Source organism: Hyperolius riggenbachi, chromosome 5, assembly GCF_040937935.1.
Source record: "Hyperolius riggenbachi isolate aHypRig1 chromosome 5, aHypRig1.pri, whole genome shotgun sequence".
Lineage (NCBI taxonomy): Eukaryota > Metazoa > Chordata > Amphibia > Anura > Hyperoliidae > Hyperolius > Hyperolius riggenbachi.
The window spans coordinates 260,643,914-260,788,092 of NC_090650.1; the positions used below are offsets into that span (position 1 = coordinate 260,643,914).

The following is a 144,179-nucleotide window of genomic DNA, read 5'->3' on the forward strand; positions in this document are numbered from 1 at the left end:
TTTGACAAGTTAAAGAGACCTTGAGCAGACGGTGTGGGTATGTGTTACGCATACTTGGTAATCCCCTCTCACTTACCAAGCCCGTTTTGTAAAGCTTTCTCCCACGGTCTAGGTGGTGTAAATTGCATTGGGGCTGGCAACTCTCAGCAAAGTCGCGCTGTGACCCCGGAAGCGAAAGTCAAATTATGCCGTCTGCACATGCCGCGACTTTTTAAAAACCTGCGTCAGCCATAGACTAACATGACTTCAGGGCCAACGCAGATCGCCGACGCCGTGGAACCTGCACGGCAACATAGTTATGCGCTAACGTTAGATTAGGGACTTACGCTGCAGCGTACCACAACGTGGAAAGTATGAACTTCCGAATAGGGTTGCATGATTAGGCTGTGGTAGCCGTGCGAATGTGGGAAATGTTCTTTAGCTGGATACAACAGGAGGTTGTTAGTGGGTCGATGTGCGGTTTGATTGAGAGATGGATTTAATTAGTACACTAAGACAATGGGTTTAAGTCACAGGTGTTATTGGAGAGATGACAACATTGGTAGTTATTCCAGGTAGGGGGATTGAGTCAAGTGCTGGAAAAATATTTTCAGTTTTGTCCATGTTAAGTTTCAGAAAGTGGGTGGACGTAATGGAGGAGATGGAGTTGAGGCAGTTGGGGACATGTACTGTTAAGGTAATTAACCACTTGCCGACCGCCCACTACCTATGGGCAAAGTGGCACCCCCAGGACCGCCTAACGCCGATTGGCGGCAGCACCTGGGGGACTAATTAGCCGGGGATCGCGCACATAGATGAGCGCGCATCCGCCGGCATTAGGCTCCGCCCACCCGCAACATCAACCCGCCTGCCAATTAGCAGCTCCGGCGGTTTGTTAACCCCCGATCTGCCGCATACAGTGTATAATACGCTTTGAAATGTATACAAAGTGTATAATACAGGCTTCCTCCTGCCCTGGTGGTCCCAGTGATCGAGGGACCACCAGGGGAGGTTACAGCTGTGACTGTAGTAACACACAAATACTGATCCTGCCCTTTGATCGCCCACCGCACCCCTCAGACCCCTTCCCCCCCTGGTCACCCTGTCAGACCACTGTTTGCACCCAATCACCCCCTTAATCACCCATCAATCACCCCCTGTCACTATCTGTCAACGCTATAATTAGGTCCTAAACTTCCCCCTGGGGGCTCCTGATCACCCACCCACACCCTCAGATCCTCCCCAGACCCCCCTACCCCGTGTACTGTATACATCTATTCTCCCCTGTAATCACCCACTGATCACCCATCAATCACCCCCTGTCACTGCTACCCATCAGATCAGACCCTAATCTGCCCCTTGCGGGCACCCAATTACCCGCCCACACCCTCAGGTCACCCTCAGACCCCCCCCCCCCCCCCATCACCTCCCCAGTGCATTGCTTGCATCTATTCCCCCCTCTAATCACCCACTGATTATCACCCAACAATCACCCTGTCACTGCTACCCATCAGATCAGACCCTAATCTGCCCCTTGCAGGTACCCAATTACCCGCCCACACAGATCGCCCTCAGAACCCCGCCTGATCACCTCCCCAGTGCATTGCTTGCATCTATTCCCCCCTCTATTCACACCCTGAGACACCAATCAATCACCTCCTGTCACCACCTGTCACCCCCTAGCACTCCTATCCATTTGATCAGGCCCTAATCTGCCCCCTGTGGGCTTCTGATCACCTGGCCAAACCCTCACCCGCCCCACCGCAGTGACAGGATTTTATTTTTCTGATCACTGCTAATCTCTACGAATTAACTGTGGCCGAGACCAACCGTTATGCCACACAATACGCAACCGCCAATCCAAGAAGCTACCATGCCCAGCCTTTTCGGTGGAAACCACTCCAAGTTTCCGAACGTAACATTTTTTGGGGCCTTCTCCTTAACATGGGTCTAATCAAAAAGAATGTATTGCGGTCTTATTGGTCTACGCACCCAATACATCACATGACCACGTTCTCTGCTGCCATGTCCAGGTCACGTTTTGAGAACATCCTGCGCTTCCTGCACTTCAGTGCCAATACAACCTATCATCTAAGAGGCCACCCTGCTTATGACCGGTTCCAAAATTTCAGCCCTTCAGACCACCGGTCATCAAAATTTGCAGATGCTTATACCCCTGAACAGTCATTTTGAGGCATTTGGTTTCCAGACTACTCCTCACAGTTTTGGGCCCCTAAAATGCCAGGGCAGTATAGGAACCCCACAAGTAACCCCATTTTAGAAAGAAGACACCCCAAGGTATTCCATTAGGTGTAGTTCATAGAAGATTTAATTTTTCGTCATAAGTTAGTGGAAAATGACACTTTGTGAAAAAAAAAAACAATAAAAATCAATTTCGGCTAACTTGTGACAAAAAAAAAAATCTATGAACTCACCATACTCCTAACGGAATACCTTGGGGTGTCTTCTTTCTAAAATGGGGTCACTTGTGGGGTTCCTACACTGCCCTGGCATTTCAGGGGCCCTAAACCACGAGGAGTAGTCTAGAAACCAAATGCCTCAAAATGACCCGTAAAATCCTAAAGGTACTCATAGGACTTTGGGCCCCTTAGCGCACCCAGGCTGCAAAAAAGTGTCACACATGTGGTATCGCCGTACTCAGGAGAAGTAGAATAATGTGTTTTGGGGTGTATTTTTACACATACATATGCTGGGTAAGAAAAATATCTCTGTAAATGGACAATTGTGTGTAAAAAAAATCTCATTTACAGAGATATTTCTCCCACCCAGCATGGGTATGTGTAAAAATATACCCCAAAACACATTATACTATTTTCCTGAGTACGGCGATACCACATGTGTGACACTTTTTTGCAGCCTAGGTGCACTAAGGGGTCCAAAGTCCTATGAGCACCTTTAGGATTTTACGGGTCATTTTGAGGCATTTGGTTTCTAGACTACTCCTCATGGTTTAGGGCCCCTAAAATGCCAGGGCAGTGTAGGAACCCCACAAGTGACCCCATTTTAGAAAGAAGACACCCCAAGGTATTCCGTTAGGAGTATGGTGAGTTCATAGATTTTTTTTTTTATCCCAGCGCAGGAGACTTGGGCGCAGCCGGCGCCACCATAGGCCGTAATAGGAATTACGGCTATAGCAGTGCACACTGAGTAACTTTGGTGCCGTCAGAAGACGGAACTGAAGTTACTTTTAACACACAATTATTCGGCTTCCAGCAATTGCTGGAAGCTGAATTTCATTCCCCACCATCCATGGCGGCCTGGAGGGGAAATAGTATTTAAAACTATCTGGAACTTGTGCAACAGCAGGATCAGCCATATACCGGCTGTATCTTGCGCCCAAGTCCCCTGCGCAGATACCTCTCGTACGCTTACAGGGGTGCTTACAATTTAGCAACCCCCAAAATGCCAGGACAGTAAACACACCCCACAAATGACCCCATTTTGGAAAGTAGACATCCCAAAGTATTCAGAGAGGGGCATGGTGAGTCCGTGGCAGATTTCATTTTTTTTTGTCACAAGTTAGCAGAAATGGAAACTTATTTTGTCATAAAGTGTCATTTTCCGCTAACTTGTGACAAAAAATAAAATCTTCTATGAACTCACTATGCCTCTCAGTGAATACTTTGGGATGTCTTCTTTCCAAAATTGGGTCATTTGGGGGGTATTTATACTATCCTGGAATTCTAGCACCTCATGAAACATGACAGGTGCTCAGAAAAGTCAGAGATGCTTCAAAATAGGAAAATTCACTCTTTGCACCATAGATTGTAAACGCTATAACTTTTACCCAAACTAATAAATATACACTTATTGGATTTTTTTATATCAAAGACATGTAGCACAATAGATGTGGACAAAAATGTATATAGAAATTTTACCTTATTTGAAAAATGTCAGCACAGAAAGTTAAAAAATCATTTTTGACAAAATTCATGTCTTTTTTTGATGAATATAATAAAAACTAAAAATCACAGCAGCAATCCAATAGCACCAAAAGAAAGCTGTATTAGTGACAAGAAAAGGAGGTAAAATTCATTTAGGTGGTAGGTTGTATGACCGAGCAATAACCTGTTAAAGCTGCAGTGGTCTGAATGGAAAAAAAAAGTGTCTGGTCCTGGGGTTTTAAGACTGCAGTCCTTAAGTGGTTAAACCTGAAAGATAGATCTGTTGTCAAGTGTTGTCAGCATAATAGTGATAATGAAAGCCACTAGAGCGGTTAAAGAGGAGCTGTTAGGTATAAGGTCTCAGAGAAAATAAACACATATATCAGTAGCTAAAGATTGGCTGTACTTACATTACATATGCATTTCACTGTCCACGTTTGGATTTCACAGAATTTGTATATAGTATATGCAGAGATAGATGCTCCTGACAGCTCATGGCAGGCTCCATGTTTTTCTGTCAAATGTGTCCTCATGTCCTGCCTGCTTCCTGATCACAGATAAGCTGGTACTAAATAACACAGTGTGCAGTGAATATTAATGAGCCATGTGGCTAGGAACAATAGCTGACTCCTGCAGTGTACTCTGCCCAAAATTTATCAGTGCTACGCGATTACAAGCTGCTGTAAGGTCTCATTAGCAGCCGAGGGGAGAGCCCCAGAATGCTTTGCAGTATGGTATGCGGCTTGCGTCTTCTTAAGAATAACAGACTTGCTGATAAGCACACATCAAAGGTAACTGAGATTTTTATCTTCACTAATTGCTTTTGGGCTTCCTTCTAAACTGTTTAACACAGGAGAATAGAGGTTTAAATTAGCTTCTGCAGCCTGACAGTTACTCTTTAAGTTGCCCAATACCATAGGTATAGATAAAGAAAAGTAGGGGTCCCAGGACTGAGGCCTGGGAAACACCAACAGAGAGAGGGCGGGAGTAGGTGGTGCTTGGATGTGCAACTCTTAGGCCTTGGACCCACTGTGAGTGCTTTTGCAGGGCTTGCTGGCAATCGGCAAAGCGCAACACCAGAGGACATCTATGGGGGTGATCCCACACGCAGCATTGTTATTGCGGCTTGCATAATTTTGGAAGCAGTCGAGTCAGTGCCTATAGTAGCTAAATCAGGATCGCTCCAGGAATCGCTTTGAAATCAGGGCTGTTCTGCGATTCCGCAAATCACAGGCCTTACCTCCCATACCTTTTAAAGGGGACATGCCATGGAAGATTCACTTAAAACTGAGTGCCCCCTTTGTACCGGGGGAGCTCTAGGCACAGAAGCGGGTAATTTAAACCAGCAGGCAGCTGGTAATATAGGCACCACATAAACCGCAACATTAATTGCCTTTTAATTTTATTGTCTTAATTGTCCAGTAGATGTCTTAATTTTTTATGAACTATCCTTTTAATATAAATGGTTTTAGGGAACTAGAATAAAAGCTACGAACTAGAATAAAAGCTACCAACATGTAGCATAATTTTCCAGATGTGCGTTTTATTTAATTGTAACTAAACCTCCCAAAGTTTGCCTGTTCATTTTCTGGATTTATTTGGCTATTATTGAATATCTATATAGCGCTCATCTTACATGGCTCTGTACAGATTAAAAGCATTGGCGCATAATACAAAAGTGGTAGACAATAGGTTTGTGTCATATCTAGTGTAGTTAATAAAACACAGACAAAAGGGAGATAACCCTTTTATTTCCTTAAAGGGAGTCTGAAGCAGATACAAAAAAACAAACAAACAAAACATACCTACCTAAAGGGGCCCATACACCTAACGATTTTCCTGCCGAAATACGGCCGTTTCGATCACAGTGATCGAAACGGCCGTGAAATCGCTACGCACACCGCTGACAGAACAATGGATTTCCGTCCGAAATACATCGTTCCCGTCGATCCATCCGTGCGGAAGATTTTTCTCGATCGCTGGCGGGTCGGGAGTGCGTCGATAGCTGCGTTCGTATGCGCAACGACCGACGCAATACAGCGGGTATACATTACCTGCTCCGCCGGCGCGAGTCCCCTGGTCCACCGCTGTCTTCTCTGCCTGGTCCCAGCATCTTCTCCGCATCAGCTTCCGCATCCCGGCATAACTTCCTGTGTCACTGCAGTGACAGCGGAAGTATCAATAGAGGGCGGTCTATTTGAACTTCCGCTGTCACTGGAGTGACAAAGCTATACGCGGATGCCAGCCGGGAGCCGATGCGGAGAAGATGCCGGGACCAGGCGAAGAAAGTGGTGGACCAGGGGACTAACGCCGGCGGAGCAGGTAATGTATGCAGGGGGGGGCGGCAGCTCCACATATTGTGATCGGTTTCAGGCTGAAATCGATTCACAATCTGTTTGCAGTAAAGGTGGCCATACGATCCCTCTCTGATCAGATTCGATCAGAGAGGGATCTATCTTTTGGTCGAATCTGATGGCAAATCGACCATGTGGCCACCTTAAAGGAGTTCTTTTGCGAAAAAAGTAGGCAGATGACAGGTTTTGGGCCAGTCCATCTTTTTAAGGGGGATTCTCAGGGCTTTCTTTGTTTTCAACATCATTTCCTGAACAGTTGCAAAATTTAACTGACATAATAGTGTGCAAGTGATTAGGGAGGCCGGCTGGTATCTTGCTATTTTGGCAGTTAAACTGTTGTTCAGGAAATGCTGTTGAAAACAAAGAAAGCCCTGATAATCCCCCTTAAAAAGATGGACTGGCCCAAAACCTGTCATCTGTCACATTTTTTAACTGCCTTGCCTACTTTTTTCGCGAAAGAACCCCTTTAAGGAGAGAGAAGGCTCTGCCTTCCTGTTCCTCTCACTGGTTCCGCCATTTGCAGTCTCCGACCGATGGGTCGGAGAATGCTCTCTGCTGCTGTGCGAGGCTTCCGAAGTCTTAAAGTGAACATCCGGACTAAAAATAGACTCAGCAGAACTGAAAAGGCTTTGTGTTTCTTTAACAGTTTCACAGCATCAGAACTTTGTTTCTCTTATACAAACCTCATTTTTAGCTGCACAGAAGAAAACTGCCCGGGCTTTTTTCCCCTGATGCTGTGCTAAGCATGATGGGATTTCTGATTTTATTGTTCTCTTTCTGCTGTTTCGGTGCATTTTTTTTTTTTTTTACATTTTGAATTTGACATTTGAAGTCTAGTGTGTGCAGCTGGGAGGGGTAATCCGGACACAGGATAGTTGAAACTGTATCTCCTGCTCCTTGTCACCTCCTTTCAACCAAAAAGATGGCTGCCCCCATGCCAAAGATAGCAGCCCCCATGAATCACAAACATTTGCCTGTTCTTTTAAAACAGGGTGGGTAAGAGATTATATTACCTGTCTACTCTAATTAACATAACTAATGTAACTTGATGACAGTACGTTTGTTTAGGCCGAAGTTCCCCTTTAAAGTGGATCAGAGATGAACTTTTACTCATTGCATAATTGTGTTCCTTTCCTATTGTTTATAGGGCATTCCTCAAGCCAAATACTTATTTGTTTTAAAGAGACACTGAAGCGAAAAAAAAATGATATTATGATTTGTATGTGTAGTACAGCTAAGAAATAAAACATTAAGATCAGATAAAAACAAGGAACACCAAGAGCCCCAATAGTGTAATATGTACTGGTAAATGGTTACTAGATAGAGTAAATATTAATACTCACAAACCAGGGTTACCATTAGGCAACCACTGTAAAGGCAGGTGGGGAGATTTTCCTGACCCCACTCAGGAATAAGAAGTCGCTCTCTGTAGATGAGAAAAAGGGGGTTCAACCCTCCACCCAGGGTGGACTCAATATTATGCAGGAGAACAAAGCCGCCAAAAGGATAAAAGGAAGCTAAATGAGCTTAAAAACCAAATTCTTGGTAAATAGAGGAGGTAGTGGTGGACTTACCTCCTCCAAGTAGACACACAACGACTGTAGTAAACACAGTCAATATATTTTATTTATGAACTCCAAATATGCAACGCGTTTCGCAGGTTTGATCACGCTTCATCAGGCAATAACAACGGAGCAATAGCATATGTGGTCAGTAGAAGAGCCAGGCACCTCTGTCCAGATACATCAGTGTAATTGTTTCCAGTACAGGAAGAGTTGAGAAACACCAGTTGTTATCTCTATGCAAACAAGCCATTAAGCTCTCCGACTAAGTTAGTCGTGGAGAGGGCTGTTATCTGACTTATTATCTCAACTGTTCCTGGACTATTTACTTTTCCTCTGCTAGAGGAGAGGTCATTACTTCACAGACTGCTCTGAAAGACTCATTTTGAATGCTGAGTTGTGTAATCTGCACATATTATAGAATGATGCAATGTTAGAAAAACACTATATACCTGAAAATAAAAGTATGAGAATATTTTCTTTGCTGCTAATCTTCTAGTAATTATTCATAGTACACAACCAATTCACTATATCATATTTTTTTTCTCGCTTCAGTGTCTCTTTTTTTATTATTATTATTTAGTATTTATATAGCGCCGACATATTACGCAGCGCTGTACAGTGTATATGTATATATATATATGTCACTAACTGTCCCTCAAAGGAGCTCACAATCTAATCCCTACCATTGCCATATGTCTATATTATGTAGTGTAAGTACTGTAGTCTAGGGCCAATTTTTTTAGGGGGAGCCAATTAACTTCTCCGTATGTTTTTGGAATGTGGGAGGAAACCGGAGTGCCCGGAGGAAACCCACGCAGACACGGAGAGAACATACAAACTCTTTGCAGATAGTGCCCTGGCTGGGATTCGAACCAGGGACCCAGCGCTGCAAGGCGAGAGAGCTAACCACTACGCCACCGTGCTGCCCGCTTTAAAGAGGAACTGTTAGGTATAGGGTCTCAGAGGAAAAAAAAAAAAAAACACACATATTAGTAGCTAAATATTGGCTGTACTTACATTACATATGCATTTCACTGTCCACGTTTGGATTTATTATTATTATTATTTCACAGAATTTTTATATAGTATTTGCAGAGAATGATGCTCCTGACAGCTCATGGCAGGTTCCATGTTTGTCTGTGTCCTATGAAGCCAATTGTGATGTAATATCCGCCCTGCTTCCTGATGATTCAAAGATCCTAATAGACAACACTACTGTGCAGTGAATATTAATTAGACATGTGGCTAGGAACAATAGCAGACTCATGCAGTATACTCAAACGCAGTAGTTCCCAACCTTTTCCAGCCCGGGGAACACTTTCTGACCAAATTTTTCTCTGGGGAACGGCGGGTGGCGCTGGTGTTTGCGCGACCTAGTGGACAGTGCCGTGCGCAGCAGGCTATGGTGGGGGGGCTAGGGTGCGGCTGCATAGCTAGCATAGTTGACCCAGTATAGGGAGTTTAGTTGCCCCAGTATGGCTAGTATAGTTTCCCCAGTATAGTGCCCCAGTATAGCTAGAATAGTGCTCAGTATAGGTAGGTAGTGCCCAGTATAGCTAGTATAGTGCTGAGTATAGCTAGTATAGTGCCGAGTATAGCTAGTATAGTGCCCAATATGGCTAGAATAGTGTTCAGTATAGCTAGTATAGTGCCCCAGTATGGCTAGAATAGTGCCCAGTATAGCTAGAATAGTGCCCCAGTATAGCTAGAATAGTGCCCCAGTATAGTGATCCAGTATAGGTAGGTGATGCCCCCACTGTTATTACCTTAGCAGCGGCCGCTCTCCCCTCTCAGGCGCGTGTACTTTCCAGCAGCGTATCTCCCGGCTGCTGTGTGTGATGCGACAGGAAGCAGGGCATCGGCTTCCTGTAGAGGGCGATGTGTATCGCCGTTACTCTGGGAACCGTACCCTGCTTCCTGTCGCATCACACACAGCAGCCGGGAGATACGCTGCTGGAAAGTACACGCGCCGGAGAGGGGAGAGCGGCCGCTGCTAAGGTAATAACAGCGGCGGCCACGGGGACGGGGGGGGGGGGAAGAGGACAGTCCTGCGGCACACCAGGTAATATCCCACGGCACACTAACAGCAGTTGAAAAACGCTGCTCTAACGGAACATGTGCCCTGTGATTTTTCAGTGCGGTGCTGTTACAAGCTGCTGTAACATGAGCCTGTAACTTCCCACTGTGAAAGCAGCCTTAGGGCGTGATATGGAAATGAAGGGGGAGGACCCAAGGTAGTGCAGAGTGGGGAGAAGAAACAGCCCCAGAATGCTTTGCATTGGGGCTTGGGAATAACCAGCCTTGCTGTTCAGCAAGGATCAAAGTAAGAGAGATTTTTAACTTCAGTATTGCCTTTTTGGCTTCCTTCTACACTGTTAAACAGGAGAATAGAGGTTTAAATTAGCTTTTGCAGCCTGACAGTTACTCTTTAATACTCAAATTCCCTATAAACTAAACAAGCCTCGCCAACAGCTTTTCAGAGAGCCTTTGCATTTTCAGACAGTAGCAAGGGCTTATGGGAGCTCAGTCTGGGCAGGTATTACTAGCCAAGATATTTCAGAGGCAGAGGGAGGAAGAGGGGCAATTAGGTTTTTTCACAGGCTGAGTGCTGAAGATGCAGATGAGCTTGCCTGTGTGTAATGTTTACAAACAACATGGCTGCTGTCATTGTATCACAGGAAGAAATAATCATATTCTATTGAAGCTGTTTGCAGCTGGATTTGCTGTGTAAACTATCTAAACTTTAGATAAGAAATATAGACAAGTTACTTGTTATAGTTTTTCATTTCTGATTGAGTGCTCCCCAAGACAGGGAAAGGCTCTATAGGACCCACAGAAAGCTCTATAAAACCCAGAGCCTTCCCTTTGGTAAATTTTTTTCTGCTTCAGACTCACTACAATGCAAATTGCTTGGCTGTCCTGCTGAGCATCTGCCTTTTAATACTTTTAACCACAGACCTTGAACAAGCATACAGATCGGTTGCTGTGGCTGGATTAGTAACAGGCTTGTTTCAGGTGTGCGATTCAGACACTACTGCAGCCAAAGAGATTTTTATATAGTGGCAATATCTTGTGCAGTGTTGTACAAAGTATATAGCCTTGTAACTTAACTGTCCCCTCAGAGGGGCTCACAATTTAATCCCTAACATGTCCATCGTAGGAAGCCATTTAACTTATCTGTACGTTTTTGTGATGCAGGAGGAAACCCATGTAGACACGGGGAGAACATACAAACTCCATGCAGATAGTGCCCTAGCTGGGATTCAAATCAGGGACCCAGCACTGCAAGGAGAGAGTGCTATCCATTATGCTGCCCAGGTCAGCAGGCCTGCCAGGCAACTGACATAACCGGAAATAAATATGGCAGCCACCAAATATAGTACTTCTCTTTTCAGATGTACTTTAAAAATGATACACGACCCAAAAAAAAACAAAAAACAAAAAAGTGGACTTACCTGTAAGCCTATGAGACCCTCGCCACAGCTCCACTCTCTGCCAGTGTACTGGGGATCCCCTCTGTAGTGGTCGCCAACCACTTCTAGGCATGCACGAGTTTGCACAGAACACTCCCAGCCACTTGTGCAAGCGTAGAAGGGGACCTTAGGACACTGGCAGAGAGCAGAGCTGCTGCGGAGGGGACACAAGCTTCTAGGGGTTGGAGGAAGCCCCAGGTAAGTAAATATGATTTTATTTGGCTCATGCTTCAAGGCTACTAATACGCCACATTGATTTATTGCATATCTAGTTCTGAAACATTATACAATTCAGAGAATATAAGTAAATTTACTCTAATCTATTAGAAAGCCATTACTTTTCCTCATATGCTAGTATCCACCTTTGCATGAGAAGTAAATAACATCCATTATACATAATTCCAGAACAATGATAGAATATAAATCAGTACCATATTATCTGCTCCGTAAGATGCACCCCCATATTGGTGCGGGGGAAGAGAAAGGGGGCATGCATCTTATGGAGTAAAGGTTGCATCACAGCAGGGCCAGGTTGTTCAAATAGTGCTCCCTTGGGGTCCCAGCAATTGCCTCCCCTGCCTGGCCTCCACATTCAGGTGTGCTTTATAACCACCATGTATATATATCCATGTATATATCTCTACTTGTATCACTAGTTGTCCTAATTGTATATTGTTATACAATGCTCATGCATCTTTGCTCCCAATTATTGTGTTTTTGTACATTGTACAGCGCTACGGAGTATTTTGGCACTATATAAATAGAAATAATTATAACAACTTCTGCTTACTGTTACCATAACTGCTGTATTTTCATTATGTTTCAGATCCTTTTATCAAGTGCCCAGTACTTAGCAGTTTCTTTTTGGAAGAAGGTGAAGCAGAGCTTCAAAGGTCAGGCCTTTAAACATAGTGTGTGAGTTTTGGAAAGACTTCCTGAGCACATTGGAATATTAAAGGGGCACTACAGCGCAAAACTGTAAAATGTAAAATATGTGCAAACATATACAAATAAGTAAATTTTTTCCAGAGTAAAATGAGCTGTAAATTACTTTTCTGCTATGTTGCTGTCACTTACAGTAGGCAGTAGAAATCTAACAGAAGTGACAGGTTTTGGATTAGTCCATCTCTTCATAGGGGATTCTCAGCAAGGCTTTTATTCTTTATAAAGATATTCCTGAAAAAGGATTTAAAACAATGATGCTGGCCAGCCTCCCTGCTCCCTACAGTTTTTTGGCAATTGGACAGAGCAACTGCAATTCACTTCAAGTGCTTTTGAAAATCAATATATCTCTGAGAATCCCCTATAAAAGAGATGGGCTACTCCAAAATCTGTCACTTCTGTCAGATTTCTACTACCTACTGTAAGTGACAGCACAGCAACATAGGAGGAAAGTAATTTATGGCGCATTTTACTCTGTAAAAAAATGTATTTCTTATTTGTATGTTTGCACATATTTTAAAAATTAAATTTTAGTTTTTCGCTGTTGTGCCCCTTTAAGTAGTTCTAGGTTTTGATGCAGGAGCTGTAACAGAGGTCCAGGAGGGAGTGACAGTGTATAATGTTATGGCCGGAACCTGAAGTCCAGCCACTTCCGGTTCTGGACAGCCAATATGGGAAAAGGCCGGTTGATGCAGCCAATACACGAAAATACTGACTTTTTCAGACTTTTTGGCTGACCAAACACCCATCCCTGCTGCCTTCTGCTCCCCGGGCTCTGTCTAATCAAGCTGCTGGCTCTGCAGGATAATGGAAAGGCTGCAGCCAACCACAGGGTCTTGTGTGGCAGAAAGGAGAGACAGCATGGAGAGCTGCAGCCAGCAGCTGAGATCCTATGTGTGCACTGCAGAACGGAAACAGGGAGAAGACACTTAAGGACTTGGCCGGCCACATGTAGTCATATTGCATTCTGGCCAGCCAAAGTCCGAAAAACTAATTAATTGAACCAGCCCCACAAAGATGTCCATGAGTAGATGACATTGACTGAAGAACAGGTTTCTCCCAAGATGGTTCTGCTCGGGGAGTTAGATAGGGTTAAGAACAAACATTGCAACTACTTTTGTGCCTTCTGTGCCAATACGCTCGTAGAGAAATCCTCCTGAAATGTTCGGGCATAACACCTCCTTCCGAGGCAAACTGGATAAACAAAAACAAAGCCCTACCAATGTATCATTTTTGTATTTTGTTTTGATGCATTAAGCCTCATCTACACAGGTAGATGAGGCTGCGATCCGGCGGCTCGATTAGCCGCCGGATCGCCTCTTCCGCGTCCCCGCCGTATTCGATTCCCCGCTCGTCCCCGCTTATCTTCCGCTCGATTCCCTGCCATTGTGCCCTCGTGGGGAGCGAGCAGGGAATCGGCGGAAGCAAGATCTGTTCCTGTCGGATCTTATCAATCGAGCCGCATCAGCAGCTCGATTGATAAGGAACATCGCGGCATTAGATGCAGATGTCTATAACCTCTGTGCTTGACTCTTCTATTGTTCATTTCTGTAAATTTCTTATCAGTGGACTCCTTCACCTTCAGAGTATCCACCGTTGTATTGTTCTTTTTATAATCGAAATGATTTGTAAAAAACCAAACAAACTAACACCCACCCATCTAATAAAAAAAAAAAAAAAAAAAAAAAAAAAAAAGGTAGACATTTAAAAGGACAACTATAGTGTGAGGTATCTGGAGGCTACCATATTTATTTCCTTACCGGTTGCCTGGCATCCCTGCTGGTCCATTTGGCTGCAGTAGTGTCTGAATCACACCAGAAACAAGCATGCAGCTAATCTTGTCAGATTTAACAAAAAAGTGTCAAACACCTGATCTGCTGCATGCTTGTTAAGGGTCTATGGCTAAAAGTATTAGAGACAGAGGATCAGCAGGATAGCCAGGCAACTAGAATTGCTTAAATAAATATGGCAGCCTCCATATACCCATCACTTCAGTTGTCCTTTGAACCAACATCACCCCTGCTGTGATTATATATGCTGTACATTTGCTCTCCCTAAACAACCAGTGTGGTATTATAAAGGATATCCATGTTTACTTTAAGCCAAAACTTGCAGTAAGAAAATGCTGTAAAGTGTTCACTTTATAAAACATAAAACATTTCTCCTTCAGACACAAGTAGAAGGTATCAACAGAAAACGGTTTAATAAAATGATACGTGGTACAGTGGATATTTATTAATCCAAAATATAAATGGCATGAACATTTTGGTAATATATTACAAAATAAAGAGTGAAAATGCAACCACAATTGTAAAAAGTACATCACGATTTCTTTCAGTTTCCTCTTCTCCTCAATGTGAAGAGAGGTGTTAAAAGCTCATTAAAATGTACAGGCCAGCATTTAACTTCAGTTATTAGAATGACCTACAATACTTTGGTAGGCAATATGCCAACATAATTCCACCACCAGCGTATTATATAGTAATGGGGAAGTCTGTGCCTGCTGGGGCGCACACACACCTTTATCATCAAGCTGGCAATCAGTTGTTGTATGATAAAGAACATCTTAAAGTCTAGGAACTGCTGGCCTTGCCCGAGTGTGCACCCATCCGTTGGGGATCTTGAGATGGGTAATGTATATGGCCAGGAGCCCGAAGGAATGGTGGAGGTGCCATTGGAGGAAACATGTGTGGGCTAAATCCTAAGGAAAAAACAAACAAAACAAAAAAAAAAACATTTGTTATAAGTACACAAGTCACAATAGAAAGACTGTTCAGCTTTAAATGATGACAGGCTGAGATCCAACAATAGTTTCATTACAGCCTGAATCACATGTATGGCTATGCGGCATTGGTGTATGGGCCTGAATAATCTGGTCAGAGAGTTACCCAGCTCCCCCCCCCCCCCCCCCCACCACCTATGTTTTCAAGTAAGTAATAGGACACACTTTAGTAGCGCAAACATAAATAAGAAGGCCGATCAGAAGGCCGATCACAACTCATCCTATATTAGTCATTACTGGGCAGTGTTCTCCCACTAGGCTCTTTTAGCAGGCTGCTCCACCTGGCTAATGTTGGCGAGCACCCGGCTGTCATCGACTCGCCTATTCCAATGTTGTAAGAAGAGCTTCTCCAGCCCTGCATCCCCCAGTTGTGCCCCCCCCCCCCCGGCTACTTTTTCATGCCAACGATGGGAAACATTTTCTGGGGAGAACACTGCTGTGATATACAGTCCGATCCATAAATATTCAACACAATTCTAACATTTTTGGCTCCATACACAACCACAATGGATTTGAAATATAACGAACATGATGTGCTTTAACTGCCGACCGTCAGCTTTAATTTGAGGGTATTTAGATCCAAAACAGATGAACGGTGTAGGAATTACAACAGTTTGCATATGTGCCTCCCACTTGTTAAGGGACCAAAAGTAATGGGACAGAATAATGATCATAAATCAAACTTTCACTTTTTAATACTCGGTTGCAAATACTTTGCAGTCAATTACAGCCTGAAGTCTGGAACACGTAAACGTCACCAGGCGCTGGGCATCATCCCTGGTGATGCTCTGTCAGATCTCTACTGAAACTATCTTCAGTTCCTGCTTGTTCTTGGGGCATTTTCCCTTCAGTTTTGTCTTCAGTAAGTGAAATGCATGCTCAATGGACCTGACTGTACAATAACATTTTTCTCAACAACATTACAACCAACCAAGTTGGGAATCTTACATAAAGATCTCTGGCTAGGAATTAACCTCTATTTGCAAGGTTCTAGCTTGGGCACCTGTGAGGCAATTATAAATAACAGCCCAAATTTCTTTCAAAATTAGGTACAACATAAGTCCTTTTATTTAAACATCACACAGCTAAACTTGTGCTTAACTGACAAAAATTAGGTAGAGTTAAGCTGGCCATACACTGGCCTGATTTGCCGCCGTTTCGACAGCAGATTCGATCACTGGGATCGAATCTGCTGCCAATCGTTTGCGCTACACGCCGAATTTCGATCCATTTCATCCGATCCCGTCGATCGCTCCGTGCGGAAAATTACCGTCGATAGCCCGCGGGTAGGGAGCGCGTCGCTAGCGGCGTTCAAGTGCCCGACAACCGACGCAATAGAGCGGCAATACATTACCTGCTCCGCCGGCGTGACTGCCCCCGGTCACCGCTGCTCCGTCTCCGCTCTGGTCTCCGGCATGCTTCAGTTCCTCCTGATCGGCAGGAAGTTTAAACAGTAGAGGGCGCTCTACTGTTTAAACTTCCTGCCGGGCAGGAAGAAGTAAAGCATGCCGGACCTGGAGACCAGAGCGGAGACGGAGCAGCCGTAACCGGGGGCAGTCACGCCTGGCGGAGCAGGTAATGTATGCGGGCGGGGGGGGGGGGGGGGGGGGTGGGGAGAGGGAGCGGCTGCAGCAGCAGCACCACCACAACAGATTGTGAACGTTTTCAGGCTGAAATCGGTTCACAATCTGTTTGCAGTAAAGGTAGCCATACGATCCCTCTCTGATGGCAAATCGACCAGTGTATGGCTACCTTTAGTCTATTTTCATAGGCCTTGTACAACCAGGACTGCTGCTGTTAGCAAAAGGTGTGGATCCTTCTGCAGGAAAGTTTGCAGCCAATAGTTCAAGGTCATAGTTATCAATCAGGAGTTCAAAAAGTTGGGCAGATCAAGGGAGATTAACATGGTTGGGACAGAAATATACCTGCATGATGTGCAGATCTACTAAAATCTCTGCTTTACAGGCCTACACAGGCAGATACAAGCCAGGTTTCAGACACTACAGCCAACATATCAGCTGGGATTATACCCTACATATCCAGCCAATGCGATTAACATTCCAGGAGAGGTTGATTTTATGTAATACTGAAGCTGCTTCAGTCCTAAAACCCCACATTCTGGGATGCATCACTGAAGTACTACATTTCTCAGGACGATACTATCCGCAGAGGGGACAGAAAGGGGAGCAAAAAAAATAATAATAATTAGTTAATGCATTGAAGTAAATATTCTCTCTTTTAAAAATTACTGTAGTAATTTTTGCAATCTAAACTGCCCAAACTACATGTGCACCTATACAAAGGTGTCAATTTCCTCTATGACAAACTCCTCTTTTCCCTTCTTCCATCAGGACACTGGGACTATGCTTTCAAGACACAGCGCTGCGTAATATGTTGGCACTTTATAAATACAATAAAGCACCTCAGAGATCTGCAGCAATGTGGCCCACATTGCAGGGGTGGGTCTGAATGCTTGGGTTGCCAAAGCAATACTACGTTTGGCAATTTAGATGGTCAGCGATAGGCAAGTGCAAGAAAAGCACTCCTAGTGGGCCCCAGCCCTCAAAAAACAGATTTAGCAGTAGTCTCTGCAATGCCAATAGCAGGGATTTAGTGAATGACTGTAAAAGCAAGTATCTCAAAATCATACTGAACAAGGAGACATCTCAAGGCATCAAAAACAACAACAAAAAGGCTTTAGAGTAAAACCACTGCAAGTCATAAGTGCCATAATATTAAGGCAGACATCCTGGATGCCATCTAGATCAGAGCTTTACAGAAGTGTTTATGGGTACTCTTGCTGTATGACCAAGAAACGTTACCTGGAGGTGGTCCAGTTAAGGTAGGTGGAGGTAGTGCTATGTTTACCAATGTAGTTTGTCCATTAGGAGGAAGATTAAAGTAATTAGCTGAAGCTTCCTCTTCTGTTGGGGGAGGTGGCAAAGCTGGAAATAAAATAAAAATATTTACTCTGCGTTTTCAGACAAAACACACCACTTGTTAAAATAAATATTCTATTTCCAAGTACAGTATAACACATGCAGATGAACTAATGGCAACTACTAGTCTCGGTTACAAGCAATTTCAGGCAAGTTACATGCCAAGAGGCAGCATCTACTGCCAGGAATTGCTGACGGTACAAACCACTTAATGGGCCAGATTTATCAAGAGTGTGAGACAAAATATTAGTAGGTTTTTAGAAATCCGTGCAGACAGCCTAAGAAATCACTAGATAGCGCAGATTCCTTCTTAAACTGTAAGGAATAGAAGAAGCTAGGAAGGTCTCTCAGACAGTGTAGTGTTTGAGGGGAATTGCTGTTGCTGAGGTAACCAACACACCTGCTGTCAGCAAGCTCTGAGTGAGAGGGGGGGGGGGGGGGGGGGGGGGGAGGAGCCCTTTAGGCCCCGTTCACACTGCACACGTTTCCAGCCGCGTTTTGGAACTGCGTGCGGGAGGCCGACACGCACGACATCAGACAGTGCATAGAGTGCGGCACGGGAACGCATGCTGCACGCATTTTTTGCAAAAACGAGTGGCTGTCCCATTCACTTTTCAGTGATGGGATCAGCCACACAACGCACACAAACGAGGATGGCGTGCGTTTGCATGCGTTGCGTTCCGCACACATGGCCATCCGCGTTTGTGATGTGAACAGGGCCTTACATATCACATCTAGCCTGCACTATCTGGAGAACTGCTAATGAGCACTTCTTATCTGCAGCAGTTAAGGAATGGATTTGAACTTTTCTTAACTGTAGTGCAGCTCTAGAAATCCACGCTAAACTGCCGCTATTACATAGGCTTTGGGAAGTTTCTTACCATCATGCAGAACTGTTCTTCTGCTGGTTATAACAGTTTTAGAAGAAAAAACTGTCGGTAATGCTTTGATAAATCTGGCCCAATGAATCCCAATATCCTGCTAGCAACTGATGCTCATTAGCAACTTTTCCAGATACTTTTATAGAGAAACAGAACAAAAAGTGGGAATTTCATACATAACGCTAGCCCCCCAATGACAGATCAGGTGGTTTTCGGCACCACGACCAGCAGACATCTCATAGATACCTGTGTTAAATGTCGGCAGACGCCCAGCCGTTCATTTGGCTACCCGATGAGAGTAGTAGCCGATTTTACTATTAGCATCTCATCCCGGCATTGTGGTAATAGCTTCTCCCCAAAGAGCAAGTTTTTAGTAAAACAGTTACCTGACCAGTGTAACACTAAACGTTCAGGTACCAGTCGTGCTTGCAGCCAACGTCTAATGAAGCTGCAGATAAAACAGTGTATGCTTTGAATCCCTCCTTTGGACTGGATCTTGACAATTACGCAAGATAAGAAACATCCAGTTTATAAAAGGTTTAAAGGGCTGAGCCACACTGCGGAGCGCTTTGCAATCCATCCACACTGCGTTTGCATTTAAAAAAATAAAAATAAAAAAAATAAAACGCACTCTCATTGACTTGCATTAACCCCTTGATGACCCAGCCTTTACCCCCCCTTAAAGAGAATCTGTACTCTAATATTCTTACACTAAAAAGCATACCATTCTATTCCTTATTTTCTCCTGGGCCCCTCTGTGCTGTTTCTGCCACTCTCTGCTGCAATCCTGGCTTGTAATTAACAGTTTTAGGCAGTGTTTACAAACAAACTAACCAGCTTCTAATAGGCTCAGCTAAGCATAGTGTATGAGTCATTCAGAGTATGCAGGGGGCCTGCAGAGGGTGTGTATCGCTTCTACCAATCACAAGCAGCCCTGCACATTCCACACAATCAAGCTTTAGCCCGACAAACAGGACAGAGGAAAGATACATTGATTTATTACAGAGACAGTGCAGTTAGGAAAGACTGCAGTAAGCCAGAGCAGATTAGAACAGGCATAGGAATTTATAGGATAGAAGAACTAAGGCTGAAAAATTTGTTACAGAGTCTCTTTAAGGACCAGCGCTATTTTTTGTGATCTGTGCTGGGTGGGCTCTGCAGAACCCAGCACAGATCAGCTGGCACGCAGAGCGATCAGATCGACCCCCCCCTTTCCCCCCCTATGGGGATGATGTGCCGGGGGGGGTCTGATCGCTCCTCCTGGCTGGCATGTTGTGGGGGGGGGGCAACTCAAAGCCCCCCTCCGCGGCGAAATTCCCCCCCTCCTTCTCACCCCTGGTGACAGGCTGTCCCCTGTCACATGGCGGCGATCCCCGGCCGCTGATTGGCCGGGGAACGCCGATCTGCCTTACGGCACTGCTGCACAGCACAATGTAAACAAAGGAGACAAATGTCTCCTACGTTTACATTTAGTCTGCGAGCCGCAATCAGCGGCTCACAGGCTATTCACAGAGACCCGCTCCGTGATCTAACAGGAAACGGCCCGAGCGGCCTTTCCTGATTAATTAGGGAGGCACCTGGCGACACAGATCTGCGTCGCTGGTCCTCCAGCTACCACTTTGCCGCCGCACGGTATGAGTGTGCGGTCGGCAAGTGGTTAAAGTAGCCATGATTTCAAAGTCAAAAGTGAGTTTGTTTTTTTTTTAAAGACAAACGCAGCACGAATGGATCGTAAAGTGCTCTGCAGTGTGGCTCAGCCCTTAAATTGAACCTCCAGAAATCTGCTCAGCAGCACTGAAAAGGCTTGATGTTTAAGTTTCACAGCATCAGAACTTTGTTTTTCTTACACAAGCCTCATTCTTCGCTGCACAGAAGCTAAGCTCCACTCAAAGAAAACTGCCCGGGCATTTTTCCCCTGATACTGTGCAAAGCATAATGGGATTTCTGATGATCTCATTGCCTAGCAACTGGGAGGGTTGATCAGGACACAGGACAGTTAGAACTGTGTCTCATGCTCCCTGTCACCTCCTTTCAACCAAAAAGATGTCTGCCCTCATGAAATCACAAACATTTGCCTGTTCTTTTAAAACAGGGTGGGTAAGAGATTATATTACCTATTTCAATTACCATAACTAATGTAACTTAATTAAAGTATGTTTGTTTAGGTTGAAGTTCCTCTTCAAGGTATATAACACACACACACACACACACACACACACACACACACATTCAACAACAGGGATCAGGACATGAATTGGGTGACGGGTTGAAGCGGAGTTCTGCACAGATGCCTACTATCAATGCATTCTGTTGCTATGGAGGGGGGAGTCAGAGGGCAAACAACATGGTGCGGCAAATAGATATAATAATAATAATCCGAACATTTGTATAGCGCTTTTTTCCTGTCGGACTCAAAGCGCTCAAGAGCTGCAGCCACTGGGACGCGCTCAAGAGGCCACCCTGCAGTGTTAGGGAGTCTTGCCTTGAACTCCTTACTGAATAGGTACTTGACCTAGCCAGGATTCGAACCCTGGTCTCCCATGTCAAAGGCAGAGCCCTTAACCAGTACACTATCCAGCCACTGTAACCAATGCCTTCAGCCTATTCTCAGTCAAGTTCATCGACCTGGCTGATTGCGCGCCAATAAATCGAGGGGGGGAATCAGAGGCCACTGTACACACGCTAGATTCTCAGCAGAGGCGGTCTTGACAGCCACCTCAGCTGAGAACCGTACTGCGTAAACAAAAACCACACACACACTACCTTTAACTGTCACACTCCTTTGTAACTCAATCATCTTTCCCCAATTGGAAATTATACTCTTTCAGGAGCATTTGTAGCAGTCTGTGCACACACCCACTAAACAGACAATCTAAGAATCATCCACATTCCCTGAAAAGGCACTAGTCATGATCATCTCCCTCCTGCTTCAGAATTCAGAGGAGGCAATCATTTATGCAATGTAGTTTGCTCATTGAAAGCTAAAGACTAGACCATAATCTACCCAGCAGCAATTTGCACTGGTTTCATTCATTAACCTCCTTGCCGGTTATCCCGAACAAAGTTCGGGGTAACCTGCGCAGGAGGATTTCTCAGGCCCCGCTGGGCCGATTTGCATAATTTTTTTTCCTACACGCCCCCCCCCCGCCCAATCAGTGCCAGGCAGCGCTAAGGGGCGGATCGGGATTCCCTCTGACGTCACGACGTCCATGACGTCGGTGACGTCATCCCGCCCGGTCGCCATGGCGACCGGGGAAGCCCTGCAGGAAATCCCGTTCTCAACGGGATTCCCTGCATACTCTGATCGCCGAAGGCGATCGGAGTGGGTGGGGGGATGCCGCCGCTCAGCGGCTATCATGTAGCGAGCCCTGGGCTCGCTACATGATTTAAAAAAAAAAAAAATTTTTTAAAAAAAGTGCAGCGCTGCCTCCTTGCCGGATTTTTTAGACCGGCAAGGAGGTTAAGCATATTTTCCATAACAGAAAGTAAAAACATTCTCGGATAGTATCAGGAATACCTCCAGGGAGACCAGGAACTGGCTCCAGTTTTAATCCAGAATCTGTAACACCATCTCGTTCTCTCTCTTTCCCTCGAGCTGCCTGTGATCTACAATGACAAAAGTATTACATTTAACTATCACAGAAGCCATTTATTGTTACACTCTGTAGAAACTGAGATAACCTTAAAAAAAATTCACATTTAAAAAATGCAAGATTGATGGAAATTACATACCTATAGTTAAAAATAGGCAGCCTGTATTAAAAGACTTCTGTATGCTGAAATCCAAAATAGGGAGCAAATCTAATGCTGGATACACACGGTGCGTTCGATTTCCCGCTCGATTCCCGTCGATTCGTTTATTTCCAACATGTCCGATTTGGATTGCGATGGATCGTTAGGTCGATCTGGCATACTTTGCATGCGAATCGACCTAACGATCCATCGAAATCCAAATCGGATATGTTGGAAATAAACGAATCGACGGGAATCGAGCGGGAAATCGAGTGTGCGCGAACGCACCGTGTGTATTCAGCATTAGTTTGATGCACTCTGAGGGCCAGAAACTGTACCTGTGGTCTGAGTACTTTCCCCCCCCCCAGAGATTGAGGTTACTATGGAAATATTTGTATTTGGGCTAAGAATTCTTGAAAAACACTAAACGTTAACATACTCTTTAGGGTTACGGAGATTAAAAGGAGTCCTAAGGCTGTGTAACCCTGCACTAGACTAAAGCAGGACCACTTAAAGTGTGCCTGGCAATCCGTGAACAATCATGCCAGCTGGACTCTAATGAGTGCCGTCTACAAGGATATGGAAGGAGGCAGAAAAGGAGCTGATGGCCACTTGCTTCAAAGAAATACAACAGCAATTAGCTAAAGAAAAAAAAAAAATTCCAACACAGCCACCTGTTTTTTCACAGGGGCAACTGTAGAGGATGAAGTATGCATGCACAGGCATCAGTCCCTTACCCAGTCTGATAACGTATTGTTATTGGAAGTAAAAGCCTATCAGGCCTAAAAGAAGTCTTATTTTTATGGTGATCATGCTTACCTTCCCCACTTGACGTTGAGCCTGCGACCATTAACAATGAGCTTGTTAAAAGACTTCTCTGCTGCCGTTTCCGCTGCTTGCCTAGTAGCAAACTGAATAAAGGCACACTGTTGTCGTTGAACCACTGTAATCGTTCTGATTTCACCGAACTGATAAAAGTGATTTCTGTAGGATGGGAAGGGGAAATCTTCGTTCATTATGCTTTTAACACAGCTATTGAAAGGCTTCACATAGTGTAACATTTGTTACAGAAAATAAGTAAACACACATACCTGAGTTCAGACTCATTGATATTATCACCCAGCCCTCCAACGTATAAAGTGGTGATGCTTTTGTCTTCTGGGGGATCTAAACGAGGCATTGTGGAAGCCCGCTTTAATAATTTGTCTGCTACAGGGTCATTAATACCATAGTAACGGTCTTTAATATTCTGATCTGCAAGAGGATCATCAGGATCTGTGGGTTTCTCATGCCTATAAGAAAACAAAATTAACATAAGGAAAAAAAATCAAGGGGCAATGCCTATGAATAAATATAACTTTTGAAGCAGAAGTGATTCATTATTAAACCACTAAACGTGTAAATCATTATTGATTTATAAAAAGCACCAACATATTCCGTGGTGCTGTACACCAATGCACAAAATTGGTAATTACAGTGACAAAAGTAACACGATGAATAAAATGTATAGCATATTCCAAGACACAAAAGGGAGAGAGAGCCCTGCCCTTGAAAGTTTACAATTTAAAGGAATGGGGGAAACAAGTAGGGTAGTATACAATCGCAGCTAGAGGAAGTATGTTTTTAGGATATCTAGTAGGAGTGCAACCTGACCTTAGGTCAAAGGGGGAATGGCCTCAGATGGAGGATATGCTTGTCAGAAAATGTGAGAGTTTAGAGAGAGGGTATAAAGATACCAAAGGAGTGATGGATGTGTTATGGAAGAGCTTTCCAGAGGAGGGGTGAAGGTCATGTGCAGATCTGAGGTTGGGATTAGGTTGGTATCTGGAAACTAGTAAGAAGATGTACAGGGGAGAGGCATTACACTTTAATATATGACAATTTAAAATAAAATAAAACAAAACAAAAGTACATTTTTACTGTGGGTTAAACATTCCAAATCACATGCCCCCCCCCCCCCCCCAACCTCTCCCACAAAAAAAAAAAAAAAAAAAAAAAAGAACACCACCCCCACCATCAAACATGATGGTTGGAGCCTACTGCTTTGGGGTGTTTTTTCAGCTTATGGAGCAGGGAACCTAATAACAGTAAATGGCACCATGAAGAAGAATAAAGGAAAAAAGAAAAAAAAAAAAAAAAAAAAAAAAAAAAAGAAGAAAAAAAAAGGGGGAAGCAATACATGAGGATTCCCAACTACAACACCAGGCAGTCTGCAGAAAAACTTGGCCTTGGGTACCAGTGGACATTTCAGCATGACAATGACCCAAAACACACAGCAAAAGTGGTGAAGAAATGGTTAGTAGACAACAACGTTTTGGCGTGGCCCAGCAAGAGCCCTTACTTGAATGCAATTGAGAATCTGTGGAGGTAGCTAAAAATCAGGATGATGGCAAGAAGTCCCTCCAACCAGAAAGATTTAAAGGGAAGGTTCAGGGAAGCTACGAAAAAAATCCGCATCCACTTACCTGGGGCTTCCTCCAGCCCGTGGCAGGCAGGAGGTGCGCTCCGCAGGCTCCCGGTGGTCTCCGGTGACCGACCCGACCAGGCCGGGCCTCTTCTGCGCTCCATGCCGGCGCGCTGACGTCATCAGACGTCCTCTGGGCTGTACTGTGCAGCTCAGTAGTTTTGAGCCTGCGCAGTACAGCCCGGAGGACGTCAAATGACATCAGTGTGCCGGCGTGGAACGCACAATGGAGCACAGAAGAGGTCTGTCCTGGCCGCCGGCCTGGCCAGGTCGGGTCGGTCACCGGGAGCCTGCGGAGCAGCGCCGAGGGCACCTCCTGCCTGCCACGGGCTGGAGGAAGCCCCAGGTAAGTGGATTTTTTTTTCGTAGTTTATTTATTGTATTTATACCTTCCCTTTAAAGCACATTGCTAAAAGATGAATAGGCAAAAATACCTGTGGAGACATGCACAAAGCTGGTCTGCAATTATAGGAAGCATTTGATTGCTGTAATAGCCAATAAAGGCTTTTCTATGGATTATTGAGAAGGGTATGAATAATTTTGGACTGGACACTTTTTGCTCAAATGTAAATAAAAGCTGAGAAATGTTTTTTTCCCCCACAATAATGCCTCTTGTACATCGTCTTATCTTTTGGGAGACACCCATGTCATTTCCAGTCAAAAAATGACTTGCTGGTTGCATAAAGGTACTGTAACTAAGTCAAAATTTGCCAGGGGTATGACTTATGGGTAGCACTGTATCCGTTTTTGTGTTTTGTTTTTCCCCTTCAGACTTACTTTAATGGATACCCTAATTTTTTCATATGACTGTATAGAAATATTGGCCATTCAACTCTGTATATTAAAGACATGAACCCTCCAGTGAACAGCAAGTGAAAATACAGAGCTTGTCATTGGCTCTTACCTGTAAGGACACTCCTCTCCTCTTTTACATTCTCCTTTCACCCAAAAAGAGCAGATGTGGGGGCGGTTACGCTTGTAATAGGGAGTTGTACGAGCCAATTTCAAGAGCATGTCACTGCTGGATGTGGCTTTGCCCAATGCTCCAACTGCACGAGAGCCATCAGAATTTGAAATCTATTAGGAAATAATTCAGAAATTAACTAAAAGAGAAAAATACTGTTTTATAGTTAAGGTAAGCAAACAAGAAGTGAGATCAGGTACAATAGTGTGTAATGCCGGGCATACGCGGCTAGATTATGAGCCGGAATCGATCGATGCCGGCATGTCCCTGCGGCCGCCCGGATTGATTCCCGCCTCATCTTTTCGTTTTTTGCTATTGTCCACCCGCGGGTATCGAGCGGGGAATCGATCCGTGCGGTGATCGGACCTGTCGGAAATTATCAATCGAGCCATCAGCAGCTCGATTGATTAAAAAAAAAAAAAAAAAAAAAAAAAAAAAGGAGCAGTGTATGTGGAAACTTGGGTAGCAGATTAGCAGCAGCAGTTTAGTATGTTTTGCTACATAACTGTAGCTGGCGTAGTAGTTAGCGCTCTCGCCTTGCAGCGCTGGTTCCCCGGTTCGAATCCCAGCCAGGTCAACATCTGTCAGGAGTTTGTATGTTCTCCCCGTGTCTGAGTGGGTTTCCTCCTGGCACTCGGGTTTCCTCCCACATCCCAAAAACGTATAGATATGTTAATTGGCTTCCCCCAAATGGACCTTAGACTATGACACATGCACTACACGATACATAGACACATGACAATGGCAGGGATTAGATTAAGCCCCACTCAAGGACAGTTAGTGACAAGACAATAGACTCTGTTCAGCGCTGTGTAATATGCCGGCGCTATATAAAAACATTCTAAAATAAATAAAATGTATATACACAAACATTGAAATTAACTTGTTTAAACCATTTCATCCTTTTAAAAAAAAGGGCCAGGGGCTTTTTTTCCCCTCTTTCCATTTCCTGATCACTGTGATTGACTGGCTCACAGTGATCAGGCAGTCAGGAGCCAATGGAAAGGGCTCCTGACTGGTGTACAGAACTCCGCTGTCTTTAGACAGCAGAGATCTGTGTCGGCGGGGACGTGCTATTGTGTCCCATGCTTGGTAGCCTCTGGTGTTAAAACTACACTGCATTGGGCTTAGGCAGCCACAAGTGCGGCATAATTTTTAACTATCACCAGTCCAAGCCAATTAAAACGGTACCTATGTATTATACTGTTGACCAAATGTGGCAACCACCTGTTCAAATACTATTCACTCCCCTGACAAGATGAAACCATCATTAGAAAGGCAAAGGTCTTGACTTTTGTTTGCACCAGGTGCCAGAGTGGTTGTGCCACACAGTTCCCGAGTTATGTGGTATGGAAAGTGGGGCGTCCACTGCGTCTGGCTGCTGTGTCTACCCTCCAATGTCCCAAAAATGCCAGCTGATTCCCCTTTGAGATAGATCCATTCCATAGCAAAATTAGCATGTCTAGAGGCTCAGCCACAATAGCAGAAAGTATAGATGACCTGGTAGGGGCCAAGCACCGTGGTTGCAGAGTGTGCTGTGGCAGCCAAAGGGACCTGGGGACGCACCTGCTGCGTCATAATACCTACAGGAAGTCCCCCCCCTGGCTTATCCACCTCCACATTTGTTTGTGTACGCACAACCAACAGCTGCTACACTAACTCTGAACCAGCTAATCACAGCGCTCAATCCAAGCAGCGACCCAGCCTAACAGATCCACACAGTCCAAGTTAAAGTTACCCAGCCTTACAAGTTATCAGCTAGGACATCGAGCGGCAGGAGTGGACACAGACGCAAGATGCAGCTGACACCCCTCCAACACAGCCCAACTCTGGAACAATGCATTGCAACAGTTCGGAATCCGGTGTAAACGAAAGCCAAGACCTTTGGCTTTCCAACGATGGTTCTAGCTAACAGGGCTGTGGAGTCGGTCCAAAAATCCACCGACTCAGACTCCTCAGTTTAGGATTCCACCGACTCCGACTCCACGACTCCGACTCCTCTAATTTGCATATTACAATTTTGTTGATTAAAAGTATGTAACATGTAATTCGTCTCTTAACTGCCAACGCTTAGGAATTTTACAAGACAACTGAAGTGAGAAGGATATGTAGACTACTATATTTATTCCCTTTAGACTAAAACTAGTCCTTGGTAAGAGTACTTGTAAAAAGGTACAAACCGGAACAAAGAACATCTATCAGGCCCTAGGCAATGTAAGTGTGGGTACATGTAAGAATGATGTGCAGGTACTCTGCAGGGGAATGAGGAGATTGTAAACAGACAACACCTCTGTGTTCAATGTGCACAGCATTCTCAGTGGATTCCCTGTAGCTCTGTGGGGAGTGCATATGTAGAGTATAGTACTACTGTGTAACAAAGTAAACCTGAGACAGATGAAATTAAAGTTTTATACATACCTGGGGCTTCCTCCAGCTGCCTTCAGGATAATCAGTCCCTCGTTGTCCTCCTCCACCACCTGGATCTTCTGCTATGAGTCCAGGTACTTGAGCCAGTCAGGCGTAGTGCGCATGCACACACTCCGCCGCCAGGAGCATACTACACCTGTGCAGCACTATTGCGCAGGTGCAGAATGCTCCTGGCTGTGGGAGCGGCATGCGGCCGGAAAGCGCTGACTGGCTGAATTACCAGGACTCATAGCAGAAGATCCGGGTGGTGGAGGACAGCGAGGCACTGATTAGCCTGAAGGGGGCTGGAGGAAGCCCCAGGTATGTATAAAACTTTACTTTTCATCCGTCTCAGTTACCCTTTAATTTGTAGTCACCAAACCAAATTTTAATAACACATCAAATTATTTGATTTCATCAGCAAAGGGAGTGCATACATTTGCATAAATCAGCATCAATGCAGAATTATTTCCATCTCGTTGACCATCTCTATTAGTGACACAGCTACACATCAGGCTTTATTCTTACAGCATAGATGTTATTTAGTATATATAAAAGAGATTCCTGTGTACACATCATATATACAGTCACAATCAGATATGTATATCTGACCTTAAAAATACGGGGACTGCTTTATTGAAGCAGCACAAGTAACTAATTTTGATTGGTTTGTTTTATTTTTTTGTGGACTAAGCATAGCTATTACTGTATATATACACATTATTTTTAATGACTATTATCTGAGAAATAGAACATTTTATCATATTTTCTATTTTAATTACAGTTACAAATTCATTAGGAGTCGGAGTCGGTGCATTTTTTCCCGACTCCAGGCACCCAAAATTGCCCGACTCCGACTCCAACTCCACAGCCCTGCTAGCTAACACATCTGCCAGAAGCCGCACAGAAGCTCTTTATTTTGACAATTACATTTGGAAAAAAAATAAAAATGCATACTATTTTAATTTTAACAGTCAGACTTTTGGCAACTTATGCTGGGGATACACGGTACGTTTCTGTACCGTGTATCGGCCAGCTGATAATATTCAGCTGGCCCGATCAAGCCGCTCGACACGCGCTCGCTCGATTCCCGCCGGCAGACAATGCAGGGAATCGAGCGGCTGATAAGGACCGCCGGCGGGGACGAGCACGAATCGATCCGCGCAGACGAGCGGGGACGCAACTGTAGTCGATCCGGCGGCTAATCGGCCGCTGGATCGACCCATCTATGCCCAGCATAACCAATCACTTTTTCTTGCTTTGTTGACAGACTGAAAACACAATTTAGGAATTTTCATAAGCAAACTTCCAAAACAATGATGCATCTGATACAAACCTCTCGCTCCATGTTCTGAGTATAGTATTCTTTATTTACATCAGACCTAGGCATGTCATCTTTCAGGGAAATGCCAGCATCTCGTACTTGAATTGGAAGTCCTGTAAAAAAAAGTAATTGTAATTCAGGATCAGATCTTATTTTCACTTATTCAATATAGACTGTTTTTTTTTTTACATTTATAGGCAACAATAGTTGTTGCCTAATACCAATTTAAGCATAAAGTTATGCAAACATTGTGAGTTGGGAGTGGGGGGGGGGGGGGGCTGAGTATATTGCCACATTTTAGTTTAAATGAAGAGTCGCCATCCTGCTACTACTCACCATACTCCAGATCTAGTAGACAGGTCTGACAGACATTTTTCAGTTTGCTACATGTCTGGCACACCTCTGTCTTCTTAAAGCGCATGCGCACTCCTGGGCACCAGCGAAACACTGTGAATGGTCGAGCACATATCTGATACAAAACAGGAGAAGTTAAGGTTAATTACAGTATTTGCAAATGAATGAGCACTATTCCTTGAAAAAAAAATTTTTTAAGAGGTTAAAGTTTCTCTTTAACTCCCTTCTCCATTGCTCAACTCTCGGCTACAATTCCATCACTAGTATATCATATAATTCTGATTCATTTGTCTCCTTGCATTATTGCATATTGCTTGGTGCGCACGCACTGAGTAATTTGGACGTCATCAAAAGATGCAGTACAAATTACTATAATATAGCAATAGCTGAAAGCCGAATTACATCTTTCTCCACTATCCACAGCGACCTGGAGTGGGAATAGTAATTAACGCCGCCAGGACTTTTGCAGGAGCAGGGTGAGACTTTTCGGCTTTACCCTGCGTCCACACACTCTTAGCGGCTTAATTATAATGTACTCCTATGACTGTTATTAGCAGGATTGCGCGACTACCGTTTTTTTCGGTGTGATTTATTTATTACCTTGCATTCCTTGCCATATTTCTCTTTTGTCTGTGGAAGAAAATGAAATCAATAGTCAGACCATTATAGAAGCAAAATTAGACATTAACTGTATCAGACAAGTGTTTTGCCATGTGCAAGATTTTATACATGGAACATATGAGTGCATAGGGGAGTACAAATCTGCACATGTTAAATGTTGCATTTGTTAAATGCCAGAGATGCACTGGGTGAAATGCTACGTACACACATCAGATAAAAAAAAGTCTTTGGAAAAGGCAAGACAGACCAATCTTACCCCCTACCATGTAGTATGAGAGCCATACCTACACAGTCTATTCTATGGAGCTGAACTCCCCATCAGATAAAAATCTTTGCAAGATGCTGCACACAAAGATGCTGTACACATGCAACAGATCTGTTCCTGCAAAATGCATTCATGGTCTATGATATCTGCAGATCTCCTACACACTAGGCCTGAATGATAAATCGATTTCGGATCAAAATCGCGATCACGAAAATGACGATTCCGTGATCGCCATAGCAACGATTTTTACCCCCATCTGCAGCCCGTCCAGCAGTCCCCTCTCCCGCTCTGTGCAGTGGCTGTTTGCGGCGGTATGTGGCGGCTTAGCGCCTGTAATAAGTCTCCGTGATGGAGGCGGCTCTCACTCTCCCCTCTGGCTCTCATACACGTGGCACCGCAGCTCACTCCTCCCAGCATCTGTACGCATTAGCTGGGCGGGCGGCAGAATCCGCCCGCAGCGCTGTCAATCATTTTCCATCACGAGCGGCAGACTCCGCCCAGCCGCAGGCTCTCACACGTGTCGCCGCAGCTCACTCCTCCCAGCATCTGTACGCATTAGCTGGGCGGGCGGCAGACTCCACCCGCACCGCTGTCAATCATTTTCTGTTACGGGCAGCAGACTCCGCCCACCCGCAGTCTCTCACACTCCGTCCCAGCGGCTTCCTCCCAGCACCTCCTGTACACATCATAAGCTGGGCAGATTGCAGGCTGAGTCTGCTGACAATCACTTGTCAGCAAACAAATCACTATGTACAGCGCTACGGAAGATGTTGGCGCTATATAAATAAAAAAAGATTATTTTAAGTAGTTCTCACTTGGTGACTCCCTCCTCCCAGCACTTCCACATAATTTGCTGGGCTGGCGGCAGACTCCACCCACACCCTGTCATTCAAATTCTGTATGCCTCTGTGACGCTGCACACAGCGTGATAATGATGATGACTGGCTGCTGTGGTGTGACTGTGTGGTGATCTTTCTATGTTCTGCAAAGCTGCAGTGGGGGCACTGTTCAATTTGTGCAAAGTAAGGTGCTATAGTCCTATCCTAAGCCATAATTGTGGTTGCAAGGCAGGCTAGTCTTGATAATTGCCTGGACTGCAGAGACTGTCAGAGAGCTAAGGAAGAACTGTATGTTGCCAGCTTGCTGCTCACACAAGTGATCCTAGTTGTTATTGCAAGCTGTTTCCCTACGTCCAGAGCTGGTAATAGACCAACGTAACGGTCTTAGCGCAAAGCCGTGAGCTGAGCAATCCTTTGTTACTGTTAAAGGCCCGGGACTGTTTTCTTGTGCCTAGCTCCAGCTCCTCCTGTCGTGAAAACTTGTGAAATGTGTTCCACCATGGCTTCTACTGCAGAACCAGAAGGAGAGTTAGATTTACTTTCCAAGAAAAACAGCACGTCGGTCATTTGGAAGTATTTTGGGTTTGAGACCACAGATGTGCAACAGAAACAGGTACTGTGCAGAACCTGTCGCGCTAAAGTTGCAACTAAAACCGGAAACACAACAAACTTATACCGGCACTTGAAAAATCATCACAAGCATTTGCATGAGGAATGCATGAGTAAAAAGTCAGGTGAAAAGTTGAGTGAAAGTGATGCTCAGGCCCACTGTAGTAAACAGTCTACAATTACTGAATCTTTTACTAGTGTGACACCGTATGATTCCGGCAGCAAAAGACATTGGGAGATAACAGCAGCCATAACGCACTACATTGCCAGAGACATGGTGCCTGTAAACACAGTCACTAAATCCGGATTTCAAAAACTTATCCGCACGCTGGACAGAAGATATGTTATACCCTCCCGCACCTACTTCAACCAAGTTGCCATCCCACAGCTGTACGCAGAGTGTAGAGAAAAAGTGGTAACAGAGCTAAAAAATGTGCAGTATTACGCCACAACTACTGATATGTAGTCAAGCAGAACGACCGAACCATATCTGGAGTTTGACTGTACATTTTGTGAATGACGACTTTGAAATGAAAAGTCGCTGTCTGCAGACCGCATACTTTCCCACTGACCACACTGGAGAGAATATCGCACACGGTTTGAGAGAGTGTCTGGCCAGTTGGGGTCTGAGAGAAGAGAACCAGAAATGCATCACAACCAGCAATGCAGCAAACGTCATCAAAGCGGTGGAACTTAATGACTGGACCAGACTTCAATGTTTCGGACACAGGCTGCATCTTGCAATTGAAAATGCTGTGAAAGATGATGCAAGAGTCAAGCGGGCAACTGGGCTTTGCAAACAAATAGTTGGCGCCTTCTCTCATAGCTGGAAAAAGAAGACAGCGCTGAAAAAGGCACAGCAAGAATTTAATTTACCGGAGCACTCACTAATTACAGAGTGTGCAACAAGATGGGGTTCAAGGCAAAAAAATGATAGAGAGGGTGCTTGAGCAGAACAAGGCATTGAAGATAAATACAGCGACCCAGCCACGCAGGAGCTACTGGACATAACTTCATTCCTTGATCCGAGATTCAAGACTGACTATATAAGTGCAGAGAATGTCCCAGACATCAAAGAAAAGGTGCAGATGCAAATGGAGCAGGTGGCACGAAATGTGTGTCTTTTCTTGTTTGTTTCTTGTTGTTTCTGTGTCTTTTCTTGTCCACATACTGGACCTTCTCTGCACTGTTATGGTACAATAGTTATTGATTTGATTTGTTTTGCACCTTTTACACTTTGCTGCTATAGCCTTTATATTGATTGGTTGTCTGGATGGCCATGTGATTTTTTTTTTTATTCATTTATTATGCCATCTGTTTTACTGTGATTATTTTAGTGGTCAGTATTTTGTATGGACTAATCAGCCCAGGATTTATATGTGTGGTTTCCACACCCTATATGTATCATTGTTGATTGGCTTTATATTCAGCATGGCTACCCTTCATTGTTTTTAAGTGTTTTTATATATGTTTTTTGAATAAAGATATGAGTATACTGATAGACATTGTCTGAGTGGTGCGGTTTTTTAGGGAACTTCTGTTTCTTGTTCATTCCTGATTGCTTATTGCTCCTTTCTGCACACTCAAATATTATAATACTTGATTTTTGATTTTGTGAGTGATGGTGCTTGCCCGATTGTGTGTGTTGCTTGCCTTTTCCAAAGACTTATCTCAAGTGTGTACGTAGCATAAGACCTGTAAGCTGCCTAACTACCAGGGAAGTGATGTTCTGCGGGGTACACTTGGTCACTAGGACTAATATCCAGGAAAGTGGGTGGAGCCTACAACAGCCAGTCAAAATGCACCTATTGATTTTCAAGGGAAATATTTTAAGGACTACTGGTGGGGGAGGAAGGGTCTCCCGCAGACGTCCTGTGCCCACACAGCCACTCACTGATGCTCTGGTCCCCGCCTCTGGTTCACTTCTGGAATTTCCAACTTCAAAGTCGGAAAACCACTGTGCCTGCGCGGCCACCACTGACGTCACCAGGAGTGTCTTGCGCAGGCCCAGTACCGTGAGGCGGGGACTAGAGCATCGATGAGTGGCTGCACGGGCACAGGATGTCTGCAGGGGACCATTAGAAGCCCCAGCTAAGTTCAACTCTTTTTCCCCCTAGCCCCCTACAGTAGTCCTTTAACCTTTCTGGCGGTAATCCCGAGCTGAGCTCAGGCTATGCCGCACAGGAGGATTTCTCAGGCCCTGCTGGGCCGATTTGCATAATTTTTTTTTTGGTACACGCAGCTAGCACTTTGCTAGCTGCGTGAACTGCACGATCACCGCTGCTCCACACCGATTCGCCGCCCCCCCCCCCCCCCATGCGCTGCCTGGCCAATCAGTGCCAGGCACCGCCGAGGGGTGGATCGGGACTCCCTTTGACGTCACGACGTCGATGACGTCATCCCGGGCGACGGGGGAAGCCTTAATGGAAATCCCGTTCAGAATGGGATTTTCGGACGGGCTTGATCGCCGGAAGCGATCGTAGAGGGTGGTGGGGGTGGAGGCCGCTGCACAGCGGCTGTCATGTAGCTAGCCCTAGGCTAGCTACATGAATTTTTTAAAAAAATAAATAAATAAAAAATAAATAAAAAATGTGCTGCGCTGCCCCCTGGCGGTTTTAATTGACCGCCAGGAGGGTTAAAGTGTACCAGAGATGGTACGCTAGAGCTAACATAATTACCTGGGGTTTCCTCCAGACCCATAACTGCTGTGGCTTCCCTCTCAGTCCTCTTCAGCCCCTCCGTTCTGGTGATATGACTCTGGTGATATGACTCCCGGTATTCCAGTGAGTCGATGGCAGTCAAGGGCTTCTGTGCATGTGCGGCACCGCTACGCGCCCCCTGGCTCCAGGGGACGGGAATCGCACGTGTGGACGAGCCAAGCATGCGCAGAAGGCCGCAACTGCCCGGATAACCGGGAGTTATAGTGGCATAATGGAGGGGCCAAGGACGACGGCAAAGGTGGCCACAGTACTTATGGGGCTGTAGGAAGCCCCAAATATGAATTGGCGCTAGTGAACCATCTCAGGTTCACTGTAAACTGCTGCCATTCTTACACTCTTCGGGCTCATTCACACTTGCTGATCGCAAAACGCTAGCGATTTTGCTAGCATTTTTCTCTAGCGTTTGGCGATTAATGCAAAAAAAACCAAAAAAAGCGTTTAGCGGTTTTGGGCGATTTGCAGCAATTAGCGCAAATCGCCCAAATGAGAACAGGCCCATAAACTTATTACCCTTTGAAAAGCGCTAGCGTTTGAGCGTTTTGCCGAAATCGCTGGCAAAACGCTCAAGTGTGAATGGGCCCTTAGGGTCTTTTTACACTTAATCAGTTGCCCTCAGTTAAAACGGAAAGAAAACTGATTTTCAAAGTAAGTCCCATGTTTTCCTATGGCACCTTTTACACTTAACGCGTTTTAACTGAAATCTTCTTCCCAATGCACTGCTATGGAAAAAACGCATACCAACGCACACTAACGCATACTAACTGATTAAGTGTAAAAGGGCCCTTAGGGCTCATTGCCACGGGCAATTGAACTGTGTGCTCAGCAAGCAATTACCAGGCAGCAGTGAGCAGTTCTGAGAGTTTGAGAAGCTATTTCACTGCCTATCAACTGCTCGTGGAAAAGGGGACTTAATGGTAGAGGCCTCAAACCTTCTACAGTCAGTCAGTCAGTCATTGGGTGATTGGGGTTCAATTTCACAAAAGTGGAGGAGCGGCAAACAGCCAATTTCTTTACTTGATAAACTGCTTAGTAATTTTTGATTGTAATATAAGCTTTGGTCTGTAGGTATTGATGTTGAGGTGTATCAAGTATTAGGTGTATTAATGCATGCATTTAAATAAGCATACTTTTGAAGTTGTACTGTGCAAATTTTTGATTCCAAAATTTTTTTTGATTAAAAAAAAAAAAAACTTAGAGACTAACATCAAAAAGATCCCCTGTGGGGTTCTCACCTCGGGATCCTAATAAGGCTTCCCACGCCGTCCTCTGTCCCAATGGGGGTCTCGCTGCAGCCCTCCGAATAGCCGGCGACATACCCGACTGTCAGTTCAATATTTACCTTTGCAGGCTCCAGCGGGGGCGCTGTGGCTGCTTTCGCCTCGGAACTAGACGGAAATACCCGATCTCCGTCGGGTCCGCTCTACTGCGCAGGCGCCGGAGACTTGCGCCTGCGCAGTAGAGCAAACCCGACGACGATCGGGTATTTCCGCCCACTTCGGAGCCGACAGCCACCAGAACGCCTGCGCAGGAGCCGGGAAGGTAAATATTTACGTCGCCGCTGTTCGGAGGGCTGCAGCGAGACCCCCGTGGGACAGAGGACAGCGTGGGAAGCCTCATTAGGATCCTGAGGCTTCCCCCACCCGAGGTGAGTACCCCCCAGGGGACATTTTGATGTTACAGTTCCTCTTTAATGAAACTTTTTACTGTAACAATTGTGAGAGTTTACTTATATAAATGTGGTGGTTGTGGTTGAACAAAAAGCATTTTGTTATGCTAAAAAGCCACACATGCATATGTGCATATTACAGCCCTTGAACAAGTCACTTTGTGATGTAATCAGTTGGGCAGTGTATGGTGGAGTGATCACAGACTGAAAATGAACCCGAGGTGAGAGTTATATGGAGGCTGCCATATTGCTTTCCTTTTAAAAGGGGTTCTCTTGCACTTTTAAAAAACAAAAACTGCCACTTACCTCGGGGCTTCTATCGGCCCCTGCAGCTGGACTGTTCCGCACCGTCCTCCTCCGATCACCCATTCCCCCGCTGCCGGCACTTGTGTAATTATTCGTTTAGACGATTAGAAGTGTGGCTGCACGGTTGTGGCCGTAAGTGTGCTCGCTTCAGTGGGAGCTTACTGCGCGGGCGCAGTACAGGAAAACTTTGTACTGCGCCGTAATCTCCTGCTGACGCGCACTTCTGTTCGTCTAGTTAGACGAATAATTACACCGGTGCCGGGGAACAGGTGATCGAAGGAGGACAGCGTGGGACATTCCAGCTGCAGGGGACCAATAGAAGCCCCAGATAAGTGGCAGTTTTTGTTTTTTAAAAGTGCAAGAGAACCCCTTTAAGCAATAGCAGTTGTCTGGTTGTCTTGCTTATCCTCTGCCTCTAATACTTTCAGCCACAGACCCTGAACAAGCATATGCAGATCAGGCATTCCTGACATTGTCAGATCTGACAGGATTAGCTGCATGCTTGTTTCTGGTGTACTTCAGACACTACTGCAGTCAAATAGATCAGCAGGGCTGCCAGGCAACTGGTATTGTTTAAAGTGTACCTGCACTGTGGGCTTTTCAGTTCCCAACATCTGGTGAGTGCATGCGAAATATGTTGGTGGCGGAGTGCAGACGATTAGTACAATAATGTAATCACAAATTTATGAAGACTGAAATAGAAGTTTAGCATTCATATAAATACTTTTTTTTGCTAATTAACCAATTGTCTGATTTACCCTATACTAGTTTTCTTAAGAAATACTATTTGACCTGTTGGGCACATACAAGGAAATTTACAGTGTACCAATTACAAGCAACTTACCATCCTGATATAAGGATTCTCACCCAGACATGTCTGGCAAAGAATTGGAAAATCCTAAGAAAACGATAAAAACAAATTAAAACACTTTACTGGATTCTGTAGATATCCCTAAAATGCCTCACTGATTCTGATGCACACTAGAGGCGCTAACAACTTAGGAGCTGTGAAATACATTAAAATGATCCATTATTTCCACAGCCCCATGGGGGGGGGGGGGGGGGGAATACAGTTGTTTTAAAGAGGAGCTGTTAGGTATAAGGTCTCAGAGAAAATAAACACATATATCAGTAGCTAAAGATTGGCTGTACTTACATTACATATGCATTTCACTATCCACGTTTGGATTTCACAGAATTTGTATATAGTATATGCAGAGATAGATGCTCCTGACAGCTCATGGCAGGCTCCATGTTTTTCTGTCAAATGTGTCGTCATGTCCTGCCTGCTTCCTGATCACAGATAAGCTCCTACTTGAACAACACAGTGTGCAGTGAATATTAATGAGCCATGTGGCTAGGAACAATAGCTGACTCCTGCAGTGTACTCTGCCCGAGATTTATCAGTGCTATGCGATTACAAGCTGCTGTAACGTCTCATTAGCAGCTGAGGGGAGAGCCCCAGAATGCTTTGCAGTATGGTATGCGGCTTGCGTCTTCTTAAGAATAACAGACTTGCTGATAAGCACACATCAAAGGTAACTGAGATTTTTATCTTCACTAATTGCTTTTGGGCTTCCTTCTAAACTGTTTAACACAGGAGAATAGAGGTTTAAATTAGCTTCTGCAGCCTGACAGTTACTCTTTAACAGATAGTTAAAAACAGGTCTGACATCTGACCAGAGAGGGGATCGATTCCCCCAAACATGGCACAGATTTCACCCTGAAATCTCTTGAAAATCTATTGAACTGCAGAGCTGCCGTGTTCTATACAGTGCAATGCTATGGTCCTGCCGTGTTCTATACAGTGCAATGCTATGGTCCATTGATCTACCGGCACGTCCGATATTTACCATCGAGATTGATCTTATTTAGATCAATTTTTGACATCAATCGACTGAAATTATGATGGACTACGTATGACCTGGGCCCTGACCCAACACAATTCATGTTATAATGCACTGATCTAGTCACAATTCATGTTCTAATGCACTGATCTTGTCATTCTGATTGGTCCAATTTCACATTGCATTCACATGTGCATAAGTTACAATGGTTCTTATCCGTTAGCCGGGCGCATCCTCTAGGTGGCGACAAAACTCCACCAGAGTTACATCTTTCCCTACTATCCATGTCGGCCTGGAGGGGGAATAGTGCGCCCGGCTAACGGATAGTACCGTTACAATTACTGGACGGATGGCCACACTACAAAAAGTCACTATATAGCAGGGGTCTCAAACTCAATTTACCTGGGGGCCGCAGGAGGCAAAGTCAGGATGAGGCTGGGCCACATAAGGGATTTCACAATCGCGGCGCATCGCCGCCTCTGCCCGCCCCTCTCTCTCTTCCTTCACAGAGAGGGGCGGGGAGAGGCGGCGATTCGTGCGGCGATTGATGTCAGGAGGGGCAGAGCTGAAGCTGAAAGCTCTGCCCCTTCCAGGAAATGCCGGTAGATTTCCCCGCGGGCGATTTGGGGGCTCTGCAGCCCTCGTTTAGCGGCGGGGATGCGGCGGATTACTTGGGAGCACTGAAGCGAACTATAAGGAAGCTTTTGCCGGCAAGGGCCACAAAATATTGTATCGAGGGCCGCAAATGGCCCGCGAGTTTGAGACCCCTGCTATATAGAATTATAAAAACATCTGTTCCCAACACTGAAAAGCAGAAATGCAAAGTAAAATTTAGAAAATAAGTGATTTTATAATGCTTGGCTTGAGCATTTGAAACATTTCGAACTAGCTCATCTTTCTTACTCTGAATTGCTGGTCATATCACCACTAGTGGCAATAATTTCATAAACGAGGGTGGCGATACTCCACGCTTGTAAATATATGGGACAGAGAACAGAAGATCTGTCTAGTTGCATTTTGTCATCACCATGTGCCAGGCACGGGAAATAAACAGCAAGCCCGAGCAGACATGGTACAGCGTACAAGACCATATAAGCCGGTGTATATTTTGCGGCCTACAGCTCAGGTCTCCCCGGCTCACAGAGCACCAGCCGCTCTCCATCCTGTGTGCTCTGCCCAGTTCTCCCCGAGTCACTCGCACCACTCACCGCATCTTCCCAGTTCTGCCGGTTGTACGTATTGGATCCCAGGGACGTCGCCATCGTATCCTATGTCTTTTTTTTTTTTTTTTTCTTATTTCAAAGCGACAAGTATGGCGTGGAACTAGGGAGGTGAAAAAAGACGTCAGAGTCAGGTGACTAAACACGTGGTTTCCGCAAGGGCTATATCACGTGATGTCAGCTGTAGCTTTTTGTTGTTGTGGAATTGAATGAATTTACATCCTGGTCTTTACATGCGAACTTGCGAAGGGAAAAACATAGCAAGACAGAAGTGCTTGACATTAATTACAGGGACAAAGCGTATATTACATTTTAAGACAAAAAGGGAGAATGTTCTGCTCTAAAGGATTAGGAAAGAGACAAGTTAGGGAAATGCATAAGGTTTACTTTCCTGGTTGTTGTGTCAGTGAGTCAAATTCAGAAAGGAGCACCAGCTGGTTCAAAGTTTGAAAGTAGGACTTCTTATCTTAGATTGTATGCTAGTCTGAAAAAAAAATGTTTTTATGGAGCACATGAGGTTGAAAGGTTTGGAGGGAGATCGGTGTGTTTTGGAAGTGCATTGATACAGCGCTTTGAGTCCGACAGGAGAAAGGCGCTATACAAATACTGCCATTATTATTATTATTATTATTAAAAAAGGGCACCTGGAATTTTGGACTCCCAGTAAGGGCTCGTTTCCACTAGTGCGGCGTGCGTCTCGTAGACGCACGCCGGCACTGAGCGGGTGGGCGGGATCGCAGGCGATTCCCATCAGCCGTGCCATGCACGGCTATGGGAATCGCAGCCTCCGCCGCGAATTCTGTGGGGGTTTCCGGCCGAATCGCTACTGCAAGCGATTCGGCCGGCGGCGCCGTTGTCCCCTATGGCAGAGTTTCCCCGCGCGATTTGCCTGCGGGGAAACTCTGCGGATTCGCGGCCGTTTCCGCGAGAGTGGAAACGGGCCCTAATGGGCTCTATTCTCAAAGATGAAAAAACACCGCAAAATATTACCGAAAAATTTCCGCCAGCGGTAAACTCCACATTTTTTCCACATTCACTAATATTTTCCGCATGCGGGAAAAAAGATGCGTAAACAGCCATTAAACGTGCGGAAAACATGCGGTAAAAAGGTCGCATGAAAAAGTGTTTAAAAAAATGTAGAAGTCTAGCAAGCACAGGCGATTCTGCAGAGTTTCCCCGCACATGATTCGCACGGAGAACCATAGGGGATGACGGGGCCGCGGCGGAATCGCTTGCGGGAGCGATTTGGCCGGAACCCCCCGCAGAATTCGCCGCGGAGGCTGCGAATCCCATAGCTGTGCATGGCACGGCTCATGGGATTTGCCTGCGATCCCACCCACCCGCTCAGTGCCGGTGTGCATCTATGAGACGCACGCCGCACTAGTGGAAACGAGCCCTTAAGCCTCCAGACTTCATTAAAGTCAATGGGATGCGGAATATATCACCTACTACTTGTAGGTGATAAAAAAAATCGGTAAATAACGACGAAATGATGTGCCTGAACAGTTTTCAGAATTGATTTTTTTATTGCGGAAAATACCGACTTTTGCGGAAATTTTTCCGCATGAATCCCGCACTTTTACCACACATTTTCCGCATGCGGAAAAAACATGCGGAACATTTTGAGAATGTCAACTTGATGGTGTTTTGGTCGCAAACTTCCCGCATGTACTTTACCGCATGCGGGAAGTCTTTGAGAATAGAGCCCAATGCTGATAGTAGAATTTTGGTAAATTTACAAATATTTCACTATGAAAGTGAGAGCCTAGGTACACACCATACAACTTTCTGTTAGATTCTTCTGTTAGATTTACCTACAACGTGGAAAAAAGCTATCTGGCAGGTAAATCTAAGAGAAAATTGTATGGTGTGGGCATACATGGGTTGATCCGGCGGCCGATTACCCGCCGGATCGACCCCCGCCGCGTCCCCGCGGATCGATTTCCGCTCGTCCCCGCCGGCAATTCCTAATCAGCTGCTCGATTCCCTGCCATTGTCTGCCGGCGGAGATCGAGCGGGCGGCAGTTGAGCGGCATGATCGGGCCAGCTGAATATTATCAGCTGGCCGGATCAGCTGGTCGATACACGGTACAGAAACGTACCGTGTATCCCCAGCATAAGGCTTTGTTCACATCGAAATCGCTAACGCCAGTGATTTTCGATTTTTTGCACTTTTTTCCCCCTCCTGCCGCTCCACTGTGCACTACGATTTTGTACAAAGCGCTTTTGTAAATGCTTTTGCAGAGCGATTCCGTTTTCTTACTTCCTGACGTGGAAGTGAACTTTTTCACCCGTAAATTAATAAATACAATGTATTTATTCATAAAAGCGCGAATGCAATCGCCGGATAATCGCCAGATAAAGCAATTTCTGAGCGTTTGGCGGTTTTCCTATACCTTCCATTGTAGCGAAATTGCCACGAAAATGGTACATGCAACGATTTGCTGAGCGGAAAGTGGATGAAACGCGCTGATATGAACTATCCCATAAGGATTCATTGCACTAGCGATTTCAGGACGTTTTTAAAAATTGCCGGCGCTCAAAAAGAAAAAACGCAAAACGCCCTAGGTGTGAACAAGCCTAGGGCTGGTGCACACCTAAAAGCACTAGCATAATTGCAAAACCCTTATCGCTTTTAGAAGTGATTTTTCTAGTGATTCTAGGCATGTGCCTGGCGATTTTTTTTTTCTATTTAAACCTAGCAATTTTGGGAGCATTTTGATGTAGCGATTTTCTATTTTAAATATACTGCAAGTTATACTGTTGTGTTTAAAAACACTTGGAAAATCGCTGTGTTTTATTGCATTTCAGAGCGATTTTACACTTTCCTATACTTAAAGGACAACTGAAGTGAGAGGGATGTGGATGCCGCCATATGTATTTCCTTTTAAGCAATACCAGTTGTCTGGCAGCCCTTCTGATCTATTTGGTTGCAGTAGTGTCTGAATAACACCAGAAACAAGCATGCTGTTTATCTTGTCAGGTCTGACAATAAAATCAGAAACACCAGATCTGCTGTTCAGGGTCTATGTCTAAAAGTAATAGAGGCAGAGAATCAGCAGGATAGCCAGGCAACTGGTATTGCTTAACATTGAGGCTGAACCGCCTCAGAAATCAGCAGAATTGCTGTAGGATCCGCTTTTGCGTTTGGGAAAAAAAATCACATCACTCTGGTATAATCAATCCCATTTAAATACATTAGCCAAGCGCTAAAAGCTAAAAATATTATAATATACCGATAAATAAAATATTTACTATAGCTAAACCTATGTTCACACTGAACCCTCCCACACTACGAACCCTCCCTCACTACGAACCCTCCCTACTCTCAGAAGCCATTTCCTGATAGGAAAGTGTTTTATAGTTGGAATTTCTTATCAGTGAGGGTCACACTGTAGTCACTTCCTGTCTGAATCAAGTCAGCCACTTACATACCTGATCTTTAACTCTTTCAGACAAAGAAAAAAAGGAACATAGCATAGTTATTTGTGTGCTAGGCACTGTAAATACCCATGTCTATGTCATCATGTCACCTTGGGTATCCTTTAAGGGATTTTCCCATTCCCTGTTTGATAAGGTTTTTTGCCCCATAGGGTCCCAGAACTAGAAGTTCACCAGGCTGTGAAAAAAATTATTCTGAATTGGCCTAGTGCTCGTTCTGTGTGTGCCCAGTAAAAATAAAGCATTTGTGCACATCCTCTTTCTTTGGTGCACAAGCAACTTACACTTCCCTTTACTGGGCATGCAGGGTTGGAAAATCGCACATGCCCAGTTCAAAAGCGATTGTGCAAAGCCATGGGCGCTTCCTTGAGAGGATTCAAGTGACAGACTAGTGGAATACTAAAAAGGTCAGCAACAGGAGTGACCCTGAAGACAATGAGCAAGGAACAGATTCAGAGGAAGTTATTTAATCCATCGTGCACTTAATTTGAAATGTATATTTCCCTATAAGTGTATTTTAATTCTGGTACCTGAGGAAACCAGCTGGTTAATTCTGGTATCTGGGGACCACATAGCTAACTAATAACTATAGACCTGCCTGCAGGTAAAACACAGACCGCATATGTGACAGTTTATTGATTTGCTGTCTCCCATTGCCTGTTGGACTGAGACCTTTCAGTTTGCCTGAGCACCTTTTCAACCGATAAACTGGGAGGCTGGAGAGCCTGTGGTCAGTGGAGTAGGGATCACCATAGTGGCTCCTATGGAGCCCATAGCCTAGGAGGTTTGGTCTCACTGCCCAGTGATAAGGGTGTCCATGGTGGTGGATTACCTCTCTCCCCCATTCTCCTACTTTGCATGAGGGTCACATTTGTCTACCTATACGGAGGGAAGCTACATATACTGGGGGGCTACCTTACATATGGGTGGTGACACTACTTCTGGCTACCTATACTGGGGGACTGGGGCTACCTAACACTGGTGGGTACCTCTGGATACATATACTTGGGAAACCCACATAAAACTAGTGGGTAACTGGCATAAGAGGAAGGGGGAGAACTCTGGCCACCTTGGGGGTTGCACTTCTGGGGGTGTTGGGTCAAACAACATTTTTACTACTTCCCTGGTTAAGTTTAAAGCAGATCCGAGATGAAAAACTAATTGTAACAAGTAACTTGTCTACATATCTTAGCTGCAAACAGCCTCAACAGTTTATGATTATTTATTCCTGTGATACAAGGAGAGAGCGACCATGTTCTGTTTATCACATTACACACAGGCAAGCTGATATGTATCTCCAGCCCTCAGCCTGTGAAAACTTCACTCCCCTCTCCTCCTCCCCTCTGCCTCTGAAATCTCTGGTTAGTAACCTTCTCCTCCTCAGACTGAGCTCCAATAAGCCCTTGCTACTAATGCTCAAAGTGCCAAGGCAATGAAGGCACTCTGGAGAAGCTGTTTAGTTCATAACGAATTAGAGTACAAAACAAAAAAATTATGCAATGAGTAAAAGTTTATCTGGATCCACTTTGATCATATAATTTATCTATGAGATTGATGTAGCAGCAGCAGCCGCCAGCGATACAATTCCAAAAGTTTTGCAGGAATGATAACATTTTTGAGAAGGTAGATTGTAAACATCATACATGTTTAACCAACTGAAACCAGAGTGATATGTAGGCTGACATTTTTATTTCCTTTTAAGCAATACAAGTTGCCTGGCTGCCCTGCTGACCCTCTGTCTCTAATACTTTCAGCCATTGACCCTGAACAAGCATGCAGCAGATCAGGTGTTTCTGACATTGTCAGATCTGACAAGATTAGCTGCATGCCTGTTTCTGGTATTATTCAGACACTTGTACAGCCAAATAGATCAGCAGGGCTGCCATGCAATGTGTATTGTTTAAAAGGAAATACATATGGCAGCCTCCATATTCTTCTCGCTTCAGTTCCCCTTTAATGTATGTACACAGGCATTTTGCCAAACATAACGCTAAAATCAGGGGCGTAGCAATAGGGGTTGCAGAGGTTGCGACCGCATCGGGGCCCTTGGGTCAGAGGGGCCCTGAAGGGCCCTCCCTCAACTACAGTATTAGCTCTCTGTTGGTCCTGTGCTCATAATTAGCTACGCCACTGGCTAAAATACACTTCAAAGCACTTTGGACGTGAACAGACAAACGGCGACAAACACTGGATAGGCATCAACTTTTATGCAGACAGGAAGCATGAGGGAAGTTCCTCAGGCCACGTGTTCTCTTCTCACTCAGTGTAGAGCACCAAGATGGCGGCAGATCCACAGCAGCTTGAGGACAGGTGAGCAGAGACCCCTCTGGATAGCGCGGACCTGTCTGTGTGACTACTCGAGATCCCCCTACACTTGGGACTGGAATGTGATATTCCGCTACACTCGGACCGGTGTAACCGGTCCGCCTGTATCACGGCTTCTCTCCACAGTCTGTAGAACGTCTAGTGGCGGTGGTCCGATGCATCGGACGCTGCACGATGGCATGCTTCTCTATGCTGCTGAAGGGTAGACTGGCTGGTGAGCTGCTGGCATTGTAGCGGCAGCAGCCAGCCGAGAGCAGATGGAGTCTTGTGGGTGGGCTGATGATAACCCGGGGACTCCATAATAAATAGAGGCGGTGACAGTCTGAGTGCTGCTGTGCTGGCTCAGTACCTGTCTCTGCAATCACTATTTTCCATCACTTTCACTACTACCGCTACTTCAGTACCTGTCTATTGCCATGTCACTATGTGCAATAAGAAACTCCCATCACTACCTGTTGTCACTATGTCAGAATCTGAAACCACTACATTCTCACTAGGTTCCTAAATGCTTATCACTTTGTCTCTTGTTGCTACTACCATCTACACTGGTTCTGTAATTTTGTCACTACTAATCTGTTACCCCTTTTCTGTTGTGACCCCGCAGCCTGAATCGCTAAGTTGCATTGCACAGCTATAGGGATTTGACTGCGTGCTGCATTAACTTGCAGCATGCCATCCGGATTCGCACCACAGTGGGATCTGGATGGCAAGTCACTAGGGAGATTGGCAGCGTTTTCCTGTGCAGCTCACATTTGGGGGTATGCTGTAGATTCTGGGGTAGAGAAAATAGACCCTCAGTTTCCTCTCACTGTCAGTGGGGAAATTTGGGAAGTGGGCAGTCCTCGCAGGTGCATATTTTGTTCAAAGGGAACTGAAGTAAGAGGTATACGGAGGCTGCCATATTGATTTCCTTTTAATCAATAACAGTTGCCTGGCAGCCCTGCTGGTCTATTTATCTGCAGTAGTATCTGAATAACACCAGAAACAAGCATGCAGCTAGTCTTGTCAGATCTGACTTTAAAGTCAAACACCTGATCTGCTGCATGCTTGTTCAGGGGCTATGGCTAATAGTATTAGAGGCAGAGGATCAGCAGGGCTGCCAGGCAACTGGTATTGCTTAAAAGGAAATAAACATGGCAGCCTCCATATACCTCTCTTCAGTTGTCCTTTCAGTGTAGCAGGAAGTGGACCTCATCCTCCAGGGCCCCCTGCTCACACTGTCTGCATAGTCTTTCCTCCCTAGGTTTCCATGTCTGTCTGTGCCCGCATGTCTCTATTTTCAGGCTGTGGGTGGTCACTTTCTAGCTCTATTCCCAGGTTCAAATTTTGGCTGATAAACTATTTGCATGGAGTTTGTTTGATCTCCTGTTTGTGTGGGTTTCCCCCATCCTATGCTTGTTGTGCTGTGTTAGCCATAAGTAAAAGCAAGAATTTTTGAATCGTAATGATACCATTAATTGGTTAACTTAGAAGAAAAGGGGTTATTTTTGAGCTAATAAGCCTTCAGATTTGACAGCATACAGTAATCGAGTCTTAAGAAGGCTTATTAGCCAAAAGCTTACTCATTTTTCTTCTAAAGGTAGCCAATACGGTACATTCTTGTTATGCATTGGCCTAAGACTATATTAGGGTAATTAAACTATGGTAAGGAATACATTTGAACTCTTTTGGTAACAATGACATAACGAATGAATGAAGTAAAAAGCAATGTTGCTATTTTTGCAAATGATACAAAGTTGTGCGGAATTATCAACACACAGTAACCTAGTAACAAATTGCAGAAGGATCTGGAAAGGATGACTATTGGCAAGAAATTGGCAGATGAGATTTTGTGTTGAAAAATGTAAAGTCATGCATCTTGGTAGTACTAATGGTCTAGCACTCCGGTTTATAAACAAAACAGGATACAAATGGGGACATCAAACTTTGAGAGGGACTAGGGTGTGTACACACCTGTGACTGACGCTGCCCATCACGGATCGGGACTCAATCCTCTTGGGCGACATCGCTGGGCCAGGCTGTACAGACACAAATCTGTATAGCTGACGATGCATTCTGTTGCTATGCGGGAGGGATGACAGAGCGACTAATACCTGACATCACCTGACAAGTTGATCTGCCTGGCTTATGGATTGCGGGACTGCTGTCGGGGGCTACAGTACAAGCTCCTGATTATCACCTGATGAATGCATTTAAAGGGAATAAAAACTTGGAATGTTCGCATAATACTGCCCTTGTTTAGCGCTCCCTTAAAGAGTAACTGTCAGGCAAAAACATGTAATTTTGATCTATGTTCCCCTGTGTTAAACAGTGTGGAAGGAAGCCAAATATCAATACTGAAGTTAAAAAACTCTCTTTCTTTGTGGGCTGAATAGCAGCCTTCCTTATCTCCAGGCTGTTTAGGAAGCCGCATCAGACTGTAAAAGCCGCAGTCAGCCTGCAAAGCAGTATGGGAAGGTCTTACTTCCTCTCTACTGCCCTTCCTGCACCACCCCTTCATTTCCCTATCCAGCCCTGCTGCAGCCTCATTGGCTGGTCCCTCTCTCCTTCCCTCCCCATCCAGACACCCTGAGTGACCCCCCCCCCCCCCCCGCGAGTGATACCTGAGATGAACTTCGTCTTAGGTTTAATACATACCTGGGGATTCCTCCAGCCCCCTTGAGGCTGCTCGGTCCCTTGCTGTCTCCCTGGGCCACACCTGTCCCCCGCTGGATAGCTATGGTCGGGTGCGTCCTGCGCAGTAACTACTGCACAGGTGCAGAATGCTCCAGGCAACAGGAGCGCACGTTGCTGGGCTGTTCATGTGCGATTTGGCTAGAGTACTGGGCCGTCCAGCAGGGGACAGGAGTGGCCCAGAGAGATAAGGGATTAAGCAGGCTGAAGGAAACTCCAGGTAAGTTTAAAACCTGAGACGTAGTTCATCTCAGGTTTCCTTTAAGGCTGCATCTGTTATTTGGAATTCAGTTTTGGGCGCCACATTATAGGAGAGACATTGGAGCAGGTGCAGAGATAAGCCAAAAACTTTACCTATACGGCAGCAAATATCTGCAACACGGGATGCAAACTGGGGACCACTCACAGCAGGAAGGGAGTCAGTACAGGCACGTTGGAACAGACTGGCCGACATCAGCCTTACACACTCATGACAATCAGCTGAGTATGGAATTAAATGCGCCACTCTGTAGTTTCCATTGACCTGTATTGCATTTCTTAAACTTTAATTAAAAAGACAGAGCACACCTTTCCCCAAGAATTTGTAACCTCTTATTCTCAAAGCAGACTGGTATTCCCTAAGTAACTGGAACCTGAGTGTATGCCTCGGCCCCCTGAGCAGTAATATCTCACGTGGTTCAGAACATTAGAGGTACTTTACTAGGGACGGGGGCAATCTCCCCCATGATTAAGCTCCGGTGGGTGCACAACGCTTTAGAACAGGTGCTTTTGCCTATTGGTGTGAATAAATCTCTGAGTCCGCATTAAATAGTGTGGATACCCTTTCTACATTACATTGTTGAGGCAGATGGCCCAGGCTGCAAGTATCTGCCCATGCTTCTGGGGGAAGGTTGAGCAGCAACTTCTGTTTGAGGAATCTCCCCCCACCCTTGTCTAAATTTAGTGACCAAGTAAATCCTCAACTCGGTGTGTTCCTGAAAAAAATATTTTTTTTTTCCATGCCCCGTCGTGCTCACGTGGGTGTGGAAAATATTTTAATACAATGCTTATTACAAATGATTCAGGTTTTTGACTCTCCATTTAGTAATGTTTCAATTGAGCCTTACTAAGACACACCTTGCCAAATCTGAGGCCAAATGTACAAAAGGTGTTCTGTTAGACTAAGGGTTGGTACGCACAATGACGCGCTGTTTTGCTATGTGGGGAGGTGGAGGCACAACGGAGGAGCATGTGCGTGATGTCATATGGCATCGGGGGAGCAGCTTAGACAATGGATGTTAGGAAGGGGGTGAATTGATCCACCGGGCTGATTGCTTGCTGGTTGGGGCCTTCAGGGTTTACGAGCCACTGTTCACAAGCCTGATTATCGGCTGAAACGGTTGTTATTGGCTGACTTTAGTCAAGCAGGTGTATGAGCCTTAAAACGATGTGTGTGACTTTAACACCAAGCTGTACATATGGCAGAAAGTCAATTCTACCATCTTAAAGCGGATCCGAGATGAAAAACTAACTATAACAAGTAACTTGTCTACATATCTTATCTAAAGTTTAGATAGTTTACACAGCAAATCTAGCTACAAACAGCTTCAACGGTTTATGATTTTTTATTCCTGTGATACGAGAGAGCCATGTTCTGTTTGTGATCATTACACACAGACCAGCTGCTTTGCATCTCCAGCCCTCGGCCTTTGAAAACTTCACTCCCCTCTCCTCCTCCCTCCTACCCTCTGCCTCTGAAATCTCTGGCTAGTAACACAACCTCTTCCTCCTGCCCAGACTGAGCTCCCATAAGCCCTTGCTACATGGGTCTGAGTGCCAAGGCACTGGAGAAGCTGTGGGCAAGGCTTGTTTAGTTTATAGGGATTTTGAGTATTAAAACAAAGCAAAAAAATTATTGGGCTTGAGGAACGCCCTATAAACAATATGATAGGAACACAATTATGCAATGAGTAAAAGTTTCTCGGATCCTCTTTAAAGAACCACTATTGTGAAATCGTAAAATTTCAAATACATGTAAATATACAAATAAGAAGTATGTTTCTTCCAGTGAGAAATGAGCCATAAATTACTTTTCTCCTATGTTGCTGTTACAGTAGGTAGAAAAAAATCTGACAGAACAGACAGGTTTTGGACTAGCCCATCCCCTCATGGGGAATTCTCAGGGTTTTGTGTATTTTCAAAAGCACTTAGTGAATGGCAGTTGCTCCGTCCAACTGCCAAAAAAAGTGTGCAGCAAGCAGGGAAGTTGGTTAGCTTTTTTGTATATATCCTTTTCAGGGAATGTCTTTTATAAATAATTCTTGCTGAGATGAACTACCGGTAGTCCAAAACCTATCAGTTCTGTCAGATTTCTACTACCTACTGGAAGTGACAGCAACATGTGATAAAAGTAATTTATGGCTCATTTTGCTCTGGAAGAAATATACTTCTAAAATTTAAAATGTGTAAACATATAAAAAGAATTGTTCATGATACTGGTCCTATAAGAACATCAGACATTCAAGGTGGTAGCAGCATTTGGGTTATCAGCAGGCACTGGGATATTTGTCATGATGGAAGGTAAAAGAATAGAGAAAAATGACATTCTTCAGGAAAGCCTCCTACCCTTTGCTAGAAAGTCTTCAGTGGGAAGAAGGTTCAAGTACCTTGTCAGACTCAAGGCTGTAATGAAAGCAAAAGGTGGTTCCACAAAGTAAAATGGGGGTGATCCTTTATCCATCTTAGGAATTTATTTTTTTCACTTTCTGAATTGTGTTATTTCATCTTGGGTAGGTATAAAAGAATTTATTAATTATAGCTGGAACTGTTTGTTTTTTACACTGCGCTGCAAAGCAATGGCATTTAACTATTTGAGGTGAATGGTTTCTTTACTCACTGTACAATATTCTCTGTTGTCTTGTGCTCTAGTGATGATGAATATGAAAAGTATCTAGAAAGGAAAGAGCAGCTTGCTGTCCAGCAAGACTTTGGTGAGGACAGCGAGGAAGAAGAGGATGAAGATGAAGATGATGGCTGGTACTGGGAAGATGGCACTACAAATATCAATAAACAGCTGTGTGGACGAGGCTGTAACCCTCAGGTACTGAAGGATGGGAAGTGAAGCAGTACTCTCAGAGCCCCAATGCTTGCCCATTCTCACCAAGGGTTCCTCACCTTTCAGGCACACCCTCTTAGTACACTACTTTGTACTTGCTATTCCACTGTACCGTTAGGAAAGTTAGAGCCCTGCAGTGTTTTACCAGCAAGCAGGGAAGATGTCTTGTGACTGTCAGATGTTGCAAGCTGCTGCAGATTACTTGATACTGGGGAACCATCAAGGACTGTACACGTAAAACTTATGTTGGCTGGCAGGGATCGGTAACTGATCCCTCGGGTGACATTTCAGGCAGACAGGTCCAGGGCTGTGGAGTTGGAGTCGAGGAGTCAGGGCAATTTTTGGGTACCTGGAGTCGGGAGAAAATGCACTGATTCCTGATGAATTTAAACTGTAATTAAAATAGAAAATATGATAAAATGGTTTATTTCTCAGATAAGTCATCATAGATAATTTATAAATACAGTAATAGCTGTGCTTAGTCCACAAAAATGAAATAAATAAATCAAAAAATAGTTGCTTGTGCTTCTTCAATACAGCAGTCCCCATATTTTTAAAGTCAGATATACATATTACACTAAATAACCTCTATGCTGTAAGAATAAAGCCTGATGTGTAGCTGTGTCACTAATAGAGATGGTCAATGAGATGGAAATAATTCTGCGTTGATGCTGGTTTATGCAAATGTATGCACTCCCTTTGCTCATGAAATCAAATAATTTTATATGCTGTTAAAATTTGGTTTCGTGACTACGAATTAAAGGGTACCTGAGACAGATGAAAATGTTTTATACATACCTGGTGCTTCCTCTGGCCTTCTTAAGGCTAATCCAGTTGCTGTCGTCCTCTGCCACCTGGATCTTCTGCTATTAATCCCAGTAATTCAGCCAGTCAGCGCAGTCTGGCCGCATGCCGCTCCCACAGCTAGGAGCATTCTGAACCTGTGCAATAGTGCTGCGCAGGTGTAGTACGCTCCCGGCGGCTGAGTGTGTGCATGCGCACTACGCCCGAGTGGCTCAAGTGCCTGGACCCATAGCAGAAGATCCAGGTGGCGGAAGAGAACAGCGTGGGATGGATTAGCCTGAAGGGGGCTGGAGGAAGCCCCATGTATGTATAAAACTTTAATTTCATCTGTCTCAGGTTTACTTTGTTACACAGTAGTACTATACTCTACATATGCACTCTCCACAGAGCTGCAGGGAATCCACTGAGAATGTTGTGCACATTGAATACAGAGGTGTTGTCTATCACCCATAAACCTGGTTCAGATTGTACATGAGGAATGTGTAATGGAGGAAGAATAGCTTCATTCTCCTGCAGAGTACCTGCACATCACTCTTACATGTACCCACAGTTATATTGCCAAGAGCCTGATCCATGTTCAGATTGTGCATGAAGAATATGTAATAGAGGAATAATCCCCTCATTCCCCTGCACAGTACCTGCACATCACTCTATGTACCCACAGTCACATTGCCTAGGGCCTGATAGCTGTTGTTTGTTCCTGTCTTCTACAAGTACGACTAGTTTTAGTCTATGACTAAAAGTATTTAGAGGCAGAAGATCAGCCGGCTAGCCAGGTAACTGGTATTGTTTAAAAGGGAATAAATATGGCAGCCTCCATCAGGGCTGTGGAGTCAGTACAAAAATCTTCCGACTCTTCAGTTTATGAAACCACTGACTCCAACTCCGGGTACCCAAAATGGCTCTGACTCCTCGATTCCGACTCCTTTATCTAATACCAGGGCTGTGGATTTTGTACTAAATCATCCGACTCCTCAGTTTGTGAAATCTCTCACTCTGGGTACCCAAAATTGCTCCAACTCAGACTCCACTGCTCTGGCCTCCATATCCCTCTCATTTCAGTTGTATTTTAAAATTCCTAAGTGTTGGCAGTTAAGAGATGCATTTCATATTACATACTTTCAATCAACAAAATTGTAATATGCAAATTAGAGGAGTCTGAGTCGGTGGAATCCTAATCTGAAGAGTCGGAGTCTGTGGATTTTTGTACAGACTCCACTGCCCTGGACAAGTCACTAGTGATGTTTCCAGTTGCTATGCATGGATGCAGAAAAACAAAGGAGTGGCCGGGTTGTGTCATCACACGGTAAGTGGGGGAGAACCATGCACTCGGCTGAGGCGACCTGCCAGGCAGCCAAGTGGGGGCGGGCGCTTGCTGTGCACACTCTGATTTCTCGTCGTTCTCAGACAAGTTTCATCTGGTGTGGACAGAGCTTTTATGAGGAATGCTAAAAAAGGTGGTAACCATGCAGCTATTCAATTTGCTGCAACTCCTAGTGGAAACTGGTTCTAAGGACAGAGCACAATTTGTTTATGAAGCACAAACAGACCAGTGAAATTAATAAATTCTGTTGGATGTGGTGTGGGAAGCAGATTGTCGCTGTTGCACCGAGCTGGAGACTGGACAATACTCCACCGTGCTAGTTGAAATCAGCGCATGGTTGGCACAGAGTAGTAGTACAGTTACAGGGCTGTGCTTACTTTAGTAACTTCTACCTCACTATAGGATCATTCTACAGCAGGGGTGTGTTATAAACTGTTCTTATCACCTTGCTTCGACACCAGTAACTTCTTACAGTTACGTCTCACAGACTATTGAGATCACTTGACTCTCCACACAGCAAGCAGGAGATAGACTTCCTCAGGCTTCTTCAAGGTTTACGTTATTTATTCAAGTAACAGAAATACAGATAGATACAGTTTATCATCTCCTGGCAAAGCAGACTTCCATGTTGCGTTACAGCGGCGTGAGTATCTTCCTACTGAAGATACCCAGGTCTTCTTGTATCTACTCTATGTTACATCTAGACTACCTATGTACAGCAGACATTATATCAGATTACAGAAAGGAAGAACATGCTTAGAGGTCCCAGTCGGCCTTGCGAGCTAGTGCGGAAGGAAGAAGCAGAATGCTCTCTCCATCGCTCACTCCGGGTTTAATACCGACTAGGAAAGAGTTAAATATGACATCATCTTCGCCACCCCCTAGATCAGATTATTGGTGGACCCACTCGTGGTGTCATCATACCCACCTACTTGATTAATAATCAATGAGGCATTTGACCTAAATGCAGGAATGTGGATGTTTAGTAAATATGGCCGATGTTTACTGTTCCTGTGGTGTACGTGGAGGTCAGAGTAGGCCGATGGCCTTCTTTTAGGAACATGTTCTCAGTATCTGTGTGTATCCTCTGCTACACGCAGACCCTGAGATGCCTCTGCCTGCATCACAAAACCTCTATTGATTTTAAAGGCATACACTGCGGACAAGCCTTTTACATAAAACTCAGGCCAAGTAACTGAGGCCTACTTAAATTATAACAGGGTCCCCAAATGTTTTGGGTCAAGTATTACTCCAGTCAAAAATCAAGTAATAGCACTGACTACAGTGTGTCCAGGCTGAAAGGTAATAGCCCATTTTTACCAATATTACTTGAATAAAATACTCCATGAGATAAAAAAAAATCCCTGTTTGAGGTGCTTCAGGAGGGGTTAAGAAATACATTTCAGAAGCAAAATTTGCATATAAACATAGCACGGTATTTGTGTACCACATCGCTCCTTAACCTGTTATGGCAATTCCAGCTTGATTAGTTTAGAATTGATCTTTATATTTTATGAAGCACTTTTTCTACAGTTATTTTTAGGCTCCAAAATAATGAACACTTGTAAGATTCTTGTAATAGGATTCAATAAACCAGGAAAGGCTATGATACAAGTAAACTGTTTTCCTTTCTCTTTGTTTAGACCAAGACACAAAATTTTCAGCACAATTCATCGAAAGCATATACAGTTACAGAAAAGGTCTTGCAGAAGTATGAAAACAAAATTAATCTAGGTAAGCAAAACCAGGATGCAAATGTTGAAATCTATATACTGAATAACTTTATTATCATTTTTAGTATTTATATAGCGCCGGCATCTTCTGCAGCACTGTACAGAGTATATTGTATTGTCACTTACCTCTCCCTCAGAGGGGCTCACAATCTAATCCCTGCCATAGTCATATGTCTGTATGTATCGTAGTCTAGGGCCAATTTTAGGGAGAAGCCAATTAACTTGTCTGGATGTTTTTGGGATGTGGGAGGAAATCTGAGTGCCCAGAGGAAACCCACTCAGACACAGGAAGAACATACAAACTCCGTGCAGATTCGAACCAGGGACCAAGTGCTGCAAGGCGAGAGTACTAACCACTATGCCACCATGCTGCCCAACTTTATTCCTAATCCCTTCAGATTTTAAATGATTCATCCCCCATATCATTTTCCACCTAGAGAGATTCTCTGCATAACTGATATGGGCCCAAGGAGGTTCTTAACCTCCTTGGCGGTAATCCCGAGCTAGGGTCGGCGTGGAAAACCGTAGCTCTCAGAGGTAATCCCGACCTCTGCTCGGGGTAGCCGCCGTAGGCGGTGAGCAGAGTATAGCGGGCGGTTTTACATACCTCCCGAGGGATCCCGACATTGGCCACCATTCTTCTTCCTCTCCTCCAGGCTCTGCTTCCTGCTGGTGCGCTTGCCGGCTGTCGTCATGACTGCAGCCGGCAATTTCACTTTAGAGTTGCCATGCCACCCGGAGAATGGAGGCACAACTACAGCGCTGAAGCCAGGGAGGAGAGTGATTGTAGAACTGCTGCAGATATCCCTGGCAGCATGATTTTTTTTCCCAGGTTTCAGGGTCTTAAAGCGTGCAAAAAAATTGCACAGCTTTTACACCCTAAAATCCGGAAAGAATTAGAACGCCAAGAGGGTTAAAGGACTCACAATGTGAAAAATGAAAGCAATCTTCACTTAACTGGGGCTTCTTCCAGCCCCTTGAAGACTTGTAGGTCCATCGCCGCAGCTCTGGTGCTCCCTGCTGTCCGCCAGTAAAGCTCGCCAACCCGTCGGCTCTTCTGTGTGTGCGCTAGGGGCTGCGCTCACGTCACTGGGAATGTATTCCGTCTGCGCAGGTGCAGCACGCGCCTGATGATGCGTTCGCGAGCGGCTGCATACGCAGAAGTGCCGACCCTTTGTGGGCGGGGAGCACCAGAGCTGTGGCGAGGGACCGACAAGACTTCTAGGGGCTGGAAGAAGCCCCAGGTAAGTAAAGATTGCTTTCATTTTTCACTTCGGGAGTCCTTTAACCTCCCTGGCAGTATGATTATTTCTGGATTTTAGGGTCTTTTCAGCATGTTTCAGACCCTAAAGTCAGGAAAAAATCATGTCAGAATGCCAGCTGCAGCCCTTGCACTTGCCTCCCTGAGCTCTAGTGCTGCAAATTTCCCTCCGTCATCCAGGTGGCACTGTAACTCTTGGCACGTTAGGCCTCCGAAGAAGCAAGGCCCACCCCATGTGAAACGGTCGTAAGGCCGTGCACCCACTGGCGCCCACAGTGCCTCCCACATCCAGCAACCAGCACAATAAGTACCAAATCTTGTACATGTTTTTTACGTACTTTATTTACCACTGCTGTACACCTGCTGCTTTCACATTAAACTACAGTGCCAGACATCTTTGCTGTTTCCTCCTATGTGTTTGATGCCATGTTTCCACTACTGTTTTGAGCAGTAGCTCGTGCTGGAGCTTGCCTATAAATACAGCTGGCAATCTTGCAACCGCAGTTTTTTTTCTGAGTGCCTGCCTACCTTTCTTCAAGTTTGTGGCACTGTAACTCTGTAGTGAGATCACTGACAGCGATCTCACCAGAGTGATTCAGTGCCTCCGAGGACAGGAAGGAGAATGGCTACCGACGTCTGGATCCCTCAAGGTGAGTAAAAACACCTGCAGCACGCTATACTCTGCATTGAGCTCCCGGTGGCTAGCCCATATGGCCAGGGAGGTTAAAGTAAACCTATCTCTGCTGCTCATTTGCTGACAGCGGAGTGCAATTAATTACACATTGCAGCAATTCTACATTAGAATATCAATTGTGTGGCTTGTGTTGCAGGTAAACTTAATCTTTCAGACTCTGTTATGAATAAAGTCACTGAAAAGTCAAGGCAAAAGGAAGCTGATAAGTGAGTATAACACTTCATTTTTTTTTTCCTTCTTGACCAAAACGTTTTGTGATAAGTTTGATGTAAACTCATCTATTGGCATTCTAAACTAATGTAATATTTATCTGATGATTACAAGTATTGTGGTACCCATGTTTTTAAACTCAAGAAAACTTCTACAGCCATTGGACTGCTCTGAGATAGATATATGGAGCATTTTAAATGCACTCTTTAAGCAAATCTTTTACCTTTTATCTTCCAGTTATCGTGTGAAAGACAAGTCTGATAGAGCTACAGTTGAACAGGTATTAGGATGTTTTACACTTTTTCAGATTTTCTAGGCATGAGCTTTTTACATAGATTTGGACACATCAATACAGGTTTGCTCAAAAGTTTACATACTCTGGCAGAATTCATGATTTCTTCCATTTTTCATAGAATATAAATAACACAAACGTTTTTCACTCCTGATTAGTGGTTGGCTGAAGCCATTTATTGTCAAACAATTGTCAACTCTTTTTAAAGCAGACCTGAACTCAGAACTTCCTCTCTGCTCTAAAATATAAGTAACAGCATAATAACCTTTTAAAGAGAAAACATTTTTCTTATAGCTTACAGAGCTCCTGAAATAAATATGAAGTGTGTCTACTTCCTGCTTTTATGGAAGCAGACTAAGGGTTAACATCCTTTGTTTACATATTAGCAGTGACTGCCAAATTTCTGTGGTAACAGCTGAGAGATGAAATTACACTTGTGATTATTTACAGATGAGGGGGAATTAGAACAGAATCTTCTATCTAAAAACACACAGTGCATTTCTCTCTGTTTTCCTTGTGTCCTGTGCAAGAGTTCAAGTTCATTTTAAAGTATAATCGCTACACAAACTACCCAAATGACCATGATCAAAAGTTTACATACCCTGGTGACCTGGCCTGATAATATGCACACAACTTGACTCAAACGTGGTTTAATGGCCATTAAAGGTAACTATCTTCACCTGTGATCTGTTTGCTTGTAATTAGTGGGGGTGTAGAAAATTTCAATGAGTTTCAGGACTCCTGACAGGCGTACGAGAGATATCAGCGTGGGAGACTTGGGCGCAGGATCCAGCCGGTATATGGCTGATCCTGCTCCCGCACAAGTTCCCGGCCGTATTAAATACTATTCCCCCTCCAGGCCGCCCGCCATGGATGGTGGGGAATGAAATAATTTGGCTTCCAGCAATTGCTGGAAGCCGAATTATTGTGTTTTAAAAGTAACTTCAGCTCCGTCTTCTGACGGTGCCGAAGTTACTCTGTGTGCACTGCTGTAGCCGCAATTCCTATTACGGCCTATGGTGGCGCCGGCTGCCCCCAAATCTCCAGCGCTGGATTCAGCGTGTGCGCCTCACAGACCCTTCAATCTTTCACCCAATGCTGCACTGTTTTTTGGATTCTAAGTCATGGCGAAAGCAAAAGAAATGTCAAAGGATCTGCGGGGAAAAAAGGTAGTTGAATTATATAAAACAGGAAAGGGATACAGTAAATGTCTTGTTTAAGTAGGGGACCGATGTATGGGTATATAGCAGAGATGGTTAGGACATTAGTGAAAGAGGGAAGACCAGTGTGAGCAGGTGTGACCGTGTTGGAGGATGCGAGTCAAATGAGAGGTGAAAAGGAGTTCCAGAGTGAGGATAGCTCTAGAAAAGTCCTGGAGTCGCACATGTAGCTACACCTGCTTCAGAAGAAACCATGTACAAGCCTTTTATTTAAAAGGAATTCTGGGCAAAATGTAATTGGAGGTGGGAGGATGACCTGAAGAACAAGGCGCTTGGGGGTTGCCAAAGATCTGATATGCCAGAGCATAGGGCGGCGTCAGTGGGCTCCCATATTACATGCCAGATTTCCACCTCCTGTAGAGGCTTCCCACACTGTCCACCATCGCCGAGCACGGACCCCCCCAAAAATCTTACAAGCTCCTGTCGGATTTCACGATCGCGACCACGCTCCTCTTCAAGCACGAGCGTGCCTGCGCATTAAGCTGGAGCCACTCGTGCACAAGCGCGGCTTCCTGCTATTACACAGGCACGGCCGTGCTTGTGCATGAAGAAGGTCCCTAGCAGTGCCAGAGGATGGTGTGGAAGGCTCTGGGGGATCCAGAGGCTTCCCTCTCCTTAGGTAAGTATTTAACTTTTGACCCCAATTTCACCTCAGGTTCTCTTTATAATAAACTGCAAGGAATTAAGAACATAAGTTGTTTAAAGAGTAACTGTTAGGCATGAAATCCAAAATGAATTCTGTATTTTCCTCTGTTAGTTTGAAAGGGTGCTGACAAGGCAATTCTAAAGTTAAAAATCAACCTTACTTTTTTGTCAGGTCAATATTGATCCTCTTGTCCCCCAGCTCCTAAATCGTACATCAGCCACAAAAGAGACATAGTGGGATGTGGGTGTCGCAAGCACCCTCTAGTGAAAAAATATACAGGAGACAAAAGTGGGCACCCAATGGTGTAGTATGTCAAAATAAGTTTGAAAATAATAGAAAGTAAGACACTACTCACAAAGGTGGATTGCAGGGGCGCAACCGACCACAGGAAGCAGGTGGAGACAACAAACCCGACTCCTCGTGGTGGTCACTAGGGACCTGGATGCAGTCGCTCTCCTTGGTAAAAGAAAGGGGACAGGTGACCACCATGGTAGAAGCCACGTGTGGTCTGTCTCCACCCTTCAAACTGGTGAGGTAAGGGGTTAAGATTGCACAATTAGAATATCAGAGGCGCCGTGGTGTAGTATAAAAGCATCTAAAAGCAGTTTAAAACGAATAATACATTTGAGGTAGCTTACCTCAATGACGAAAAAATCTTTGTATTAACAAAGGTTTTTATTAGTAGCACAGGCAACGTGTTTCGCGGGTCAAAGCCCGCTTCCTCAGGCCAATAACAGTGCCAAACTAATTGAAAGATTTGGCAAAGGGAGCCTCAGCCGCAAAAGAGACGTTGCAGTGCATGCTGGGTGTTTTTTTTTCTCTCTATTTTGTTCCTCCCCTTCATTACTTATTCCTCCCTAATCCACTAATGCAGCCTGATTGGCTGCTTCCTCTATCCCCCCGTTTACCCCTCCCACACCTCTGTTCCTTTCTGAATGACCGCTGTCTTCTTCACTGTTTGGCGCAGGGAGGGGTGGCCAGCACCTGTCCCGTCACTGTCCTCGGCACCCCTCCTGAATTGGCCACCGTCTGCCCCTTCTATCACTGAAGGACAAAGCGCGGGTGGGGTGGGGGGGTGTTCGGGCAGGAGTAAGGGAGGAAATGACATCAGGTTTGGCTTTATCTTTGTGGGAGCCAAGATGGCCCCTGCCAAGAACACAATTTTCTTTATTTTCCTATACAAAACTCACTGAAATCAAGATGTGGACAGTGCAATACATCTGTTATGTAAGTAGAGCAAGTAATTATCTACTTAAAGAGACACTGAAGCGAAAAAAAATTTGATATTATGATTTGTATGTGTAGCACAGCTAAGAAATAAAACATTAAGATCAGATACATCAGTGTAATTGTTTCCAGTACAGGAAGAGTTAAGAAACTCCAGTTGTTCTCTATGCAAAAAGGCCATTAATCTCTACGACTTTCAAAGTCGTGGAGAGGGCTGTCTTCTGACTTTTATTATCTCAACTGTAAGTGAACAGTTTTCTTTTTATCTGCTAGAGGAGAGGTCATTAGTTCACAGACTGCTCTGAAAGAATCATTTTGAATGCAGAGTGTTGTGTAATCTGCACATATTAGAGAATGATGCAATGTTAGAAAACACACTATATACCTGAAAATAAAAATATGAGAATATTTTCTTTGCTGCGAATCTTCTAGTAATTATTCATAGTACACAACCAATTCATTATATCATTTTTTTTTTTTTCCGCTTCAGTGTCTCTTTAACCTCCTTGGCGGTATGAAAAATACCGCCAGGAGGGAGCGCAGCAGTTTTTTTTTAAATTTTTTTTTTTTTTATCATGTAGCGAGCCGAGGGCTCGCTACATGATAGCCGCTGCTGAGCGGCATCCCCCCGCCCGCTTCGATCGCCTTCGGCGATCTCCGATCAGGAAATCCCGTTCATAGAACGGGATTTCCTGGAGGGCTTCCCCCGTCGCCATGGCGACGGGGCGGGATGACGTCACCGACGTCACTGACGTCGGGACGTCATTGGGAGTCCCGGGCCACCCCTCGGCGCTGCCTGGCACTGATTGGCCAGGCAGCGCTGGGGTCTGGAGGGGGGGGGGGCCCGCGCCGCAGCAGATAGCGGCGATCGGGCAGGGGCCGGCGGCGATCAGAGTGCTGGCGCAGCTAGCAAAGTGCTAGCTGCGTCCAGCAAAGCAAAAATTATGAAAATCGGCCCAGCAGGGCCTGAGCGGCACCCTCCGGCGGCTTACCCCGTGTCACACACGGGGTTACCGCCAAGGAGGTTAAGTGTGTTTATTTTTCCCTGACATAGTATGCCTGACAGCTCTTCTTTAATATTTTGACATGTTGCTTGATCATGAAGTGAGATATTGTTTGCATTATTATTATTATTGATTTATAAAGCGCCAACATAGTCCGTGGCGCTGTACAAAGTAATAAACAAACATGGGGTACATAATACAGACAATGGTGTACACTAATATACAAGATACATAATTAGTGACAAAATGCAAAAAATGATACAGCATACAAAATACAGAAGTGGTAATGACAGTGATAAAAAATAACATGAGGTTATAATATGATGAATAAAATGTATAATGATTTCGAAGACACAAAAGGGGGAGAGAGTCCTGCCCTTGCGAGCTTACAATCTAAAGGGAATGGGGGGGGGGGGGGGGAACAAGAGGAGGGGTAGTATACGATAAAATATATAAAGGCAGTGTGTTTTAGGATACCTAGTAGGAATGCAATTTGGTCTTAGGACAAAGGGAAGTGGCTTAAAGGGGAACTTCAGCCTAAACAAACATACTGTCATTAAGTTACATTAGTTATGTTAATTAGAATTGATAGATAATCTCTTACCCACCCTGTTTTAAAAGAACAGGCAAATTTTTGTGATTCATGGAGGCTGTCATCTTTGTCATGGGGGCAGCCATCTTTTTGGTTGAAAGGAGGTGACAGGGAGCAGGAGACACAGTTCCAACTATCCTGTGTCCTGATCGCCCCTCCCAGCTGCACACGCTAGGCTTCAAATGTCAAATTCAAAATGTAAAAAAAAATAATTGCACCAAAACAGCAGAACAAGAACAACAACATCAGAAATCCCATCATGCTTTGCACAGCATCAGGGGAAAAATGCCTGGGCAGTTTTCTTCTGTGCAGCTAAAAATGAGGCTTGTAGAGAAACAAAGTTCTGATGCTGTGAAACTGTTAAAGAAACACCAAGCCTTTTCAGTGCTGCTGAGTCGATTTTTTTAGTCCGGAGGTTCACTTTAAGGTAGCACATATGCTTGTCGGAACAAATGAGTTTTTAGAGAGCGTTTAAAAGTAACAAAGGTTGGCGAGTGACGGATGTGTTGTGGGAAGGGATTCCAGAGAAGGGGTGAAGCGCGTGCAAAATCTTGTAAGCGTGAATGTGAGGAGGTTATTCTAGAGGAGGACAACAGAAGATCGTGTGCAGATCTGAGATTGTGATTGGGTTTGTATCTGGAAATTAGTGAGGATATGTACCGGGGAGAGAGATTGTGGAGAGCTTTGTAGATTAGGGTTAGGAGTTTGAACTGGATCCTCTGGTTAATTGGCAGCCAGTGAAGAGCTTGACAGAGAGGGTCAGCAGAGGAAGATCGAGAAGAAAGATGAATGAGACGAGCAACTGAGTTCAGTACCGACTGGAGCGGGGCCCTGTTTGTTAGAAAGTAGTCTACAAAGTAGTACATTGCAGTAGTACAGACGAGAAATTATAAGAGCATGTATTAACATTTTGGTTGTGTCTTGAGTGAGAAAAGGACGGATGCGAGATGTATTTTTGAGTTGGAGATGGCAGGAGCTGGTTATGGAGTTAAGATGAGGAATAAAAGAGAGAAGAGTCAAATATTACCCCCAAGCACCGTGCTTTGGGAACTGAAGTTATGGGAGTGTTATTAACATTTATAGTTACTTCAGGCAGAGAGGTGGCCAGAGAAATTGACCTGATATTTTGATCATCTATTACAGGTGCTAGATCCAAGAACGAGGATGATTCTGTTCAAGCTGCTTACGAGAGGGGTGATATCAGAAATCGATGGCTGTATTAGCACAGGTAAAGAAGTAAGTATGCCACAACATGGGCAGGTTTTCCCCCATTTACTTTATTTTAAAGTGGATCCGAGATAAACTTTTACACATTTCGTAATTATGCCTCTTACATACTGTATATTTTATAGGGCATACCTCAAGCGAAATACTTTTTTGTTGTTGTTGTTTTAATGCCCTAATTCCCTGTAAGCTAAACTAGTCACGCCCACACCTCCACCAGCACCTAGGCATAGGAGCTCAGTCTGGGGAGAGTGGAGGCTTTTTCCAAAGGAGAAGGCGGAGGCATCACAAGCCCAGAGCTGCTGATCTTTCAGAGAAGAGTGTAATTTTCAGAGGCTGAGGGGTGGAGATACAGAGCAGCTTGGCTGTGTAATGATAAGCAGAATATGGCTGCTCTCATTTGATCACAGGAAGAAATAATCATTCTGTTGAAGCTGTTTGCAGCTAAATTTACTGTGTTAACCATCTAAACTTTAGATAAGATATATAGACAAGTTACTTGCTATAGTTTGTTTTTCATCTCTGATCTGCTTTAAAGCAAAGAAGATTAAGTGGGAGGCTGTCTTATATGTTCTGTCTTCATCTTATCATGTATGATTTGCAGTGGGTGGATTTGACAGTATTGCTAACTCAAGCGGTATTTGGTGCAATATATTTGATCCATAGTGCAAACGGTTAAAATATTTGAATGTTAAAAATCTGTAGTAATTTTCCTGCATCACTGTTGAAAACTGTTATTGATTTTTTTTTCAATAACATCACCGGTCAATCTGATGGAAAATTGTACCATGTAGATGAGGGTTTAGAGAGTCTCTAGTCCTGGTTTCCGCATTGCTGGCTGTATACAGTGTCAGGTGTATTTTAATAGTCTTTCAATTATTGACTATAAGGACCAGTTCACAAGTTTGGGCCTGCTGCGATGATTCCAGAGCAACGTATATGCCATTTTGACCGATCACTAACGGAATGAATTAAAAACGGATACTTTTTTCCACAGATCAGTTTTTCGTCCATGCAGTGTAAACCAGGCCTAAGGGCTCTTTCACACTTGCGGCGATTTTGAGCGTTAACGCAAACGGCTAACGTTTACGTTAACCAAGGTAAGATGAAAGTCCATAGACTTTCATTTTACCTTTCACACCCGACGCTGCGTTTTGATGCGTTGCGGTTCCGACGCACCCGGGCACAGTTTTTTGTCCAACGCACCCGCGAGCCGGCGTTTTCCATCGTAATTAATTACCAGCTACCGCCGCTGATTGCGTCGCACCGCAGATACCCGACGACACGCCGCAGGCAGACAAAGCGTGCAGGAGAACGGCTCCTGCACACGTTGGCTGATGTGAAAGAGCCCTAAGACAGGGAATTAGTATACAGCAGCTAGATATTAGATTAACCACTTCACCTCCAAGGGGTTTTCCCCTTAAAGTGGATGCGAGATGAACTTTTACTCATTGCATAATTGTGTTCCTTTCCTATTGTTTATAGGGCATTCCTCAAGCCAAATGCTTTTTTTTGTTTTTGTTTTAATACTCTAATTACCTATAAACTAAACAAGCCTCACCCACAGCCTTTCAGAGAGCCTTGGCACTGTAGCAATGGCTTATTGGAGATCAGTCTTGGCAGGAAGAGGGGGAGGTATTGTTAGCCAGAGATTTCAGAGGCAGAGGGGAGGAGGGGGGATTAGGCTGAGTGCTGAAGATGCAGATAAGCTTTTGCCTGTGTGTAATGTTTACAAACAACATGGCTGCTGTCATTGTATCACAGGATAGCAGTAGAACAGAGGCGCCAGCAGGATAAAAGTAGATAAAAACTTTAAAATTTGCTGGGAGGAAGCGGTGGACTTACCTCCATAAAGCAGACACGAAAGACTGTCTGAATAGTAGCAATCACATTTATTAACTACTACCCCAAAACAGTGCAACGCGTTTCGCAGGCCCAGCCCGCTTCATCAGGCAATAAACATGGGGACAAGACAGAATTTCAGCAATAGCAGGTGTAGCGCCTCAGTCACAGGAAGAAATAATCATATTTTATTGACGCTGTCTGCAGCTAGATTTTCTGTGTAAACTATCTAAACTTTAGATAAGATATATAGACAAGTTACTTGTTATAGTTAGTTTTTCATCTCGGATCCGATTTAAAAACCAGAGCAATTTTCACCTGTCAGCGCTCCTTCCGTTCATTTAACTATAACTTTATTACTACTTATCATAACGAAACCTTCTATATCTTGTTTTTTTCGCCACCAATTAGGCTTACTTTGGTTGGTACTTTTTGCTAAGAATTTTTATTCTTCCTGCATTTTAAGGGGAATAATAAACAATCGGAAAAAAAATCATTATTTCTTAGTTTTCGGCCATTATAGTGTTAAAATAAACTGTTCTGTGGATAACACCCACACATTTTATTTGCCCATTTGTCTTGGTTATTGCAACATTTAAAATTTTTCCCTAGTACAATGTATGGCACCAATATTTTCTTTGGAAATAAAGGTGCATTTTTTTCAGTTTTGCGTCTGTCACTAATTACATACCCATAATTTTAAAAATAACAGTAATATACCCTTTTGACATATTAAAAACAGTTCAGTCGCTAAGGTAACTATGTATAGTTTTTTTCCAATTTTTTTGGGAGAGTGTGGGAGGGAAGGAGTTAATTTTAAATGTAAGTGTGGGTCTTTTTATTGAGGTGTAATTTCACTATTTAGCCACAAGATGTCCTCACGCATTATTTCCTATTAGCATACTATATGTATGGGAATAGGAAGTAATGCGTGGCTGTAACTTCGGAAGTTACAATGAACACAGGGATCTCATTGATGATGGCAATCATTGACATGGGGACTTAGATTAATGGATGGGAACTGCCCTCTAATAATCGGCGGCGAGAGCGAGCGTGGGATCGAGTGGTAGTTCACGGCGGCAAGGGATGAGTATCTATGTCCCTGCAAGGTAAAGTGGTGTATTGCAGGGACGTAGATACTCGTCCCGGGGAAGGGGAAGTGGTTAAGTTAGCTTGGTTATTTACATATCAGTCCCATCAAACAATTTGATATTTTGATATGCCTGGTTCAAAATTATTTATTTTTTAAATAAAACCATAGCTGTTTATTGCAGTATGACTGGTATGTTTCTCATAATGCTTTTAACAAAAGTGATTCATCTCTGGGTGGAGGAATTGTTTGGCATCCCACTGGATGAACAGCTGGAGTTGGACAGTGAGGATGAACTTGATACAGTATGTGTCTTTTTCAACCTGTGTAATATCTGCATTATTTCTTATAAAGGGTTTCTCTCTTTTTTAGGCTAATGTGTACCATGCCAGTACTTCAGATGGGCAGAGTAGAGCAATAAAAATTTACAAAACTTCAATCTTAATGTTTAAGGACCGGGATAAATATGTGAGTGGAGAATTCAGGTGAGAACATTTGATGTTTGCCAAACACTGTATCCCCCTCCCCCCATCCCTCCTGCCGTAGTCCTGAATAAAGAAAAAGTTGCATATATGAGCAAGAGGCACATTACAAATATGTTTGCTGTAATAAATTTCTATGACCCTAGCAAATCAGTAGATCTGGGAGGGCCCTTAGCCCTCTTGTATGCATCAAAATCACTTTTCAATTTTTTTTATTTTTTTATTTTTTTTTACAGATTTAGACATGGATATTGCAAAGGAAACCCACGAAAAATGGTGAAAACTTGGGCAGAAAAGGAAATGAGAAATTTAATAAGGTGATTTAATATGAACTGTCATTAGAGGCACTATAGTGAATTGGCTCATTTTTAATTAACAGGAACCATGAAACAGCTATGCGGTAGGAAAAAAAAAAAGCAGAGCCATCACAATAATCCACTTATTTAGTGGGCATCCGGTTGCATGTGATAGTTAGCGACGGAGATGCTGATCAGCTCATTCACTGTAGAAGGGGAGTGGAGGACAACCTATGCAACAGCAGTTTTTGAAATTAATTTTTCTCCCTTCAAAGATGTGGTAGGAACGGTTTTACACTCCTAACTTCTAGAGCTCCCTTGTGCCGCTGTTGTAGTGATTCTGCCTAGCTGCACTGCTTTTACTAGCAAGCAGTGTAGCTTCTGAGTCTTCTGCCACTTGAGCAGGCTCTTTTGTGAACACCTCTTTGCTTCCATCACCCCCACTCGAGTTTACTGCGCATGAAAATATAACGGATATGCGCAGTACACACGTGCACTAAGGAGTGTCCAAAAGAGCCTGCTCAAATGCCGGAGGCCTCAAAAGCTATGATGCTTGCTAGTAAGGGGTACTAGCAAGCATCATAGCTTTTTTTGTAGAGAGGGGAAAAAAAAGTGTGTGTGTGTGTGTGTGTGTGTGTGTGTGTGTGTGTGTGTGTGTGTGTGTGTGTGTGTGTGTGTGTGTGTGTGTGTGTATAATGTATGTGTATATATGTGTATATGTATATAGATATAGATGTGTGTGTGTGTGTGTGTATATTATTATTATTATCACATTTTCAGTGTTTGCCCATTTGCAAAATCTTTCCTCGCACCGATTTACATTCTGAAATTTACAACAGGTGGCAGCATATTTAGTATTATGTACGCCATATTTGTTACTTACTTTGTACAGCACCAAGGTATATGTAGGCGCTTTATAAATCAATAATAAATACTGGCAGGTGATCTCTGTGCATAGAACTCTCAGTAAATGAACATTCCGCAGAGAGAGATACGGCTTGCTTGGCAGTTGGAAAGAGCCGTTCTTGCCCACAATGCAACAAGGTTACACAGTAAACTGCCAGGACCATGGTCCTGAGATCACACTGTGGGAGGGGTTTCACTCCAATACCAGCCACACAGATCCCCCCCCCCCTCCCCCCAATGATCAATCTAGGAAAGGTAAAGATTTCTTATTCGGAAAGGAGATATCTGCTGCTGATTGGGATGAAGTTCAATCCTAGATCAAAGTTCCTCTTTAATTAAAAATGAGCTAATCCACTATAGTGCTCCTTTAAAACTCTGTAGTGAAAAAAAAAACTCCCCTGGGGGTTACTCACCTCGGTAGGGGGAAGCCTCTGGATCCTATCGAGGCTACCCCCGTCCTCCTGTGTCCCACGGCGGGTCTCGCTGCAGCCCACGGAACGCACAGCTGACAATGTCAGGCTGTGCAATATTTGCCATTTCTGGCTCCAGCGGGAAATGGGCGGAAATAGCCGATCTCTGTCAGGTCCGCTCTTGTATTTCCACCTATCTCCGAGCGGAGAGCCGATACTGCACCTGCACTGGAGCCGGGAAGGTAAATATTTACATCCCCGCCATTCAGAGAGCTAATTTTATTCATTTTGTATCCTTTTATATTTCATTACACATGGAACAAGTGAAAAATCTATAACTTAATAACTTGACTCTAAAAAAAGTCCTGGTCTTCTGAATGCACTTTCTTTATCACAATTTAATATAATTTCCTTGTAAGCTAATTTCCCAGATTCAAATCACTATAAAGACCACTTAACCCTTTTCAATACTATGTCTGACATTGGTCTTTTACAGAAGAGCATAGGTCTAATATACATAGTCAAACATAGGAAAAATGGCTGCCGCTTGGTGGTGCTATTGCCAGATAAAATCCCGACATTTTAATTGCCACTGGCCCCATCTTTCACCACTGCTCCACGTAGTTTAAATATTTTGTGGGTGACTTTGGACTGATCACTAGGGGCGCCTTTGTCACATCTAATTCAACACGGCGTTGCTTTATGTGGATGAAAATGTCAAAGTCAACATATACATTGATCAACATAAAAATTATATGATTTCTGAAATAGCAGAGCGCTCAACAAAACTATAGATTCAAACCACCTATCCCCCACTAAGCATATGCCACACTTTCAAAATAAACAATAGATTTTTTGTCCATTCATTGAGAGTGACACAAATAGTTTATATAGTTCCAGATAATCTATATCTCCTACAGATCTTCATGGGCTTCTCACAGCATTCAAACAGTAACCATATATGCTCACTAGAACAATTGGCCGACCAATCTACATCAGCAATCGCGTTTTGGCCTTGCCAGTTCTCCTCTCCTGTATTTGCCAATTGAAGCTCCTCAAATAGCCATGTACATTTAGGAAGAAAAGACACAGCAATAGTGTGATACCGCCTGGTAATGTAACAATAAACGCCACCAGTGCTCCCAGTTTGCTACAGTATCACTCAGCGTGCCTCCACCAGATAAGCACTCAAGAGCTGGTGAGACGCTGAATATCCTCGAGGGGAAAGGTTTTTTTTTTTTTTTTTTTTGTATGTGCATGTTATATGGAACTTTTGTAAGCGCACTACTACTTTATACCTATTATTAATAAACGGAGTCACGCTATGTTAAGCCTTGTTTGAGTCATAGGACCATTATTACTGGAGAGCGGAGGTGATTATAAAACGCTGAACTGCTGGTCTGTGAAGGGTCGGCGCCCATATCTGGTGAGAGGCTTGAGTGGTTATCTGGTGGAGGCACGCTGGGTGATACTGTAGCAAGCTGGAAGCACTAGTGGCGATTATTATATTGTTACATTACCAGGCGGTATCACACAATTGCTGTGTCTTTTCTTCCTCCATGTACATGGCTGTTTGAGAAGCTTCAACTGGCAAATACAGGGGAAGGCGATAACTGGAAAGGCCAAAAAACGCGATTGCTGATCTAGATTGGTCGACCAATTGTTCTGGTGAGCATATATGGTTACTGTTTGAATGCTGTGAGAAGCCCATGAAGATCTGTAGGAGATATAGATTATCTGGAACTATATGGACTATTTGTGTCACTCTCAGTGAATAGACAAATCTATTGTTTGAAAGTGTGGCATATGCTTACTGGGGGATAGGTGGTTTGAATCTATAGTTTTGTTGAGCGCTCTGCTATTTCAGAAATCAATTTTCACTCAGTGTGGCACACACGTTTGTAGAAGAGAGCGATCCAATAATAACTTTGATGTAAATCTTGGGACAGGTTGAAGGTTGAGGAGCGCACGGATTACTCTATATATAAAAATTATGACTTCCAACGAAATGCAGTTCTGCTGGTCTAGTGGGTCAGCCATTTTAGAGAATCCTCAAAGAATCAGAATGTACCATGTTTTGGCAAGAATACAATTGAAAATATGTAAGTTAAACAAATCTTGCTGTCTCTGTAATTTACAACAAAAGTAGAGGAAAGCCTTGTTAGTTTTCTTTTCTCTTTACTAGAATAAAACCTTTATATTGTAATGATTTCATAAATCACAATTATGTGTTTTTGTTAAGGCTAAACACTGCAGGAATTCCTTGCCCAGAACCAATTTTGCTGAAAAGCCATGTTCTTGTGATGGGATTTATTGGACGAAATGCAACGTGAGTAACCGTTAAAGGAAAAAAAATGCAAAATTCTAGTTGATGATCCAAATAAATATAACATTTTCTAAACTAAAACAAAGATGTGCACTACACAGTGTATGCTTAACCACTTCTGGCCCCTAAGGACTTCTATCGTGAAAAACGTAAAAATATTAACTACATGTAAATGCATACAAATAAGAAGTATGTTTCTTCCAGCGTAAAATGAGCTTTTCACCTTTGTTGCTGTCACCCACAGTAGTTAGTATAAAGCTGATGGAACTGACATGTTTTGGGCTAGTCTATCTCTTCATGAGGGATTCTCAGCATTACTTTTATTCTTTACAAAAGCACTCTCTGGAAAGAATCTATACAAAGATGCCGGCCGACTCCCCTAGCTGCTTGCACACTATTCTGGCAATTGGACTGAGCAACTGTTGTTCACAAAGTATTTTTGAAAATAAAGATAACTTTGAGAATCCCCATGAGGAGATGGGCTACTCCAAAACCTGTCAGTTTTGTCAGATTTCTATTACCTGCTATAAGTGACATCAACATAGGAGAAATACATTTTTAGCACATTTTACTCAGGAAGAAACTTACTTTTTGTTTTCATGTGCATTAAATGTTAAGATTTTTCCCAGTCGTGGTCCTTTAAGGATCAAAGACTTTTGTTTTCCCTCCATAACGAGCAGTGATCATTGTGATTGACAGTGATCACGGGGTCATTGGCCCTTGGCCGAGATACGAAGCTCTGCTGTCAGCGTGACAGCAGAGCGAGCAGGCTGCAGCTTTGCTGGATCGTCAGAAGTGATGGGAATGGTGGGTGCGCGCGAATGCAGAAGTTGAAAACTACGCCCTGGCATTCTTAAGAGGATGTAAACCTCTGCGGCAGTCCTGAAGCATTTAAGATATTTATTTTTATTTCTTTAATGCCAAACTGTCAAAAATGAGCTTGATCAGCTTAATGAATGAGGACTTGCTGGTTGTCTATTGTCTATTTTCCTTGTTTTTGGTCTGTAGATTTTCTAATTCATGTTTTCAGTCTCCAGGAGGAGACCAACTTCCAGTGGACCCTTTTATAGGGCTGATAGGCAACTGAAACAAGAAATTACTGGTATGAACAGCAAGCACAAATGCTATTCACATAAGGCTCTGGGCTGCAGTTTTGTCTCACAGGCAAAGCTGGCCTAGGATTATGTCCACTAATCCTGTCAGTACTGTCACATGACTAGAGAAGGCCAATGGAAGAAGCTTAGTGCAGCAGAAATGGGTGGGCACAATATGAAACTTAGCCGTGTCTTACTCTGTACACATAATAAAAAAAGAAAACCAGCTAAAAGAAAACTATAATTAAATTATAGCTGATTCAGATATGTCTACTTTTGTTTAATGCAAACCTTCAATGAAATATGCATGGTAGTTGCCATACCCTTGTGAAAAAGCTAGTTTCCTGGCCATCATGCTGATCCTCTGGCTATAATAATTTCTAGGACATGAACTTGGAATAAATATGCAAAGTCATGACTTGACCCTGAAGCATGCCCATTCCGAGGCACTGGCTCAGATTGCTATAGTAAGACAACAGGCATCTCTTATTTTGAGAATCTCTGCAATGGCTGACTTTCTTGTCTGATAGACTTCTTTTAATTTTTCACTGTTTTTGTCTGTTTTTTGCCTTTATTGTTAGGCCAGCCACCTTGCTGAAGAATGCTCAGTTATCAGATTCTAAGGCTCGTGAGATTTACTTAGACATCATTCAGTACATGCGAAGGATGTACCAGGATGCCAGACTTGTGCATGCAGATCTCAGCGAATTTAATATGCTGTAAGTGGTGCCTATGAACAGGTATTTTTCCTTATTGTATTACTGTGGTACAACTAATTGCAGGGGCTGACATGGCATGAAATAAACAATGCCTTGAAGTATGACTAACACACATAACATAAAAGCTCAAATGTTAGTGAATCATACCTGAAGTGAGAGGAGTATGGAGGCTGACATGGATTTCCTTTTAAACCAGGCAGATTGCTTGGTAATCCATCTGATCCCTTGCCTTTTATTATACTTGTAGCCATAGTCCCTGAACAAGCATGCAGAGATCAGATGTTTCTGACAAGATAAACTGCATGGTTGTTTCAGGTGTGTGAGTCTGAGACACTATGGCAGCCAGCAAGACCAGCAGGACTGCTAGGCAACTGGTATTGTTTTAAAAGTAAATAAACATGGCAGCCTCCATCTCCCTCTTGCTTCAATTGTCACTTTATAAGCAAGTACTTTCAATGAATACATTTTTTTTAAGTTGACTATCAGTTTCCACCTAACGACAGCCTTCATCTTTGCCTGTGACCGTTTTATATTACGGTTTAGGTTCAAAGGATCACTATTGCGAAAATCAATACATTTTAAAAACAAATTTAGAAGTGTTTCTTCCACAGTAAAATGAGCCACTAATTACTTTTGCCTCTCACATTTCTATGCAGTTGTTTTGTTTACCCCACTGAATGAGGGCTCGTTCACACTGCGGGCGTTTTCGGCTTTTTTTTTTCGCCCGTGTGTGCTTTTTAAAAATGCCACCTGATCACGTGGACAATGAATGTCTATGAGAAGGTTCATATCAGCGCGGGTAGTGCGCTGTGCGGCTAGCAAAGCGGTGCGTGGACCAACTTCGGGGAGATTCCGCCTCAATGGAAGGTATAGAAAAAACACAAAACGCTCCCAAAATCGCTTTGTGCAGCGATTGTTTTTAAGAATGAATACATTGAATTTATTCTTTTCCAGGTCAAAGAATTCACTTCCTGACTTGCGTCAGGGAGTGAATTAAAAAAAACGCTCAGGAAACCCGCTTAGCACAAAAACGAATCGCCCTCCCAAGTGCGGGGAATTGGAAAAAAATACGTGTCAAAAACTGCCCAACGCTAATGGCCATGCGAACGGAACGCAATGTGAACAAGGCCTTAAAGAGGAAAGTCTGCACTTCAACTGCATCTGAGTTGTCCCATTTAAAATTCACTACGATAAATGTACAGAACCAAAATTAGATAAAGGTTGTCTGTCTTAATATTTATGGACCTAACTATATATAATGGCTAATTATATGCTTTCAACAACTTGGTGAATGCTTACTTGTGTAACTTATGTGCTACCTCATCTGTGGCCACTTGGATATCTGGCTGACACGTATTTGTAAGCAAGATTATAAAACCAATATTTGCTCACAGTTTTAATGCATTATGAAGCAAATTTTAAAAACTTAGGGGAACCTTATGTAATTGCATGTGCCACTTACCTTATATGGTGCCCCCTGCCTGCAGACCTATTTCCTGGCTGTGTGTGACAGATGCAAAACCTGAACTGGAGTTCCACCTGTGTGGAATTCTTCTATGAAGATTTTATTAATTCAAGTCATGTTCTTTCCCAAGGAAAAAATGTTTCGGCTAGACTTACTTATTGTGTTTATTTTCTAGAAGGTGTTTCATAATTTATGTGGGTGACTACCTCAGCTAAAAAATATTGAATGAATACCCATATATAAGGGCCGGTTCACAGCGTTAGAAAACAGTCTGTCCCAGATCGGAAGGGAACAGATCCAATGTTAACCTGTGGATCCGTTCACATTTGTCTGTTCGAACTGATCAGTTCGCACAATCCGCTGAACGAACCACAAGTTTCCTCCTGCAGCAATTTTTCCGGACCGCTGAGCCCAGCGGAATGGAAACAAATCCTGAAGCACTGCATTGGGGACAATGAGAAAACTGAACGTTTCTCACACTAGTGGGATGAGGGTCTCACACTGTGGGGATAAGGGTCTGGGGGATGTGGGGAAACTGAGTGAAAACTGATCCGATTGACCGGTAATCAGATCCGTTCTCCACTAAGTTGATGGTTTGAACAGGGCTTTATATACACAATATTTGACATTAAGATGCATATACACAATATATATTGTGTATATGTGTGTGTTTCTGATTCTGAAACTAGGAACATTACCGTAAAAGTAGGCATCCTGAATAATTTACTGCATTCTACTATATGTCACTACAGTGCCTCTTTAATGAAGATGGAAAATATTGTCCTGGGGTATAGGGTAACTGTTGTATGTTTTGGAGTTTTCAAAGCCTTTTTTTCCCATTTGCTTTCATGGTAGTTTTCACAACGGTCAGGTTTACATAATCGACGTGTCTCAGTCAGTGGAGCATGACCACCCTCATGCCTTGGAATTCCTTCGGAAGGACTGTGCTAACGTAAACGGTGAGTTATCTGCTCTTTCTTTCTTTCCCTGTACCCTCATGTAATTACCCTGTTTTGCAAACCTTTGAAACATTATACAAATTGTCAACATATGATTGCTACATGTCTGGGGGTGATATTGTTTTCTTTGCTCTGGAACTTCATTTTGTGCAGTAAGGCCCTATTCTCACTCAGGACTGCAAAATGTGTTTTCGATTTTGCATTGCTATGTTTGCTTGCGACTCTTAATCCAGTGAATGAAAATCTCAACCCGATCGCTGGGAAAATTCTGCACGAAACGCAGTTGGCAGAATTGTTGCAATGTGAGTGATCCCATTGCTGCAGCTCTTTGCTGATTGCCAGTGATCCACAAAGTGCAAAACGCCGGCTGAAAGCACCTGAATGAGGATGGGGCCTTAGAGTTGAGCCTGACTTATAAATTATGCCTACTGCATTCTCACTCACTAGGCTTCTCTAGATGGTCAACTGTCACAGGCGTTACTAATTGTGGGCTCTGGTCTTCAGTTAACTTAGAAAAATACTACACGCCACTGCGTTGGAAGCATTAATGATTGTTGCCCACAGAAGCCACTCCTTTATTCCTTTGCAAAACTGTACTGTAAAATGGCACTTGTAGGCAGGACAAATATTTCAAGAAAACTAACAGTCAGGCCCGTGAAGTTTTAAACACAACTGTGGCTGACCCCCTAAAGGTGAATATAATAAAAGATGACCTTTATTAAAATTTTGAGCACCGAGGTAATGATGGAGGTTCCTATGAGGCAAAGTTTGGGTTACTGTTATAATTTAGTGGTCCCTGTCATCAAGCTAATAAAATACAACAGTTGTTCTCAAAGAAAATCCTACATGTTTCGCCTCCTTATAGGAGGCTTTCATCAGGGGTAAAATTAAGTGTCAGGATGGAAAATGCTTGAATATATACAACTCAATCACAATATAGTAGCATAATGGCCAGAAATACAGCCAAGAGGTCTGCTGCTTCTTATAAATGGTAATGGCCCCTTCCATCTCTCAGGACTCTGTCTGCCTTCTCTCCTGGGTCCTAGAAGGCAGTGAATACACTATCTTTTGCCTAGGACTTTGCTTTCTCTAATGTACCATTTTAGTTGTATTGAAGCTGACTGAAAGTGTGTTTTTTTTTTTTTGTTTTTTTTTCATCCTCATGTTTGGCAGATTTCTTTGTGAAGTATGGCGTTGCAGTAATGACAGTACGGGAACTGTTTGAGTTTATCACAGATCCATCTATTACTGAAGATAACCTGGATGCTTATTTGGAAAAGGTAATTTTAATCATTGCAGACCTTTATGGTATTTGACATAAGTCAGATCTGTTTAGTACATGAGGTATGACATAGGAACCAGGTGTATTTTGGTAACATATCACTGGGATCTATACTGCTCCAGGTATTTGTTAACAAGAGCTATATTCTCACAGATTTGCTATTTATATCCCCTATTTTATGTATTTGTTTGCAAAATAAATAGGCATACAGATGCTTTACTGATTGCGTGGTAGCTTTAGTCTTTTCCTCTCAGTCCTTTTTTCTTCTTGCTGTAGAACTGATGTGATTGTGTTCTTATTACATTACCTGGGGAAGTGGCATGAAGGGTTGTGGAGTCAGTCGAGGAGTTGGAGCATTTTTTTAGTACCTGGAGTTGGAATTGGAGTTGGTGGTTTCATAAATGGAGGAGTCGGATGATTTCTGTACCAAATCCACATCCCTGGTAAGTATTAGACTAAGGAGTCTGAGCCATTTTGAGTACCTGGAGCTTAGTAGTTGGAGGTTTCATAACTGAGGAGTTGGAGTCGGATAATTTTTGTACCTACTCCACAGCCCTAATCTATTAACCCTTCGCACTCTTGTATGCAAATGTACAAACTCATTCACAGATTTACTCATCCAGGCACAACGGTTATCCCTACAGCTAAGTTAAAAGCCGGGGTCTTAGTTCACAGAAGAATGCATTCTTATGCTTAGTCACCTATACTGCGCAGAAGTACCCAGGTAAACATAGGTGTCCTAACTCTAGCCCTGTAACGTGCATAGTGCAGACATGCAAACACATTCATTGCATCAAACCTATCAATGGATTAGGAGCACACATCCTGACGTCCTCTCCTGGGACAGATGGTGCATCTTACCAATCGCACAAGGGAGCTAACGTAATGTATCCATGTGCACCATGCACATACACCAGCATAAGCTGTGTGCATGCTGACAAACGCATACAGGGGAGGAGGGAGTGCACTGGATTAGACCCTAGCCACAGGGGTCAGTAACAAGAACAAAATACATATATCCAGGCACATCACATTTAGTTAGAACATTAAATAAGTTAAGGAAAGGGAGGTGCTGAAGGGGGTGTGGCTAGAAAACAGCAAAAATCTATTAACCCTTCGCACTCTCGTATGCAAATGTACAAAATGTACATTTGCATACGAGAATGCGAAGGGTTAATAGATTTTTGCTGTTTTCTAGCCATGGTGCACATGGATACATTACGTTAGCTCCCTTGTGCGATTGGTAAGATGCACTATCTGTCCCAGGAGAGGAAGTTAGGATGTGTGCTCCTAATCCATTGATAGGTTTGATGCAATGAATGTGTTTGCATGTCTGCACTATGCATGTTACAGGGCTAGAGTTAGGACAGCTATGTTTACCTGGGTACTTCTGCGCAGTATAGGTGACTAAGCATAAGAATGCATTCTTCTGTGAACTAAGACCCCGGCTTTTAACTTAGCTGTAGGGATAACCGTTGTGCCTGGATGAGTAAATCTGTGAATGCATTTGTTTGTACATTTGCATACGAGAGTGCGAAGGGTTAATAGATTTTTGCTGTTTTCTAGCCACACCCCCTTCAGCACCTCCCTTTCCTTAATTATTTAATGTCCTAACTAAATGTGATGTGCCTGGATATATGTATTTTGTTCATTTTACTCCACAGCCCTGGTGGCATGTCCTGGACTTACATACTGTATCCTATAGCAATAGCCCTTATATGGGGGTCTGATAAGTAGAGTAAAGTAGCCATTATTTAACCTCCCTGGCGTTCTATTAAAATCGCCAGGGAGGCTGCGGGAGGGTTTTTTTTTTTATAAAAAAAAAACTATTTCATGCAGCCAACTGAAAGTTGGCTGCATGAAAGCCCACTAGAGGGCGCTCCTGAAGCATAATTCCGATCGCCTCCGGCAATCAGAATTAACAAGGGAGGCCGCAATAAGCAGCCTCCCTTGTTTTGCTTACCTCGTCGCCATAGCGACGAGCGGAGTGACGTCAGCCGACGTCCTGACGTCAGCCGCCTCCGATCCAGCCCTTAGCGCTGGCCGGAACTATTTGTTCCGGCTGCGCAGGGCTCGGGCGGCTGGGGGGACCCTCTTTTGCCGCTGCTCGCGGCGGGCGATCAGGCAGCACACGCGGCTGGCAAAGTGCCGGCTGCGTGTGCTGCTTTTTATTTGGTAAGAATCGGCCCAGCAGGGCCTGAGCGGCGACCTCCGGCGGTAATGGACGTGTATACTCGTCCATACCGCCAAGGAGGTTAAAGTGTACCAAAGCTGAGTTAATAGGAAGAATTGATAATTACCTGGGGCTGGAGCAAGTATCGATTCTTCCCATTAACTCAGCTCTGGTTTACTATAGCTGTTTCTCTTAAACCTAATCCATTGTATACAATATTCCCTGTGTCGCTGTCAGCTGCCTAACGTGCATGGGCAGCGGTCGTGGACTACGGCATGCATGGATTGTGAATGTGCGCACGGTTTGCAGCCATTTGGGACACAGCAAGCGCAAGGCCTTTACTTGCTGCTCCACCTTTGGCAGGTAGGTGATGTATCCCACCCACACGATAGTAAACAGCAGGTGGCTGGTACAAGTTGGTACATCCTGTGCTTATCCTTCTGACATTTATTTTGACTATTAACCTCCCTGGCGGTGCATTTCTGTCTGGATTTATGGGTCTAAGTGGTACATTTTTATTTTTATTTTTTCAAGAATTTTAGGCCTCCAATTCTTAAGTCATAACTCACCAAAATATATCAGAATAAAAGCCTGGTAGACATTCTGCATATAAATAAGACTGGAACACAAAATTGTTGAATTTATGAATAAACTTAAAAAATTGTGATTTTGTACAAATAAGGCAGGCAGACGTCGGTGCAGGCGGCAGGCAGAGATTAGTCAAAATCCAGGCAGATGTCGGTGCAGGCAGTAGTCAAAATCTAGGCAGTAGTCAAAAAATCGGTAACAGTAAGGCAGAAGGACTTAGCTCGGAAGCAGCTGGGAACCAAATGGCTATATTGTTAACATTCCTGTGCTTTCAAATGAGCTGATCTGCCATGGCAGTCAGGTGACACAGGGGAGAGATCAAATTACAACGTGGGATTAGAGACAAATGGGGAGGAATTAGACAGACTAAACTTTCTCGGTCTCTCTCATATCTCTCTCTCTCTCTCTCTCTCTCTCTCTCTCTCTGTGTGTGTGTGTGTGTGCGTGCGTGCGTGCATAGATCTGGGTACAGATGGGGGATAGAGACAGGCTAAACTCTTGCATGCTACAGGGCATGTGCACTGCACTGTGCGAGAGGCTTATACTCCAGTCCATCATTATTTTCAGATTGGGGGGTTGGCTTATACTCTGGTCGGGCTTATACTTTAGTATATACGTAATCTTTACCTTACCTGAATAATTTGATATAAAACTTTTATTTTTATATAGGACATAGCCTACAAATCCAACAAGGGGAAGTTTCATTTTTGTTGAGTTGGTAGTTTCAGTTCAGCTTTATATTTTTGTTTAATGCAAACAATATGTTGCTTGATTACTTTTGTATGTGCATAAAACATCCCAAGGTGTTTAGTACAGAAACCAGAAAGCAGGATTGTCAAAGTTTGCTGCCAGGTGTTACCTAGTTATGCTGGGTACACACAATAAATTTTTGCGTCCGATCGGAAGTTGTAATGTGTGGACATGTCCAAACTCCTCCCAATCGATAACAGGACAGGCCTGGATTTACCTCACCGGAGCCTATAGGCACAGATGTCCTGGCACCTCCATGAACCTACAAACCACCACCAAACTGCAGCCCAACTGTGCTGGCTGACCCAGCTGTTACTTCTCCCTTACTTCCCTTGCCCATAGGTAACCACAGCTGCCTCTTAGCATTAGCCTGCCAGAAGTATCCTCAATATTAAGTAGCTAGAGGTGCCCCCAAGTATTAGGTAGCTATAAGAACCTCAGTATTAAGTAGCTAGAGATGCCTCTGAGTGAAGGAAGATCTTGTCAGTAGAATGCCGAGAGCTGGGTCAGTAACCTCTCATTTACAATCTCATCAGGACTTAAGGAAGGAGGCGCATGGGCAGGTTAGTGAGCCGCCTCTCCATCATCAGGCGCCTGTTGGCACATGCCTACAGTGCCTTATGGTAAATCCGGCCCTGTAACATGATTGGTTTTCCGATCATTACTTCATAAAATGCATCCCGTTATTAATCCGGAGTAGATTAGACGTGTTAGAAATAATCCATTTGATCCCATCGATCAGATGGGAGGTTGCGTTGTGTGTACCCAGCATTACACCTCTTCCAAGCATAATTGAATGTAGTCCAGGTACTAAAACTTCTTATTTATTGTTTAGCATTACTTAAGTACAACTTCTCATTACAAAGTAAAACTTGAAGAATTGGCTGACAGGCAGTTGGTACGCATGCTAGGTACTCTCCAAACAGCCTGGCAGTCATTTCACACTATGTGCATCATCAATGGCTAAACAGGAGGTCAGGACAGGTCTAGCAGCTGCACTGCATGCTGCTCTCCATCTGCTCAACACTTCCACCTTCACAGCGGATGTTCCAACTGTAAAGGAAAGTCGAGTGGATGGCGTGCAGCGGGAAGACAGGCACGTGAACTCTCTTCCCAGGTCCCTCGCTCACACATGCGAATACAGTTTTGCTTCTTGTGAAACTGTTCTCCTTGATCCCTACTGGTGAATCCTGCCAGTGTGACACTTCTGTCTTGGCATAATTCACAGCCTCTGATGATGTACATTGTAAAATTACTGTCAGGCTGATTGAAAATGCGTACAATGTGTACATGGGCATCAGAGCTGGACCATGCATCAATAAAGGAAGTTGGCATAATATAATGAAGTTTTCTTTGGCCTCCAAATTCCTTTAGTCTTAGTACAATTGGGCATCTGCTTGTTGTGTTTTAAAAATAAGTCTGATACTTGGAGCTTACATTGCAACCTACAGACTGCAAAGGATGATCTGTTTCTGACATCTTGGTGCCAGTTAAGGAATCCCTGCTTAGAGAAAGTGTATGTATAGAACGAAATAAGTGCGTATGTACATGTTGGACTGGAAACGGTTAAGTCAACAGACTCTAGGGAGAGAGTGGTGTCGGACTTGCATGAGGTGACAGTTTACTACCTAAACGGTTTACTTTTTGCATTTTGGCTCAAACTAGATATTTTTGCAATAATTTGTATAATGTATATGAGATTCAATAGTTTTTTTTAAAAGAAAACAAACAAAAAAAAGTGCCTGAACTAAGGCTTAAAAGCAGCAATAACTTATTCAGTACAAACAGTACACTTAATGGAATTAAAGTTGTTTAAAGGTCTTATCCAACAACAAAAGTTTTTTAAGTGAAGGGGACAGGCTACCAATAACCAGATGTTGTCACCACGGTTTTCTAAGATATTCTGTACTTTAGGTAAAATTTTACTATTTACATTTCTGTAGGCAATGGAGGTGGCAACTGAGAGAACGGAAGAAGAAAGATCTAGTCAAGATAAGGTTAATGAAGAGGTATGATCCTGCACTGACTTAAGAAATTAAATTTAGATTTCAAACTGTATAGTGGATCATGAAAAAATCTCTATTGCAGCAGATGACATGTTTTTAAGGAGATACCATTGTGGTTCTTTCAGACTTTGGATCTAGATAATACAAAATCCTGCTTTGTTGAAACCACAAACTAATGCGGTGTTAAATGTAATCCTCTACCTTTGTGCACATTTTGTGCATGAAATAATTAGCATCATTTATTACATTTCTTTGTTTGCAGGTGTTTAAGAAGGCATACATTCCCAGAACTCTGAATGAGGTGAAGAACTTCGAGAGGGATGTAGACTTAATACAAAAATTGAAAGAAGAAGACATGTCACTTAACACCCAACAGGATAATGTGAGTGATTTGCCAAGAAATCCGTTCTTTCTCTAGACTGTGCCTGGGATGTCTGACAATGCAGTAACTTTTTTCATTTTTTTTTAATAACAACAAAAGGGTTAATGATAATAGATGCTTTTGATTTAGAACTTGTAAATATCTATAGGTTGGGATTGTCGGAACGGTCCGTTGAATTCAGAAATGTGGATATCTGGACTAATCTCAATGAACATTAGTAAATATTTTAAGCAGCTTGTTATACAGATAGAATGGCAGTTTTCATGTCATCTGAGAATCTGGACAGGCCGTGTGATTAGTGACTACACAATACAGTGATCTTTGTCTATGGCATTTGAGACGTATACCTGTACACAAAGCATGGCAGACTAGCTTTGTGCTACAGCCTCTTGTAAACTACCGGTAGTCCCCGACTTACGAACGACCCGCTGATACGCACGACATGGATTCTCTGTTTCCATGGGAACAAGCCCCCAAAAAATGTTCAGTGGACTTGTAGTGTTTGAGAAAATTGATTTACAAAAAAAAACAAAGAAAAAATGGCTTTTAAACTTGTATAAGCAGGTGCAGAGGACAGAGGTGACACAGAGGGGGGATAGAGGAGGTACAGGGGATAGAGATGGCACAATGCTCTGACTTGAGAACACATTCAGGTTAAGAACGAACCTACAGTCCCTATCTTGTTCATTAACCGAGGACTACCTGTGTAGATCTTTAATGCCTTTCATATACCCTACTAAAATCACTTTTGTAATGCAAAATTTAACTGCATATAACTTAATGAATTAAATTGCTTATCTTTTTTTTTTTTTTTTTTGATAGAGAGATAAGCATATAATTTATGTAGTCAGTATTAGCTGATTGTAAAATTGTACCTCTCCTGATTTACATTCTTAAAGAGACACTGAAGCGAAAAAAAATATATGATATAATGAATTGGTTGTGTACTATGAATAATTACTAGAAGATTAGCAGCAAAGAAAATATTCTCATATTTTTATTTTCAGGTATATGGTGTTTTTCTACCATTGCATCATTCTCTAATATCTGCAGATTACACAATACTCAGCATTCAAAATGATTCTTTCAGAGCAGTCTGTGAACTAATGACCTCTCCTCTGGCAGAGAAAAAGTAAACAGTTGAGATAATAAAAGTCAGACAGCCCTCTCCACGACTTTTGAAAGTCGTAGAAATGAATGGCTTTTTTGCATAGAGATAACAACTGGAGTTTCTTAACTCTTCCTGTATTGGAAACAGTTAGACTGATGTATCTGATCTTAATGTTTTATTTCTTAGCTGTACTACACATACAAATCATAATATCATAATTTTTTTTTCGCTTCAGTGTCTAAGGATGGCAGTATCATTACTGCTAACCAGGTGAATCATTGCAGGATCATTTTTTTTTTTAGTGAGCAATGTGTGAAGTTGATCTTGCTTTGAGCTCTGGGGCAGAAGGCTGTGTGACATCATTGCCTAGGCTAAACGTTACTGGGAGGGTGGGGTTACATACCTATACACAGCCATATATAGTTATAAGCAGCATTTCTGATACTGGATACTGGATCATTCATGTAAAAAATGGGTATTTTGAATAATGTAATATGGACGCAGTGCTGCCGCGCACATATTACAAATGCCTGTGTAATGATGGGGGAGCGACTGTGTGTGCGCACAAGATACACATGCGGGCAGCAGGCGCGGTGAGAGATTTGGGGGATTACGGGTATTTTAGGCTCTACTATGAGTCGTTACAGGTGTTCTTAAATAGTGCTAACAGAGTACATACTGTTACTAACTGTGCTTCAAAGGAGCTCACAATCTAATCCCTTCCATAGGCATAGTCTGCACAGGGACAATAGAGTGCCCAGAAGCAAGATATAGTGATAGTGTCTTGGCTGAGATTTGAACATGGGACACTAATGCTGCAAGGTGAGAAGGCTATCTGCTAATATGCAATGCTGCCCAAAATTCATTAAGGTGTGCAGTTTTAAAGCGTTCTAATAATAGTACATCTATCAATAGATGGTGGCTGCTGGGACCTGTTTCTACCTTATCACTGTATGATAGGCTTCAGAAGATTTAAGAGGTTCTAGTGATGTGTTATATTTCCCAAAGTAAAAGTGGTAACTGTGCTCAAATTGTTTTCTTCTTTTTTTCATTTGCCCTTCTATTTTTTTTTCTTTCTTAGATTCTCTATCAGACTGTCACTGGCCTAAAGAAGGACCTGTCAGGTGCTGAAACGGTAAGATTTGTTTGGCACTGTTGCATGGTATTAAAAAATGTTAATGAATTTAAAAGGGCACTATGGCGAAAAATTGTAAATTTTAAAATATGTGCAAACATAGACAAATAAGTAAGTTTTTTTTTCCAGAGTAAATCGAGCCATACATTACTTTTCTCTTATGTTGATGTTACTTACAGTAGGTAGTAGACTAGGTTTTGGACTAGTCCATCTCTTCACAATCCTGTGATGTATCGCTACCGCGACACTGCACTAAAAGCCGCTACTATGACAATCAACTTGTTCATTGTCATAGTAGCAACTGTTAGTGAAGTATCGCGGTAGCAATACGTCACAGGATTGTCCGCATCGAAAGTTGCGCACGTTGCTAAGGAAGCAATGCATGTAACTAACGGAAGGCACACAGTGAGCGCTGCTATGTAAGGCGTGTATAGTGAGCATTACTGCACATTAAAGTGAAACTCCAGACTAAAAATCTACTCAGCAACACTGAAAAGGCTTGGTGTTTCTTTAACAGTTTCACAGCATCAGAACTTTGTTTTTCTTAAAGGGAAAGTCAATCTTTGTACAAACTGCACCTGCTTATAACATCCACTAAATTCAGCCTATATGAGGTTAGAGTGTTCGCTACCACATTGTCCAATATAAGCTTGTACCAAAGTTGTGACAGCGCTCCTCTTCTTATCAGATTGACACCACCTCAGAATCCAGGTGGGCCTAGCATATACATGTGCAGGGCAACAGAATCCACTGCTCCAGTTCTCCAGCAATATAAATCCAGTATTTAATGCACACACCATGTAAAAACAAATATAGCATAATACAGCCTTGATATTCAGCGTGTTTGGCCTGCGCTTATATGCGCTCTCACTTGAACCAGAAGTTAATGAAGCCAACCAGAAGTTAATGAAGCCTATCGGGCCTTTGCAGCCCAGCGGTATCCTTCTCTCGTGCGGTGCCGGCGTCGCTGTGGAGGCACGGGATGCCAGCACCACACGAGACACTGATACTGCTGGGCTGCAAAGGCCCGATAGGCTTCATTAACTTCTAGTTCAAGTGAGTGCGCATCTAAGCGCAGGCCAAACACGCTGAATATCAAGGCTGTATTACGCTATATTTGTTTTGTTTTAACATGGTGTGTGCATTAAATACTGGATTTCTATTGCTAGAGAACTGGAGCAGTGGATTCTGTGGCCCGTATATGTATATGCTAGGCCCACCTGGATTTTGAGGTGGTGTCAATCTGATCATAAGAAGAGGAGTGCTGTCAAAACTTTGGTACAAGTTTCTTAAAGGAAACCTAAATTGAGAGGGATATGGATGTTTTATTTTAAACAATACCAGTTGCTTGGCAGTCCTGCTCATCTCTTTGGCTGCAGTGGTGGAAGAATCACACACCTGAAATAAGCATGCAGCTAATCCAGTCTGACTTCAGTCAAAACACCTGAAAAGTATTAGAGACACAGGATCAACAGGAGATTCAGGCAACTGGTATTATTTTAACCACTTAAGGACCACAGTCTTTTCACCCCTTAAAGGGAAGGTTCAGGGAGGGGATTCAAAAAATAAAAATAAATTTCCACTTACCTGGGGCTTCCTCCAGCCCGTGGCAGGCAGGAGGTGCCCTCGCCGCCGCTCCGCAGGCTCCCGGTGGTCTCCGGTGCCCGACCCGACCTGGCCAGGCCGGCTGCCAGGTCGGGCTCCTCTGCGCTCCATTTCCTGGGACTTCTGCGTCCCACGACGGCGCGATGACGTCATCGGACGTCCGCCGGGCTGTACTGCGTTTACAAACTATGGTGCCAAAAGTGAATTTTCCCATTTTCAAGCATCTCTGACTTTTCTGCGCACCTGTCAGGTTTCATGAGGGGCTAAAATTCCAGGATAGTACAAATACCCCCCAAATGACCCCATTTTGGAAAGAAGACATCCCAAAGTATTCAGTGAGAGGCATAGTGAGTTCATAGAAGATTTTATTTTTTGTCACAAGTTAGCGGAAAATGACACTTTGTGACAAAAAAAAAAAAAAAAAAGTTTCCATTTCTTCTAACTTGCGACAAAAAAAAATTAAATCTGCCACGGACTCACTATGCTCCTCTCTGAATACCTTGAAGTGTCTACTTTCCAAAATGGGGTCATTTGTGGGGTGTGTTCACTGTCCTGGCATTTTGGGGGTTGCCTAATTGTAAGCACCCCTGTAAAGCCTAAAGATGCTCATTGGACTTTGGGCCCCTTAGCGCAGTTAGGCTGCAAAAAAGTGCCACACATGTGGTATTGCCGAACTCGGGAGAAGTAGTATAATGTGTTTTGGGGTGTATTTTTACACATACCCATGCTGGGTGGGAGAAATATCTCCGTAAATGACAATTGTTTTATTTTTTTTACACACAATTGTCTATTTATAGAGATATTTCTCCCACTCAGCATGGGTATGTGGAAAAATACACCCCAAAACACATTATACTACTTCTCCTGAGTACGGCGATACCACATGTGTGGCACTTTTTTGCACCCTAACTGCGCTAAGGGGCCCAAAGTTCAATGAGTACCTTTAGGATTTCACAGGTCATTTTGAGAAATTTCGTTTCAAGACTACTCCTCACGGTTTAGGGCCCCTAAAATGCCAGGACAGTATAGGAACCCCACAAATTACCCCATTTTAGAAAGAAGACACCCCAAGGTATTCCGTTAGGAGGATGGTGAGTTCATAGAAGAATTTTTTTTTTTTTTGTCACAAGTTAGCGGAAATTGATTTTAATAGTTTTTTTTCACAAAGTGTCATTTTCCGCTAACTTGTAACAAAAAATAAAATCTTCTATTAACTCTCCATACTCCTAACGGAATACCTTGGGGTGTCTTCTTTCTAAAATGGGGTCATTTGTGGGGTTCCTATACTGCCCTGGCATTTTAGGGGCCCTAAACCGTGAGGAGTAGCCTTGAAACCAAATGTCGCAAAATGACCTGTGAAATCTTAAAGGTACTCATTGGATTTTGGGCCCCTTAGCGCACTTAGGGTGCAAAAAAGTGCCACACATGTGGTACCGCCGTACTCAGGAGAAGTAGTATAATGTGTTTTGGGGTGTATTTTTACACATACCCATGCTGGGTGGGAGAAATATCTCTGTAAATCACAATTGTTTGATTTTTTTTTTACACACAATTGTCCATTTACAGAGAGATTTCTCCCACCCAGCATGGGTATGTGTAAAAATACACCCCAAAACACAATATACTACTTCTTCTGAGTACGGCGATAACACATGTGACACTGATTTGCAACCTAGGTGCGCTAAGGGGCCTAACGTCCTATTCACAGGTCATTTTGAGGCATTTGGATTCTAGACTACTGCTCACGGTTTAGGGCCCCTAAAATGCCAGGGCAGTATAGAAACCCCACAAGTGACCCCATTTTAGAAAGAAGACACCCCAAGGTATTCTGTTAGGAGTATGGTGAGTTCATAGAAAAAAAAAATTTTTGTCACAAGTTAGCGGAAAATGACACTTTGTGAAAAAAAAACAATACATATCAATTTCCGCTAACTTGTGACAAAAAATAAAATCTTCTATGAACTCATCATACACCTAACAGAATACCTTGCGGTGTCTTCTTTCTAAAATGGGGTCACTTGTGGGGTTCCTATACCGCCCTGGCATTTTACGGGCCCAAAACCGTGAGTAGTCTGGAAACCAAATTTTTCAAAATGACTGTTCAGGGGTATAAGCATCAGCAAATTTTGATGACAGGTGGTCTATGAGGGGGCAAATTTTGTGGAACCAGTCATAAGCAGGGTGGCCTCTTAGATGACAGGTTGTATTGGGCCTGATCTGATGGATAGGAGTGCTAGGGGGGTGACAGGAGGTGATTGATGGGTGTCTCAGGGGGTGGTTAGAGGGGAAAATAGATGCAATCAATGCACTAGGGAGGTGATCGGAAGGGGGTCTGAGGGGGATCTGAGGGTTTGGCCGAGTGATCAGGAACCCCACACGGGGCAAATTAGGGCCTGATCTGATGGGTAGGTGTGCTAGGGGGTGACAGGTGATGACAGGTGGTGATTGATGGGTGTCTCAAGGTGTGATTAGAGGGGGGAAATAGATGCAAGCAATGCACTGGCGAGGTGATCAGGGCTGGGGTCTGAGGGCAATCTGAGCGTGTGGGCGTGTGATTGGGTGCCCTAGGGGCAGATTAGGGTGTAATCTGATGGGTAACAGTGACAGGTGGTGATAGGGGGTGATTGATGGGTAATTAGTGGGTGTTTAGGGTAGAGAACAGATGTAAACACTGCATTTGGGAGGTGATCTGATGTCGGATCTGCGGGCGATCTATTGGTGTGGGTGGGGGATCAGATTGCCCGCAAGGGGCAGGTCAGGGGCTGATTGATGGGTGGCAGTGACAGGGGGTGATTGACAGGTGATCAGGGGGGATAGATGCATACAGTACACAGGGGGGGGGGGGGGGGGTCTGGGGAGAATCTGAGGGGTGGGAGGTGATCAGGAGGGAGCAGGGGGCAGTTTAGGGTTAAAAAAAATAGCGTTGACAGATAGTGACAGGGAGTGATTGATGGGTGATTGGGTGCAAACAGTGGTCTGGGGGGTGGGCAGGGGGGGTCTGAGGGGTGCTGTGGGCGATCAGGGGGGGGGGGGAGAAATCAGTGTGCTTGGTGCAGACTAGGGTGGCTGCAGCCTGCCCTGGTGGTCCCTCGGAAACTGGGACCACCAGGGCAGGATGCAGCCAGTATAATAGGCTTTGTATACATTACAAAGCCTATTATACTCTTTACATGCGGCAATCCGGGTGCTAGTAACCCGCCGGCGCTCCCGAACGGCCGGCGGGTTACAGCGTGAGGGGGCGGAGCCAGTCGCCGGCGGCTGATCGCGTCACGAATGACACGATCGCCGCATTACCACACCCGCAGCCGCCCCCGCTGATGGGCGTATTGCGGTCGTTTAGGCCCGGACGTTGCCGCCGCCCATCGGCTGGGGGCGGTCCTCAAGTGGTTAATGACATGTATGTTTGTTTAGGCTGAAGTTCCTCTTTAAGCTGCGCTGCTTTAGCAGCTTGATGAATCAGGCCTATAGTCCTCGTTGTCTTGCAAGTGGATTGTCTGTACGTACAAATGTCTGGAGATTTCTTCTTTCACCTCATTTTAAACTAAAATAGTTGTCTTATAGTGCAGAAATGTCCTGTAAAATACAAAAATGAGTCAATTTGAAACTACTCTTTTATAAAAGATAGAATTAAAAACTGCGATAGTTTCATTTGGAATGTATATGCTTATTATGTATGCAGATCCCAGCTTTGCTACAGAACTCTGATCGTGGGCTGCAGCATGACTCCGGTTCCGACACGAACAGTGAGGATGAGACAACTTCTGCCTCTGAAGAAGATCATACAAAAGATTCGTCTGACCTACCAGTGGACAAAAAGGTTAGTGTGTGATCATTTATAATTGGTAAATCAAATGAAAACCCATAAGTAATTTGACTGTCATTTGTCAAATTCTATTATTTAATCTAAGAATTCTATTTGATATGTGCATATACACATTGGTGATTTAAGTTGAAGATTTAAAGTGAACCTAAAAAAAGGTTCGCTTACCTTGGGCTTCTACCAGCCTCCTGCAGCCGACATGTGCCTGCGGCGTCACTCCTCGACGCAGTGCCTAAGTGTCGATTTTGGCGCAGTATGAGATTTTCTCATACTGCACATGTCGATCAAGGACGCGTGCGTCCAGGGTCACGCAGGCGCCGTGGCCGGTGCCTGGCTCTGTCGCTAGAATCAAAACTTAGGCACTGCGGGTGACAGGCATCGAGGAATGATGGCACATGGTGGCTGCAGGGGGCCCAGGTAAGTTAAACCTTTTTTTTTTTTAGGTTCACTTAAGTTTCACTTTGCAGGAATCCTCAGAAAGACCAAAAGAAGGTCCTGAGGATGTGGAAAAAGACGTTCACTGCAGAACCAAAAAAACTCAGAAAAATCTACAGAGTACATCCAGGCAACCACCTTAATAGTTCCAGCAGAGATGACAGCCACACATCTGGACGCTGTTCCCTCCTGGAGTCCTCAATAACAGACCTCAGCTACCAGGGTAGCCCCATCAAGGCTGTTCTCTATAATGTCAGATTGATAAACAGCAATCCATACATGATCTAATAGTCTTCTGATCTGGCCTGCCTGACTGAACCCTGGCTTTCTAAACCAGTTGGCCACACCCTGGAGGTGACCGTGCCAATAAATTATTCTGTGATACACTGCAACAGGAAAGAATGCTGGGGGGTTGCACTTTGCTTTAGATCAGCTTTGAAAATCAGACCATTTACTGTAGGACCTGCCAACTCATTTGAATGCTTGGGGGAGCAACTTTCAGCTGAGAAAAACATAAACATTTTGCTGATCTACCGCCCACCAGGAGAAGACTCAGCCTTCCTCAAGGAACTTGTAGAATTCCTATGCAAGCTAACACTGGAGCACCCCAGATGGAATGTTCTTGGAGATTTCAATACATGATTGGATGACCCTCTTTTCGCAATTAGGAATAGAGCTACCTTGTGCCATAAATGAATTGGGCTTCTCCCAAGCAATCAGCTCTGCTATTCACAAGAAAGGTCATATTCCATGCTGGTCTGTCAATAGCCAGTGTGGAAATGAATCCTGTTGTCTGGTCAGACCATCACACTATCCACTTCTCCCTATCAATACCAGCTGTCGACACCAGATCAAGAACCAAATAAAATATCGCCACTTAAAAGGGCTAGCACTGCAACATAGCCGGGATAACCTCAGCTTTGATGAATTGACAGATTCCAGCTTGGACCCTCATACTCTGGTGTTTTAAATACAACAAATGTGTGTCCTTCACCTTTGAGACCATTTCTCCTCTGTGCACCAAATATCTTACTCCACACCATCATGCACAGTAGTTAGATAACTTTATAAACGAGCTGAAAAGACAAGGCAGAAAGCTTGAAAGACTGTGGCACAAATCTCAGTCCCCAGAAGACAAACATGCCTTAATCCTCAACTTGAAGAACTGCCAAAAGGTAATCACTGAGAAAAAGTCATCCTTTCTATCACATGAGATTGCAAATGCAGTTAACGAACCAGACCAACTGTTCCACACAGTGGAAAAACTCTGCAACCCGGCATGCCAAAAATTTAATATCCAGTCTTTAACCTCCCTGGCGGTAAGCCCGTGCTGAGCACGGGCTATGCCGCCAGAAGGCACCGCTCAGGCCCCGCTGGGCCGATTTGCATAATTTTTTTTTGCTACACGCAGCTAGCACTTTGCTAGCTGCGTGTGCAATGCGATCGCCGCCGATCCGCCGCTATTTGTCCCGCCGCGGCTGCCCCCCCCCCCAGACCCCGTGCGCTGCCTGGCCAATCAGTGCCAGGCAGCGCTGTGGGGTGGATCGAAGTCCCCTATGACGTCACAATGGCGACGGGGGAGCCCTCCAGGAGATCCCATTCTTTGAACGGGATCTTCGATCGATCGGAGGGGCTGTCTCGCTACATGTAATAGAAAAAAAAACGGATTTGCTGCCCCCTGGCGGATTTTTAGCAAACAGCCAGGAGGGTTAAAGGACCTCTGAGACCAATTTGCCTATTTTTTTCTCAGTCTCCGCTATACGGTCTGCCATCCAACTTGCAGCATTTTAGCCTAATATAGCGCCAAAGACGATTAGCAGAAACAATGTAACACCTTGGTCAAACTTCAAGGTAAATGATAAGGAAGCCACATCAAGCATCCTCCTTCACCTCCGCCAAACTACCTTTGACCTGGATCCTGGCCCAACACAGTTCATGTTGAGCTGCCCCGGACCTGTTTGTACCGTTATTCCTCAAAATTGTAAACTGTTCCTTACAATTGGGGATATTTCCTGCTTTACTAAAGGACGCAATAATCAGGCCTCTCTTCAAAAAACCTTCCCTGGACTATAAATGCCTCTAGTATAGGTAGTTAATATAACTGCCCCCAGTATAGGTATAGCTGCCTCCAGTATAGGTAGCTAGTTTAGTTGCCCCAAGTATAGGTATAGATGCCTCCAATAGTGTAGCGGTGGGGGAGAGTGGCAGAAACTACTCATCTTACTCCAGCCAGCCACACGCGGCATCTCTTTCCTCCCATGCGTCATCACGTTAATAACCGAGCCCCCTGTGATGACACGCGACTACGTCATCACAGGGGGTTCTGTTACCAACGCCACGACGCATGAGAAGAGATAGTCGTCGCGTGTGGCCGAAGGAAGGCGAGTAGTTTCTGCACGTTCTCCCCCGCTGATGCATCCGATCTTCTCTCACTGATTCGGCTGTTCTTCCCTGCAGATGCGCAGCTCTCCCTCTGCTGAAGCCACGCCCCCTAAAACCGGTATAACGCAATTGAGCATGGTATAATTACCATGCAAAATCAAACCACGCCATACCGGTATACTGCGGCAACCCTACTTTGTACTAGTAGTAGTGATAGTAATCCGCATTTGGTGATCAGTGTGGGTATATGGAGCATGCATTAATGGTATGCAACTTAGAAGTATCCTAAGGATATTGCCTAAAATTCAGGAGAAGCACATTAAAACACCTAGAGCAAAGTGCATGTTGATGGGAGGAGAAGTCAGAGAGAGGCAGTCTGAATTGAAAGGAAAGGCGAAAAGATAGGAAAGACTGCTGTAAAGCATAGGGGCATGCCTGGATGGATAAAGGTACACCATGTTTACCCTAAGTGGGGGCTACTGTATTAGAGGTTCCGTGTGGCATCTCCCTCCAAATGGTGCACTCATCTGTTACACTTCTCAGAAGAGACCTTACAGTGAACCACTAGGTGCATGCAGAACGATAAATGGCTAAGCTTCATCCCTATACTATGGGATTTTATACATGTCGTTGGTGCTGAAGTTATACAGCAGACCTTAAACGCAAAACATGTATTTGGAGTACATCAAATCAGAACACACAAGATCATAGCACCGTATGGGCCAAGAGAATACACCAGTTTCCAACTTGTCTTTGAATATTGCCCAGAGGAAGCATGTGCAAACATTCCTCTCACTAAGTCCAAGGGAGGCCCAGTGCCTCGGTCAGAATCTAGCATGCCTTTTGTTGTTAAAGCAGCCAGATGCTTTCTCCTCCTTTTTGGGTTAAAGGGACTGTCTTTATACTGAGGAACCAAATGTGCCTGGGGTCATTGTCCTGGTGCTCTGCAGTGTGGGTTATGAGCGTCTTCATTTTCAAAGTAAGTGTTCCTGGACTAGCTTCCATAGATGCTTCTTGGCCATTAACAAAAGAACAGATTGGTCCCAGAAACCGCACCACAACCAATACATGTTTAATGTTATACCAATAAAGGCTTATTTTTTTGATTACAATGTTAAAAACACTTAAAACCAGAAACACCTGGGTGGCATCAATGCATAAATAATGCCCAATAAATGCATAAGACAATATGACAATGCTCCATATAAATTGATATAAAAATATATACATCATGTAGTAAATCCCAACATCACCTGAACTGGGGCGCAAATAAAGTGAAGCACAAAGTGCAGAGTGCAGTAATTAGAGTTCCAAAAGGAACTGAAAGTGACAAATGTTCGTGCAGTAATGAATGGGCAGCGAAGTGCCAGTCAGAGTGAGAACAGGGCCTCTTGGCCATTACACAGGCTATTTGTATTTTATCGATGCATGTAAAAATAAAAACATTTCAGAACAAATCATGTGGCAATCAGCTGCCCACTTTAAAGTTAAAAGCAGAATCTACCCACCACGTTGATTAGAGCAAAGAACAGTAGGTATGTGTTTAATAGTCCATGAGCCTGTATCACCTTGGTTGATATGTTTGTCTCTTGGCCATTATACAGGTTTGTGCAACACTTCTAGTAGGTCTATTGCACGCTTACCTGCTCTGCGACCACCTGACGCCTATTGGCGGCCACAGAGTGGCTCCCCCAGGACCGCCTAACGCCGATTGGCGTCAAGTCCTGGGGGTGGAGAGTAGCAAGGAACGCGCGTGCACATTTGTTGTGATCTTTCCCTGCCGAGACACTGCTAATGATCAGCCTGCCAGGCTGCAATCAGGACTGAAGTCGTGTGACGTCTGTAGTTATGGACTTTTGTTTGCTCCATTAACCTCTTGCGGACACCACTGATTGAAATCTAAGCCGTTTGCTTCCTCGTAACCTCCCTGGCGTTCAATTTCCCCAGGATTTCTGTGCACAAAGTGGTTCAATTAATTTTCATAACCTTTTTTTTCTGTAACTTACCAAAATGTGTCAAGCAAAAGTCTAGTACACATTTTGAGTATAATGAATGCTTGAAACACAAAATAAAATCAAAACTAAATTTTAAAATTACTCCCCCAAAATTTAGCGATGATGGGCAGATTCGACCAAGAGATATTTATGTCCCTAGTACAGATTATGCAGGTATGTGTCCCCAGTATAGATTAGGCAGCTATAGGTGCTATAGGACAGGCATTCAGCCATCCTGGAGAAGCTAGGGCCTGCGCTTCCATAGAGGCAAAGGGGGCAACTGCCCCAGGGCCCCCCACATCTATAGGGGCCCCCACGTGTCCCCTTTCACCTCAGATGGCTGCCCGCGCACTGTGCAGTGTAGCAAAAGGCAGTGAGAGATGCATGCACTCACCTTATGAACAATGCAGGCGATGCAGCTCTTGTCGGTCTTCAAACAGAGAAGCAGGAAGTGCTGGACCAAGTAACTACAGGGGAGACAGACAGGAGCTGCATCCTTCAGGGGGTGAGTGTGTGCATCTCTCACTGCCTTTGCTACACTGCAGCGGAGGGAGGGGGGGGGGGAGTTGTACACATGTGTGTGTCTGGGGGTCAGTAGAAGTGAGCAAGGGGGTAGATGTGGTTGGCGGCAGCCACAGCGGTGGGAATTAGGCTTTCAGTGGGGGGAAGGGGGGCCCCAGATTACTTTTCCCCATTGTAGCTAAAACTGGCCCTGGGGGAAGCCCTTATGTAAGGGAGTAAGCAGAGCAGAGAATCTGTAGCTGCATTCCACCGTCCCTTCTCCCCCCATCTGTGGAGTGACCCTCCTTCTCCCTACCTGTCAGTAATGCAGAGGAGCCCTCCCTTCCTCTTCCCTTATGTGTAGCGATCCCTGGCCTTTCCCTCTCTCCCCTGCCTGTGTAGTGACCCCCCCCCCCCCTTCTACCCCGTCTGCTGAGCTGGCCCTCCCTCCCTCTTCCCTTATGTGTAGCAATTCCCAGCCTCTGTCCCCCGCTCTCCCCCCTCTTCCCACTGTGTAGCGATCCCTGGCCATGATATGTACTTACTGAGCCATTCGAGCCTCTGTCCCACGACCCCATCTCTCTACAGCTGTAGCGCCACTCTTCTCTGTTCGGGACAAGTGATGGCTTGGTGACGTTATCAAGGCGAATCACTGTGTCCAGAGCAGACGAGTGGCGCTGCAGAGAGATGGGTGCGATTGTGGGACAGAGGCTCGAGTGACTCAGTAAGTATTTATATATCATGGCCAGGGATCGCTACACACAGGGAAGGGGGGCTAGTGCAGCAAACGGGGTGAGAAGAAGGGGGGGTGTCACTACACAGACGGGGGGGGGGGGGGGGAGGCCAGGGAAGGGAAGAGTAAGGGAGGGTAACGCTGCAGTCAGGCGAGAAGGGGGGAAGTAACTACACAGACATGGGGGAGAAGGAAGGGAGGGGGATGCAGCTGGAGCCAGCAGAGCAGGGAGCCTAGCCTCCCTGGCTGCAAGGACGAGTGTAACTCGTCCTTACCGCTTTCAGGATTTTTGTGCAGGACGAGTTGCACTCTTCCTTACCGCTAGGGAAGTTAACCCTGCCAGGGCATAGATTTCTCCCATTGCCACATGCTCCTGCCACTATCGTTGCTCCTAGTGACAGCTGAGCTTCGTGTAATGTTCACTGACTCTGTGATCACTGTGAGCCAACCACAGTGATCTCTAACAGGAAATAATGTAACACCAAAGAGTTAAACTTAATGGAAATGCACTCACCCATTTTCCCACTTATCAATACAATAAAGACAACACCATTTGTTGAGTTAAGGCCTCGGACAATTTTATTGGGGTTTCAATTTCAATGTCTTTGTTCCACCAAAACCAAATTTCTTTTTATTCGGAAATACAAAACCAAATATAAGCTCGTAAACTGTAATACCACCAGTAAACTTTATTGCTAACAACCATATGCGCATCCATACCTGGGTGCCATTTCCTTTGCCTTCGCCTATTCAAATAGGTAATAAACCCCCAATAAAGTTTAGGCAAGCGACAGGGAGGGTGGGAGGGGCAGCTGCTCTTCAGCCATTGGGGGTTTGAGATGACACCAGCTGCCTGCTCCCTCCTTATATACCCCTTTGTCCCAACACGATTGGCTGCTTCAAACTGCTGCCAGACGAGGGGCCAATCAAAGGACTCCAGCTGCGAATCTCTCCCTAAATACGGGGGGAGAGATGTCTTGCCCACAAGAAAAAAACAGAACACCTGCTGCCAGGTAATTAATTACCCCCGAGGGCTCGGCATTCCCATGCAGTGCTTTTTCTTATTCCTGCGCCCTTTGCATGACATGGGATCTATGATTAGCTGAAAGACGTGTAAATACTAAGCACATTGTTGAATTTAAAAACATGCATGTGTAGTGAAATATTTGGAGCACTGTGTAAGGGTGGATCTTATTGTAAGGCAAAGTAAAATTAGTGTACTGTTTTTATAACCACTGAAACATGCTTTTTGTTTCCACTCCTTCGCTTTATGCCTCCCTGCTCAGCCTAGCCTTTCTTGAGATTTGTTTGTGTGCATTCCTAAAAGGATCCCTGTGGCTTTAAACTGTCCTGTAATCCACCAATAATTTCATGCCGTTTATTTCTTTTTATTAGGAGAGAAAGAAACAGGTCAAAGAAGCACAGAGGGAGAAGAGAAAGAACAAGATTCCAAAGCATGTGAAAAAACGAAAAGAAAAAACGGCAAAGATGAAAAAAGGCAAATAAAGCAAAGAGCAGGAGCTACCTAACTGTTTTTAATCTATCCATCTTACAGATGCGTTGACGACATTACCCTGTGTGTATAGACACACAATGTTTAACAAGCCAGTGGACTACAATACAAAAAGCTATGGGACAGAAAGTGATGGACATCTTTTGGTCTTCCCCTCCATTGCAGAACAGCAACTGCCTTCTGTTCACATTTTAATCTGTTCTTAGGCCTCATTCAGATTGGGTGCAGTCAGAAACTTATTTTAAGCTCATGATTAAAAAAACACGCTGTGCATTGTGGTGCGCATTTTTTAAGCGGACTGATGCATTTTACATGCAGTTGAGCACATTTTTGTTCAGCATGTTTTGCTTATTTGATGTAGCAGTTGTAAATAAAGATTTACTTTCATTTTTCTTTTTTTTTTTAATTAGGGTTAAAAAAAGGCATCTCCAAAGCACATTGCTAGCAGATCTAATTGCTAAAAAAGCGCACCCATTCACTTGCATTTTACTGTGAAGTGCAAAGCAATGCATGTGAAACACCCCGTTTCTCAAATGGACTAACGCAGCACCTAGATGTGAACGTGGTACATAAGAATCAATGTAATAATCCGTACCTAGCAAAGCCCACAGCGCAATGTACTGAAAAAAGCGTACAGCACCGTCCCTAGTGTGAACGAGGCCTTGTATTGTGTGTTTTTGCCATTAACTTTTTATTATCCAACATATCATGTTTTTAGTTGCATGTATCATCATGCAAGTGTCATAGTAGAAACCTAATAGGGCTGCCATGATGTTTTTCCTAAACAAACAGCATTTTCTGGTTTGTTCATGGTAATTTTTAGCATTTAACACATTTCTATAATTTTTTTTTCCTCCTAATCCAAGAAATAAACGCTTTCTGTTTATTTTAGCTCTTTCTGTTCAAGTATACACATCATATGACACCTTTTAATCTGTTAAAGGGAATCTGAAGTGAAAATAAAATTATATTTATTTTATTTCTTTTTCTGATCAAGTATACACATCATACATCATACGATGACACCTTTTAATCTTTTAAAGGGAAGTTGAAGTAAAAATAAACTTATGGTATATTGAATTGTATGTGTAGTACAGCTAAGAAATAGAACATTATTAGCACAGACATGAATCTTTCCCAGAACGTCATTGGACAGCACCCCTGGTGAGACTTGTCTCCCTCCCAATCGTGGACAGGAACTGCAAAAGAAAAGATTTGCATAACAAATTGGCAGCCATACATAAGCCACTATCTTACCACCAGTAACTCAGTTCAGTTTCCTGTCCCGGACGGGAATGCAGAGGAGAGGTCTCCAGGATGCTATCCATGACAGATGGTCGGGGGCAACGTCTTTCAGGGCTCCAGGCATGCTGTACAGTGGACAGTCGGAGCCCTGCAGCGTGGAGGAGGCTTCTCCGTATGAGGCAGCAGAGATATAGCGCAGGCGCGCTTTCAGACCAAGATACTTCCGGGTCAACCCGGAAGTTGTCACGCACGGCGTCCGGCGTGACTCTGATCGGGCGGCAGGGGCCGCGGAGGTGATTGCGAATCAGCATCAGCTGATTCGCTGAGGTAATTAGCAAATAGCGCGGCAGGGGCTGCGGAAATACGAGGTAATTATGCATATCTATTAAGCGGCAGGTGCCGCGACGGGGGACTATGCAAATAAATTATGCTAATGGGCTAGTCAGCTGAGCCCTATTGTTCATGTGATTCTGGATTTAATCCTTTTCCCTGTCTCACTCTGGTGGTTTATGTGAGCATGGAGGACGCTTCTGGGTCAGCTCCTGCGCAGTCTGCCAGGCCAGCCCAAGATACCTCTCTGCCTGAAAAACATGAAAAACATGATAAAACTGACAAGGGTCAGCATGCATCAAGTGGATCTAGCAAATCTGCGAAGAAATGTGCCATTTGCTCCACTCGCTTGTCATCCTCATCCTCTAAAAAGTTGTGCCAGGATTGCACAAATAAACTGGTTAAAGATGAATCCCCTGTCATATTTAAAGATCTGATGGGTTGGATGCGGGCGGAAATGTCTTCAGCAATCAAAGAAATTAAGGATTCTGCTATTTCTTCTCAAGCTGTAGCCCCCAACCCTGCTGATGTTCCTGGCCCTAGCAGTGACGCTGCTGTTATACCTATCAATACTGGGTCTTCTCCTACTCCGGCGGCACGTATTCCTGTGCAGGCTAGGAGAAGTAGGGAGAGTGATATAGAGGGCTCGGAACTCTCGGAGGGGGAAATATCTGCATTAGAAGAGATATCTGAGGGTGAAGAGATAGAAAAAGCTGAGAAATCACAGAAATTTGCTTTTTCCCCAGATTTAATGAAAGATCTCCTAACCTCCATGCATGAAACAATGGGTATTAGATCAGAGCAAAAACCCCTGACACCCCTGGACCAGATGTATGAAAGTTTGGCGGACCCCCAATCTAGATTCATTCCGGTCCATTCTACTCTTAAATCTATGATTAAGAAAGAATGGGAAAATCCTGAGAAAAGGGCCTTTTGGCCCAAATCTTTATCTAAGCGCTACCCTTTTGCCCCGGATGATCAGGCTTGTTGGGGTCCTCCGCCAAAGCTGGATCCTTCCTTTTCCAGGGTGTCAAGAAAATCAGACCTGTTGTTTGAAGACTTTGGTAACCTAAAAGATCCAATAGACAAAAAAATGGATAATGTTTTGCGTAGGGCTTGGGAGTCGGCTTCATTAACTTTCAAACCGGCTGTGGCATCAACAGCAGTTAGTCGTTCTCTGAAAACTTGGCTATCAGACCTGCAATTTAAGATTGCTAATGGAGTTTCTAGGGAAGAAATTCTGAATGACTTCCCAAAAATTACGAATGCCTCAAATTACATGGTTGATGCGGCAGATGATACAGTAAAGTTGGCAGCCCGAACCACGGCGCTAGTCAACTCGGCTAGAAGGGGAGTATGGGTTAAGACCTGGAATGGGGATACTTCCTCAAAATCTAAGCTTTGTGGTATCCCCTGTGAAGGTAATCTGCTGTTCGGTTCAAAGCTGGACGATACACTAGATCGTACGGCGGATAATAAGAAGAATTTCCCAAGGAAGCGCCCTTTTCAAAATAAGCGGCCATTTCGGGCCCCCGCCAAAAATGAAGCGGATAACAAATCTTCCAGGGGTAGAAGATGGGCCCCTTATAGACAACAAAGACCCCCCAATACCTCTACTAATACCAAAAAGACAAACAAGCAATGACGCCATCATTCCAGTGGGGGGGAGAGTCACCAACTATTTCGAAAAATGGCAACAACTCTTCAGCAATCAGTGGTTACTGAATATAATATTAGAAGGTTACAAAATAGAGTTCGAGCAGCCTCCCCCTCAAAATTTTGTCCTAACCCCTTGTCCAAAAGACCCATCTTTAAGAATAGCCCTTCAATCAGAAATAAGGTCACTTCTTCGGAAAAGGGTAATTCGTCAGGTTCCAGCATGCCAAAAAGAACAGGGATTCTACTCTCCAGTCTTCCTGGTGAGGAAACCTCAGGGAACCTATCGATTTATTCTAAATCTAAAGAAACTAAATCTGAGGGTCAAATACAGAAAGTTCAGGATGGACAATATCCGATCTGTAGTTCATCTCTTACAGAAAGACGACTTCTTGGCATCTCTAGACCTGAAGGATGCATATCTTCATCTGCCAATCCATTTGTCCTGCCAACAATACCTAAGGTTCGCCGTGTGGATGGAAGGAGAGGTAAGACATTTTCAGTTTAATGCCTTACCTTTCGGATTATCTTCAGCTCCATGGCTATTCACCAAGGTTATGTCTGAGGTACTAGCCCTTCTCAGGTTAAAACAGATTAATATTGTCGGTTACCTTGATGATTTTTTATTATGGGGGTCTTCTGAGAAATCCGTTTTTGATCAGATAACTACAACTTTGAGCTTCTTCCAGGATTTGGGTTGGTTGATTAATTGGGAAAAGTCTGCCCTAGTTCCTTTCCAATCCTTAGAGTTTTTGGGTTTCATTATTTCTACTAGAAAGGAGAAATTGTTGTTACCTGATAGGAAGATCAGTGCTATTATTGACAATGTTCTCTCGTTTCAGAAATTGAGAAGCATATCGCTAAGAAAGGCCATGGCACTTCTAGGTCTTCTAACTTCTTCCTTTCCGGCAATCCAGTGGGGGCAGTTCCATGCAAGATTCTTACAGATGTGGATACTAAAATCTTGGAACAGGTCTATGACGTCACTGGACAAGAAAATCGTCATTCCACAGAGTATAAAGGCTTCTCTGCTTTGGTGGAAACAGCTGGATCATCTATCTCCAGGTCGTCTGTGGAGTTTTCCTCATCAGAATACAATTACAACCGACGCCAGTTTATGGGGTTGGGGAGCCCACTTCAATTCTCAACCGGCCCAGGGAGCCTGGAGTATGACGATCAGTTCACAGTCATCAAACAACAGAGAACTGCAAGCAGTGTGGCAAGCTTTACTACATTTCGGGCCCCAAATCAAGAAGTCTCATGTGAGGATAAGGACAGACAATCAGAGTGTGGTGGCTTTCCTAAACAGACAAGGGGGTACGAGGAGTCAATCCTTATGGGAAAAGACGACGAGGATCCTATTTTGGTCAGAAAGGAATCTCTCATCCTTAACAGCGACACACTTAAAAGGAACCTCAAACCAACTGGCAGACTACCTCAGCAGGAAGAGGTTGGATGCGAACGAATGGTCATTAGATCAGGAAATATTCCAGCAGGTGACGTTACAATGGGGCTGCCCAAAAATAGACTTGTTTGCAAGGAAAGTGAATACGAAATGCCAACAATTTTGTGCCCTGTTTCCAGAAGATCTACCATGGAAAGTAGATGCCTTCTCGATCAATTGGGGGGAAGTAATGATGTATGCATTTCCTCCAGTTCCGTTGCTAGCACGAGTGATAAAGAAGATTATACAGGACAAGGCTCGAGTAATCTTAATAGCTCCACTGTGGCCAAAAAAACCATGGTTCACGTCACTGAGGGCACTAGCAGTAACAGATCCGATAATATTTCCTCCTCTGCCACACTTGCTATCTCAGGGTCCAGTATGGCATCCGAACTTACACATGCTTCACCTTTCAGCTTGGAACCTGAATGGGGCATCCTGAAGTCCAAAGGGTTTTCAGATGAACTATCAGAAACTTTGATACAGAGTAGAAAAAAAGTGACTCGAGAAATATACCAGAAAGCCTGGAGAATATTTAACGATTGGTGTAGGGAAAGATCCTTTAACAATTCATCTCTTAAATCCGTATTGGAATTTCTTCAGTGTGGATATAAGAAAGGTCTTAGTATCAGCACCCTGAAAGTACAGGTATCTGCTCTTAGTGTGTTTTTAGAAAAACGACTGGCAGAAGAAGATCTAATTGTACGTTTTTTTCAGGCTTTAAAGAGACTTAAGCCAGCAATTAAAACAAAAGTACCTGCTTGGGATTTAAACATTGTTTTACAGGGTTTGTGTGAGGCTCCGTTTGAGCCATTAGCGCAAATTTCGGAAAAATTTCTTACCTTAAAGACCATTTTCCTGCTGGCAATTACTTCAGCCAGGAGAATTGGTGAATTACAATCACTATCCATTAGAGAGCCTTATTGCACCATTTCAGAGGATAGAATAACATTACGTCCTGATGCAGCCTTTCTACCCAAGGTAGTTTCCTCTTTTCACAGAAATCAGGAGATCTTCCTACCCTCCTTTTGCGAGAATCCTAGTAATGAAAAGGAAAGGAGACTCCATTCCCTTGACGTAAGGAGATGTCTTATACACTACATGGAAAGAACAAGTTCCTGGAGGAAAACTGACGCAATGTTCACCCTTTTTGCTGGAAAACAAAGAGGCAACAAAGCTTCCAAAGCAACGCTGGCACGATGGATAAAACAGGCTATCACATCAGCATATCAGGTTCAAGGAAAGCATTTAATCTCTCCAATCAGAGCTCATTCTACAAGAGCAATATCAACCTCCTGGGCAGAGAGGGCAGGGGCATCTATAGAACAGATATGCAGAGCTGCTACCTGGTCAAGTCAGAACACTTTTGTGAAACATTATCGCCTAAACATCTCGGCTGCAGCAGACTTATCATTTGGAAGGAAGGTGCTGCAGGCAGTGGTCCCTCCCTAGATCCTATATCTTGTACATCGTCTCACCAGGGGTGCTGTCCAATGACGTTCTGGGAAAGACAACTTTACTTACGGTAACGTCTTTTCCAGTAGTCAGAAGGACAGCACCCCTGCAACCCGCCCTTCTTTTGGGTGGAATAATAATTATGTAAGTGAGCATCTATGCGGTCCGTGTCATCTATTGTATTAACTGAGTTACTGGTGGTAAGATAGTGGCTTATGTATGGCTGCCAATTTGTTATGCAAATCTTTTCTTTTGCAGTTCCTGTCCACGATTGGGAGGGAGACAAGTCTCACCAGGGGTGCTGTCCTTCTGACTACTGGAAAAGACGTTACCGTAAGTAAAGTTGTCTTTTTTCCAGTACAGGAAGAGTTAGGAAACGTTAGTTGTTAAGGTGCCCATAGACCTGACTATTATGGGCAGATTCGACAGAGACACGTTTATCTCTAATCGCATCTGATTAGAGATAAGTTTGTGTTTTGTTGATTCTGCCCATAAATTACAGGCCGATTCCTATCCTGTAGTTTATGGGCCCCCCCCCCCCATGTGTGCATTTATACGTTGCCTGTCCAGTAGCAACCTCCGCGCGGCGTCCGTAATCCTCCAGGCTGCTATCCATACACGCCACTGCCACATAGTGTCTGATGTCAGACGCTATATGTCATGGTTGGACACTATGTGCCGGTAGCGTGTACGGAGAGCTGCCCGGAGGTTATGGACACCGCGCGGAGGTTGCTACAAGACAGGTTACGTATAAATCCTTACACTGGGCACATTTATACATTCTGGTGGTAGCGCAGGGTATTTCAACATCTCGTTGCTCGTTCTGGAAAACGCCGCTGTACCGCTGCGCACCCGACCAACCAACTTCGGCCCGACATCTGGCGGCATGCACGATCGACCATGCGACCAAATTCTGTCCCAAAATTGGTCACTTTGTCAGTCAGGCATGCCCTTGGCGACCCTGATTTTCATCCAATTCGATTATAATCAAATTGGATGGTCGATTGGCCGCCAAGTCGCCTGATGTATGGCCACCTTTATCTATGCAAAAGAGCTTCTCTGAGCTCTCCAACCCAAGTTGGCTACAGTGCTGTTTTCTGAGGCACTTATCTCAATCTCTCTATCACTGTTTTCTTTTTTTGTAAGGTTTTTTTCTGCCAGTAAGTTCAAAGGATCATTGGCTGTGCTGTTTATCATTTAAAATACAGAGTGTAACTTGTAAACTGCAAAAATGAGAATGATGCTATGTTATAGAAAAAAAAAAGCTATATGAATAAAAATGACTATATTATCTGTACTACACATAGTTACATAGTTATTTGTGATGAAAAAAAAAAGACATGCGTCCATCGAGTAACAAAGTAGCCTGCTCCCTTACATATCACATACAATTCATACATATCATTTATTTTATTTTTTGCTTCAGTGTCACCTTTAGTGAGACCACCAAGCAATTTAATATAACTGGTTCTCAGCTACTTCTCTACTGCAAGGGCAAAAAAACCCCCTAATAATTAATACATAACGGTAACCTGAAAACTTAGCCACAATATGCTGGTTGTTAAAGGGAACCTAAATTGAGAGGAATATGGATGTTTCCTTTTAAACAATACCAGTTGCCTGGCAGTCAGGCTGATCTCTTTGGCTGTAGTAGTGGCTGAATTACACACCCGAAACAAGCTTGCAGCTAATCCAGTCTGACTTCAGTCAGAGCACCTGATCTGCATGCTTGTTCAGGGGCTATGGCTACAAGTATTGGAGACACAGGATCAGCAGGAGAGGAGAAAGAGATTGAGTAGACTACACATAAGGTAAGTATGACTTGTGTATGGTTATTTTGACTTTTTATTTTCAGTTCAGGTTCTCTTTAAGGATAGTCATCTGGAGGTGGTGACATTGGTTTAATGAGACCCTGAGACGACCTGCAAAAGAAAATGTATACATACCTGGGGTTCCGCCAGCCCCATGTGGGCTGATTAGTCCCCTGGCATCCTCCTCCGCTGCTTCCATTCTCTGCTATGATCAGTGTGCATGTGCCGCCAGGCCACCCCATCACCCTCCTGTTGCCGGGAGCATTCTGCATCTGCGCAGTACTACTGTGCAGGCACAGAACGCTCCAAGTCAAAAAAGCAAAATGGGGGAGTGCGTGCGGCCGCCCTGCGCCGACTGACTCACTTACTGGGACCCATAGCGGAGATTGGAAGCTTAGGAGGAGGATGCTGAGGGACTGATCAGACCACATGGGGTGGAGGAAGCGTCAAATATGTGTAAATTTTCTTTTCCAGGTCGTCCCAGGAACACTTTAAGCAACCGTAAGGAGTTTTGCCAACAAGGGAATCGGTGAAGAATATGTATTCAATGGGGTAGACATGCTAAAATCAAAGTTATAAATGAAAAGTGTTGCAAAGCCAGTACAGTACAGTATTAACAAGCACATGTTACTAGTACTCTGACTATTGGTTTTCCCACTACACACCAAATGTAACAGGTGTAAAGTATGCATTTCAGCTTAAAGTTTTATTCCCCAAAAAGGTAGAAAACTTAAAGTGGTCTGAAAGTCAGCATTTCTACTTTGCTCTAAAGGATTCCTTACAGCTTGAAAGCTACTATCCCAGAAAACAATTGTAGCAGAACATCACTGAAATGGTTAAACACAACACTTTGTCCTGCTATGCAAAGGCTATTCAGCTTCAAATCGGCATCCAGACTGGAGATGATAATCTTTGCTTACATTCCAATGTTTATACATTTGTGTGTTAAAAGTAAAAAAACACTCTGAGAAGCTGTCTCTGCGTAAGGCACACACAGTTCAGAACCGCTCATTAAAAGATTTTAATATATAATAAAAAGCAGTTGGAATAAAATGCAATGGCAACTTTCAGGGCAAGATAAACTACTATTTGGAAACTTGTAATTTGTAGACAATATTACGCGTGCACAAAAGCAAATATGATAACTGTATGAGTAATAAAAAGTAGGAAAACACATTTTTATAGAATGTTATGTTTTAGACCACTTTAAGATGGAATCCACGAAAAATAGGTTGATCTCAGAGTCAAAGCAGACTGCTTTGGACTGTATTCCAAAAAATAATAAAAAAAAAGCTATAGAGTTTTAGTACTTTGGTTTACCGTATTTTATGAATATTTTTGGGAGAAAAGGGAATTGTCGGTGAAGGAGTATGTTAGCATAGTGACAAACTGATTTCACATACAATGGTTGTGTAATTGTTCCTGACCCCATTTAGGCCCAGTGCACACCAAAACCGCTAGCAGATCCACAAAACCGCTAGCGGTTGTTGGTGCGGATTGCAGAGATTTGGCCCAGTGCACACCGAGCGGATTTGGATGCGATCCGCCGGCCGCATCCGCCTGTAAATCCGCTTGGCTATTGTATTTCAATGGGCTGGTGTACACCGGCGGTTTGAGGTTTTTAGCAAACCGCAAACGTGCAGCAGGAGGCACGTTTTCATTAACCTCCTTGACGGTATGGACGAGTATATCCGTCCATTACCGCCGGAGGTCGCCGCTCAGGCCCTGCTGGGCCGATTTTTATGAAATAAAAAGCAGCACACGCAGCCGGCACTTTGCCAGCCGCGTGTGCTGCCTGATCGCCGCCGCGAGCAGCGGCGAAAGAGGGTCCCCCCAGCCGCCCGAGCCCTGCGCAGCTGGAACAAATAGTTCCGGCCAGCGCTAAGGGCTGGATCGGAGGCGGCTGACGTCCATGATGTCACTCCGCTCGTCGCTATGGCGACGATATAAGCAAAACAAGGAAGGCTGCTCATTGCAGCCTTCCTTGTTTATTCTGGGCGCCGGAGGCGATCGAAAGAACGCCTCCGGAGCGCCATCTAGTGGCCTTTCATGCAGCCAACTTTCAGTTGGCTGCATGAAATAGTTTTTTTTTTTATAAAAAAAACCCCTCCCACAGCCTCCCTGGCGATTTTAATAGAACGCCAGCGAGGTTAATATTTTATACTGTAGATCTTTCACATGAGCACAATAACAACATTTAGGCTTCTGCGATAACCCTAGTAGCATGTTTCTAATAAAAAGGAACACATATTGGGTAGTTTTTTGGCTTACAAATGTCCGCTGGATAGTATAATTTATAGCACATGTACAGATCCTATCTCCGTAAGAGGAAAGTTGAAGTGGGATAAGCGGTGTACACCATAGGGTGTAGCCCATACTAAAGTTCATGGGTGCTCAGAGCAAAGGTCACTGGACAACCAATGGATACATAGATAATTGGCACTCAAGTTAGAAATATACAGTCTTCATTGCTGCATAATCAAGTTTTCCATCATTTTGAGACAGCATGTCTCTTTCTCAAGGACAAAATGCCAAAAGGATTTGCAAAGAACACAAAACCAAAAATTAGTCACCAAAAAACAAAACAAAAAAATAAACAATAAAAATACCAATTACCAATAAAAGTACCAAGAACAGATAAACTCCGTATCAGTGGTGGTTATGTTCTGCATGCTAACAATTGTGCTATACACATGCAATCGAAGATCATCATCTAAAATACCCCAGTAGTGTGGGTGACGAGATCTTAATATGCCAAAGGTCTTTATGAATGGTAGGCTAAGGAGGAATTGTCCCATTGGAGGTGGCAGAACCACCATCTGCAGCCCGAGTATAGTTTTTGATGTGCAGGGTGAGCGCACTCATAGCTGCTGCACACACCCACGACTGCACATCCAGCTCTACTCCCTTGTGTGCACGTGAGTTTCCATCTTCATGCTGGCTCCGACTTACATCGCTTCATTTTCAGCACTATCTCATGCAGACTTGGATTAGCTACGTATTTGCTGCATGCCTTCAGCAGACAGAAGCAAGTACTGTTATTTTGGTAAATGAACAGGAATCTGCCTGTTGATTTACCTAATGCTGGGCATACACGTAGAGTTGAGCCGAAATTTTCGTAATTTCGCATTACTATAATTACGCATGCGAAATTTGCGATTACGATGCGAAATTACGGTAGCGTAATTGCCATTACAATCGTAATTGAAAATACCGTAAGCGTAATTTTCAACGCGTAATTTTGCGTTTCGTTCATGCCGTAATTTCGCATTAAACGCTACCGTAATTTCGCGTTAAACCGTAACGCTCCGTATAATATAAAAAAAAGCCGACTTTAAGGGTTAATAGCAAAGCCCCCTTAAATGCTAAGAGCCTCAAATTTGGAGAATATATTAAGGAGATCAGGAGGAATAAGAGGAAAAAATTTTTTTTCAAAAAGACCTTATAGTTTTTGAGAAAATCGATGTTAAAGTTTCAAAGTAAAAATGTATACATTTAAAAACCCGCCGACTTTAACGGTTCATAGCAAAGCCTGCTTAAAGTTTAGGAACACCAAATTCCTAGGGTATATTAAGGGGATCAGTGGGAATAAGAGGAAAATTTTTTTTTCAAAAAGACCTTATAGTTTTTGAGAAAATCGATTTTTAAGTTTCAAGGGCAAAAATGTCTTTTAAATGCGGAAAATGACAGTTTTTTTTTGCACAGGTAACAATGGTGTATTATTTTCATAGATTTCCCCAAGTGGGAAGAGTTTTACTTACTTCGTTCTGAGTGTGGGAAATATAAAAAAAAAACGACGTGAGGTCCCTCCTCCCAGACCTCTTTAACCCCTTGTCCCCCATGCAGGCTGGGATAGCCAGAATGCGGAGCACCGGCCGCGTGGGGCTCCGCACCCTGACTATACCAGCCCGCATGGTCCATGGATTGGGGGGTCTCGGAAGGGGAGGGGCAGCCAAGCTTTCCCCTCCCCCTCCGAGCCCTTGTCCAATCCAAGGACAAGGGGCTCTTCTCCACCTCCGATGGGCGGTGGAGGTGGAGGCCGCGATTTCCTGGGGGGGGGGGGGGGTTCATGGTGGAATCTGGGAGTCCCCTTTAAAAAAGGGTCCCCCAGATGCCCACCCCTCTCCCAGGAGAAATGAGTATGGAGGTACTTGTACCCCTTACCCATTTCCTTTAAGAGTTAAAAGTAAATAAACACACAAACACTTAGAAAAAGTATTTTAATTGAACAAAAAACATAACCACGAAAAAAGTCCTTTAATATTCTTAATTAACCATTAATACTTACCTGTCCCTTTAAATAAATGATCCCACGCAATATCCTCGGAAAGGTTCTATCAGTTACAATGTAACAAAGTTATTACAATGTAACAACTTTGTTACATTGTAACTACGCTGCACCCGACGTCACTCGCCGCTCAGCCGCCGCAGCAATTACGCGTCCGTCCAGGACGCTAAGTCCCCGCAGCTCCCGCTGTCCACCCCACCCACATCTGTCACCCACATGTCACCCACATGTGGGTGACGTGTGGGTGACATGTGGGAGAGGCGGTGAGAGCAGCGGAGCCGGCGGGGACTTAGCGTCCTGCACGGAGTCCGGACCCGACAGAGCTCTGAGCTATATAGCTCAGAGCTCTCTAAGCATCTTTGTATTTGGGCTCCAAGGAGCCCCATTGGTCCTTAGCAGACCAATGGGGTTCCTTCTGATTTGAAGGAACCCCATTGGTCTGCTAAGGACCAATGGGGCTCCTTGAAGCCCAAATACAAAGATGCTTAGAGAGCTCTGAGCTATATAGCTCAGAGCTCTGTCGGGTCCGGACTCCGTGCAGGACGCTAAGTCCCCGCCGGCTCCGCTGCCCTCCCCGCTTCTCCCACATGTCACCCACACGTCACCCACATGCTGCGGCGGCTGAGCGGCGAGTGACGTCGGGTGCGGCGTAGTTACAATGTAACAAAGTTGTTACATTGTAATAACTTTGTTACATTGTAACTGATAGAACCTTTCCGAGGATATTGCGTGGGATCATTTATTTAAAGGGACAGGTAAGTATTATTGGTTAATTAAGAATATTAAAGGACTTTTTTCGTGGTTATGTTTTTTGTTCAATTAAAATACTTTTTCTAAGTGTTTGTGTGTTTATTTACTTTTAACTCTTAAAGGAAATGGGTAAGGGGTACAAGTACCTCCATACTCATTTCTCCTGGGAGGGGGGTGGGCATCTGGGGGACCCCTTTTTAAAGGGGACTCCCAGATGCCACCATGAACCCCCCCCCCCCCCCCCAGGAAATCGCGGCCTCCACCTCCACCGCCCATCGGAGGTGGAGAAGAGCCCCTTGTCCTTGGATTGGACAAGGGCTCGGAGGGGGAGGGGAAAGCTTGGCTGCCCCTCCCCTTCCGAGACCCCCCAATCCATGGACCATGCGGGCTGGTATAGTCAGGGTGCGGAGCCCCACGCGGCCGGTACTCCGCATTCTGGCTATCCCAGCCTGCATGGGGGACAAGGGGTTAAAGAGGTCTGGGAGGGGGGACCCCACGTCGTCTTTTTTTTTATATTTCCCACACTCAGAACGAAGTAAGTAAAACTCTTCCCACTTGGGGGAATCTATGAAAATAATACACTATTGTTACCTGTGCAAAAAAAACTGACATTTTCCGCATTTAAAAGACATTTTTGCCCTTGAAACTTAAAAATCGATTTTCTCAAAAACTATACTGTCTTTTTGAAAAAAAAAATTTTCCTTTTATTCCTCCTGATCTCCTTAATATATTCTCCAAATTTGAGGCTCTTAGCATTTAAGGGGGATTTGCTATTAACCCTTAAATTCGGCGGCTACTTAACATTGATCCATGCGTCAACTTTTCCGCTTGGGAGCATGGCCATACGCATTAATTTCGTAATACCCACTGTAATGCGAAAATTACGCTTACGCGAAATTTCGCGAAATCCTTCTTCATTACGATTATGTACTTACGGCCATAATCGTAATTACACTAATTACGTGAAATTTCGCGAAATTGTAATTACGCCATTACGCTCACGGTTCGTCTGAAATTATTAATCGAGCTGCTGATGGCTCGATTGATAATTTCTGACCTGTCCGATACCCCATCGGATCTTTTCTGCGCTCAATACCAGCGGGGAGAACAATGGGAGCAAACGAAAGGCTGATTGGGACCGATCCGCACGCACGCGCAGGCATCAAGCCGCTGGCTCGATACTGGCGCATTATCGAGCCGTGTATGCCCAGCATAAGACCTTCCACAGCACATATCAGCACTTGCTGCTGACTAAGACTGCATTACAGAACGAACTTTCTCCTCACCGCATGGAGAGGAGAGAAATCAGCTTTTAGCACAATCTAACTGAACAGAGGAGAATGTCACTTTCCTCTTACTGACACACACACTCACACACACTCACATACACACACACACTCACCCTTTGTAAACAAAAACACTACTAAACCAGATCCGGACCAACGCAGTACGAATCTACGTCCAGCAGGTGGCCGCCCTGACTGGACGTAAACTCTTGGTTGTGTTGACCACGTGTACCTGCTGTTTACCGCCGCTCTGTCCCCACCGCAATTTGCTCGCCCTGCCGTCTCTATGATGGCAGAGCACTGTGAGCCGGGCAGGAGCCGTTTTCATTGGCTCCTGGCCCTGTCATCACTGTAAGGCTAGTTAGTTGCTGGATGTGATTCAGACTGATTTAGTGTTACAGCCTTTACTTGGATGGATGCTAGTGAGATCAAATTTTTGGTCAGCATGGATGTGGTCAACATATATAACAATATAATTAATGAGGAAGCGTTATCTTCGGTTAGGAGAAGACTTATTGATGATGAACATATATAAAAATACCAAACCTGCCACAATACCTATTTGAAGTGTCCCTTTCAACAGAGAAGCCACTGTTGATCCCATCCAGGGTACCAGGAAATATTTCTCCCAGAATCTCCCAGAACACTTTGAAGCTCCGCAGAGATCCCAAGAGGCCAGAACGCTCATCAGGCTCACATGGAGAACTACCAAGAACCCCTATGGAATCTATGACAATTCCGGATTCAGGATTACCAGGACAACCATCAAGATCAGGGCTTTCAGGGACCACTTCTGGGCATGCAAGCAGGCAGGCAATATCAGAACATGTCTCCACCGAGGAAGCATCTGGGCATGCTGGTAACTGAGACACACTTGGGCTTTCTGGGTCACAGAGCACATCGGGGTACACTAGCACAAGAGAAACCTCAGGACATATCGAGGAACTGCCAACCTCAGAGTCCGACACGACAAGACCAAAACCAGGACCGGGCAAAGAATCATCACAAGTAGTGGTCACAAGCACTGGTCTTTCAAAAGCAGACTTGGACTCAGACTTAGAAGTCTCTATGACTGTAATTGTATCTAACCAAAACTCATTATTGACTATGCATGACTGAAGCTCCACAAGAGCTGCAAAAGTAGTCAGTATAGCAGCAATGCCTAGTGAAGTAGGCACAACCTCAAATGGCCCTGCGGGGCAAGAGGCACCTCCTAAAAGTTCTGCACCCTTTGGGAGGAACCCGGAGACCTCCAGAACGTCAGACAAGACTTCAGAAGCATCATTTCCCAAATTTTCTGACAAGGATTCTGAACTATCCATGTTACAGGGCCGAACATCAAATACCTTTTGCGGACAGGGAAGATGTCCCAGAGATGGTTTTACCATACGCTGGGACTGAATTTCATCTTCAAGCATATTAACATTACTCTTGAGGCTGCATGGTTTAGGAATTTTTCCCATAGCAGGATCATCTGAGAAACAGGCATCAGATCGCACAGACTCAAACTCCACACAAGCAGGAGAGAATCTTTCAGAATTCACACAGGTGTCCACCACAGTAGTACACCCATTCATTTCAGATTGCACAATGTCTAAACTCACTTGCTTTACTCCAGAAAGGCAAAAACAATCAAGGGTGTCGCTTTATTGGAGTCAATAGGTTGGTGTGTGTGCAATTCATCCAAAATCGTCTGCCACACACAAATCAGCGGATCAACAAAACATTTGTCACACTCATCAGATCCAATCAAAGCGTACACAGACTCAACACAAGCATTAAGAGTCACCTCGCTTTTTGGGATATAAAAGTCATAAAACGCCTTCCAATCAAACTCAAACTCCTCAATCAAAGCCCCGATCTCCCACGGAGCGAATGGAGGCTCAAACAACCCTGTATCGAAGAAACACTCATACGGGTTGGGATCAGAAACAAGCATAGACTTTCTTACAGCTTTAATATAATGTATAAACCTGCCCACAACAGGATCCACATATGCTTTTGCCTTGGGCAATGAAATCTGAGACAAATCGAAAATTCCCTCTACACTGGGAATTTCGGTTGGGCTGGTCATACTGTAACGATTGGGGAATTATTTCCGTGGTCAGCGCACAGGATGCGCGCTGACACTGCGGAAATCCTCCACAAGCATGTAATTTAACAGAACCCAGCTATGGTGCTATGCACCTGTAGAGGGAAATTCCCACCGGCAGATGGAGCTGTGGAGTGCAGACGAACACAGCCTCTGCACTGCCACAGATGGCAGGTGGGAATTGTACGAGTTCGAGCAATGCAGGGCACGATAGCCCTTAAAGAGAGACAGCACAGAGACAGAATATATGTGTGTCCACCAATCTAGTCGCCACCCAGCGACGGTGAACACACAACAACGGAAACGAAGTGGGAACGCAATCGCAAGAGTGGCGATTGCCAAATAGTGACACAAGACCGAATTAGACAGAGCACAAGTGTAGCAAGAAAGACAAAGCAAATAACAATGATCAGAACATCAAGGAAAATAACAAACGCTAGCTAAACGCGAACACCGCACTCATTCGCAACAGCGAACGCGTTTAAGACATGATCATCGCGCGTTAGGCGCCCAGTGATAAGCGTGCCACCCTAACTAACCAACGAAACACAAACACGAAATAGAGAACACTTGCTAAACGGTTACCACACCGAGCCTACAGCAAGCACTCGTATCAGACAAGACAGACAGAAGGAGTAGCCAGTAGCAACCGCAGCTCTGGCCTACACTCCGACAGAGTACAGAAGGAACCACCGCCACTACCGCTAGGGCGAGTGCGATCCAAACAGACAGAATGATTTCCTGTCGACCGCCGCTGGCAACAAGACCATCGCAAGACAGGAGTAACCGGTAGCAACCGCAGCTCTGGCCTACAGTCCCAAACAGAGTACAGAAGGAACCACCGCCACTACCGCTAGGACGAGTGCGATCCCAACAGACAGAACGATTTCCTGTCGACCGCCGCTGGCGACAAGACAATCGCAAGACAGAGAGACAGTACAAGGCAAACAGGTAATACAACCTGACTACGCTAGAAGGGATGCCTAGTGCAGTCCCAAGGAATTACTCTAAGATAATCTTAGCAAACAATAGCAAAGGCTGATACTCCAGGAGAGTTTAGCAGGAACAAACCATCATGACCAGCCAGGAATTCTGGGAGCACAAGGTATTTATACTGCAAGCATCAAAGGAGGCAGCTAAGCAATTTGCATGACAAGTGTGTGCTAATTCCTCACCAGCAGAGCAACTCTGAAACCTGCAAAGTGAAGACAGGCCTTTTTTCCAGAGATCTGCAGCACTCAGACCCAAAGAATGGACAAACCGCTGTCTGGCCGTGCAGACAGCTGAGCAGATCATTACACCAACCTACGCATGGACCAGAGGAGTTTGAAAAACAGTTATGAACTCCCACCTAGATTCAGGAGAAGTAATTAAGCCAAAAAAGACATAACGTTTCGTTAGCATGGACCCCAGGAGTTTGCCCTACAAAGGGGTCACCTGTTTGTCCATGGAGCTATAGGGGAAGGGATGTGGCAAACCTCTGATAGTATTGTGTTTTGCTCACCTGGTGCTTCTTCCACACCGAGCAGCAGTCTCAGTCCCTTGCCGCAGCCCCGGTCCTCTTCGGTGTCCCTGATGGCCACCCGCAATGATGGCGACCCACCGACAGGGTCGGCTCATCTGGCACGTACAGCACCTACGCAGTAGTTGTGCTCAGACGCAGTATGCACTAGATAATTTGAACGCATGAGCACTCAGAGCCGACCCTGCCGGTGGGTCGCTATCATTGTGGGCGGCCAGCGGGGACATCGGAGAGGACCGGGGCTGTGGCAAAGGACTGCTGCTTGAGGTTGGAAGAAGAACCAGGTGAGTAAAACAGATTTTTCATTTCACCTTTAAACTCTGCTGGATGTCAGCTATTATTATTGAGATCTTGTATTGGTGCTGTTTCAGATAGCTGTATGAGATGCAGGGCCGGATTTGTGGGAAGACCCTCTAGGCCACACACTGATCTCACCGCTAATCTCTTTAGGTACACTGAAAATACACTGGCAGGGAAATTAAGACTTTACTGGAAGGGGAAGGAACACTATACAGAGACAAGCACAATATACTGACACTACAGTGAGCTACAGCGGCATAATCAGACACAAACGGTGCAGGTGAGCCAAAAAAAACACCTTAAACACTCTTGGCTCACCTGCACTGTTTGTGCGGTTATGGCTCTGTAGCTTACTGTAATGTCAGTGTATTGTGCTTGTCTGTATCGCGTTCCTTCCCCCTTCCAGTCTTAATTAAAGTCTTAATTTCTCTGCCAGTGTATTCTCGGTGTCCCTAAACCTTCCTGTATAGTGCAGGTTTACTTGTAGCCACAGTGAGCAAGGGGGGCTGTTAGGAGGAGAGCATGTGAGTCACTGCTAAGCTCTCCAGAGAGGTGGAGGGGGGGGGGCTTAGGGATACAGGAGGGTACAATTAGTACTTGTAAGGATCCCTCCTGTAGCGTATTCTGTCCGTTGCAGTGGAGCTGCAAACAGACAGTTCTGGTTTATCTGCTTGCATTCGGTTGTGCATTTGCAATGGGTCTCTGTAAAGTATAGTGGAGATGCCGCCGCAACAGGGAGTGGCATGGCGACTGTCTCCGCGTCTCAGCCGGCGGTTTCCGCCACGCTATTACATGATGGAGTTTTGCCTGGGACTATGGTGAATGCTGGAGAGGCCGCCGCGGTGGTGAGCGGCATGGCGGCCGTCTCCGCGTCTCAGCTAGTGTTGGGCGAACATCTAGATGTTCGGGTTCGGGCCGAACAGGCCGAACATGGCCGCGATGTTCGGGTGTTCGAGCCGAACTCCGAACATAATGGAAGTCAATGGGGACCCGAACTTTTGTGCTTTGTAAAGCCTCCTCACATGCTACATACCCCAAATTTACAGGGTATGTGCACCTTTGGAGTGGGTACAAGAGGAAAAAAAATTTAGCAAAAAGAGCTTATAGTTTTTGAGAAAATCGATTTTAAAGTTTCAAAGGGAAAACTGTCTTTTAAATGCGGGAAATGTCTGTTTTCTTTGCACAGGTAACATGCTTTTTGTCGGCATGCAGTCATAAATGTAATACATATAAGAGGTTCCAGGAAAAGGGACCGGTAACGCTAACCCAGCAGCAGCACACGTGATGGAACAGGAGGAGGGTGGCGCAGGAGGAGAAGGCCACGCTTTGAGACACAACAACCCAGGCCTTGCATGAGGACAAGAAGCGTGCGGATAGCAATTTGCATTTTGTCGCCATGCAGTCATAAATGTAATACAGATGAGAGGTTCAATAAACAGGGACCGGAAACGCTAACCCATCACAGATGTTCATTGTTCATGTTACTTGGTTGGGGTCCGGGAGTGTTGCGTAGTCGTTTCCAATCCAGGATTGATTCATTTTAATTTGAGTCAGACGGTCTGCATTTTCTGTGGAGAGGCGGATACGCCGCCGATCTGTGACGATGCCTCCGGCAGCACTGAAACAGCGTTCCGACATAACGCTGGCTGCCGGGCAAGCCAGCACCTCTATTGCGTACATTGCCAGTTTGTGCCAGGTGTCTAGCTTCGATACCCAATAGTTGAAGGGTGCAGATGGATTGTTCAACACAGCTACGCCATCTGACATGTAGTCCTTGACCATCTTCTCCAGGCGATCGGTGTTGGAGGTGGATCTGCACGCTTGCTGTTCTGTGTGCTGCTGCATGGGTGTCAGAAAATTTTCCCACTCCAAGGACACTGCCGATACCATTCCCTTTTGGGCACTAGCTGCGGCTTGTGTTGTTTGCTGCCCTCCTGGTCGTCCTGGGTTTGCGGAAGTCAGTCTGTCGGCGTACAACTGGCTAGAGGAGGGGGAGGATGTCAATCTCCTCTCTAAAGTCTCCACAAGGGCCTGCTGGTATTCTTCCATTTTGACCTGTCTGGCTCTTTCTTCAAGCAGTTTTGGAACATTGTGTTTGTACCGTGGATCCAGAAGGGTATAAACCCAGTAATTGGTGTTGTCCAGAATGCGCACAATGCGTGGGTCGCGTTCAATGAAGTCCTAGGCCGAAGAGGTCATAGCCTAGGGTCACAAAACCTGTTTATTTGGGCAATTTCAATGGTGGCGAGTCTGACGTACATAAATCGCAGCAATGGCCGTTAGCAAAGTCTGAATCTCACGAAATGTCTCATGCAGGTAGAAGACATATTGTTAGACTTGGGCTCCAAAGATGGGTTCCCTACATCTCTGCAAACTAGAGTTACAGGGCTCCAAAATTGGTAAAATCCCCCACAGGCTTTCATTGGGCCTCCTATTTACAGTTCCAAAATTTCACATCTTTTCAAAGGGCAATTACTCAGCAGTGGCAAATTTTCTAGCATTGTAGGGACCCTTAGGGGGAACATGACTGGTGAGTTTCGGGCCCCTAGGCCGAAGAGGTCATAGCCTAGGGTCACAAAAACCTGTTTATTTGGGCTATTTCAATGGTAGTGATGGTGACGTACATAAATCTCAGCCATGGCCGTTAGCAACGTCTGAATCTCACGAAATGTCTCATGCAGGTAGAAGACATATTGTTAGACTTGGATTCCAAAGATGGGGTCCCTACATCTCTGCAAACCAGAGTTACAGGGGTCCAAAATTAGTAAAATCCCCCATAGGCTTTCATTGCCTCCCTATTTCACTTTCCAAAATCTCACATCTTTTCAAAGGGCAATTGCTCAGCAGTGGCAAATTTTCTAGCATTGTAGGGACCCTTAGGGGGAACATGACTGGTGAGTTTCGGGCCCCTAGGCCGAAGAGGTCATAGCCTAGGGTCACAAAAACCTGTTTATTTGGGCTATTTCAATGGTAGTGATGGTGACGTACATAAATCTCAGCTATGGCCGTTAGCAACGTCTGAATTTCACGAAATGTCTCATGCAGGTAGAAGACATATTGTTAGACTTGGATTCCAAAGATGGGGTCCCTACATCTCTGCAAACTAGAGTTACAGGGGTCCAAAATTGGTAAAATCCCCCATAGACTTTCATTGCCTCCCTATTTCACTTTCCAAAATCTCACATCTTTTCAAAGGGCAATGGCTCAGCAGTACCAAATTTTCTAGCATTGTAGGGACCCTTAGGGGGAACATGACTGGTGAGTTTCGGGCCCCTAGGCCAAAGAGGTCATAGCCTAGGGTCACAAAAACCTGTTTATTTTAGCTATTTCAATGGTAGTGATGGTGACGTACATAAATCTCAGCTATGGCCGTTAGCAACGTCTGAATTTCACGAAATGTCTCATGCAGGTAGAAGACATATTGTTAGACTTGGATTCCAAAGATGGGGTCCCTACATCTCTGCAAACCAGAGTTACAGGGGTCCAAAATTGGTAAAATCCCCCATAGACTTTCATTGCCTCCCTATTTCACTTTCCAAAATCTCACATCTTTTCAAAGGGCAATGGCTCAGCAGTACCAAATTTTCTAGCATTGTAGGGACCCTTAGGGGGATCAGCCCAGAACCGAGCCGCTGCCCTGTCACAACAGGAATGCCTAATACCTAGAAGCCCCGCTGCGAAGACTTTGACAGAAACCACTGAATCCATTTCTAATTGTTTGCCTATAGTGGTTAATTTCTCAGGACAGGCCCAGGAATGTAGAGAGATTTTTAATAAATATTGGCCGGTCCTACTTAGTGACCCTATACTAAGACAGGCCCTCCCCCCAAAACCACGGATAGTCTACAGAAGGGGGAAAACAATCAGGGGACACATTGCACCCAGTAGGCTACCTACATCCAGTTCACCTGACAAAACCAAAACACAGACTATAAAGGGGTCCAAAGTAGGATGTTATGCATGTAGATCTAAACGCTGCCTCTCTTGTAAGACCGTAAATGATGGGGCACGCACATTCAAAACAAATTCCTCGATTGAATTTAATATAAGAAGCCTATTAACATGCCAAAGCCCGTATGTTATTTATCTCTTGAGTTGCCCATGCGGGCTCTCATATGTGGGCCGTACCATCCAGAAGTTTCAAACAAGGTTGAATAAACATAGATCTAACATAAAGAAGGGGGAACTAAATCATGGGGTATCCAAACATTTTCTTCTAGTCCATAATAAGAACTTCAAAATCCTGAGGGCCACCATAATAGAACAGGTGATACACCACAATAAATACGAAAGGTATTGCGTCTTATGTAAACGCGAATCCTTTTGGATTTTGAAACTGGGGACCCTCGAACCGGGGGGCCTAAACAAATGCCTAGAGGAAATGAGCCACCTATATCCTGTTGTACGCTGATCGTGGGTATACACATATATGTAATCATTTGTGCCCATTGGGTCTCTAGGGGTTTCCTCCATCGCCTTTTCCTTCCTGTCCCCCCTATTTTATCCCGCCCCCCCCCCCCCCTCCTTTTCCTTTCCTCCCTCCCTACTTTTTCCTCTCCCCCCCCCCCTTTTTTTCCCCCCTTCTCCCTCTCCTCCCTCCCACTATATATATACCCCCATTTCTCCATTTCCTTCCCTCCCCCATCCTGCCTTTTTCCCCTTTTTTTCCCCCTCTCCTCCCTTTCCTTTTCCCACAATCCGTCCTTTTCTTTCATCCCCCCTCCTCCTATCTATATATGTATGGTTCATATACCCCTTAACTAGCCCTCTTGGGAGTGTAGTTCTTAGTGTGTCTTGGGAGCTTTTGTGTGGTGTATATATGTGTATTTTTTTGGGGGGAGGGAAATATGGTGTCAAATAGATGTAAGGCTTTTTGGCATTGCATGGTGCATGGCAGCTCTTTAAGATTGACATTTTTGTCTATATACAATTATTTATATATTTTATAGAAAGGTTTTTATATTTTTTATATATATGTAATTTTTTCTACATAAGAGCAGTATAGCTCTACTTTTTACCTTATATATAGCCTTATTGGTAACAGAAATGCTCCTATAATGGGAACATTACACTGCTAGACCCCCTCTTAGGATGATTAAGGTACCATTGCACCCGCCCATGCTAAGCCCATTGGCTAACAAGGACCATGTATGATATAAAAAGGTGCATTTTTAAATATGTTATGAACTTGATAAAGCGGAGGGTGAGCCTTCGTGAAACGCGTCGTTTTAATAAATTGTACATTCCCAGTACTTTTATCTTTGAATGCACCTCTTTTTTCTATCCATACTGCGGAGTTCCGTCCGCAGCAGCATATTGGATAGCCTACTTCCGTATATCGCTCCCCGGGTGAGCGTCCTGGTTTCCATCACTACAGACCCCGAAGGACGCCGGGACGTGACGTCACATCCGCCCCTACGTGTGTGAGCCTGGTCCCCGGCTCGGCCAAGTGGGACACAAGTGTGCTGAGGCTGTGTACGCTGTGCCAGCCACATCTGAATCAGGTGAGACCTGCCCAACAGCAGCACTGTATTACTTTGGTAGAAGACTCAAAGCGCCCCTTCTTCTTTATCTTTTCTTTATAGTGGTTATACTGGGAGCAGCTGAGCATATTCGACAGGGGCCTGATCGCACCAAGGGGTGTCATCCACCACCCTCTCTCTGCAAGTCTAACAATATGTCTTCTACCTGCATGAGACATTTCGTGAAATTCAGACGTTGCTAACGGCCATAGCTGAGATTTATGTACGTCACCATCACTACCATTGAAATAGCCCAAATAAACAGGTTTTTGTGACCCTAGGCTATGACCTCTTTGGCCTAGGGGCCCGAAACTCACCAGTCATGTTCCCCCTAAGGGTCCCTACAATGCTAGAAAATTTGGTACTGCTGAGCCATTGCCCTTTGAAAAGATGTGAGATTTTGGAAAGTGAAATAGGGAGGCAATAAAAGTCTATGGGGGATTTTACCAATTTTGGACCCCTGTAACTCTAGTTTGCAGAGATGTAGGGACCCCATCTTTGGAATCCAAGTCTAACAATATGTCTTCTACCTGCATGAGACATTTCGTGAAATTCAGACGTTGCTAACGGCCATGGCTGAGATTTATGTACGTCACCATCACTACCATTGAAATAACCCAAATAAACAGGTTTTTGTGACCCTAGGCTATGACCTCTTCGGCCTAGGGGCCCGAAACTCACCAGTCATGTTCCCCCTAAGGGTCCCTACAATGCTAGAAAATTTGCCACTGCTGATCAATTGCCCTTTGAAAAGATGTGAGATTTTGGAACTGTAAATAGGAGGCCCAATGAAAGCCTATGGGGGATTTTACCAATTTTGGACCCTGTAACTCTGGTTTGCAGAGATGTAGGGACCCCATCTTTGGAATCCAAGTCTAACAATATGTCTTCTACCTGCATGAGACATTTCATGAAATTCAGACGTTGCTAACGGCCATGGCTGAGATTTATGTACATCACCACCACTACCATTGAAATAGCCCAAATAAACAGGTTTTTGTGACCCTAGGCTATGACCTCTTCGGCCTAGGACTGCATTGAACGCGACCCACGCATTGTGCGCATTCTGGACAACACCAATTACTGGGTTTATACCCTTCTGGATCCACGGTACAAACACAATGTTCCAAAACTGCTTGAAGAAAGAGTCCGACAGGGCAAAATGGAAGAATACCAGCAGGCCCTTGTGGAGACTTTAAAGAGGAGATTGACATCCTCCCCCTCCTCTAGCCAGTTGTTCGCCGACAGACTGACTTCCGCAAACCCAGGACGACCAGGAGGGCAGCAAACAACACAAGCCGCAGCTAGTGCCCAAAAGGGAATGGTATCGGCAGTGTCTTTGGAGTGGGAAAATTTTCTGACACCCATGCAGCAGCACACAGAACAGCAAGCGTGCAGATCCACCTCCAACACCGATCGCCTGGAGAAGATGGTCAAGGACTACATGTCAGATGGCATAGCTGTGTTGAACAATCCATCTGCACCCTTCAACTATTGGGTATCGAAGCTAGACACCTGGCACAAACTGGCAATGTACGCAATAGAGGTGCTGGCTTGCCCGGCAGCCAGCGTTATGTCGGAACGCTGTTTCAGTGCTGCCGGAGGCATTGTCACAGATCGGCGTATCCGCCTCTCCACAGAAAATGCAGACCGTCTGACTCAAATTAAAATGAATCAATCCTGGATTGGAAACGACTACGCAACACTCCCGGACCCCAACCAAGTAACATGAACAATGAACATCTGTGATGGGTTAGCGTTTCCGGTCCCTGTTTATTGAACCTCTCATCTGTATTACATTTATGACTGCATGGCGACAAAATGCAAATTGCTATCCGCACGCTTCTTGTCCTCATGCAAGGCCTGGGTTGTTGTGTCTCAAAGCGTGGCCTTCTCCTCCTGCGCCACCCTCCTCCTGTTCCATCACGTGTGCTGCTGCTGGGTTAGCGTTACCGGTCCCTTTTCCTGGAACCTCTTATATGTATTACATTTATGACTGCATGCCGACAAAAAGCATGTTACCTGTGCAAAGAAAACAGACATTTCCCGCATTTAAAAGACAGTTTTCCCTTTGAAACTTTAAAATCGATTTTCTCAAAAACTATAAGCTCTTTTTGCTAATTTTTTTTTCCTCTTGTACCCACTCCTAAGGTGCATATACCCTGTAAATTTGGGGTATGTAGCATATAATATTATTTCACACTTTGCCACTACGGCTTGACCTTTAGTGTAGTCAACCCCTGAGTCTGCACATGTACATCATGAACAATCGCATGTCTAACAGGGAAATGTTTTATTAAACTGTATGGTACATAAAGGTCAAGCCGTAGTGGCAAAGTGTGAAATAACATAGTTTACCTGTACATAATTTCGGTAGTGAGAATATGTAGCATATAAGGAGGCTTTACGAAAGTTCGGGTCCCCATTGACTTCCATTATGTTCGGAGTTCGGCTCGAACACCCGAACATCGCGGCCATGTTTGGCCCGAACCCGAACATCTAGATGTTCGCCCAACACTACACGTGACCCGTTCGGCCAATCACAGCGCTAGCCGAACGTTCGGGTAACGTTCGGCCATGCGCTCTTAGTTCGGCCATATGGCCGAACAGTTTGTCCGAACACCATCAGGTGTTCGGCCGAACTCGAACATCACCCGAACAGGGTGATGTTCTGCAGAACCCGAACAGTGGCGAACACTGTTCGCCCAACACTAGTCTCAGCCGGCGGCCTCCGCCGTGCTGTTACGTGATGGAGTTTTGCCTGGTCCTTCAGTAGCACATAGACTGAGGACTACGCGCGCGCACAGACAGGACCTTTATGCAAGTAGAAGGGGAGTCAGCTGATCAGCCGCTCAGCTGACTCCAACACTGATCCTGATTGGCTGAGTGACTGGGGCGGCGCTATGGAGCGCTCCCAGTATATATATGCCTGGCAGTAGTTCCTCGTCTGCTGTTGCATATGCTACGTGTTAGCACTCAGACCTTAGTCAGATCCCAAAGTGTGCTAGAACCAGCAGGAGCTGGGGATCCACACTTAGTCAGTTCTGTTGATAGCTAAAGTACTAATTGAATTGTTGTAATGATCGCTGCTGCAGCAGCTATTGCTGGAAGTAGTGCTGCAGCTCAGGCAGTTCTGATCTATTTCCATACAAGTTGCATAGCTTTGTCTGTCTTTCCCTGCTGTCGGCTTGTGACTGATTATCATTCACCTGTGTGGGAATCTGCATGTCTGCTCCCATTGGATGACCTCAGTATAAAGATCTGCTTCCTGCAGGGTTTCCTTGGGTTTTCATAGCTTCAGCTTAAGCCTGTCTTGCTGTCGCTTTAGCCCCCGATCGTGTTTCTTGTTAAAGATACTTTGCTGGTCTTTGCATCATATATTGGTTCATTGCCAATATATATGCATACCAGCACGTTTATTATTTTCCTTGTATTTGTGTTACGTTGATATATCAGTGTTGCTGATATATACGTACACGAACTGTTTATTTCCTGTGTTCAGTTAGTCAGTTTTCCAGCACGTTTTGGTAGTTTGCGCGTACCGTGAACACCCGTGCTGAGCTAGTTATCCTGTTCCTGGTCCTGTTTGTGGATTGCGTTCATCTCTGCGAAGAGATAACGAATCCTTCTGAATCCTGTTCTGTTACCGTTTGTGGATTGCGTTCATCTCTGCGAAGAGATAACGAATCCTTCTGAATCCTGTTCTGTTACTGTTTGTGGATTGCGTTCATCTCTGCGAAGAGATAACGAATCCTTCTGAATCCTGTTCTGTTACCGTTTGTGGATTGCGTTCATCTCTGCGAAGAGATAGCGAATCCTTCTGAGTCCTGTTCCCTGTGTTACTCCATTCCTAGTCAGCGTTCCTGCTTATGTCATATATCGGTTCATTGCCGATATATACATATGTTAGTCAGACGTTACAAATAGTTTCATTGATAGCTGTAATTGAAATACGCTAGGAAAACATACTTATTGTATATTTATCTGTGTTACGTTCATCTATCTTAATCCTGCTATTTTCTGACTATCCTGTCCTGTCTTTGTGAGGCACGCCATCGCCGCATCGCATTGGCTGCCTCATTCCAGTCTGTCTGGTTTTGGACGCTTGCTGTCGCTAAGTAGCCACTTGCTAGCAAGCGTTCATTCTGTCTACCTGTCCTGATCTCCTCAGTTCTGGTTTGTGCGCTCAGCGCTACTTTGCGCTGAGACGTTATAACGAAAGCATTGTTTGTGGCTGTCAGATCTGCACCGGCTCTGTGCGCCACAATCTCCTATTGGAGTCAGTCCTCCCCTCCACTATACTAGGGATAGCCTGTTTCCTGGTGCTAGTGTGTGTACCTCCTCCACGCCAGCTCATGCGTTGCATGCTGACTGTGGAGAATACACCACCAAGCCTTACATTATGAAAACCCCATTACCAATCCCCATTGTGGGGGGGATTCCCAGAAAGTATGACACTGTTAATTATGGTTCCTGTTCCTTTAAGAAATTTGAAGAACTTAGCTCTGAAACAGAAAATGAGTTTTTCTCTGAATGTGCCAGGTTCCTGACCAATCCTGATCTCCAAGCGACTCCTGTTTCAACCTGGGCACTCCAACTAAGTTATATTTTGTTTAAAGGGGAATTATTCCAGTGGGCATTTGATGTTCTCAATCATTCCGATTTGAAAGATAGACCGCTGGAATTTCTAGCGTTTGTGATCCATAACTGGTTGCGCATAGATCCATTGCCTTTTCCTCTTAATGAACTCCTGGCAGCAGGCCAATCAGCTGCTCCTTCAATTGCTTGCAAGAATGAGCAGCAAGCAGAAAGTGTTACTGATAATTTTCCTGCAGCTTTGAATAAATCACCAAAAACCGCAAGGTCAAAGGCAAAACGCAAACGTTCTAAGAAACGTGTCCAATCTGCAGAATCGTTATCCTTAGCGACTGAGACCTATAATGAGATTCTGCCATTAACAGATAATGAAATGCAATTGTCTTTCAGGGGAGTTAAATGGACTTATGAAACTACTAATGAACTTTCCTCCCTGGCTAGGGAAAATAAAGATTTTTGTTTAAAAGAATTATCTGAGTATGATTATGATGAGATATTACAGAGTATTGAACAAATCAACTTATTTGTGAAGCAAGGAAAGTTTGCATACACTACAGTTCAACACTTGCTACAGGTATTGGAGATTCTTAAGAATAAGGAATCTGCCAATCACCTGCTAATTAACCCTATACATGTGCCTGCCACAATCATATCTGCAGACTGTGATCAGCCTAAATGTTTCGCTGTTAAGTATGCATGGGATCCTCCATTCGAGAGGGGAGAGATGGAAGCCCTGGTCTGTGAATGGAAGAATGATTCAAGTTCATTTTGTCAATTTTACAGTGCAAAAAGTGAAATGGTATTGAACGCATGCATTAAGTCAGCCTATAACCTAATAGAGGCTGGTGTGTGTAGGTATGACTGTGTGGCTCCCTTGATTGATGTGTGGGAACTGATTTTGGATGATTTTTATGTGACTCCGAATTCGCAAATTTGGCGTTCTGACCCGCCTGCTTCAGCACCTTTGGCTGATTCAGCAGGTGATTCGGAGCTCTTTCTGTGTGAAATTGAAGTTCCTGCAATTCCACCCTGTACCATGGATAACTCAGTGTTACTTCCCAGTAAAACAGAAGCCACTGATACTTTCTTAACTTTGCCCTGCACAAATTTCTCAGCAGAGAATCCAGAGGTCCTGCTGACTTCCGAGTCCAGCCTAGCCAGTACTCATGACTCTTTGTTCAGTGAAACAGACACCAGAAAAATCTTGCCTGTCTCTGCAAACACTTCTGCAGAAATTACCTGTATTAATAAAGTTCAACTCCTGTCTGATCCAGCAGATGCCAATAGATGCACTACATCAGTTTCCGAGTCCCAGCAATCCTGTCTAGAATCCTCAGAACCCCAGCATCTGAATTTTCCAATTTTACAAATGAATGGTGATTCAGATGCGCAAACATTGTGTCTTGATCTTCCTGTTTCTACACCTCGCTCTAGTTTCGTGAATAGCTCAGAGCATCTGCTATGTGAACCTGAAATCGCAGAATTATTACCTTGTTCAGAAAATTTTCCAATAAATTTGCCCTGTACCATGAATTGTGCAGTAGGTCTCTCCAATGAAACTCAGGTCACAGAATCATTATGCTGTCCAGCAGGTGCTTCCATGGTTTTGCCCTGCAATATGGACTGTTCAGTGATCCTGTCCAGTGAAGCTGTGGTCGCAGAGTCTTATGCTTCACCCAGTACTTTGGATACTTTAAACCCTCTAGCAGAGGAGGCTGAAGCACTGCTTACCTCAGTTGGTGTTGCAGTAATATTCACTTGTCTAGCAGCTGTTTTGGAATTACAGTCTGCTCTAATAAAACTTGATGAATTTCTGCCCAGCAAAGCAGAAGCCATTGAAATATTGTCCTCGTCAGCAAGTGTGTCAGATACCTTGCCCTGTACACAGTCTGATTTAACCAATGTTGAGTCCCTCTCCAGTGTTGTAACAACCGAGGAACTCCAGCTCTGTCCTCTGAATGTTTCAGAAGTCTTGCCCTGTAACATGGATAATTCTGATTCTCTGGTCAAAATAATAGAAATCTCAGAATTTCAGTCCGGTCTGATGAGTGTTCCTGAAACCCAGCCCTGTATCCTGAAAGATTCTGGTTCTCTGGCCGCTGTGGCAGAGGTTCCAGAGTCCCCTTCCTGTCCAGGGAATTCCTCAGTTTTGCCTAGTCCAGTGGGGGCTGCTGCAATACTGACTTGTTCTGCAGCGCCTCATGAGCTCCAATCCAGTGTATTAAATGAGTCTCTGCCCAGTCCAGAGGTAGTTGTGGAGTCCCTATCTGGTTCAGTGCATACATCAGATGATTTGTCCTGTCTTGTTAGTGCCCCTGAATCTGATTTGTTACTGACTTTGCTGGAATCAGCGACATCTAAGTCTAATCCAGCATTCTCGTGTAAAAGTCCAGTAGTTGCGAAGTTTAGTCATGATGATTTTTTTTTGGCCAGTGCTGGTTTTGGTCCTGTCTTGGCTGACCCTGAGGCTCACAGTTCCTTGACATGCCCAGAGGTTTCTCTTGTGCCGGTGTGCCCAGATGTTCTTTGTGTGCCAGAATGCCCAAGTGTGTTTAAGGTGTTAGCGTGCTCTGATGCTTCCTTAGTGGGAACATGTTCTGATGTTGCCAGTCTGCCTGCATGCCCAGAGATGGTTCTGGTCCCTGAAAGCCCTGATATTGATGTTTGTCCTTGTGGCCCTGACTCGGGAATTGCCCTAGGTTCCATAGGGGTTCTTGATAGTTCTCCATGTGAGCCTAAGGGGCATTCTGACCTATGGGGATCTCTTTGGAGCTTCAAGGTGTTCTGGGAGGTCTCTGAGAAAACTTGTCCTGGTGCCTTGGACTGGTTCAACAGTGGGTTTTGTGTTGGTAAAGACAGTACCGGTGGGCATTGCAAAGGCTTTGGCGTTTCTGAACTGTTCCTGGAAGGCGGTGGGTATCGCTCAGGGAGTTTCGGAGGGCTTTCTTCTGGAAATCATGGTTCTGATGGGTGTCACACTGGGGCTTGTAGTACTGATGGGCATGGTTCTGTAGGTTCTGGTTCTGATGGGTCCAGTCTTGTGGGGACTGATTCTGGAATTCGGTCTTGCCGGGCTATCCCGGTCATCATGAATTATCAGTCAGACTGTTTTGTTGGAAATTTCAGTTTTGAAAAGCGTCTGGAATCCACTTTTAAAGGCGGGGGTACTGTAATGATCGCTGCTGCAGCAGCTATTGCTGGAAGTAGTGCTGCAGCTCAGGCAGTTCTGATCTATTTCCATGCAAGTTGCATAGCTTTGTCTGTCTTTCCCTGCTGTCGGCTTGTGACTGATTATCATTCACCTGTGTGGGAATCTGCATGTCTGCTCCCATTGGATGACCTCAGTATAAAGATCTGCTTCCTGCAGGGTTTCCTTGGGTTTTCATAGCTTCAGCTTAAGCCTGTCTTGCTGTCGCTTTAGCCCCCGATCGTGTTTCTTGTTAAAGATACTTTGCTGGTCTTTGCATCATATATTGGTTCATTGCCAATATATATGCATACCAGCACGTTTATTATTTTCCTTGTATTTGTGTTACGTTGATATATCAGTGTTGCTGATATATACGTACACGAACTGTTTATTTCCTGTGTTCAGTTAGTCAGTTTTCCAGCACGTTTTGGTAGTTTGCGCGTACCGTGAACACCCGTGCTGAGCTAGTTATCCTGTTCCTGGTCCTGTTTGTGGATTGCGTTCATCTCTGCGAAGAGATAACGAATCCTTCTGAATCCTGTTCTGTTACCGTTTGTGGATTGCGTTCATCTCTGCGAAGAGATAACGAATCCTTCTGAATCCTGTTCTGTTACTGTTTGTGGATTGCGTTCATCTCTGCGAAGAGATAACGAATCCTTCTGAATCCTGTTCTGTTACCGTTTGTGGATTGCGTTCATCTCTGCGAAGAGATAGCGAATCCTTCTGAGTCCTGTTCCCTGTGTTACTCCATTCCTAGTCAGCGTTCCTGCTTATGTCATATATCGGTTCATTGCCGATATATACATATGTTAGTCAGACGTTACAAATAGTTTCATTGATAGCTGTAATTGAAATACGCTAGGAAAACATACTTATTGTATATTTATCTGTGTTACGTTCATCTATCTTAATCCTGCTATTTTCTGACTATCCTGTCCTGTCTTTGTGAGGCACGCCATCGCCGCATCGCATTGGCTGCCTCATTCCAGTCTGTCTGGTTTTGGACGCTTGCTGTCGCTAAGTAGCCACTTGCTAGCAAGCGTTCATTCTGTCTACCTGTCCTGATCTCCTCAGTTCTGGTTTGTGCGCTCAGCGCTACTTTGCGCTGAGACGTTATAACGAAAGCATTGTTTGTGGCTGTCAGATCTGCACCGGCTCTGTGCGCCACAATCTCCTATTGGAGTCAGTCCTCCCCTCCACTATACTAGGGATAGCCTGTTTCCTGGTGCTAGTGTGTGTACCTCCTCCACGCCAGCTCATGCGTTGCATGCTGACTGTGGAGAATACACCACCAAGCCTTACAATTGTATTATTTGTTATGACCTTCTGCTAGCCTTGACTACTCTTCTGCTTACTGATTCTGTGCTTCTGCCTATCTGATCCTGTTGCCGACTCAGCCTGAATACTTCTCTGATTTAGCCTTCTGTCTTTGTACCTTATCTTTCCGTGTGTTGCTGAACCTGCCTGTCTGACTCTTCTACCCTCACTAGAGTGCCTAGTCTCTGGTGAGGGATTTCCTGTACAGATAGTGACTAATTGCTGCAGTACAGTCTTACTCACCTGCTCCTCAGGTGACTAACAACTGCAGTACAGTCTGAATCACCTGCTCCTCAGGTGATCAGTAGCAGCAGTACAGTCTGAATCACCTGCTCCTCAGGTGAGCAGTAGCTACACTACACCTTTTGTCACCTGCTCCTCAGGTGACCAGTAGCTGCAGTACTGTCTGAATCATCTGCTCCTCAGGTGATCAGTTGCTACAGTGCACTCTGCTCCACTCGTAATTAGGAGCTGCAGTATAGTGTTAATCACCTGCTCCTCAGGTGATCATCGGCTGCAGTGCAGTCTGAATCACCCGCTCCTCGGGTGATCAGTATTCCTTGTATTACTGTTGCACCAAACACCTATCCTAACATCTGGTTATCCTGTGTCTCGCTATACTTGCATTATTGGTGATTCTGCAGATCACTACATAATCAGGTATAACATCTGTATTATTGGTGATACTGCAGATCACCAATAGTCAGAAAATCTGTTCTTGCTGACACCGATCGTTACAGTCTCATTGTCATTTGCAATCGCTCTGCAGTTCTGGGCAGCTCAGGATGCTGTCATCATTCCACCAATTGCTTGTTGCAGCTGAGCTGCGGCCAGATGGGCCTGGATTTCCTGCATGCATGTTGTTACATAATTCTGCATGTATTTCTTATGGGAGTCCTTTGCATTCACAGCCAGCTAGCAAATGGTAATCAAGCCAGCTCAGGATTGAGTGATTACCATTCAGCTGTGTGGAGATTTGCATACCTGCATCCATTGGCTGATGCCAGCATAGAGGTCTGCCTCCCATTTCATACCCCGCCTGTCATAGTGGTCACAACGCTGATCTACTGGGCACCTTGTTACTCTGTATAGTTCTGTTATTGTAGTTCTATGTGACCTTATTACTTGTGCTTTAGCTAGGTCTTCATAAATATGTATAGAGACGTGCTAAAATATATTTATCCGTTAGTTGAGCTGTTGGTTATTTTTCTTATCATTGTGTATTGCCTAGTTGCATGCTTGATGGACGTTCGCTGCATCCGCGGTGGATCAGTGAAGTCCATTATCCAGATAGTTTGGATTCTGCCATCACCACATTGGTGACTGGTAGTATTCCTGCTACTCTAGTTTCTGGGAACGTAACTATAGGCTGCAGTTGCTATTAATTTTGTTCTATTCTGTAGTCTTGCCTGGGTGGATGCTTGCTGGTGACTGTTGCTAGCCAACTTGCTCTGCTTCTGTGGACGTGACTGTGAGCTGTGGTTGCTACTAGTTACGCTCCAATCTATAGTCCTGTCTTGTACCTGTCTGAACACTTGCTATCACTAAGGCAGCACAGTGCGAACTAAGGCGGCACACATCGCGCTGCCATTGTGTTTTATTTGTAGCAATATCGGAAGCCCAGAGCTGCTGTTGCTCTGGGCAGCCTGTGTAACCTCTTCCATTATCCAGCTCTTAGCCTTGTTGTGCTGGGTGGTCAGAAAGTACGACCCCCCCCCCCAGCATTACAGTACTCCAGTACTAGACCCAAGGGTTTATACACTGCAGTGGGTCCTGAGAGGGTTCCTAAAGTGTACCTTGTAAGAGGCCCACTCAGGACATACTCTACATTCTAATTTACGATCTTCACTATTTATCTTACTTTTTTTTATTTTTTTATTACACATGAATTGTGTGTTTGGGGGTTGAAAGCTGTCAGTCGGGGCGGCTGGTGATCATTGGCTTGGGTGGCAAAAAGTACAAATCCAGCCCAGATGGGATGCACTGCTGAGTTGTCTGTAGCGTTGTTTACATATTCACACAATGGCCACAGATAAGACCAGGACTAGCTAGGTCTTGCTGTAATCTTCTGCAAACTAAAGGTGCCTATACATCAGTTGACTTGGCGGCCGATCAACCATCCGAATCGATAATTAATAATTGAATTGGTTGAAAATCGTTGCCGCAAAGGGCATACCTGATCGATGATGCGACCAATTTCGTGCAGATTAAGCCAATATAGACCAATAAGAAACACACTTGGCAAATTCAAAGAAACTTTTTCTGGGGTTCTCTGCTATGCAGCTATAGCAGAGAGAAGCAAGCCTTGGCATAAAGCATCAGTGAATCTGCCACCAGGGCTCCCCAGTGATCCTTTGATATGGCCAATTGGAACCCTCCTTAAGGAGGATTCTCATTGGCTCAATCGATGGACCAATGGGGATGTAAAAATGATTGAGGTTCCCTTCTTAGTATTGTGGTAGTGTTGGCAGTAGTGTGTTTCGCATCGGTGTGCGCTGGGTAGCTTTGCAAGCCAGAATTTAGAAGAAAGAGGGCAAAAGTATGGAGGAAGATAAGACCAGAAGAAAAGTTTCAAGGAGAAAAAAAAACCTTTACATATAAAATGCCATAAGATAAAAGTATATAGAAGGACGCATGTATACTGAAAAATATAGGTTAAACAAAGGTTACAAAAGATATAGAAACATAATGGAGAGCAAAGAAGTTAAGATAGAAACATGCAGCTGAAACAACAAGGACACAGAAGAAAAAAAATACATTTTTTATTATTTTAGTAAAGATGGTATTATTGATTTGTATGTGTGATCAACTTTTTACATTTAGCTCTTTGTCATCTCGCTAATATTACGAGGGTTGAATGAAAAGTAATGCCTCCACCTCCATAACTCGTCAACAGAGGGCAGCACTGGTTTGTGGCAAGTACTGGATTGTTCAGTAGACTCTCCTCTACAGTTCCAGTTGGTAGGAAGCCTTAGCATTGGACGGTTGTGTTGTTGCAGTGCAAAGTATGGAACCCTGCGTAGAAGGTCGGTCAATGCGATTTAAGCAACGTGCTGTTATTGAATTCCTGACAGCAGAAGGTGTCACCCCAAAGGATATTCACCAGAGAATGAAAGATGTTTATGGTGGTTGTGTTGATGTGAGTACTGTGCGTCGTTGGGCCAGTAAATTTAAAGATGTTGAGGTGAGAACATCTGACTTGTGGGACAAAGAAAGAGTTGGACGTCCTATGACAGCACACCACAGCAGAACTGCAGAGACTGAACCTCACCACTGTACGGCATCCTCCATACAGTCCAGATTTGGCGCCGTCTGACTTCCATCTGTTCCAGATAATGAAAGAAAGTCTTCAGGAACATCGTTACGCTTCCGATGAAGAAGTTGAGAGAACTGTGAGAAGCTGGTTGCGGAAACAGAGTGTCAACTTCTTTCGTGACAGCTTCAGGAAACTTGTTCATCATTGGCAGAAATGTATCCAATTGTCTGGCGATTATGTGGAAAAAGTGAATATTGAATATTAAAGATCACATTCTAAGGATTATTTCTGTGTTTGATTTATTAAAATATTCCCATCCAAACCCAAGTTATGGAGGTGGAGGCATTACTTTTCATTCAACCCTCGTATAAATGTGAAAGTTTGGATGTTTGTTACTCAATCACGCAACAATGGCTGAACGGATTTTTTTTTTTTTTCATTGACCAAAAGGTTTATTGAGTATAAAAGAAAGAGCAGTACAGAGTATACATGTTAAATATGTAGAGAATATACTGGATGTTGATACATTACCAGAGTTGTAGTACAGAACCGTAAAAGACAGAGTACAGTAGACATCATACAGCTCATCTTAAAGCATAACTAATAAGTAACATATCCACGAGGGTTTATCTATGAGTTCCATGGCATTATTAGAACACTGGAGGAGAATAGTAGAAGTGGAAAGGACAAAGCATACATCAGTTGGAGAGAGGAGAGGTCCAAGGGGGGGGGGGGGGGGGGGGCATTGGGTAAGGGAGGGTGGGGATCGTTTGTAAAGGAGAAGGAGAAGAGAGACAGGCCAATTAACAGCTTATAAATTACTGTAGAGCAACTTAAATAATCTTGTCCAGCCACCTGTCCCATATTTTATTAAATTTAGTCGGGCATCCCCTGTGCTGGTAAACCAGTCTTTTAAGAGGAAGCGAGTTTTTTACTTTAATTTTCCATTCCCCAAAGGTGGGGCAGATAGGGGACAACCATCTAAAGGCGATACATAGTTTAAGCGCAAACAAAGTTTCAATTAAAAAATACTTGTCAAATTTATTCATATCTTCGTCATATATGTTTAAGATACAACATTTAACGTCTAAGGTGGCTGGAGAACCCATGGTATCATGAATAAAGTCTACCACTTGCTTCCATAGGATGGCGATTGGAGGACAGAGCCATATCAAATGTAGAAAGGTGGGATTTGGTAGAGAACATTTAGGGCAGGTATTAGAAGTGTTGGTGGAGTACTTGGAGATCTGTTTGGGAATAAGGTAGCTTTGGTGAATTATATATAATTGGGTCAGGCGGTTTTTGATGCAGGGGGATACTAGGCGGGTGGCAAGCAGACAATCTTCCCATTCCTCGTCCTCTATCTGTATATCACATTGCAGCCATTTGTCCCTGGATTTCTCCATAACTGCAGCAGCAGTGTGTTCGTTTAGTGCATTATATAGAATGCCAATGTGATGAGGTATTGGGCCTTCCTTGAGAAATTCCATGAGAGTTGAATTCTCAAGTTGTGGGAGACCATTGGGGAATTGCGAATGTAGTGCATGCTGTAGTTGTAGGTGCATGAACTGAAAATGTGGGGATAGTGAATAGCAAGCTTGTAGGTCAGCGTATGTGCGTAAGGTTGAGTTTGTAATTATCTGACCCATGTAATGTATACCGACTTCAGCCCAGCAAAAGGTGTGGCTAAGTTTAAGTAGCTCAGGAAGGTTGGGATTTTGCCATAGTGGTGTGTGGTATTCCCATATAGAGATGGACATCAGTCTGTTGGCCATTCGCCATATTTTAGAAGCCTGTACTAAGATGGTATTAGTTTGGGAGTGGGCGGTAAGAGTGTTTTTAAGAAGTGCGAATGGGAGGTTCATATTGCACTCGGTGGCGGAGAATCCCAATAGATCTGGGGGTTGCAGGGAATTTGTTATGAACCAGTGCGCTAGATGTTCTAGTTGGGAGGCAATATAGTATAAAAGAGGGGACGGCAGGGCCACCCCGCCCAATGATGTGGGACACTGAAGTATTGCATGTCTAAGTTTGGCCCTAGATCTGTTCCACACTATTGATAATATTAGGGATCTAATTTTGTTAAAGAACCGTATTGGAATATGTACAGGTGAGTGTGAGGCTTGGTGGTGTATTCTCCACAGTCAGCATGCAACGCATGAGCTGGCGTGGAGGAGGTACACACACTAGCACCAGGAAACAGGCTATCCCTAGTATAGTGGAGGGGAGGACTGACTCCAAAAGGAGATTGTGGCGCACAGAGCCGGTGCAGATCTGACAGCCACAAACAATGCTTTCGTTATAACGTCTCAGCGCAAAGTAGCGCTGAGCGCACAAACCAGAACTGAGGAGATCAGGACAGGTAGACAGAATGAACGCTTGCTAGCTAGCGGCTACTTAGCGACAGCAAGCGTCCAAAACCAGACAGACTGGAATGAGGCAGCCAATGCGATGCGGCGATGGCGTGCCTCACAAAGACAGGACAGGATAGTCAGAAAATAGCAGGATTGAGATAGAAGAACGTAACACAGATAAATATACAATAAGTATGTTTTCCTAGCGTATTACAATTACAGCTATCAATGAAACTATTTGTTACGTCTGACTAACATATGTATATATCGGCAATGAACCGATATATGACATAAGCAGGAACGCTGACTAACACTGGAGCAAAACAGGGAACAGGGCTCAGAAGGATTCGCTATCTCTTCGCAGAGATGAACGCAATCCACAAACGGTAACAGGACAGGATTCAGAAGGATTCGTTATCTCTTCGCAGAGATGAACGCAATCCACAAACAGTGACAGAACAGGATTCAGAAGGATTCGTTATCTCTTCGCAGAGATGAACGCAATCCACAAACGGTACCAGGAACAGGATAACTAGCTCAGCACGGGTGCTCACGGTACGCGCAAACTACCAAAACGTGCTGGAAGGCTGACTAACTGCACACAGGATATAAACAGTTCGTGTACGTATACATCAGCGACACTGATGTATTAACGTAACACAAATACAAGGAAAATAATAAACGTGCTGGTATGCATATATATTGGCAATGAACCAATATATGATGCAAAGACCAGCAAAGTATCTTTATAACAAGAAACACGATCGGGGGCTAAAGCGACAGCAAGGCAGGCTTAAGCTGAAGCTATAAAAACCCAAGGAAACCCTGCAGGAAGCAGATCTTTATACTGAGGTCATCCAATGGGAGCAGACATGCACATTCCCACACAGGTGAATGATAATCAGTCACAAGCTGACAGCAGGGAAAGACAGACAAAGCTATGCAACTTGCATGGAAATAGATCAGAACTGCCTGAGCTGCAGCACTAATACTTCCAGTAATAGCTGCTGCAGCAGCGATCATTACAGTACCCCCGCCTTTAAAAGTGGATTCCAGACGCTTTTCAAAACTGAAATTTCCAACAAAACAGTCTGACTGATAATTCATGATGACCGGGACAGCCCGGCAAGACCGAATTCCAGAATCAGTCCCCACAAGACTGGACCCATCAGAACCAGAACCTACAGAACCATGCCCATCAGTACTACAAGCCCCAGTGTGACACCCATCAGAACCATGATTTCCAGAAGAAAGCCCTCCGAAACTCCCTGAGCGATACCCACCGCCTTCCAGGAACAGTTCAGAAACGCCAAAGCCTTTGCAATGCCCACCGGTACTGTCTTTACCAACACAAAACCCACTGTTGAACCAGTCCAAGGCACCAGGACAAGTTTTCTCAGAGACCTCCCAGAACACCTTGAAGCTCCAAAGAGATCCCCATAGGTCAGAATGCCCCTTAGGCTCACATGGAGAACTATCAAGAACCCCTATGGAACCTAGGGCAATTCCCGAGTCAGGGCCACAAGGACAAACATCAATATCAGGGCTTTCAGGGACCAGAACCATCTCTGGGCATGCAGGCAGACTGGCAATATCAGAACGTGTTCCCACTAAGGAAGCATCAGAGCACGCTAACACCTTAGACACACTTGGGCATTCTGGCACACAAAGAACATCTGGGCACACCGGCACAAGAGAAACCTCTGGGCATGTCAAGGAACTGTGAGCCTCAGGGTCAGCCAAGACAGGACCAAAACCAGGACTGGCCAAAAAAAAATCATCATGACTAAACTTCGCAACTACTGGACTTTTACACGAGAATGCTGGATCAGACTGGAGTTGAACTTTATTAACACAGGTAATTTCTGCAGAAGTGTTTGCAGAGACAGGCAAGATTTTTCTGGTGTCTGTTTCACTAAACAAAGAGTCATGAGTACTGGCTAGACTGGACTCGGAAGTCAGCAGGACCTCTGGATTCTCTGCTGAGAAATTTGCGCAGGGCAAGGTTAAGAATGTATCAGTGGCTTCTGTTTTACTGGGAAGTAACACTGAGTTATCCCTGGTACAGGGTGGAATTGCAGGAACTTCAATTTCACACAAAAAGAGCTCCGAATCACCTGCTGAATCAGCCAAAGGTGCTGAAGCAGGCGGGTCAGAACGCCAAATTTGCGAATTCGGAGTCACATAAAAATCATCCAAAATCAGTTCCCACACATCAATCAAGGGAGCCACACGGTCATACCTACACACACCAGCCTCTATTAGGTTATAGGCTGACTTAATGCATGCGTTCAATACCATTTCACTTTTTGCACTGTAAAATTGACAAAATGAACTTGAATCATTCTTCCATTCACAGACCAGGGCTTCCATCTCTCCCCTCTCGAATGGAGGATCCCATGCATACTTAACAGCGAAACATTTAGGCTGATCACAGTCTGCAGATATGATTGTGGCAGGCACATGTATAGGGTTAATTAGCAGGTGATTGGCAGATTCCTTATTCTTAAGAATTTCCAATACCTGTAGCAAGTGTTGAACTGTAGTGTATGCAAACTTCCCTTGGTTCACAAATAAGTTGATTTGTTCAATACTCTGTAATATCTCATCATAATCATACTCAGATAATTCTTTTAAACAAAAATCTTTATTTTCCCTAGCCAGGGAGGAAAGTTCATTAGTAGTTTCATAAGTCCATTTAACTCCCCTGAAAGACAATTGCATTTCATTATCTGTTAATGGCAGAATCTCATTATAGGTCTCAGTCGCTAAGGATAACGATTCTGCAGATTGGACACGTTTCTTAGAACGTTTGCGTTTTGCCTTTGACCTTGCGGTTTTTGGTGATTTATTCAAAGCTGCAGGAAAATTATCAGTAACACTTTCTGCTTGCTGCTCATTCTTGCAAGCAATTGAAGGAGCAGCTGATTGGCCTGCTGCCAGGAGTTCATTAAGAGGAAAAGGCAATGGATCTATGCGCAACCAGTTATGGATCACAAACGCTAGAAATTCCAGTGGTCTCTCTTTCAAATCGGAATGATTGAGAACATCAAATGCCCACTGGAATAATTCCCCTTTAAACAAAATATAACTTAGTTGGAGTGCCCAGGTTGAAACAGGAGTCGCTTGGAGATCAGGATTGGTCAGGAACCTGGCACATTCAGAGAAAAACTCATTTTCTGTTTCAGAGCTAAGTTCTTCAAATTTTTTAAAGGAACAGGAACCATAATTAACAGTGTCATACTTTCTGGGAATCCCCCCCACAATGGGGATTGGTAATGGGGTTTTCATAATGTGAGGCTTGGTGGTGTATTCTCCACAGTCAGCATGCAACGCATGAGCTGGCGTGGAGGAGGTACACACACTAGCACCAGGAAACAGGCTATCCCTAGTATAGTGGAGGGGAGGACTGACTCCAAAAGGAGATTGTGGCGCACAGAGCCGGTGCAGATCTGACAGCCACAAACAATGCTTTCGTTATAACGTCTCAGCGCAAAGTAGCGCTGAGCGCACAAACCAGAACTGAGGAGATCAGGACAGGTAGACAGAATGAACGCTTGCTAGCTAGCGGCTACTTAGCGACAGCAAGCGTCCAAAACCAGACAGACTGGAATGAGGCAGCCAATGCGATGCGGCGATGGCGTGCCTCACAAAGACAGGACAGGATAGTCAGAAAATAGCAGGATTGAGATAGAAGAACGTAACACAGATAAATATACAATAAGTATGTTTTCCTAGCGTATTACAATTACAGCTATCAATGAAACTATTTGTTACGTCTGACTAACATATGTATATATCGGCAATGAACCGATATATGACATAAGCAGGAACGCTGACTAACACTGGAGCAAAACAGGGAACAGGGCTCAGAAGGATTCGCTATCTCTTCGCAGAGATGAACGCAATCCACAAACGGTAACAGGACAGGATTCAGAAGGATTCGTTATCTCTTCGCAGAGATGAACGCAATCCACAAACAGTGACAGAACAGGATTCAGAAGGATTCGTTATCTCTTCGCAGAGATGAACGCAATCCACAAACGGTACCAGGAACAGGATAACTATCTCAGCACGGGTGCTCACGGTACGCGCAAACTACCAAAACGTGCTGGAAGGCTGACTAACTGCACACAGGATATAAACAGTTCGTGTACGTATACATCAGCGACACTGATGTATTAACGTAACACAAATACAAGGAAAATAATAAACGTGCTGGTATGCATATATATTGGCAATGAACCAATATATGATGCAAAGACCAGCAAAGTATCTTTATAACAAGAAACACGATCGGGGGCTAAAGCGACAGCAAGGCAGGCTTAAGCTGAAGCTATAAAAACCCAAGGAAACCCTGCAGGAAGCAGATCTTTATACTGAGGTCATCCAATGGGAGCAGACATGCAAATTCCCACACAGGTGAATGATAATCAGTCACAAGCTGACAGCAGGGAAAGACAGACAAAGCTATGCAACTTGCATGGAAATAGATCAGAACTGCCTGAGCTGCAGCACTAATACTTCCAGTAATAGCTGCTGCAGCAGCGATCATTACAGTGAGTTATGGAGAATATAAAGGATTTTGGGCATAAGGACCATTTTGATTAAGTTTATCCGTCCCATAACTGAGAGGGGCAATTTTGTCCAGGAGATCAGTTTGTTCTGGGTGAGAGAAATTAGGTGTGCTACATTGTCCTCGTAATAAGAGGACGGGGAGGCCCGAACCGTCACCCCCAAATATTTGAATGAAGTAACTACCTGGAGAGGACATGGTAGTGAGGAAGCCGAGATTCTCAAACCATCCAGAGGAAGGATTACGGATTTGTTCCAATTAATTGACAGGCCTGAGTATTCGCCCATTTCTGTAATGAACTCAAAGGCTGTGGTGAGGGATGCGTGGGGATCTGCAAGGTATAGGATCGTGTCATCGGCATATTGGCTAATCTTTTCCTCAATGGCGCCGATTTTTAAGCCAGTAATCCGTGTGTCTGCACGGATTTTACAGGCGAGAGGTTCAGCTGAGAGTGCGTATAATAGGGGGGAGAGGGGACAGCCCTGCCTGGTGCCTCTACCTATTGGAAAGGGATCTGAGATGTTAGAATTAGTACATATTTGGGCCATAGGGTTATTATATAGAATTTGCACCCATCTGATAAAATTTTCACCGAACCCAAACCTGGAAAGTGTTGCAAGTAGAAAAGGCCATTCCACAGCATCAAATGCCTTGGCAGCATCGAGGGAAATAATAACTCTACTGCCACAATTGCAGTGGTTAGCTTGCAAGTTAGCAAACAACCTTCTGATGTTAAGTGAGGTTTTCTTGCCGGGCATAAATCCTGTTTGGTCGTTGTGTATGAGAGATAGTATGACTTTGTTTAGTCGTAGAGCCAGGATTTTAGCTAGAATCTTAACATCTGTTGGGAGTAAAGAGATCGGACGGTAAGAGTCACAAAGTGTTAAATCTTTTCCAGGTTTGGGTATCAGAACTATGAGAGCAGTGCGCATAGATTCGGGGAGGGAGCCCTGCTCAAATGCAAATTGGAGAGTTTGGAGCAGGGGGGATGAGATAATCTCTGAGAATCTCTTAAGGACTTCACCGGGAATACCATCAAGTCCAGGGGCTTTTTTATTGGGCAGCGAGTGGATGGCTGATTCAAGTTCATCCAAGCTAATAGGGGCATCTAGTAGCTCAGCCTGTTCTGGGGAAAGGCGGGGAAGGGAGATCTCGGATAGGAAAATCTCGGCTTCCTCACGAGAGAATGGCTGAACGGATTTGAATGAAATTTGGCACACACATAGTACATTACCTGGAATAACATATAGCATACTTTTTATCCCCATGACCAAAAAGTGGGCGGAGACAAATACAAATGTCACTGAGAAAATGTAAACAGCAGCCATTCTTACACTGCTAATGGCAGCGCTCTAAAACTTTGGACAGTTGGTCACTGGGTGACTGGAATTAATATTCAGAAAAGTGGGTGGAGCCTACAAAAGCCAATCAAAATTCACTTATTGAGTTTTAAGGGGGATATTGAATTGCTGCCATTCTTGCATTATCAATGGCACAAGCTTCAAACCTGGTAAAGTTGGTCATTGGGTGACTGGGGTTCAAATTCAGAAAAGGGGGTGGAGCCATAAACAGCCAAACAGATTTGTTTCATTTCAGTGCAAATTATTGATGCCAAAGACAGCAAAGCTCACAAACTTGGCCATTGAGGAAATGTGTGTTAGGTTTAGAAAAAGTGGGCGCAGTCAACACCAGCCAAATACATACCCAGGCAATGCTGGGTCATCAGTGGGCAGAGACAAATACAAATTTCACTGGGAAAATGTAAACTGCAGCCATTCTTACACTGTTAATAGCAGGGTTCTCAAACTTTGCACAGTTGGTCACTGGGTGACTGGGATTAATATTCAGAAAAGTGGGTGGAGCCTACAAAAGCCAATCAAAATTCACCTATTGATTTTCAAGGGGAATATTTAATTGCTGCCATTCTTACACAGGGCGCATCTGGGGTCCCCATATTGTTAATGCCACCGGTAATTTAAGCAGCAGCAGGGTGAGTCGTCATTCAGCTCACCCTGCACCCCACTTACCAGTGGCATACATATACTTACACTAGTGATCAGGGCTGTGGAGTTGGTACAAAAATCATCTGATTCCGACACCTCAGTTTATAGAACCTCCAACTCCGACTCCAGGTACCCAAAATTGCTCCTTGACTCCTTAGTCTAATCCTTACAAAGGCTATGGATTTGATACAAAAATCATCCGACTCAGACACCTCAGTTTATGAAACCACCAACTCAAACTCCAGGTACCCAAAATTGCTCCGACTCAGACTCCTCGACTCCTACTCCACAGCTCTTGCATGGCTATGGAATGGGTACAAAAATCACCCGACTCCAACTCCTCAGTTTATGAAACCACAACTCAAACTCCAGGTACCCAAATTTGCTCCAAATTCCGACTCCTCGACTCAGCCCTGCTAGTGATGGTACTACCTCTGTATATTTGGATGTTCATGTGTTAATATCTATTGCTGATTCAGATGATCTGACAAAGGGGGTGACTCCTCAAAGCTAGTCCTATAAGAAAACCATATTCAGGTTTTTTGATATTCCAAGTGCTTTACGACAAATACAGTGTAGTATGACAGTCAGATGTTTAGGAAATATGGTGAACATATTGTATCTCTAATAACTTTTTATGTTGACAGTGAGAGAACAGCAGGCTCTATCAGATCAGTTTCCCTTCATTTCAGACATGTTCAGACCTTCAACCATGATGCAAGCTTTTAAATGAGTCATCTGCACTATGGTAGCATGTTGTGCAGCAGAGCTTGCTTACATTACATCTCAGACTGAGGTAGACTCTAAGGTGTGGTAGTCACCTTGTCTGGAAAGCAAGTAAAACCAGCTATGTTTTAGCATTGGGTGTGTCTGGAATGGAACTGCAGCCACTACAAATGATCTCCTTGCTGTATGAATGGTGATCCATGGAGAGAAATCTCAGTGATACACAGGCTGGTTCTGTTCAGGCTTCAGTGCAGCCACACCTGGGTGGGTGTGGAGGAAGCCGAGCAGCCCATTGGAAATTGCATCTGTGACAGAAGTAGAAGAAAACCCAGGATAGCTCGATCTTACATTTTATTTAATTTGTTTTAAATAATGTGATTAATTCATTTATAGAATTGTATTTTATAGACATGTATTTGAATGACATGCAGTTCCAAAAATGTACATTAAGAATGGCAAATAGGCCTAAATTTTGCAGTATGAAATGTCTATATTTAGCCACAAGAAGTTGCAGGTCCCCAGATCCTAACTATAAACCAC

General features: G+C 44.3%; 2 protein-coding genes across 2 annotated transcripts; one reads left to right on the forward strand and one right to left on the reverse strand.

The window, feature by feature from the left end:
• Positions 1-14,395: 14,395 nt before the first annotated feature.
• RBM22 (RNA binding motif protein 22) lies at positions 14,396-40,285 on the reverse strand. The gene is made up of 11 exons (XM_068236857.1): positions 40,146-40,285; positions 37,935-37,988; positions 30,665-30,694; positions 30,047-30,179; positions 29,723-29,823; positions 25,921-26,093; positions 23,644-23,844; positions 23,372-23,536; positions 22,338-22,426; positions 17,823-17,945; positions 14,396-14,919 (listed from the first exon to the last, which is right to left on the reverse strand). The coding sequence occupies exons 1-11, from the start codon at positions 40,197-40,199 to the stop codon at positions 14,792-14,794; spliced, it is 1,251 nt and encodes a 416-aa protein (XP_068092958.1). The 5' UTR covers positions 40,200-40,285; the 3' UTR covers positions 14,396-14,791.
• A 5,367-nt stretch (positions 40,286-45,652) lies between these two features.
• Positions 45,653-98,307, forward strand: RIOK1 (RIO kinase 1). Its single transcript, XM_068236856.1, has 17 exons — positions 45,653-45,908; positions 51,504-51,675; positions 55,462-55,552; positions 57,643-57,712; positions 57,954-57,996; positions 63,841-63,933; positions 67,226-67,338; positions 67,572-67,652; positions 71,190-71,276; positions 72,949-73,086; positions 75,407-75,510; positions 76,684-76,790; positions 82,247-82,312; positions 82,572-82,691; positions 84,884-84,937; positions 90,222-90,359; positions 97,803-98,307. The coding sequence occupies exons 1-17, from the start codon at positions 45,877-45,879 to the stop codon at positions 97,911-97,913; spliced, it is 1,620 nt and encodes a 539-aa protein (XP_068092957.1). The 5' UTR covers positions 45,653-45,876; the 3' UTR covers positions 97,914-98,307.
• Positions 98,308-144,179: the final 45,872 nt, after the last annotated feature.

What these genes read in the sequence shown, in the direction of transcription:
- RBM22 (XM_068236857.1), bottom strand. Translation starts at nt 40,199, where the DNA reads ATGGCGACGTCCCTGGGATCCAATACGTACAACCGGCAGAACTGGGAA. An exon ending in GGAGAGGAGTGTCCTTACAG is followed by an intron (nt 23,845 to 25,920) that starts GTAAGAGCCAAT and finishes GTTTTCTTATAG; the next exon opens with GCATGAGAAACCCACAGATC. An exon ending in ATCAATGAGTCTGAACTCAG is followed by an intron (nt 23,537 to 23,643) that starts GTATGTGTGTTT and finishes CCCATCCTACAG; the next exon opens with AAATCACTTTTATCAGTTCG.
- RIOK1 (XM_068236856.1), top strand. Translation starts at nt 45,877, where the DNA reads ATGGCGGCAGATCCACAGCAGCTTGAGGACAG. An exon ending in TATGTGAGTGGAGAATTCAG is followed by an intron (nt 67,339 to 67,571) that starts GTGAGAACATTT and finishes TTTTTTTTACAG; the next exon opens with ATTTAGACATGGATATTGCA. An exon ending in TTAACACCCAACAGGATAAT is followed by an intron (nt 82,692 to 84,883) that starts GTGAGTGATTTG and finishes TTTCTTTCTTAG; the next exon opens with ATTCTCTATCAGACTGTCAC.